The sequence below is a fragment of the Gallinula chloropus genome, assembly GCF_964237585.1.
Source record: "Gallinula chloropus genome assembly, chromosome: 1".
Taxonomy (NCBI): Eukaryota; Metazoa; Chordata; class Aves; order Gruiformes; family Rallidae; genus Gallinula; species Gallinula chloropus.
Genome location: NC_140085.1, coordinates 107589860 through 107734038, shown reverse-complemented (window position 1 = coordinate 107734038; position 144179 = coordinate 107589860). Strand labels below are relative to the sequence as shown.

General features: G+C 39.7%; 1 long non-coding RNA gene across 1 annotated transcript; it reads right to left on the bottom strand.

Moving 5' to 3' along the window:
* Positions 1-40995: 40995 nt before the first annotated feature.
* LOC311201582 lies at positions 40996-104039 on the bottom strand. Its single transcript, XR_014617869.1, has 3 exons — positions 103984-104039; positions 78481-78548; positions 40996-41200 (listed from the first exon to the last, which is right to left on the bottom strand). It is a non-coding gene; the product is annotated as an uncharacterized lncRNA (long non-coding RNA).
* Between the last annotated feature and the right edge of the window lie 40140 nt (positions 104040-144179).

Sequence of the window (144179 nt, the reverse complement as noted above, 5' to 3'; positions counted from 1 at the left end):
CCAAAATGATAGTGACTGAGGACGCATCTAGCTCTTACCAGTTTCCTGTTTTACTTGCTAGATAAAGACTTGTCTTTTAAATGAAAGCATCCAATTTCCAGAGGTATGTGTTTTTTCTTGTACCTTGTTTAATTTTTCATGCATATTTCATGGGTGGTCTACGTAACACAACATGAATATTGCAAGGTTTTGTTGTTGTTGTTGTTGTTTCCCCCCTGCGCCCCTCCCAAATGTCAAGACAACTTCTCTCTTACTCTTTTTGTAAGAATATTTTCTTATTACTCTTTTTTTAAAGCTTTGTCCACTGAACAAGGAGGAAGATTAAGTATGAGTTGACATACAGGATTAACACCTGTACTGCACACAGTCCTACTATAAAACCAGTATGATCTAAAACCAAAACGGTGCTTTTTTTTGCAACAGTGTGATGTGCCTAACTAATTTTACTATTGAAATACAAAATATACAAAAGGACAAATGCATAACCAAAAAATGAATTAAAAACTGTGCAAGAGTGCAGTGTGACTGCTCACTCACACAAATCTGTGTAAAATAGGAGAGGTTTCATCTACAGCCAGGCAATGTCACAGTCTCTGCACCTGCTCAGCTTGTGGCAAAAAGCACAGCTGAGTTGGAGGACTGAAATGAGATTCTTGGGCCACTGCTCTTGATGTCTTTGCAATACCTTGAACAGTGTCACAGGACTGTTTGGGGCTAGGAAATCATAGCCTGCCCAAGAAGAGCTCCTTAGGCTGTCCAGGGCCAGAGAAGGAATTACGTATAGCTGCTCTCTCATGCCAGAGATGCATGAGGAAGAGGAGGAAGAGATGTGACAGAGCACTTCTTTTTGTAATGTTGTCTGCCCACTTTAGCCATCAGCTATCACAGCATGTCCCAGGTTCGAGTAGGCAGCCATGTACAGTCCAGCCCTATAGCAAGTGAGACTCATGCACGTGCAGTCCTGTCCAATCTTCACATAAGGGATATGGTCTGTTGTGTTCCCACAGCTTCTTCTCCTTCCCGTGGAGATAGGTGGACCTTGCTGCTGGCTTCTCAGGCCTTTAATTTCTCAGCTCAAAGAAATCTCATTAACTCCTTGTCTTCCATATCTCTGACTTCTGGAAACTCATCAAATAGTCCTCATTTCTTCTTTTCCTCCCCCAAATCTTACCCAGTCATGCAGATCTCATGGAAACTAACTCAATAACAAGCAGCAGTGGTTCGGTGGAGGGCAAACCATATGAGGAGTGGCTGAGGGAGCTGGGGCAGTTTAGCCTTGGGAAGAGGAGGCTGAGGGGAGACCTTATCACCACCTACAATTACCTGAAAGGAGGTTGTAGGGAAGTGGGCGATGGTCTCTTCAGCCAGGTGACAGGAGGCAGGACAAGGGGAAATGGCACAAAGCTGTGCCAGGGCAGGTTCAGATTAGATGTTAGGAAAAAAAATTTCACTGAAAGAATTGTCAGGGCCTGGAACAGGCTGCCCAGGGAGGTGGTTGAGTCACCATCCCTGGATGTGTTTAAAAAAAAAGATAGATCAATTACTTAGGGGTATGGTTTAGCATAGGACAGTAACGGTTGGACTCAATCTTAAAGGTCTTTTCCAACCTTGTGATTCTGTGATTTGCCTCATTTTTAGAGAGGCAAAGACATTACTTTGTCACTGTGTTGGGAGATTACAGAGGTGTCTTCAGCACAGGCATTGAAACCTATGCTAACCCTCTGTTCTTGTCCTACACCCTCACGCTGTACGACACAGATGCCTGAAGGTAGGTGAGATGGACCCCACCCGCTCCATCTCATTTTCAGTGTGCCTGGAGAACCACTGCTCTTGAGTCTCTACATGCACCCAGCAAGCCTGAGAAAATAGTGACCAACTCTTACATGGGTAATGTGTGCGTTGACACGTGGCTCTTCAGCACTGGGCTGTGGGAGAAGCGGGACTGATCACCAGGCCAACTGGCAGTTATATCTGCACTTCTTTTAGCAGAAGAAATGAGAGCAGGGAATCAATAAAGTTTCTTTGGGGAGGCTAGAGTGATTTCAGCACTCTGTATATTGTCATTCACCAGAATGGTGGCGTTTGGCACAAGTGGAAAGGCAAAAGTCCTCTTTGCTTGATGGGTGACAAGGCATCTATGCTTGGTGTGGTTTGGCTTCAATAAATTGCTTTCCCTCTCTTTCCATTTTATAGCCCCTGCAGACATGCACAGAGTTCACTGTGGAATAAATGGAGTTTTGAAATGATTGCTGACAATGTCTTCATACTGGTACGCATTTTCATGAAATTATTCCACAAAATATTTTTTTCTTCTTTTGAGTTCATTGCCTAAGAGCAATACTACATTTTTTTTAAGGGCAAAAATGAAATACCTTTGTACAGCTGTAACGATCTAATTTACATGTGATTAAATGCTCCAGGAAATACCTTGCATGTTGCCTCATGGTTTGAAAAGCACTTCACAACATGCTATAATATCTGAAGTGTCCCCCCCAAAAAAGGGGTTTTAGGAACCCATTTCTTTTCAATCCTCTCTAGCTCCTACTGCCTGCTTAGGTTTTTGTTGTGTAAGGCCCTGCTTGTTCATTGCTCCTTCCTGTCAGACCTTTAACCCAGGACATCTGCAGCCAACTTGTTGCTCTTCTATGAACTGTTCTATGAACTTCTATGAACTATGACACCAGTGCTGGGCTGGTGTCACAGGACCAAGCACTGACCAGCTCTTCTTTCCACTGGAAACAAACAGATCACAGTAGAGATACAGGTGAGAGCTGCTGCTTCACATCCTTGCAAGCTGAATTCTCAGAGCCTCGCTTTTCATCTGAAGCTAATGGACAACCTCAATGTGATGGCCAGCATGGGAGCTGCATACACATACACCTGCCTACACTCACACAGATACAAAATATTTCTGCTGTAGAGTGTGCTGAATCCTTGTCTCACCAGAAATAAGATAGCCCAAGGACATTCAAGGTTCCCAGAAGATTAAACCAAGCCCATGAGTCCTTTCTATGTATTTAAATGTTAAAAATAAAGCATCAGATTTCCAGCTGAAATAAATCAGTCCAATTACACTGAACTCCAAAGAAAGCAAGGAACAGCCCAGCGTACCAAACCCAGCTCCCAGAAGCACTTCCTTCAGCAAGGTACGCCTGTGCAGACACACAGCAATACTGAGCCAATGGGAGATGACATACTTGCTTCTGCAGACTTATCAGCAGTGCATTAATTTATCTACTCTTGATTTTAACTTACACTTGCCATGTTGCAATTATGCTAAAGGCATACTGAAGAAATCATAGAATCATAGAGTCTACTGAGTTGGAAGGAACCCATAAGGATCATCGAGTCCAACTCCTGGAAATACCATAACTAAGCTAATTAGAAACAGGTCCAGGAAGACCCCCTCTGTTCACCCACCCATGTTATTTGCAAAGGCAAGACCCTAAGCATGCCTCAGGTAATGCTCCTGTGGCTTTTACCCTGAGTGGCAGCAGATGTCCATACTCAGGGTGAAACGCACAGGTCACACCTCTGAGTACACCCACTCAAGTACAAGTTGTCTGCAGACCCAGTGAACCATCAATAAAGACAGTTGGTATGTTCATACTTTTTTTGTTGAGGGTGTGACAGCCATAAATGTTTTATGCTTTAATGAGATTATGAAATCTTATAAGCCCAGGTTTTATGCAATTAGGGGGCCTTCACAGTCTGGGCTTTAAGGCCGTTGTGCTTGGTGCTTCACACAAAAACCATTGGCTAGAGGCAGGGCAGATTCACAGGGTTCAGCCTGTGCCTCAGAGATGGTTGTGGTAGATGACAAACCAGGCTGTAGAGGTTTGTCATCATTCAGCAATGGAGTGTCCTTAAGGCAGCTGTTGCAGTGTTTCACTTTCCTTCCTGACAGAAAGAATATATAATGCTTAACTTTAAGGTTCCTTACTAAAAATGAACTCCATTATTGTCATGTGTCACAAAGATAGGGAATGGATCATTCTTTTCCTCTGTGCCTTAGACATCAACATACTTAAAGATTACTCTCATGTTTCTCATCAGACTCATCTTCTTTAAACCGAGCAGTTTTACCCTGCAAATAAAGTTACCTGGACTTCATAATTGTTCCTGTTCTCTTCAATGGGTGTTGAAGAGCCATGTCTAAGACTGAACACAATAATCCAGTTGTGGTTCTTCGTGTTGTGTAAGATGTACATATCTTATAAAGCAAACCTGCTGACACAACCTGGTTTATCTTTCGATGGTTTTCAGCAGCATACTTCTGGTTTTATCCTCAAAAATTTGCAGGTCCCTTTCCATGGACAAGCTAGCTTGCTGTTCGCCTGCCTGTCTGCCTTTGTACAACCAATTAGTTTTATCTAATGCACCTTGCAATTGTCCCTAATAAAGTTCAGCCTACCTTTTTTTCCCGCTCCAGGTCATTTCTCCAATTTATCAAAATAGCTTGTCTTCCACCCCTCTGCCAGTCCCTCCCCACCTGGATCTGGACAGGCAAAAAGCCTTCCATTACAACAGCAAATTATCAGACTATTGCTTCCCAAGTAGTTTGTAGAAGGCCCCACTTCCCTAGTTTGTTGTGAGGCCATCACATAAAACACCACCAAAACCTTTACAGTCAGGGTACAGAGTATCTTCTATTACACTTTCAGCTATTGAAAGTCAGCAAATTTCTTCAGAACAAAAGACTCTATTTACTGTTCTTTGTTTTGGTGTCTTCTGGGTGCCTGCAAATATCCATTTAAATTATAAAATGTTAGGTAAAATAGTTTTTTCAATGTTTTTAGTCTTTTCCATGGCAATTAAGCTTAGGAAGAGAACTTTACCTACTGTTGTGGGTACCATCAAAGATGAGACTCAACAGTGAGATCTTCCAAATTCTTTTTTTTATTGAAACAATCAGTACAAACTCCTTAAGGTAGAAATTTCCCAAGATTTTAGGGTTAGTTACTGTCACACATGGTTAAGAAAATGGAATCTGTATCATCCAAGCATGAATGAGAGCAATGAGAGACAAGTTTATTCATGTTATGAAAAGACATCTTACAGAGGAGATGAAGTTGTGTAGTTCTACCTTTCAGAACTGCCCAAGGGACAGAAACTATCCTTGAATTTGTGGGTGGTTTTCTTCCACTTCTCCTTTTCTGTGTGCCTTCTGGCAAGTCATTTAACCTCTTCTGCTGATGATCTGCTACCTATATGATGGACATAATGATACTCACTATCCTTTACCAATGTGTTTTATTAATTAATTACTTTCCCTGGGCAGGGAAAAGTGGAATTCTGGAAAAAGTGAGTGTTTAAAAGGTAACAGCCTATATAACAAAGATATTGTGCTTGAAAATATAAGGAGTTTCACAATTCATTATTCTGCCAATAGAAGAAAACAAAGATAGATGATATTTAACCCCTCTTTCATTTTTACCAGCTGTCCCATTGCATCTTTAACTGTTCAAAAGAAATAAGGAAAAGCACACTACTATTTGAAAAAAAAGAAGTTTTGCTGTATCACACTCCCTCCCTTCCTTCAGAAACATTAAGTTAAAAATCGGGATTTATGCAGTTCAGTTTAATTTTTCTTAAGATTAATTTCTGCGACAAACTTAAGTGTGGGTCTTGTCTATGTTGTGATGACAGAAGATAGGTTGTCAGCTCAGGAAACAGCAAGCAGTGATCCTATGGAAGAGAGCAGAACAGCTTAAGCAATTTAACCCTTAACATTTAAACTCTTCCCAAGAAACCACATGAATAATCTATAGTGTCTTCACTAGTAAGTTAATTACATGTATGTTATGACTGCTTATGAAAGAACATCTGAAAAAAGTAAAGAATAAACAAGAAAATGGCTATTGATGAGCCAATCTTTCATTACAACTTATCCAAAATATTTGATTATATTTTATTTACATCTCTAAATGCCCTCAACTCAAACACCATCAGAACATGTTGTCCTACCACATCCATTCATATTCCTCAAAAATGTGAAGTTGCTGCTGAAACGGGAAAGTAAAGCTTGAAATTCGAAGCATAGGCTTTCCTAATGAACTTCAGAAGTGCTCAACACATGTCAGGAGGCGGTCTTCCTCCAAAGAATTTGTCTCAAGCTATATAATTAAGTGGCAACACTTGTAAATCCCATTTGCTAGAGTGCCACCAAGTTCAAATCAGTAACCAAAGTGTTCTTTAAGCACCTAACAGATAACGTAGGCAGATGCATTTCCACATGCGTTTCTGATGTACTTCAGAGAGGAGAGTCTTCTGCTAACATATGGTTTGTACAAGGCATTTGGTATTCTGGAGTGCTAATATGTGAAATGTGAAGCAAGTCTCTACAAGGGAGGTGGTTTCCCTCTGCAAATAAAAATCTATCATTGTGTTTGCATACCCTCACCAGAGCCTTACAACAGGAATAAGCCTTCACCGCATGAGCCGGCAGCTCTATCTGTACGTACAGCATTTGCTCAGCAGGTCATTTGTGTCTCTGGAGTACAGTGTGATAAACTTTAAGACAAAATATATCCCCTCATCCACGCTACATCAGAGCAGATCTTTTGGTTACACTTGCAATGCTACACTGAAGGTTTTGGTAGTGAAGAACTACTATATAAGTTTGAGATATAATCTAGGCTTCACCAGCACCATCCCTCACAGCTTTAGATATTTTCATCAGGAGAAAGTAATGGAAAACATTTGAATGTACAATATTACTTTTCTAGCTGGAGGTCTGTATCTAGTGGAGTCCCTCAGGGGTCAGCACTGAGACTTTACTGTTCAATATATTTATTGATGACCTGGATGAGGGAATAGAGTGTACAGTCAGCAAGTTTGCTGATGACACAAAACTGGAAGGAGTGGCTGACACACCAGAGGGCTGTGCTGCCATTCAGCAAGACTCAGACAGGCTGGAGAGTTGGGCAGGGAGAAGTTTAATGAGCTTTAATAAGAACAAGCGCAGGGTATGGTATCTGGGGAAGAACAGCCCCAGTTACCAGTATAGGTTGGGGACTGGACTGTTAGACAGCAGCATAGGTGAGAGGGACCTGGTGGACAGCAGGATGACCATGAGCCAGCAATGTGTCCTTGTGTCTAAGAAGGCCAATGGCATCCTGGTGTGTGTTAGTAGCTCAAGAGAGGTCCTTCTCCCCCTCTACTCTGCCCTGGTGAGACTGCACCTGGAATATTGTGTCCAGTTCTGAACTCTTTCAAGGAGTTCTCTGTCCTTCTTGAACCGAGGGACCCAGCACAGGGCCACCAAGATGATTAAGGGAGTGGAACACCTTCCTTTGGAAAAGCTGAGGGAGCTGGGCCTCTTTAGCTTGGAGAAGTGGAGACTGAGAGGTGACCTTAACAGTGTTTATAAATATGTAAAGGGCCAGCATCAGGAGTATAGAGCCAGGCTCTTCTTGGCAATAATCAGCGATAGGACAAGGGGCAATGGGTGCAAGCTGGACCATAGGGAGTTCCATGTGAATGAAAGGAGGAACTTTCACTGTGAAGGTGACGTAGCACTGGAACAGACTGCCCAGGGAGGTTGTGGAGTCTCCTCTGGAGACATTCAAACCTTGTCTGGATGCATTCCTGTGTGACTTAATCTAGATGATCCTGCTCTGGCAGCAGTTTGGCCTAGATGATCTTTCAAGGTCCTTCCAAATCTTAATGTTCTGTGATTATGTATCCAGATCTATAGTGAGCATATGTTACCATAAATTAGTGTCAGGATAATGAAATAATTTTGGGCAGATTATTTCTGCCAGGTGTTTGATATGACTGTGTGATATTTCTCAAGGCATAATCACATTTCAAGGTGGTGAGTAGCCTCCACAAGACCAATCATGGCTTAAGAAGTAAATATCAATCAGTTACACTAACAATCTTCTCACAATCGAGTAATCAAACAACTCACTCCTCGTCTGTTAGGAGGAAAGATTACAGAACTCTTGCAAAAACTCTAAGCTTCCTGTTCCAAAACTGATTTCCAGTTCAACACTGTACTCTTTGTGATGAAAGCTCTTTGGCCAGAAGAAAAAAAAAATTAATCTAAAAAGCTGTCTCAAGTCCAGCTAACTCTATCCTGGTATTTTCCATTATAAACAAACTTCTGGAATCACAGATCAAAACTCAGTATCTATATTATTTCTCTCTCCCCAAATTAACCTTGGTTTTATCCTTCAAACTCACTCTATACAATTATCTTTGAGGGATAAATTATAGTTTCCATTATACATACACACGTATCATCATTGTAATGATGGATAGTGTAAATAAACTGTAAGTACACATTCCATCTAGGCTCAAACCGATGTGCATTTGCTCGTAGCTTTTTGTCAGAGACACTGCTGACACACATTGCCTACTAATTAAAATACCACTCACCTTACATGTATGGATGATGCCTGGTGTGCCCAAGGGAAAGGAAGAATCTTTGTCACACTTTTGGACTCTCATCCCTGTTTTAAAAGAAACCTAGTATGAGACCTGGGCTTAAATGAATCCATCTTTAAGCAAGAGTCTCTCATTGAAAGAATTTCCCTAGATTGTAGTGATATGACTTTTCATCATATTTTTTCAGAAGGACTGGTTCAGTTCTTTCCCCCTTCTTGCTAAAACATTCTATTTCCTTTTGAAATAGGCATAAATATCCCCACAAGTCTCTTATTTTCCTGTGCTGTGTTCTTTCTCTTCCTCACTGGCTAAAAGAAGAACAATTAGTAGCATTGGAGATGATGATCTTATAGGTAGCCAAAGAACATATTTGTGCCTTTTCTCTCTGCTAGACCAGCAGTCATTCAGCACCTCAAGTTTTCCAGTCCAGCAAAAGATGCACCAGAACTCTCCAGCTGAGCCTCCACAGCCACAGACTGAATTAATGTTCAGAGGTATAGTTTTTTTCAGATGCAGCTTCTTACAAGCCTCATCTTTGCCATCATCCTTTCCAGCTTACTCAGACAGGGCCATTGGTTATTTAATTATTGCTTATTTGGGGGGAAGAGTTTCCTTCTCTTCTGACATCACAGGCTGTGACAATCTAGAAGATGCATTATCACAAGCCCTTTCCCAACCCTTGTCTATATTATTTTAATCTGAAAAACTCATTAGACTCCTTAGAAAAACCAACACATTCATAACCACAATAGATTGTATTTAAATTTGCCAAGGGAGAGTTTAACTTATCCTAAGAAAACAGCAATTCTACAAGTTATTAAAATGCCTCCCTTCTTCATCTGTATTACCTTTTTCATCCCTTCTGTTTTAGATTTTCAGACTTCTATATTCTCATAAAATAGTATCATAAAATAAATGATTATTGTACTAGTTTACTAAAATGCCTCAAAGTCTACTTTTAACAGGAGAAAAAAAACCCACACAACAAAAAAGCAAGCTATTTAAAGTAGTGTGCCACTACCAATTCCCTATACTATCCTGAACTTCCACTAAAAGGAAAGGGATAAAAGCCCAAATGAAACAGGAGGACATTTTCCTTTCTTCTTTCACCATAACAGAAGATTCAAAGATTAGTGCACAAGAGTGGGGGAGCACACAGCACTTCTATAGACCTTAACAAAAGCACCTACTGAGAAAGCAACAGTTTTTTTGCAGACACCTTCTTAGGGACCAAAGCATTCTGCAGACAAGACTTCTGAGCAGGTTGCCAGCAAACTTCCCTTGCTCAGGAGCCCCCCACATGCAGCTGTACCCACCACCCACTGTGAAAGGTAATCCTCCCTTAACAACCTTTTGATAGTCCAAAACTCAGCACCAAAAATAAGTTTCTCCAGACCACACATAAACCACCCATAGTAAGGGCATGAGCTCATATATAACTGGTTGGCCCACAAATGGTGGGGGGGGGGGGAAGGGGGTAGGGTGTGTGTGTGTGGTGTGTGTGCAGGGCCATGATATAGAATAAATAATAAGGAAATTGAGAATTCATCCAGAGTCAGAAATTATAAGGATGAAATAGAGACATTAGTATCTTTGCATGAATTTCAAGACAAGTGCTTGAAGATCATTAAGACACTGTTCTTTGGGAGCTACACACTGATGTTCTAAAGGCTGTCCTTTAATTGAGTATTTAAAGCTTGGTGGAATAGAAAAGTGCCAGAAAAATGCATTAAAAAAACCCTACAGGGAGCCTATCTCCACCTGTTTTGGTACACTGTTCTCTAAACTATTCAGCCAGTAGCCAGAGACACATCTTCATGTGGCCTGGGAAATATGCTTACAGAAAAGCTTCCAGTCTTTTTCCACCACATCAAGAAGCCATGCAAAAAAGTATGCTGAAGTAGAAGAGAAACTCCTAGCACTTGCACAGACCTATTTACTGGTTCAGTGCATATTTGCACATCTTAGTTTTAACAAGAAACAGAACACAGGGCACTGGGTATTTTTTCAAGTAAGGTCCAAATAATATGACTTCATCTATTTTTTCCCACATTGTGACCCTATCACAGAAAAGTTTTCATAGGAGAAAATACTCCAGAGTATTTAGAATAGAGTTGGTAACCAAACACCAAATTAAGGAGAACAGCTGATGATAAAAACAATCTGGCAGCAATGTTAGTTGATCAAAGAAAGTCAGAGATGAAGAACTAACATATGAAACTTGCCAATAACTTCAACTCCACCTTAATCAGTGGCGAGCGAGTCAAGTTCCAGCAAATATATTACCATATTGGCAGGACCAAAATAACCTTCATGTGACTGATAGACTGCCTCTGAAAGGACAGCTGATTTTGATCCCTCAACTACTTTAAAGGGCTGTGTTTCCACAGTACCTTGAAGAACATAAAGTTATAAACAAATACATGGTTGGATCACAACGTCCAGCATGCTTATCTACTTATTTTCAGTACATCCAGATTATTCAGTAAATAAGCATTTGGAATGCAATAGTTTAGGGGAAGGAAGGGGGAAAAAAGCACCAATAATAACAATCACCAGGGCAATTAATCTTCTCAAAGCTACCTGCCACCTCTTGGCAGTAGAAGCAACAGACTTGTTTTTTTGGAAAGGACACAAATACAGTACTGTGGCTGATTACTTCTCCAGATATATTGGTTTGGCTCTACTTATATAGACCTCACTGGCACACGTTGTCCAGAAAGTAATATAAATACTTGACAAACATGAATTTCTCATGTCAGATAATGGCCCTTTAAAATAATTAACTTAGAGCTTTTACATTAGAAATCATCATTTATTATTTTGCCCCCAGAACAATGGAGAAAAGGTAGTGATTAAAAGTGCATGAAACAGCACAGATTAAAAGAAAACAAAACCCACAAACCTTCTGCAAAAATTAATGACTTGACATAAAACACTTCTAGCCAGTCAACAACCATTGCACCTGGATCTGCTCCTGCAGAATTTCTGATGGTAAGGAGATTAAAGATGATTCTATCCATGGCACCCGGACAGCCTTAAACTAAAGGTTCCAGCTCAAAGGAATGTTAAACATGAGAAGGTGAAATAAAAATCCATCAACAACAAATGTCAGTGCTTGGCACAAAGCAAAATCACTGCCTGACCTGGGATCAGGGACTGGAGCTCTCAGACATGTGTAGTTATTCAGAACTTAGCAGATATTCCTAGCCTCCTTTCTGTGAGGATTCACAAGGATTTCTTAGGAGGACGTGGTCTCCTGCACTACTTTCCATTTCAACAAGGGAAGAATCAAAGACCTGTTTGAATTCCCTAAAGAAATGTAAACTACTTAGGAGACTTCCCACAAGACCACATCAGAAAGCAGAAACATCCTCCTTAAGTACTGATCTTAAAACCTCTTTCCTTATGCGTATGCTCCATACGCACCTGCACGTGTGTTTGTGTTTTAGAAACACTGATTTGTCATTTTAAGTTTTCACATGATTGCCAGACAGAATCAGGATATGTTGTAAGGTTAGGATAATAAACAAGGCAATTTCAGGAACGGGTCTTTCCTAGCACCAGCATGAGCCATGTTCTTATTTAAAACATCAGATTACACCAAATATTTCACTTGGTATGAGATCACCCATATCTAAACATTGCCATTTTCTAAAACAAAATACTGCTTTTCATACTGGGAATGTTAAGCTCTATCAACCCAGGCGGGCGCAGTGCCTTGTACTATCAAGGTTTTGTTCTTTCTTCCACTAATGGAGGCCTTCCTTAGTTTTGAATTATCAAATGCGGGTACTTCTTGAATTAAATATACAGTCCAATCCCAGAGTACAACTATCACATATCTATCATTTTATAAAATAAATTAATCTGACTTCAAAACTAGACTCTCCGAAACCCTAGAAGAAAGGGTTACCCTAGAAGAAACCCTAGAAGAAACCCTAATACATCTTACATGTAGATATGGAGGTTGAAGTCCTGCAGAGCTTATCTTCTTGCATGAGATTTTCTTCTTATGAAAAATTTCTTGCTATGTGTCGTGGTTCTACCCTGGCTGAGAGCCGAGATCCACGCAGTTGCCTGCTCCTTAAAGGAAAAGAGCAGGGGAAGAGGGAAGTGGGGGGGAGAGGCAAGGGAAGGGAAAAGGAAGGGGCAAATAACCCCAAAACCAAGAAACTAAAAGGCCCGTGGGTTGGGATAAGGATAGTTTACTAAGATAACAGAAAGATACAATATAACAATGCTGACAGGACTTTAGAGCAAAAATATATGAAGCTGTTGATACCCAATGCAGTTTCTCACCAAACCCACAACTCAGGCCGTGCCACCCAGAGCCGTCCCAGAACCCGACCGTCCCCCAAGAACCGCGCGTCCCGGAGCCGCCCCAGGCCTTCCTCCCGTCAGCCCCCCGATATCCTGGGCAGGACATAACTGGCGTGGAATACTCTCTTTGGCCAGCTCGGTCACCTGTGCTGGCTTCGCCCCTCCTTTCTCATGAAGAGCTGAGAAAGTCCTTGACTGTCTGACAGCAACTAGAAACATCAGGGTGTTATCAGCACTGCTTTCATTTTAACTCTCAAATACAGCATTCCACCCGCTGCTACAAATGAAGTTAACTCCATCCTGACCAAAGCCAGGACACTATGAAACAAATATTAAATTACAGTATTACTAAAACTACAAAAATTAAACCAAAAAAGTTTAAGCTTCATTAAGAAGTGAAGTAGAAGCTGGTCCTGCTTGCCTGTCCATCTCCATTGGCTACAGCTTTACTAGGGGGTGGCTCCAGGACGCGCGTTTTTTTTGGGGGACGGTCGGGTTCCGGGACGGCTCTGGGTGGCACGACCTGAGTTGTGTGGTTCAGTGAGAAACTGCATTGTGTATCAACAGTTTCATATATTTTTTGCTCTTAAAGTCATGTTAGCATAGTTATATTTTATCTTTCTGCTATTTAAGTGAACTGCCATGAAGCCCCATGCTCTTCCAGGCTATCTATGCAGGATCATCGGTCCATTGTCTGTGGACACAATGAGCCTGATGTTTCCCAGCATGCCATCTTTTGCCTGTGTTCTGCAGAAGTCTCCTTACTCAGGTGTGCTGAGCATATCAAAACATGGTTTGCGAGGGATACATGTATAGGAACACCCACTTTGTAGTTCCCAAAGTTCATCGTACAGGCTACCTGTTCAACATAGTCAAGGCATGTCCAGAATCAGAACTGTAGTCATGTAAATAGCTTTACTGATAAAAACACAAGTGCATATAAACTTCCAGTGCTTTGAGGCTAGGCATCAATACAATGGATGATTTGAAGATGTGAATTTTAATTCTAAATGTTTCCAGGAACAGTTAGAAGAAGAGCTAGATGACCCTATTCCTTTAGTCCAAAGAGCCTGCCTATGCTTCCACTGTAATCTTGAAAAGCTGCCCCTGCTCTTGAAAGGTACTGTCAAAAAAAAGAATTCTACTACTTCAGAAGGACTCAGTAAAGAAACTCCACACTGATAATATCCTGGAGAAGTAAAATCTTTCCCTCTGACTACAGCAGGGATAAGATCTCCCCCATAATTTTGTTCCGTTTGTTGGATTTTAGTTCACTTGAAAATAAAACATGATACGTGCTTACCTAATTCATTAGCTACTCAGTATTTCCAGAGATTTGGAGAGATATTTGGCTCTGACAGGTGTCCCTGAAATCAGTGCAGCTTCAGTAGAAGTCCAAATCTTGCCCAAAATCACAGTTTCATAGGCCCAGAAAATATTGAGGCTGAATGGGATCATCCCAGACTTTCAAGGCCTCCCAAAGGAACAGGGAGCTGGTGTGGGTGCAAGAGGTAAAGCCTCTAAAACATTTTTCCAGCTGTAGGTGGGGTGATGGGTGCCTTAGACATGCCCCTTCCCTCTTGCACAGCCATGTGCAGGGCACATAAGGCTATCTTCGTGCCTAATTTGTGCCCAAACCAGTCTCACTTTCAAGATAGGAGAGCTTGCCTCCTTGCTCATTCTGTCCAGAGGCACAGAAAAATGCAAAGGAGGTTGCAGAAGGAGTAAAGACTCCCCTTACCAATCTCATCCAGATAGGGCTGGGCATCCTTGCACCACAGACTCTATTATGTCTTGTTACTTCAGTTATTCCATAACATTATTTCACCTATTTTCATGGTTTTAACACTGTAAATTTGCACACCAGGAGGAACACAAATCCAAGAACTTACTGGGTTCACATTTGGAACTGAAGCACGGATTGCTTCGCACCACACTTAGGGACACACAGCTGTCTCCATGTCAGCCAGATGACTGCTCGGGCATCCAAACTAGAAGCCCAAGAGTTCATTTCTATCAGCCAGCAGTCCTACAGAGGATTCACACAGGGAGGTCACAATCATACATTTACGTGTATAATTTTACACTATATACTTATATGGTACACGCGTGTCTCCATCAGCTCGGGGCTTTAACACAGAGGTATCACTTTCAGACACGCTTGCCTAGAAGAGAACCTGCACCAGGGAGTACTGGTACACAAGCACAGTGTATTCTGTATTTCTGTAGATTACCTCACCTCCCTCCGTTTCCTCTAAAGTCTTGGTGGAAGAGGAAATTAAGGGAGACAAACTGAACTGTGATGCTTAGGGAGTCCCTTGATTCTGCCTGTCACAGTTTTAAGCCTGCTCAGGGCCTCAGGGGAGTCTGGCTGTTCCTACTCCTCCTCTGCCAACCAGACAGTAACGGCCCACTGCTTTTATTCATTACCCTGAATGTAGTGCACTAAATTTAACAAGTAACACACTCAGCGGGAATTTATTGGCCTTTTGCAGCATGATTGCAAGGTAGGATATGGATATGGATTCCAATTACTGCTGACACCCAGATAAGAGGAACAAAGCCTATATATGATTGTTATTAATCAAAGGTGATATCTGGTATTATGAAGAAAAGAAAAACAAACCAAGAATAATTTAAAAATACTTAACTGAGTATTTTTTTTTTCCTATCAAAATGTCAGTTGTTCCATACGAAATTATGCTGGTATTTTCTAGCTAGGAATAATAAAAAGGATAGCATATTATACAAAAATGGCCAGAAAAAAAAATGTAAATAACAACAGTTATTGATTAGAAAAATGACATGCAAAAAATTCACATCTCAGGAGACATAATATACCATAGAAAGCCTAAGATAAAAATATGCATAAGTTCACAGCTATAAAAGTATTAATGATCACTAAACAAAATAAAACTTGTAAGTAATATATTACAGAGCGCTGAGATTCCTATTCATCTGACAGTGCTAAAAGCTGGGATAGGAAGAAATTTATTTTTCTAGTTCTCATCTGGGGCTTAAATAGGTACAATATGAACGGCCAAACAACAAACCAAAGACCACTGCATCAAAATTCCAGAAACCAGCAGATGTGAAACACGTGTATATCCCTCCCAAACCTCTCCCAGGTGAGTACAGAAACCAACCACATAGCTAGGCGTGACTGCATTAATTTTATCATACTGCAACCCACAGTATATTAAATACCACAGATATTCAAGAGGCAAAGGCTTTGGATTCATAGTGTTCAGCACTGCCTTTTACCTTGGACCTAGAAGACAGAAGTCCTTTCCAAGCTATCTAAACCATTAAGGGCAGCAGGGTGGGACCAGAGAGCTTGTGAAGACTCTCCTTGCTATTTATTCCCAGTATTCAGGCTGAGCACAGCACATGAAGAATATTTTCTTCCTTCCTTTTCCAAACCTTAAACAGAACATGTTACTTTTTAAACTGGTGAGTTAAAAAAGCTGAAGATTTCCAAAAAGACACAGCAGTACAATTTTCTTGGAGTTCAGTGCATCTGCTGTTCTCAAACAGGCTACCTCATGTGCACTACAGGGATGGCTTATCCATTAGCTCAAAAATTAACCAGAAAAGGGGAAAATTATGTTGCAAATACCACACTGGCCCTTCCCAGTCCAACCCTGCCACTCCTTCCTGAGAACCTATTCCCCATACACTATTTATTTCCTAGACCCTTCAGTATCTGTCAAAGCCAATGTGTTTACCCACCAGGAGCAGAACTGACCCCAACTGTTTGAGGCAACTGACCCCAGTTGCCTCAAACAAACTGCCACGAGCTTTTCAGTGAGACTCCTAGAAAGGAATCCGATGCGATAACTTTGACAGTTCTCCTGTCCTTAATAAAGACTTTATTCTACAAGACACTATCACCGTGCTGTCTGCAAACAGGAGAGCATCATGTACAAAACTTACTGCACATATAAGCTGTGTTGGCTTGTGGTTTTGGGGATGCCCTTCCTCACCTGTGAAAAGCAGGAGACCAGCTCGCTCATGGTGAGGATTACATTTTTCATTTCTCTTGGGAGGAAAAACCCCATAAATAGATTGGTGATTATGTCTTACATATATGAGGTAGATAAAATACAAGTTATAAAGATTTACACATCTCATCAAATAAGGAGTGGGAATAATTGTCATTTTAATTAAGGCAATTACTTAGTGAAACAGAAAAGCAGTCATGGTTTCTCACCTAATTTTTGCCATTTTACTGGGTATACAAATGTGTTTTGAGATTGCGTACAGCAGGAGAGAGGTGACAATAAATAGAGAGGAACAACACATTTTTAGGAAAAAATACTTTTTAAACAGGCCCTATTTACATCACATATTATGTATTACCTACCACATGATATTTGCTGTGTGTATATGAATGACGGATTGCATGAGAGCATAAAATCATATTTGCTGCATTTGATTCTGAAAGGTGTTACTGATAAATATTTGATTACATGTATACACGATTTCAAACTGAGAAGCAGTTGGGTCGGTGAAGCAGCCTTAGGTATCAAAGAGATGGTTTATTTTTAGTAATAGCTTTAGCATTTTCTTGCAATATATGACGTTTGTCGCCAAGACAGAAATGGAAGCAGCTAAAATTTTGATTCATCAGAGCACACAGATACATAGATAATCTTAAGCTTGAGAGTAGTACTCAACAGACCTTTGTAAATAAGGGCTTTGCTAAATGATGACTTAGTAAAATTTCCCAAACGTTGGCTCCAGAGAACTTTTAGACCCCAAAAGAAGTCACACTCCTCTAGCCCTCTAGCTAAAATGCATGCTGGCCTTTTACAGCCCTTGCTCACAGTAAAATAAAAGCAGAGAAGCTGTGTTTCTGTGATTGTGTACGCATTGTTTCGTAGAGAACAAGAAACGATTGCCATTTCCCCATACTGCAACTAGATGCTTATGTGGGGCAAAAACCCCAGGGGTGTCTATTGTAGCTTGTCGGTATTGCAACAAATGTGAAAACTCCAGCCTTTTGTTCTCAAATGTTAATGGCAAGAAACCAACTACATCTTCTGAATAAGATTACAATTTAAAATGGTAATGATACATTTGTCTCAAGAGAGTTTGTATTCTGTCTGCTAATCAATCAAGATATGGTGAAATGGTTTAGAGAGGAATCACAGCTGAATGCATAAAATCCTGGGAACAAAGAGTGGTACCTGCATGCAGGAGACAGCTGGCAATACCCATCAACGGACAGAGAAACACACTCCTCCTTATTCTTCTAAGTACAAACGCTCGACAATTCTGTAGTTCCTACCACACAGGACACAGTTTTTGTTTACAGCACGCTGTCAAGAAAGATACTGTGCCTTCCATATTTTTGCTAGCATGAACCATGGATGTATATTAGATCCAGGACTTTCATGATTGGAATGAAATCACTGAAATGTGGATCAGGTTGATAACTTTAATGCAAAATAGTATCTTCTCTCTCTCCCTTTCTTTTCTGAATTTCTCACAATGTTTTTAACACCCTAATCCTTAAAAATCATTTAAGCAATAAGAGTAGGAAAATTCGTCGCATTGGAAGGGAATAATTTCATGCCTCAGATGTGTTGTGAAGCACAAGAACGAAGAATGAGTGACTTCAGTCACCTGAGAAGTGCAATGATTCCCAGAAATGCACTGCCTAAAGTATCTTATTGCTATTACTGCATGGAAATTATTTTAGAAAAGGTCACACCCATGGAGCTACTAAGAATGATTAGATATGAGTGATTAAGGTGGCAGCCATACAGCCTATAATTCACTGTTTAATAAATAAGTGAGTTCTCCCATTGCGCTTTTAAAAATAAAGTGTACGTTTGGAAGATTTTTTGAACCTCCTTGCTCAGGTGAAGTGCCACCCTGGCCAAGTGTGACTGTCAAAGCTCTGCTACAGCAGCTGAGACAACTCATTGTTCAAGTTGCTGTTCCAACCCCAGAATTCCACAGCAACATTTGTCCAAACCCAACCCAAGCACTCGGGAGATGCAAAGGTGATTGTGCTGACTAGAAAGGCGACTGCAAAGGTGAGCATTGCTCAACCTTGCTGCTTTTCAGTGCTCTGTGGGGACAGGACAAGGGGCAATGGCTGCAAGTTGGAGCACAGGAAGTTCCGCACCAACATGCGGAAGAACTTTTTCACAGTGAGGGTGACAGAGCCCTGGGACAGGCTGCCCAGGGAGGTGGTGGAGTCTCCATCTCTGGAGATATTCAAGACCTGTCTGGACACCTATCTGTGCAATATGAGCTAGGGAGCTGCTTTGGCAGGGGGGGTTGGACCTGATGATCTCTCGAGGTCCCTTCCAACCCCTATGATTCTATGATTCTAGATTCTGCAGTGCTGATGCCAATATGCAAGATACTGCCTTTCCCCTTCCTCTGAGAAATGCCTCTGCCCAGGTCTGTCCCTGCCAGCAGCCATGGTCTTCCCAGGCTTAACAGTGCCAAAGAACAAAAAAACATGTGCTCTGCCACAGTAAAGGCAAGAGGCGGTAGCTCTCTCTGCGTGAAAGATTTACTTAGGTTGGAAGCAAACACTTCACATTTTGTTAGTAGTTTTGTTGGAGCCTTTGTCACTGTTTTGTTCCATTTGTAATGAAAAATTGCTTCCATTCTGCAGAGCTGAAACAAAATGATGTCTTATTTATGCAGATTGTGTTTAATTAACAAACAAACCCCAAAAAGTTTCAGAAAACCTGTAAAACTTAAACTTTAAAGTCACCATTCTTCAGTACACGCACAACAGGCTGAAGTTTGGTTTGCTGATGCATCATCTCATGAATTCTACTATGACATATTATCAAACACTGAATAGAAACCAAAGTTTGATTTTGGAAAAAATAGAACAAGAGGTATTTTTTTTGTTATATCATGCATGTAAAGTTTCATCTTTAAAGATCATGCTCTTACTCTCATACTTGGTATAGGGGGTAATTTAACCCTATTAGATATAGGAACAATATTTTCTTACTTATTCATGTTATATCATGTTTCACCATTTGTTTCAGGAGTGGTTTTTTATTCTGTGATACTATTTTTTCCATTTGCCTGATAATCTACCAAAAAAAAAAGCTATTTTAAAATGTAAAGAAATTCAAGTTACAGAAATTAATTTCCTTAAATAAAGGAGAAAAAAAAAAGTAATTTCTGATCTTAAACCAGCATATTTTGTAGCACTGCTAACCTGCTGTGGATCTGAGGAACTGATACGAGTATCTGAAGCACTTTCAACTTTGCTGTCACATTGAAATATTTAAATTAAGGGACTTATTTTTGCTCCCCCTGAAGTATTATTCAAAGTACCTCATAAGGATAAAAAGTGATAAGGAATCAAAAGGATGAGGCATACTTGAGGAAGTATTCTTACAGCCCACTCAAGGTACATAACTCAGACATGATTCCATGTAACTAAGTTTAGCAGCCAACATCCACCACAGAGGCAATATGTAGAGGCAGGTTCCGTCACAGAGTAGTAAAGAACATTTAATTAGGATGTCCAAATTTAGAAAGCACAAAGACTCCCACCATTTTCAACCACATTGTGCTGAAATCTTTTATTAGTAAAAACAAACATTTGCAGGAATGTCAGACTTTGAGGTGGCTTTTTTTATTTGGTTGGGTTTGTTTCCAATTATTTTTTTCTTTTGTTGACATGCTGTAAAGTGGTGGTGGTGGGGGGGACTTCTAAACAGCAAAGAAAGTATCGTACTCAAGATAAATTTACAAGGCATTTACTGATTGCCAGAATGCAAGGACTGCTTCTTCTGTTGTTCGATTTTTAGCGATTGGTCTGGGAATAAACAGAAGCAAGTATGTTGGTGTCAGCACCTGAGGGTAGGCGAGATCCTGCAAGTCTTTGTCTTTCACATTATAGAGCACCAGCTATGGAAGGAGTGTGGGGACTCAGAAGGACTCTGGAAGAGACTAATTTGCTGCTGGTTGTGGAAAACAGTATATATTGTGGTGGGCAGTCTGCTTAATTACCTACAATAAGGGTTCTTGGTTTAAGAACTCAAGCTGCTTGAGCTGGAAATCATGACATAGCAGCAATGCAATTTTCCTGTGGGTTTCTTTCTTTTTTCTGGTGTTTTGTTTTTTTTTTTTTTAATTCTTCCCCTATCTCCCCCCGCCCCTTGTGAGCTGGTTTGCATGCCCTCATTTGCAAATGTTGTTGGGACAATGTCAGGTTGCTCTAGGCCAAATATTCAGATTTCTTATCTGTATTTTATAAAACTTAATCCCACTGGCAATATTTGCTTGATTTCTCTAATGGTTCCAATGAAAACAGTGTTTCATTTGGCTTTAAACTGTGATCACAGATGAAACATTACAGGACTATGCCAGGATATGAGGGCCAGACACCGAAACCAACTCTAAACAAAAACTGAAACTACTCAGTCTGTTTATTAGTTCTAAAATCTGGGGAAAAAAATGCCATCAAAACCCTACAAAAATTGTAAGAAATGCTGACATAAATGCATTTTCAGTGATTATATTTATAACAGACAATGTTTCTTTACAATGGTTTTGTGGTAAGTTTGCTTCTTCTTAAAAAAAACATAATAGATCACTGATACGTTGTAACGTGCTGCTGATGTGGTATCAACCAGCTTCCCAGCTCAGAGCTGCGGGGTCCCAGCCATGGCAATGTTCATTAACACTCAGCAGTTGGATAATTTATCAGCCAACTGGCACATGGAGTTTCACATCTCTCTTCTCTAAATCAAGGGGGACCTTCCCCTCTGGCCCACTCCCACTCCAAGTTTAACCCTTCAGCAAAACTTTTACGCTATTGTTGCAAGAAGGTCTAATCCACGCTAAATATGCTAATCAAGAAATACCTCGAGGGCCTTTTTTTGATCATTTTGGTTATACATATATGCTAAACCCTCAGCTTTTGGTATTATCTTCGGTGAGAAGTCACTGTCTCTGGTCTATGAAATGCCATTTGCTTTGTCCTGTATAACAGTCAGGCTTTAAACATACCATTTTTTATCAACAAATGCAGGCTGGGAGATTAACTCAGAAGGACACGTTCCACACAAGCAAGACGGATGCCCTGTCTGAACACTTTGACCTTCAAATCGAGAGACATCGCCACAAATAATTTGGTGGGTAGGGGGCAGGGAAGCTAAGTCCAAGCATCCACTGTGCCAGCATCTCCATTCAAACGTCTGTAACATGCACAGAGAGCACCCCAGGTGATGAGAGCCCTGTGATGGGGAACAGTGCAAGCCCATCAATTTTTGCAGCTAGGTTTTTTATTGTGAGATTCCCCAGAAAGGACAGTGTCAATAGGAAACACAGATGGGGCAAGTCCCAGCAGCACTATGTTGTGTGCTGCCAAAGAGCCAGCAAGAAGCCATGGCCCCAGAGAAACAGCTACATGACTCCTACACCAATGGTCTTGTGCTTCTCTGGAAAAACCTCTGGGCTGTGCCAGCTTTGGGAGAGAAACCTCCCTTGCGCTTTTCAGGATAGGAAAACCCTTGCCTCATCCCATGGACAAATTAAGGAAATATCTACTAGCAAAATTTCATGAAATTCCTTTTGATCAATACCTTTTCTTGTAGGATTTTTGACAGAGAGAAATGGGTTTTAAACCCCGGCTTGAAAGTACTCAAACTGTAAGACCATGTTGCATCGCATACGGACACTGGAAAGCAGCAGGTTTGAGATCTGTGCTGAAGAAAATGGCAAATCTTCCTCCTTCTCAGGATTCATTATGTGAGCTCGAGGGTCTGTCTGGTGGGGTGCTGTGCTGCCTGCACGTGCCCCAAGGCCTGGGCACTGTTGGGGGGGCGGTGGGCTCTGGGGGCACGTGCCCAGCACCCCCCAGGCTGGACCCGTCCCCCTTCTCCCAGAGGAGACATGGAAAATCTGAGAGTTACACAAGGAAACGACATGGCGGTTCCTCACAGCTTTTCTCCCTCACCACAGGTACCGGCCAAAGATGGGGCCCTGTGCGCTAAAACAGGTCTCGTAAATATTTCATGCTCCTGAGTCAAGCAAAAAATGCCTGCTGCTGCCCTTTGAATCTCTATTATTTAAGGGGTCACTAATCAAGCAGTGAACTTACCTTTCCGACAAATCTACATACGAGACAATCAATATTCACGGGGTGCTAGCAACACCCTTTCCCCCGCCTGCCCCCCGTGCGAGTGTACGCCGGGCTGCCTCCCTCCTCGCTGGGGATTAGCACAGACTGGGCAATGAGCCCCGAGGACGCACGAGGGTGTGCTGTGTCCAACACCCCCAGAAAAGTGTTTGCAATCCCCGCCGACCGCCGTGGAGGGTACAGTAGTGGCGAGACTAGGAAGGGTTAAAGTTTTGTCTGTGACACTGAAATTGAGGCCAGCTGTAGGTCATATTCACGTCCCAGTCACAGGAAAATGAACCTGTGAGACAGAACCTAATTATCTGCTAAACCAAAAGCCAGTCTCAGTTCAATAACTTACGACAGAGCTGGCAGCCAGATATAGCGTTGCCATGGTAACGCCGAAAAAAAATCCACTGCAGTAGAGAACAAGAAGGAAAAGAAGGAGCGTGTAACCCTAAATATGCTGTAGCCATTTGATCTTGGACAAGTGGATATGTCTAAAGAGCCAGATCTCTACAACTGTCTATCCACTTTAATATCCTCTATAATTACTGAAATGAAAAATGCAATTACAGTGTGCTCTGAGCTAAAAACCAGGAGTAACTGGCTAACTGGGAATTAATTTTAGAGGGAACAATATCGGCTTCTTTCCCCTCTCGGCACACATGGACTGAGAACTATGTGGGGGCTGGAGAGCCGAGGCGCCTGCTTCCCGCTAGTCCAAAATCGCTGGATGCCAATCAAACCCTTGGTTTTTCCTATCACCTTCCCCTCCTCCTCCTTCCTTCATCCACAAACCATTACACACAAGGGGAAAGTTTAGCAGAGCAATGCACTAAAGATCTCACTTTGGAGACCATCATGTCAGAACTACGCAAAGTTATGGCTGACATGCATTTAAAGCTCTCCACAACACTTCCTGAGCATGGGCCCTTACATACAACAAATCCCAGGGCACCACAACGGACCTGTGCTCCTGGGAGTCATGGGACAAGGGATTCCATCCTCCCAGCACATCTTTATTGGGATCTAAGCATGGTGCTCATGAGGCTTTTCCCAGGTGACCCCCTTGCAGCAACAGAACAAAGGACACTGTCCTTGGATGGCTCATTTTGCTGGACAGGCACAGACTAGCAGTTCAGCTGTAGACCGGCACCACCTTGCTCTGCCAGGGTCCTCTACACAGGCAAAAAAAGTCTCTGAAAAATCAGACACAAGGCACACACCAAACACAAAATGAAACATGTGTTCCAAAACACATCTTTCAAAAAAGTCATATGTGCACATACATATATACATATATGTGTATATATATATATGTGCACAGCAGTAAGTAATATGTGCACATACATATATATATGTGTATATATATATATGTGTACATATTGCTTACTGCTGTGAGGACCATAAAATTGATGTCTGATCATTTTAATTTGGTCCGAAATGCAAATTTGATGTCAAAAAGACCAGCAGTGATTTCACGAAAGAGCACAGATCTGTTTATGTGTGTATATGTTAAAGTCAGATTTTAAATGAAACACCAAAACTAGAAAAATACAATTAAGCCAAATAAACCACTTTTTTTTTCTGTCAGCACTTCTGTATAGGTGTTTTCCAGCCTGCTGCCAGGGCTATCTGTACTATCCAGAGCAGCTTGCTGAACAGCGAGACTTCATCCCCAGATGCTAGAAACTGCATGGTTTCAGACTTTCATATGGGCATGCTATTCAGACTCAAAATGTTCTTGCCATTACTAATTTTATGAGAGGCTTCTAAAAAAATAATAGTATTCCAGGGGGTTAGGATAGCAAAATCATTTCCAACCTGAGAGCGTGATTAGGAAATATTATTGTCCTCATATTTTTACCTTGCACGGGCTTTTTTTCTTCTGACTGGGTAAGCGGAGTCCAGATTTGGCAGTTCTGTTCAGAAAAAAGCTCTCATTCGAGCAATAATGCTGTCTGAATAAGAAATATTCACTTAGGTAGGATGCCTTCTGAAGTGGGTTATGTATCAATCGCTACTGCACGGTGCTGTATAAGTAATGAAAAAAAGGAAAATTCATTCAGTGATATGTCATTGGTATTCTAGCACAAAAAAAAAGAAAGGAAAAGAAAAGTCTCTACAAACCCCACAAAACACCACAGACAGCGTATGTAGGTCTCTCTATCTTCATATTGTTTGAGATGAACATCCCGATCCTGTAAATACTGTAGAGGTGTCTGGTATCTACAGAGAATCTGAGCATGACCTTTCTATACATGCAAGTTTTTGTCAGCAGTAAGCGTAGATCAAAGGTGGGCCTGGGTATTATTATCAATGAGCCAGCCTGACACTTGACATAAGCGAGGTCTGCTAAAGTCAGCGGGCCTGAACCTGATTATGCTGGTCGTGAATTTGTCCTCATACTCATCATGGAAAATAGAAATGACCTTGTGCTTTTCTATCCTTGAGTTCTGTATTTCTGAACTGTTGGCAACTCACTTTTCAACCAGCCCAAGAATGTGCTGGGTCTCTTTGAATTGTCTAAAGGACTTTTAGGCAAATGTCTTCTGCAATTGCTAGATGTTGGCTTTAATGTACTAGTTTTTAGCTTTCAAGGATCTAACTCAGGAAACTGATCTTGAGAGGAAATTTCTAGCAATGCCACTGGATCTCTATGACAAAGAATGCTCTCACAGGAAATTCAGAGGAGTGCACGGAAAGCAAAAGAAGGGAAAAACTGTTGGGAAAAGGTAACATTCAGTTCAGTGCAGAGAACAGGAGCTACGCTTCCATTTTAAAAAAGCAAAGCAAAACAAAAAGTACACATTGGCTGTGCTATTCAAATGCATTTATTTCTCATCTGAGCCTGCAGACACTCTGAGACAGTATTTCCCCAACCAGTGGGCTGCCCTTTCCCTCTCAATGGCACAGACCTGCTGAGGAAGGCCAGGCTCATAGCAGGACTGAAGCAAAGGTGCGTCCCAGTGTGGGTATGTGGTGCAAACAGCTGCACACCAGCGCTGCCTCTGTTGGCACTGCTTCTGGTACCACTGCTACTAGGAGTGGAGCTTTCTCACGAAGGGAAGCAACCACCCTCACCTTTGATGTTGGCGGCACATTTATCACCAACAAATCGCTAGACCATGCACTTTAAACTGCTCATTGCAGTTATGGAAAGGGTAAACTAGAGTACTCGTGGTATATATTCACCCAGATGAAATCCAAACACGTGCCTCAGTCGATCTTCTGACGTTTGTAGCAAACAATAGGAAAAGACCAGTTAATGAAGAATGAAAGCATCATTTTGTCATAGAGAACCATTAGAGACAGCTGTTAATCAAAGACTCTATCTTTTAACATCAGCATTAAAAAACAGAAGAAAGTATAAAAAAAAAAAAAAGAAATCATGATCTTGCCACTGTAGCAGTAACAGTGGTCAAATGCTCTCTCTGGCCCTGTAAGGAACTATGGCTTACATAAACCCGAGTTACACACAAGCATCCGTTGACATACCTCGCTATGCTATGCTTTTATCTGACTTCCTCCTGAAAACATAACCTCCAAAACCAAAAACTGGTTGTAATAGCCACACTGGAGTATTTTAAAGGCGATACCTTTCTGAACAAAATATGTCATTTGTGAAGTTCCTGAGAATCCAGTGGAACTGGTCAGGCAGCTCAGGACTCAGTTTCCTATGTGTAGGTTTCTGTCATCCTTTGTGATACCTTGGAGTATCTGAGACATCTATATGAGGCTGGCAGATAGGTCATACAGTACCCATGGATGTGCAGTCTTCTGGACTGGCACCCGTAGGATGTCCCAAGGCAAATAGCATGAGGCATCTGTAGCTTTGCTCCAGTTTCTAAACATTTCTTTTTGACTCAATTTAGCAGTTGCTATCACTAGGACAAGTTTTCCTTGTTCAAACATGTGACTACAAAAACAGTGGGGCATCCCCAGCACAGGCGTCCCACAGACATGAGGCAGAGACAGTCAAGCCCTGCACACCAAGGATGCTCAAAGGGCTGAGCAGACTGCTGCTACTGCACCTCTCCAGAGGATTTAGTAGCCCCAGCTTGGTGCTGCTCTACCCACCCTGCAGTGTAGCCAGGTTAGAAATATGCACTGGGCATGATGGCTACCTGGACCAAAAGCTTATTTATTTCTGAGCTGACTACAAAGCAGACAGCTTGCTTTTCCACTGTGTTGTGTAGCTATATATCCCAGCATCAAATAGGGTAAAAATGCTGCCACCCTTATTTTACAGTTTAAATGACTAGGCAGAAGGAATAGCAACAGAGTTGTTGTCTACTTTGTCCTAGTCATGCTGGGTAAACTGGATTTTCTTACACAGATTGGTCACTGCTCTTCTGAAAAACTAATATTAAATTCAAAGGTCTTTACTATGCAATCAGGTCTGAAAGAAATACCAGGAACCGAATGAATTCATCTTGATTGGTCTCATCAACCATGTTGTGGTATGTCCTAGTAAACCAGCATTAAACAGCAGAGTAGCTTTACTTGACCTAATCCTGCTAAAATCAGCAGTTACTATTAGAGCTTAAATTTTAAGAACTCAACAACTGTCTTAAAAATGGGGACGGTGAATTACCTCAGATGGAGTCTTTTGTAAAACCACAAGGTTTACAAATTTTGATGCTATAGTTATTTTAAAAAGCTCATGTACAGTCTACAGGAATTGTCCAATAAATCTGCTATATTAAAAGCTAAAATCCCAGTTTACACTAAACAGTTAATATTTAAACTTGTGTTCCATTAAAAATATGCCAGGATAGTTTTGCACCGTGTCAAATGATACACAGTGAGGCCACTTGATTTGCTTCTATTTTTGTTGCAGCTTTTAGATCCCGAGCAAATATTACATTGCTTTGCTTAAATCTAAACAGAACTGTTCAGTCAGTTAGTATACATGATTTAAAATCCTTTTCCAGAGCTAGCATTCTACTCTGATTCAGTGCTTAATGTAAACTTTTCATCTTTTTCTTGAAACCTATGACTTGGTAGGCAAGATGTTCGGACAAGGGCTGCTATGGTAAGAAACATCTTCCAGTGTGCGCTACAATGTCCCCCATGTAATTTGGGACTATGTTAAGTATAAAAAGATGAAGCTCATAGTATGGAGCTTTTGGGGAGTGGTAATAGTTTAAAAGTGCTCTGTAAGGATGGTGGCCACTTTTCAAAACATTTAAATTTGATGATGACATCTTAGCGGCTGAAGCCCATGACCAAGGCCAAATGAGGCCGAGGCATTCCTGTATGAAAAACCACAAAACTGCAAGATGCCTCTGTCTCCCAGGGCATGATTTGTACTGATAAAAACAGTCATGAAACATCACAGTGCCAAACATCACAGTTCTGATTTGATCCAATCCACCTTAAAAATTTCCCAATTTTTCCAGCACAGTGTGTGGCTGAAGAAGTTTGCCAATAAGATACATGTATTAGAAAAAAAACCATTGGCCCCAGGTAAAATCTGTCATATAACTGCACATTACAAGTTCTATCTGTCAAGAAAATGCTTAGAAAAAACAAAGTAAGTGAGCACAATGATGCAGGTTGCATAGAGCTGTTGCACCTTGGAAGTCAAAGCAAGCCACTTACAAGGGGCGTCAACATTTTCTCAGTCCTCAGTTGCAAATGCATCTGCAGAACGTGGCGGTATTTGTACGTACTCAAGAAAAGATACCATTGCTTTAACACCGAAAGGCTTCATAAAATGAAGGCAGGAACAATCAATCAAATGCACAGAAGAAAGGAAGAATTTCTGCCCAGGGTACTCAAACAGGTTGGCGCCACCCACTAGTCACTGCGCTGCAGTCCGCAGGGGACAGGAAAACACAACAGCGAGGTATCGCTGTGCTTGTCCCAGTCTCCGATCTTGCCCTTTTCCCAGGACGTGTGCTAGTGTCTATCGTTAGAGAGAAAAGATTCTGGGCTAGGTGCAAGCAATCTGCCTGGTTGTTAGCATTTCTTTCCACACTAGCACCCTGTCCTCTGCTTCTTCTTAAGGTGTGCTGAGATAAAGCCAACGGACTGTGTTGGGACGGCACAGAGCTATGGCCTTCGACAGTCGTTTGAGGCACTAGGGCTGTGTTACATGTGCGTGGTTTTAATGAGGTTCTTGGAGGTTTTTCAGGAGTACTGTGCAGCAGTTAAGAGAGACAGAAAGAGGAAAATCCTTATCTTTGATTTAGCACCTGCTGCTACAGACACCACCACAGGTTTCACACTACCCTGTTTGAAGGGCCTAAACATGGAAGGGCCATCAGACTCTTGTAGTCCTCCGCACGCTAAGGATGTTTTTCCTTTTTCAGCTTCACAGGAATGTGTCTGTTGGCAAATTTAGGCACAGCTTACTCATTTGGCTTAGATTCTCATATACGCATTACATTACGCCACCTTCCCACCCTTTTTTAACCAAAGTGTCCTCCAGGTTGTTTTGGCTTGCCAAGCACGAAAACTGACATTTTGCAAAGTATCTCCTCTTGCAACAACTGGAAAGAATCTTTTAGGGTCGCTTTTGGACCTTCAGTCACTGAAGGTCTGATGCCACCTCAATTCCTTCAACTGGGGTGGTGGCTACATGCCTCATGTGTCCCATGGGCAGCTGCCCTAAGGACAGCCTTCCTCCAAAAGGTTTGTTGTGCTACGTATGCATCAGTCAGAGCGACTCAAGTTCTGGATTGTGTTTACTTACTCTTGTTAGTGCAACAGTGCTGTGGGCGCTGCAGTCTTAAGCTCATTCCCTTCCTTCCCTGAATGGGGACTATCATGCCTTTGCAGTACATTCTCACAGTCAGGCAAAAAGAAAAAAGAAAATAAAAAGAAAATAAAAAGAAACCTTAATTCCATTTACATGGAGTTTCTTTTTCTGTATTCAACTTATAAAAACTGGAGTGGACATTTTTAGAAATTCTGGGGCATTTTGGGTTCTGAGAGGCAGTTATGATAATGAAGTTATTGCACAATGGGAAGTCTTGTTGTACCAGCACTGCTGCCCCCTCCAAGCCCCTCACAGGCATTCCCATCAAGGGGAGCAGGGCTGTGAGATGGCCCACTCTGAGCTGTGCCTTTCCTTCCTTCTTTCCTTCCTTCCTTCCTTCCTGTGCAGGCTAGCTACTGCTTGCGGAGGTGGTAAAAGTCAGGGAGTTAACGTTGCACCATCAGCCAAAGGAGCTGTGCCCATCACCTTCAACAGGCTGTCAGAAAAGGGGAGTTCCTTTTCTGACACGCCGATGTGGAACCAGGTACCATGATGCATTGCTTACACACTCACATTTCTCTAATTTCAAACAGTACACGGGAAAGGAAAGTCACTGTGTAACACAACTGGTCCTTTATCAAGATCATGGAAATTCTGGATAAGACACAAAAAAGAACAAGACCAGGTTTGGAGTGGTATCCCAAGATTCTTGAAATGAAATTGATTTCCATTTACATCAGATCTTTTACTCTTCTTGAAAATGTCAAGGTGTCAGCCATGGCCATTACCAGACTGTGATTTATAGTTGAGACAAAGTGAAAATACTCAGGTGACTGTCTGGAACTGTACTGTCGTGTCTGGAAAGGCTACAGATGACAGCCATCTCCCTTCTTAACCAACTTGCATTGCTTATCTAAGATAAGTCTTCTTGCACCCCTCCTCCCCAAACCCTCGATAGAAAAATGATAAAACATATAGGTTTGAAGATTTACTGAGATCAGTCGAATAAGCCCTGTGAAGGGAGCAGGTTACAGAACTTTGGAGAAACACATTAAAAATAATCCTTTAGCTAGCTACATTCTAGCTGTTCAGATGAATACCTGTAAAATGTGAGGCTGATCGCCTGGTTTGAACACATGGGTATGTTTTAATCCATCTGCAGGATCTATTTCTGTAACTCGAGTATACTAGAAGCCCAAAGTGCTGAAACCAAGTAAGTTTTCATACAGTAAGAATAATACAGCTGCTGGCATTTCCTTCTGAAATTAAACACAATTTACTCAATAAATAGATTAATGGAGGTTAATATTTAATCAAACACCGATGAGCTAATTCAGTTATTTCTCCCATTGACATAAAGTTCTCTAAAGGCAAGAGAAGTACTTAACAGTTTAGGTGCTGAACTAATTTTAGTGAACTAATTTTAGCTGGATTTAGGCACCTTCAAGTAGCTCAGACAAGACTTTTTCAAATCTGTTTCTCTCTTTATGCCTTCAGCTACACTCGTGATCTCAATGCAGTGGAGTGACGGAGGGACTAAATGAGATATAAGAGCAAATCAAACAAAAGAAAATCAGAATTACCAGCACAACTCGTGGTAGTGTTCCTGACATCAGATCGCTTGTTCTAGCGCTAGTATTTGCAGCAGATACTGATGAAACAGGAAGGGTTCAAATAAGAGCATGCAACATGATCTGATCCTAACCTAAAAAAACCCACAACACCCTAACTTACAGTAAGGCAGTGAAGACAATCTCATTAGTTTTTGTCTAAATTGTCAGGAAATTTTCAGTAGCTGGAAGCCGATGTTAAGCAAATTCCAATTAGAAACAAAGCCTGTGTTTTTAATAGTGATGTAATGGACTACTAGGACACTGTTCTTGGGGTTGTTATGGACTCTCTGCCACCCCAAATCCTAAATATACATGCTAACCAAACTGAAATTGTTGGTGTTGATGTGGGAGTTGCTCGGTGAATACTTTGGCATGTTTTATGGCGGAAGTCAGACTAGATGATTGAGTTTGCCTTGGCAGCGGAGATGTGATATTTCTGCTATGTGTGGGAGCCACAAAGAAGGATGTAAGGGGCGGGGGAAGGAGGAAAGGAAAGGAGGAGATGTCTGACTGTATTCCTTGCTTAGTGCGTGTATGGTACAAGTCTTCTGTGGTACCATGGTCCCCGATTCGTTGAACTGTGGGTGATATACCTAGAAGCAGAGTGGGTATAGGCTGGCATTCAGGCATGGGTTTTATCACAGGACAGGAGAGTCTGCAAGTCCTCTGAGAAGACTACTGCAGATATTATGCTCTACTGTCACTTCATAGTCTGAGCCGGATGCCAGACAAAGGATTTTTTTGGCCATAGTAAAATCATATAAGATTGAGACACGCATAAGCCTGCTCTGTAGAAAAATGCTGACCCCAGGGACCTTCTTTGAAGCTACTCCTTAACACTTTTTTTTTTTTCTTACTAGACATTGCAGAAGATCATTAGGACTGCTAAAAATACTAATCTGAAAAAAAAACCCAACCCTAAATGTAGGTGCCAAAGCAAAGCTGAAGAGTCTCAATGAATACTAGATGAACACTGGGATGTGAGATCCCATAGCGTGTTCAGATATGCTGCTCTTGCTTCCCAGCCCCAGCAGTAAGTTATTGCAAACACCTAAAGAACAAACAGCAGAAGGAGGCTGTAAAATGCCTAAAATGTCCCCTCACACCCCGCAGTAAGTCATGAACTCCTACTGACCACTGAAAGCTTTGCTGTTATTGGTGTTATACTGCAGCCCCAGAGCGCTAACCAAAGTCAACGTCCCACTGTGCTAGTTACTGTACTCCCAGTTTGTGAGTGGTGGTCCCCACAAGAATGAACCCACAATCTGCCTGGACAGCACAGGGCAAGTGGCAGGGAAGGAAGGCAAAGGCTGACTCACTGAAAGGGAGCTCAAGGGAATTGTCTGCATTCATGCTGGGTGCCAGGAAGTGACCCTAAATCTTTAGCCATCGATGCAGGAAAGAAGAGCACGTAGGCGGCAGTTTGGAAACATTTGAAAGGTTTTAAAAAGTGTTAGTTATTACATGTAGTAATTTTGATTTCCCACTAGCATTTAGGGAATGATTACCAAATTTCAGAAAGCCAAACTGCAGCCTTTGGAATTTATTAACTCATAAAAGCCTACCAAAGCTCAATACTTAGATACTGGCAACACCCACAAGAAATCTAACCCTCTGAGTCAGTTGGGAGAGGTTCCCAGTATCACACTGGTAACCTGTTTTGCTTTTAAACATCCAGCGATCATGTTAGAACTGGGTGCCCCGACGACTCCTGAAATATCAATATTTTGATCATACTCATCTATTTCAGAAAGAAGCATAAGTTTGAGAATTAATATACAAAATAATATGCTGACATAATAAACACCAGAAAAGCACAGTCTCCTAGGTTTATTTAAAATCTTACAGTAAACCTAACTCCCTGGATACTCCAGTGTGTGTATATAAATACTTGAGCAGGAGCTTTTAAGCACTGTGGACCCTCAGTCCTGTGAGAAATCTTCCCAAAAGAGCAATGAACCCTCCACTTGCAGTGAAAAGCTGCAAATCCCACCACAAAATGGCTGCACCAGCCATTTCACACACCAGGCTTGCTAAAAGCTGATGCCCATGCCATCAGGGCCCTGTGTGGATACAGAGGGCGAGGTGCTGTGTACAGCCCGTGCTGTGCCCTTATTAAGCTCGTGCCGGCTGCCTGCAAGAGGGCAGGGACCACGAGCCTGCTGCGAGGGTCTACGGAGCAGAACTGCCTGCCTGCCTGTGGTACGCCTGGAGCAGAACTCGGCTCCACCTGGATAAGGACCCATTGTCAAAAGTTCTGGAAATGTGAAGCTGACTAAATTCTGGGAGCAAATAATTCACCTGCATCACTAGCAGAAACTACCTCTGCTGAAAACAGCAGCAGAAAGTTGTTTCCATACCGCCCCCCCTCCCCGCCCCTCCCCAAATCACGGGTAATATATCTGATGTGCCAGATATATTACCTGTTCCGACTGTGACAGCAGGGCTGTCATGCCATTCTTTGGAAAAAAAAATGAACATGGAGAGCTTTATCCTTAAAACTGCAACTAGCAACCTAATACATGGCCTCTGGCAACTGGTGGTCTCTGAAGAGGGCCGAGGGAGGGGATGCAGATTCTGCACAAAGTTTCAGGTAGGGCCAGTTCACATGTCCTTCATGTTCAGGATGAAGATCCACCATGGAGACAAATGCAAAAAGTGGGAGCAAGGCTAATTCAAACTCTTAGGAGAACAAAGCTGGCACCATGCCGGGCCTTATGGTGGGGCTGTGGAAGGGGCTGAAGCAAAGAGATGATCAGCATGGCAGAAAAGAGGAGAGGGAGAAGAGGGGAGAAGAGGGGAGAAGAGAAAGAGAAAGAGAAAGAGAAAGAGAAGAGAAGAGAAGAGAAGAGAAGAGAAGAGAAGAGAAGAGAAGAGAAGAGAAGAGAAGAGAAGAGAAGAGAAGAGAAGAGAAGAGAAGAGAAGAGAAGAGAAGAAGAAGAGAAGAGAGAGAAGAAGAGAGAAGAGAGAAGAGAGGAGAAGAGAGAAGAGAGAAGAGAGAAGAGGGAAGAGAAGAGAGAAGAGGAGGAGAGAGAAAAGGGAAGAAGGGAAGAAAGATGAGAGGTGACAGATACTAGTAATGTCAGGATTCTATTTTGCAGAATAACCTTTAGCAGAAAAAAACCTTAGCCCAACTAACATCCAATTCTCCTGCTTATCTATACTAACACATACACATAAATTTTAGAAGTAGAGAGAACTAGAAATCACAGGAGGGTCCTACAATCTAACTAATTTCTATACACAAAGTTGATTCTTTCACATCAAAGGCAGTTTGCAGATGAGAGACAGGGCAGAAGAACAGACAGTGAAGCATGAAGACTTTTCCATTGCTAACTGTCTCACTTGTATGAAAATCAGCGTATAAATCGGATAAACAGAATCTACTTCTTTATGTGTTGAAGATACTCTCTTCATCTGATTTACCTTCATCTGATGGAGATGCGTTGAGTAAAGGGTTGAATTAGTAAGAAATGCATTCTGCTAGGAAAGGCTTGAGTTTGAAATTAAATCCTGTGCTAAACTTTTCAAGAAGTATCTACCTTCACTGAAGTCTTTTCATGGCCCTGCTTATTTCTACTTTAAACTTCTCACTTATTGTACTTTAAGCTCCATCAGTGAATGTAAATGGGGTTTCACTATACGTTTAGTGCATTCAAGCATTCTTTGTTACAGTTCCCACCCTGCCGCATTATGTGAGCTCTGCCACGGAAGTCCAGCAGTCGGTTTGTTTTCTGCTATTAATAAAAGAACCTACTTTTCCCCACTTCTTTGAAGAAGTTGAAAGGGCTACATGTTAGAGGGGGAGGTGGTGGGGAACAGACTGTGGTGTAATCCCCAAACGCAAATGCTGTCTAGATTAGAAACCTCCCTGAAGAAAATTTATAAATGCTAAGACTGTGCTTTTTGTGTGATGAACACTAGAGCAATAACTTAGCCACATACTGGGTTCTGCCTAATGCTTAAGGAGCCTACTAGGTGAAAGGAATTAAATGAAGGGAAAAAAAAAAACCCAAACCTTCACAAAACTTCTAGTTGGCTCTGTGCCGATGCCATCCAACCCTTTCAGTATCCAGTAACTTACTAGTATAACTATTTTCATATGCATTTCATCACGGAGCTGTCTCAATATAATACTTAGGAATATGTTAAAATAAAAAAATAATAATTAAAAAAAAAACCCCTCACATTACCAGTGTTTTTATGTAGTCCAGGAAAAGCTTAATTAAAGGGGTGGGACGTGTCTCTTCTGAATAGCTGTTTTTCCTTCATACCTTCCCATGCATGACAAGCACACATCCAAGAAAAGAAGCTGGGGAGGGGGAGGGGGCAAGAAAACCACCCAAACCCAAAATTACTAGCCCTAAACTACTCAGCACAATTTTGTTGATTTGCTTGGCCATTTAAATAAACATGTTCCTTGTAGGGAATCACGGCCTCCTCGCAACAGTTAACAAGAGGAAGAAAAGTACAGAATATTATCTGCCTTTTTCCCTGTAGGATACTCCTATTATATTGTTCAAACTATCATTACTGTATCTAGTTTATTGTACAATTACAACTAATTCTTAATTCCTATATAAGCAGCAACTGGAGTAAAGATTGCAATCCTGAAAGCCTACCACGTAAGTTTTAGTCTATGATCGACTGGCTGATCCTGTGATTAATTTTAAATCCTACTTAATGGGTTAAAGATGTTTATAAAGATGAAATAATTTTATCAGTGTTGATCTTAATAGTCTTATATTCACTTACTCTCTAAGGCTTCCACAGTCCATCCACTTGTTGCTATTCAGGCGCTGCAAGTAAAACACAGCTTTACACACAAATTAATACAGCTAGATCCCAGACAGAATATAACTCACCAGGTTAGAGTAACTCTAGTGTTGCAGAAGAATGGAACAATGCAAGATCCAACAAATTCTGAAGATGCCTATTGTAATCACCAAGCAATGAAATAAAACCTAACAAGGTGATGAATGTCTCAGATACATTGTTTGGACCAAAATACTTTAAACAGGAATAATAAAATAAATCTGCTTGCAGTTGAGCGATACAGATTCAGCTAGAATTTTTATAGGATCCCAGATTTTTTTTTTCTATTACATGTACTATCTGCCTACCAAGCCAGTCATAGACCCCAGGCAGCAGTCAGTATTTCTTTCTTTCTTTCTTACCTTTTTTTTTTTTTTTTTTGTAGGCTACAGCCTGTTTCTAAGAGGAGACAACTGCTTTCCAGTGTGAAATTAAGTACCCAGTCAGGAACTGAGCATAACCATCGTACGGGCAAATCAAAATGATGGCTACATTTACTGCCTACAGAAAATTTTGCTGCACTGCATATTAACACAGTGAAAATGTTGTGTTAGCTAATCGTGAACGTGCTGATTTTCATTACCCATGGAAATGTGTAATATCTCCTGTTAAACTTCATTGACATTTTTCATCAAATGAATAGAGCAGTGCCCTGAAATGTGATAATTGTAGATTCTTTTTATACAACTTCAAGTAAAATATTCTTTCCTCTAATTCCAACAGTAATTAACTTGGATTGGAATTCCCCTGACTCATGTAACAGTCTTCAGCACTGTATTAATGGATCTCAGTGTTTATATGGTTTGAAAAGAAATCCTGTCCCATATATATAATATTATATTACAGTGCTGAAGACTTGCAGGATAAGGAAGAGAATCGATCAAATCGCCCCAGCTTGAGCTATAAGCATTTCTGGGGGTTTGGGTTTTAAAAAGAAACAGTATCTTGTTGGAACTTAAAATGCTTCAAAAATGAAGCTCTGGAAAATTGTTGCATCTCCCATGAAGACTAAAAATTAAAGTAGACAATTATCATAATAATAACCCAATTGTACATGGCAGACAAAAGAGAAGCTAATACTTCCCTCTGCTTTTTGACTGATGTTTTGTTGGGCTGTAGCTAAACAGCACTTTAAGTTGACAGTAAATTAGCAAACAATATGAGGGAGGAAAAAAGAAAGAAAATCACGCAGGGGTTAAGATGTTTATGTAAAACAGTGATTTTCCTTTTTAAAATTAAAACGTACAAATAAGCTGGTGTCAGAGACTAGGTGATCCTTCATTTCCACCGCATTGAGCAGGCTCACATCAGCAGCAGACAGCCGTTAATATATGCGTCTGGCTCAGTCTGGTCTACCAACTAGGAATTCATCGAATTGTTAATATCATTCCTTTTTTGTATGCACCACACATCATTTTCACTCTCTCTCTCTCTCTCCCTCTCCCTCTCTCTTCCTCCCCCTTTGCAAGAGCTTGTGTTTTGGTTTTTTGTTTTTGTTGTAGCACAAGCTGATTACTCTGAAATCACATATTAAAGAGCATTTAAAAGCATTTTGGAATGAGGCAACATGAAGTCACATAGACATGAGAATATATTGAGATTCTGTACATATATCTAAGCACAGCATATTGAAGATGATGCTTCCTATTTATTCGTGCTAGTAGAGACAGGCTTCATATACTGTCAATGTGTAAATACGACTGCTTTCTTCATGGTGTCTGTAGGCATTGTCACATAGTCCTGGGACAGGGAAACATCTTGTTGATTGCAGTGGGAATTCTGCCCAAGCGAAGACCTCGATTCTCCCTCCCTCCATCCGCCTCTGCCCCACCACAAGAAGTTCGATGGGTACCAGAGGTTGGTTTTGCCCTGTTGAAACTGGGGAAGAAGAGGGAGGAGGGAAAAAGGAAGGCAGTGTACCAACTTTTTCATCTCTTTGGCAAGGGGCAGCAGTGAGTACAATGGGCAGGAGAAGAGCCACTGGAGTTATCCCAGTTCAAGCAGTAATGCAGAGGCAGTACTGCCTATTTACGGCTTCTGCTGTAGCACCAAACAAGCCAGGTAGGGGTTTCCTAATGTTTCGTTTTCTTCTCTCTCTCAGTGCAGAGCAGAGCACACTTGAAATCTTCAGGCGGGGAGAGGCAGACGTTTCACACTACAGCTTCCCCTTCGCTGTACGTACAGTATTAAATGCAAAATGAAGTCAGAGTGCTGAATGCAAACCTCCCACACTCAAGTAAATTTTGCTGATTCAAAAATAAATGCAGTGAAGATCTTTGATATGTACAGACGTGTGCATCGTGTATCTGATTACATCTATAAGGATTTTTATTTTGATAATACTATGCATCATTTAAATCGCATATTGACATGCACATACCGACACACAACATAGTTTTATCTCATTATGGAGCTTGAATGAACAGGATACCTGTTCACTTGATCAGTACCTTCAATAGACGGTGTTCAAGACTGAAAACTGTTGTACATAACACATATCAGTTGCTACTGAATTGCTTAACAAGTGTAGCACCTAGTTGGGTAGGTTCCTCTTTTCTGTACAGATTTGGATCTGATTTTCTAATATTGCCTAAACAGAAGTCGACATTGAATAACACATCTGTGTTAAAACATTACCTCTGTGTCTGAATGTTTGCAAGTAGCTCTTTTGAGTGTTCTTAGCATGGGGAACTGACAGTTTATGAAGAAAAGAATCACATATTTACAGGAACTGTATCATCATTATAATTGCTAAGGCAATATTTTTATGACTATTTAAAGGCTAATTATATCTTGAGCAACTTGAAAACTACGTACAGCGCATAGTTTCTGCCTCTTAAGAAAACAAGACAACAAGAAAAAGTATTATACTAACAGATAAGAACAATTTATTTTAACAATAGTGTTGGTGTTTACAATAAAACACAATTCCTCCCACACAAGTGGAAAAAATATACTGCAGCCAAAATACCACCTCTGAAATGAACAAATAGTTTAGATGCCTGATCTGTGTGAAGCCTTTGTCTCAGTGAAGTCTGATGTATCAACAAGGTCCTGCAGCATCTTGGTTTGACACAGGGAACGAAGAGAAATGACTCAGATCTAGCCTACCTAAACAATATTAAGAAATCCAAATCAAATTATGTGTTGTAGATCAGAAGTACAAGACTAATGAACACCACAGAATAACTTGTGTGCTTGTGAATCCTCTTATGCAAAGTCAGTGAAGCACTTAGCACATGAAGGACAACCTAAAGCTCGCTCTGTTTTTTGTCAGAGGGGGAAAAATTGCAAAAAAAAAGTGATGGAGAGGCTAAAAGTTGAGTCCGGTGCTTAGAGCATCGCCGGCTCAGTTTAAATTGAACAGGTACAAGAAATGTGATTCTGCGTGCAAAGTGATTTTTATGCTGTAGTGTGATTTTTTTACACCAATAGCCTCTATCAGATTAAAATGTAAATTAAACGAGAGAATATTCTACATGCGATACTGTGTTCTCAGACAGATGACGGCAGCTATACTACAAAATAATCTTTGTCCCATGCCACAGGAAAAGCTAAGCAACAGTTTTCCTGCAGACTGAAATCATTATTCAAACAACAATAGAACAAATGTTTTCTAGGCCTCAAACACCAGTGTTTTTGCTTTACATTTTAAAAGTTAATTCATGAAAATATACTTTGTGGTAATTACCTATCAGAATGGTCTATAACAATAACAATAATAATAATGATGATGTTATGTTTAAAAGCCTTTTGTATATTTTAGTATCTGCTTTGAGTTGTTTGGGGAATTTTTTGAGGTGCAAACTGGCATTCATGTTAAAATTTTAATTCTAAGTATTACATGACATCTAGCCCAGTTTTCTAAACACACAAATATTTAACATCCTAATGTTGCACAACAGGTAACATTTTTTTTTCTTTTAGGAACAGTTCAGCTGCTTAACATTTGAAATAGGTATATTTTCCTTTTATCCCTTCCAGAAAAGGAAAGCTCCTTTAGTTCTCTAAATTCTGCAGAGAAACAATCACAGTCCAAAGCTGCTGGTTCCCCTCCGCCTAGGTCCCAAGAGCCTGACTTGTGATCGTTGCTAAAAAACCTCACAAGTTAGGGTCTCAGGGACTAGGAAAAGTCCAATATGATCCAGTAGAATTCGTCTTCCAATAAACTGAATTGCTTAGTAGTCATAATCGCTGTCAGTAAAACTTTCACTGCTATTGTTAAAACAAAAAAAAAAGCGCAAAACAAAGCCAAAAAACAATGTCTCCCCCCAAATCAACAACTCCTCCTCTCCCCCCAACCCCCCCAAATAAACAAACCACAGTTTCAAGAAGGGGGCAGAAAAGATCAAATAAGCAGGCAAGACACATACATACATTCAAACAATGTATCAGCTGACTGAACAGACTTTTCTTAGAGTATAGTCCTTAACTTTTGAAAAGAAAAAACAAAGAACAGAGGAAAAAAATCTTCACTGCCTCTTCTTGCAAGTAGCCATATTATAATGCATCAGAGGGAAGCGTCTAAAAATGGGTTAAAATCTGCTAGAAGCAGATTTGTACAGTAACAGTTTTATTCTCTTTCCCTTAATGCCTGAAAGAAGGATTAAATGCTTGTTAAGGGGTTTCTAATTGAAATATTCCCCCCATTGTACTTTTAGTCCTGCTGTTCAGGTGGGCCCTGGGTTACAGAGTACTTTAAACCCCTTCACGATGCAAGGATAACCTTTGGGTGTGTATTCACGTTTTGCCTCTTCCCCACGTTCAACATTTAATCCTTCTACAGACTGCTAGCAAAAGCTTCTTCCTTTCCAATGGCAAAACGAGCTTTCGCTCCGTAAGCTGGAGAAAACACTGACATGCAGAGACTGTTTTCACTTGAACCAGATTACTCAAAGCACACACAACTTTCAAATACTGTCGATACAGTAAGAAGAAATGCTCGGATTTCCCGAATGATTTTGTTCTGAAGCCCAACACTTTTAGTGGCACGACCACGATCCCGAATTACTTTCGCATTCATTCTCCTCCGATCTTTAGCCTTGTTTGCAGAACGAAAAGAAAATTTCTACTTTAGGGATGGGATCCACCGTGGCTTTTTTTTTTTTTTTTTTTTTTTTTTCCTCCATCAGAGCCCAGAGCAAAAGAAACAGCAGCCATAAAGGTCCTAGCCACTGGAGCAGAATCTGGCATAGAAAACTCAGTGCTCTTCGGGAAGCCGTTCAGCTTTAAAAAGGAAAAAAAAAACAGAAGAGGGGGGGAAGAATTAGAATCTCTGCTGGTCGAACAGGTGAATCATCCATTTACAAGCAAGCTGTACAGAGCGCTCTGCTGAAGAAAAGATTTGCCAGTGCCCCCCACCCCCACCCCTGCCCTTCACCCTCCCCTCCAGAATGATACTTCAGATTTCAGAACATTTTGGATTATTTAAAATATTATTTCAGCTGATGATATAATGCAACATTATATAAGAGCCGTTTCTTTGTCACTGTGCACCATTCAATCAGTTATGCCTCAGACACAAAATAGTTAAACGAAACAAAATATATATATGAGATATATATATATATGTACAGCAGTCCTTAGATTTCATTCAATTTCTTTTTTAAAAGCTGATCATGATTTAACAAACAATTTTGACCACAGCTTTCAAATCAATAATTAGAATGAAAAATCTCTCCCCTCTATAAATATGACATTAACATAATTATACCACCCCCATCGCATAGACCCATCCTCTTTAGGGAATACATCTGATGCTCTGAAGATGGAAATCAGTCAGATTTTAGTTGCTCTCAAACGTACCTTTGCTTCTCACTGACTGACTGGCTTTACCTTCCATGCACACACACAGTCACTAGCACACACACGCGCGCGCACACACACACACACATACACATACACATGCGCGCGCACACACACACGCACGCACCAAAAGGCAAGGCAAAGCAGCGGATGCTGACTCAGAGCAGTTGTGTGTGGAGGGGGTGGTATCGGCTGGTATTTTCACTGCACTCATCATTAACATTAACTCACTCTCTAGCATCCACCCTCTCTCAGACCTGCTGGACTGCAGCATTTGCATGACGCTGTCACTCTAGCCCTTGTGGGTCAGATGTTAGAAGAAAAAAAAGCCTCAAGGCTCTCATAAGGAATGCCTTCATTTCTTCCAAAGGGTCCCTCTTCTTATTTTTCCACCTTTCTACTTCCTCTGTTGCTGTGTCTCAGTTGTTTGACATCTTTCCGGAAGAAAATGTCTTGAGCTGCAATAAGCCAGTAGTCAGTCGGTCCTCCCCTCACCTCACACTCCTATTCCCACCCCCTTTTTTTCCTAATCAATAAGACAGATCTCCAAATGCAGTTGTGAAAACAGGCTCTGACACACCGACTTTCATCCTCGATCCTCTGCCTCAGGAATAGCAGGCAACCCAGGCTCACACGTGATGTAGAGAGAAATAATGCCAGTAATTCTTGAACAGTCTTAGGAGTTTATTCTACGCCGCCTTCATTTTTACCCTTGCTCGAATAAATACCAGTGGGAAGGACACACTAGCTCTCAGAAGCTACAAGGATTCATTTCTTCAGACAATAATGAACATTAAAAAGACTAATATTAATCTTCCTGAAAATTAACGCTATCTTTCCTCCTCCTTCCCCCTCTGCCCCCCCCCCCCATTGTGCTCTTTATAAGTAGGAATTGTCTCATAGCCAAAACAGTGCCAGGGTCTGAAGAACCATTCACTGTGCTGAAACCGTGAGTTTCTGGACTTCAATCGGTATTTAAACAGACTAAGCAATTATTTTTTTTTTTCCTTCTTGTTTTATTTATGCTAGACTTCTGAATTTAAAATGAAATAAAACCCTAGAAGCTGCTTGCGTCAGAGGGAGCGCTGCGAGAGAACAATGGCAATACACCCGCACCACCACCCTGAGTACTGAAAATGTCTGTTTGAGCTACGCCTGTGTATTTATCTGTATGCTATTTGCTCCGTGGTGGTAGAGCAGTCTGTGCACATACACGTACATCGAATACACACACACACACACACACAGAGACACTCAAGGCGCGTATATAAAATACACAACACAAAGCAAAGCACAAAGGCTGTTAACTGAAACACAGGCACAAGTTGTCTGACAGGCTATGAAAATCCACAGAGCATAATCATAGTGTGCATTTTTACCTTCTTCCTTTGTTCTTAAGGCAAGGGACTTTAATGACTTACGGTGTTGACAATCTTTCGGCTTTTCCCTTTTTACGCCAACAGTATTTGGGAATCATTTTCCCAGACAATACCACAGCACTGTGATTCGTGGTGTAAAAATTATTTAACGGGGTGGGGGTTGGGATGGGGGGTGGGGGGGGGAACAACACAGGTGATACGCAATTTGCCAGCCAATTCTCAAAGCCTCCTGGTGCCGTAGAAACTCTCGGCGTGGCCGGACAGGCAGGTCCCAGGATGCAGTGCTACGCCGCAGTCCCGGCTCAGGTAGCCGTTTGGCAACCGTACAGCAGCGGTGGACGTGAAGGGCATCCGCTCGCGGGAAAGGTCCAAAAGAAAACACCGTGCAGCCCCAAAGTACAGAAAGGAAGCCGAAATGCTGGGGTACACGCCCTAAGCCCAGATCATACGTGCTTATAACCGGTTGTTGTGATGATAATTAATTTCTTAGGTAAAGGACGGCGGAAAGTAGACAATTAGGAAACAGTTAAGTTTGTAATCTCAGAGAAAGGGAGAGACGGAGACAGACACACACCCACAGACAGAGACAGAGACAGAGCGGAGAATGCCAAGCATGAGACAACAAAAACAAGACCGAAATCAGATTTGGGAAACTGAAAAAAATCACAGCATTCATCTTAGCATTTACTGAGGTATATATAAAATAATAATAAATTAACACATGCACAGAGTGGCTTAAAATACTTATTGCCATCAATAGTCTGTGACGGATGCCGGCTTCTTACTGCTATACGTACATTAGATTGGTCATCGCCTCTTAATCTCCTTTTGCTCAGACCCATCCATTTTTTGCTGCTCCAGCATCTGTGCCCTTTATGCTTTTTTTCTGTATAGTTACCCACAATACCCTGGATAAATTAATGTCATGACCTCGCTATGGCTATCAGACAGAAAAAAAAGTCTACTATTTTAATAATTGAACGTGCGCGTACAGCAAACTGCCTACCGATAGCCCAGCTTTGTGGACTGCCTCCAAAAGCAGCCTTTGCTAGCTCTGCGAATCAGAAACAACAGATGCAAATACTAGCCACATAGACCCAGCTCTCTGTGTTGCTTTTTTTTTTTTAAAAAACCCACCCTTTTCAGTCCCTGCCATCTCATTCTCCCCGCGTCTTCCCCCTCAACGGTTAAAAACATCAGCCTGCTGAAATTAGAAGCTTTTGAATAAAAGCATAAAGATGGGTGAAAATTATAAATGGCTGCAGATTCTGGAAATTTATATCCAGACGGTGAGTGGGGAAGAGTACCCAGGTTCAAGTGCTGAGCCTCACTCGGGAGCACCTCTGGGGCCAATGGGACTGTAGACTAGATTAAATCAATAGTCGTCTGAAACAAGATGTCGTAATCAATCAGCTCAATTACCACTGTCATAGATCTGGGCTTAAGGTCTTTCCTGATTTCACTCTTCTAATCATTAACCCTTATGCATCCTCAAAATAGGAACTGGCGCTTGCTCCGCTGCCCCACCTTTCAAAGTTTAACTTAGAATATTCCCCTCCTTTTCCCTTTCCCTAGTTAAATAATACAAGAATGGGTCAGCAAGAAACATTTTCAATGTGAGTATAGCAAGGTTAGATGCACTCCTTTAAATGTGCCTATTATATATTTGCTGCGTGTGCGCTTATATATTATTATTATGCCTCCGGGAGTGGCTGGGTGGATCAAAGACTGCTGTTTAATTAACATTCAACTTCAGCTGTTTCCTTGGAGATTAAAAATAGAAGACTAGTTGAATTAAACCAAAGACGTTCACTCCTTTCACTAATCCAATATTATAGAACTCCTGTCCACTCAACCTAGTTAGGAGCTACTCATTTCTGGTCAGTCAACCATCAGGAAAATCCATTTTCAGTTCAGGGGGTAAGTGTAAAAAAGTTGGAAAGACATTTTTGTATGCATGCCTGAATTTCACGGAATTGCCCGATCCTTCACATTTTGCATCCACAGTACAGTAAATCCCCACGCGATTTAAGGAGAAAAGAAGCAATGGGTTTGGAGACTTTAAAGAGCCACTTTAAAATCTTGCCTGTTATTACTGTTCGCTCTATGAAGATTAAATGTCATCCATTTAACTTATTTTTATTCCCATGCAGGTCCTGATAAGATCAAAAAGCTTTTCATAAAACTGCTCCAGCAACTGCCACATATCCTTCTCTCGGTTTCACAGGAGGAAAGGAAGAATTCGGGTAGCACGCATCCAGAGTTTTGGTCTCTTAAATTCTATTCTGCTGATAGACTCAAATAATAATGGTGAAAGAAAACCCCATCGCATTTACAGTTACATCACTGTCTGTACACACTGCCGGCTTCCAAGCGGAACCACACCTTTTTTAACCATAGCTCTGCTTTTCAGCGGGAGAGACCGAACGCGCAGCCTTAGTGCCGACAGCCCTGTGAATGCCGAATACCTGAATTAGTCCCTGTGCCACAGCAGCGGTATTTTGGGCAGGAATCTGTGCTCCTAGAGCTGCTAGGAGTGGGTATGGGATGGATGGGGCAGCAAATAGGTGTTTCACGGCAGAGGCCGAGGACAGAGGTCTGCCTGTGGGGAGGGCACCTGCTGGGGCTGGGCACTGTGCTGTCCAAGACAGGTTATAATTGGAGATCGATTGCTGGATTTAATGACCCAGCTGTTTTCATTAGTAGAAATGTAAAAAATTGGTCTAGAAAATTATTCAGCTGCTAGCATAGGCGCTTTTTAACAGGCTTATACCTCAGCCAGGAGCGACTTTGTTGCAGTAAATGACCCCTCACAGACAGAAAAAAAAATGACCTCAGCTTTGCATCTTTAGATTTAGCTGACAGGAGGATGAGATACAAAAAGAACCTTAATTCTGTCCTTTAGCAATGCTAAATAAATGCGGTGCACCAGGCACTACCGTAAAGACTCTGAAGGGTACTGCTCGGTCCTGCCGGCAGCAGTTAAGACTGTGAGCATCATCCACAAGGGGACAGCATTCACATCCACACTGGAAAGATGCAGTTTGTGTACAAAAAGAACAGAATAAGAGCAGCAGCCATTGCTGAAACCACCCAAAATTTAAAAAGAAACCCCACAACCCTTCCTCCCCCCCCCCAAAAAAAAAGAACCAAAAAAGTGTTTCCCAGATTATTACTTAATGGGAGGGAGGGAGGAGGGGGGAGTCTGGATGTGGATGTCAGATATCAAAACCTATTCAAATACAAGATGAGCCTTTTGTTTCTTAGACAGCAAGAATAAGGCAATATTCCATATTAATACAAACTTTGTGTGAAAGAGGATTTTCTGGAATAACAAATAATAAAGTTAAGAGTATGTGATGACAAGAATTAGATACTATTGGAGCAAAATCAGAACGTGATTAACATAGAGGGAGAAATGCACTGATACCAAATGTTATTCTGATTTTACAGTACTCATCTTCATATTCTGAGTATGCTCCAACAGAGAGGTAACGCCCTCATCCCTCTTCTTTTTCTAGGAGCAAAAGTTTCTTCATCACAGTGCACATGAAAGGGATGCTCATTAAAATACAAGGTTTAGCTTCCTTTAATGTAGCATTTATATGACTTGGAAGAACAAGACTGAGTGACCTGTCTAAGCATATGCCATAGTTTTGTATGCTTGTCCTTCTCACCTCCCTGATGAACAGCAAGGGTGTCAAGACTTCAGAAAAATCCCAAAGAAATCTAGTCCCAGATCCAACACAAAAATCTCCCCAATTAATTTCTTGTTTAGAAATGCTACAGCCAGACCTCATTTTTTTTTTTTTTTTAGTAAAAGTCCCTTTTGTTACTTAGTTGAAATTCCCACCTGATTGTGAAGTATTAAATGTGTATACATGTAGCCCACACAACCTATCATGGAAAGGAAATCACACGAATAAAACACAGAGAAACAGCAATATCCTTCTCTCCCCACACAAGCTCCTTCGTACTCAAGAAATGCTATTATACCGTCTCCTTGCTGACTTGTCAATTTACCTGCCCTTTATTAAAACACAGACATATGACAGCAGAAATTACTGCAGTCTGAATTACTTTGAAAGTATATGAACACTGTTCAATAGACCCTGATTTCACTGACATTTTCAATTAAAAAAGTAATTATTTGTGAAAACTAACCACGGTGCTATTTACTCTTTTTTTGACCCATGTTTTCCTGAGCTTCAAAAGCATGAAACAATGAATGAATGGATTTTTCTACTTATGAACACTTCTTATTCTTACTTCACTAATTGCTTCGTGTTACTGCTTAATACATCATCAGCACAACGTGAAGAAAAGGCCTGGTACTAAAATGAAATTCCAACTGTTCATAAAACTGTTTTCGACCGAACAGTCAAGGCTGCGCTTGCAGCACGTTCAATAAAAAAGACGTAAAGCGCCAGGCACTATTTTAAAAACTCTGCTTCATAAATTTCCCAGTATGACATTTTTATTCTTTCCTTACTAATTAGGTATAGGTGCATATAGAGATACACATAAAACTGATAAACCCCCAAGATTACGTGGAGGAAGGTGGCCAAAGTATGCTGTTCATTCCCAGAAGGCCCCCCCTCCGCGCTGGTTTCGCACTATTGTTGCAATCAGCAGTGGAGCCGATCCCACAGATACGGCAATTGGAGTAACTTTACTCGGATGGGCAGTGTCTCTGAAATGATCTGAGCTATTTCTCTGAGCATGGGCTCTTGGATGCATATATGTCAAATTAGAATCAAACTTTCTAAAAAGAAATTAAAGGCATTCTGTGCATACTGCAAACAGTACCAGAATGTACAGAATTCTGCTATAGAAAACCCCCCTCGCGTGTTCTTTAAAACGCGATTCTCAGATAAACATTTGTGAGAAACATTAGGACACACCATTTCTACAGCCTTGTTTTCAGGGGTTTGAAAACCACTCTGGGGAAAAGCAAAGCATTTTAATAAGAAAATACAAACCAGCAGGTTCAATGCCTGCAAAACCAGAATATTTTCAATTTTCTAGACAGTGAAGGTTAAAGCTATCCTGCATTCTCATAGTTCTCTCTCTCTCCTTTCAATCAATCTCATTGATTTTTTTTAAGGGTCAGAGGCTATACCTTCATTGATCAAAGAAACAGCCTGACACAGCGAAAGAGTCTGCCAATTCCAGACAGATCAATCACACCTTTGTCTGCTTTTGATACATTATGGTTATTTATTCTGCATCACCACGACTTTCTGTCGCATGGCTCTTAATGTAATAATGCTGCTCAGGGACAACAATAAAAAGGGGAAGGGGGAGGGAAATATTCTATTTAAAATATTTTAAGCCTCTCTCTGGTATTTCTGAGGGTGGCTTATGATGGAACCTGGCCAACTTGTTTGATTTCATTTTTGCCTTGGAAAATAGCTCCTGTTCTGGTATTTTAGCTCTCCTTGGTCAGCATTTTGCAGGACTTTATAAAGGCAATCCTTCAAAAATTATTTGTGCAAACTGGTTTTAGGAAAGTAATTAGATCTTGATAGGACAACAATTATGATGTAGTCACAACCATAATCTTCCTTGTTTACACACTGTTTTAGAAATGTTTTAATAAATAGAACATAACTGATACCCAGCTACAGCTATTGACTGCTTTATGACTGTAAAATGAAATTAAATGGTCAGCCTAAAATAATTGCTGGGAAATATTGCTGAATAAACAGATATAAGTGCTGAAAAGCTCCTGGCTTTGCAAACTATTATGCTGAAAGCCAGCTAAAGTTTTAAAAAATGCACTACATGCTCACTGTCGTGACTGAAAGTTATATGCTATTGTTTGTCTTTCCATAGCAATTGCAAGAAGCTTTTAAAGCTACTGTCGATCTAGTATCAAATAGGTCATTCACATTCACAAGCAGTTGCCCCACTTAAGAGAAATCACTTGTAGGTCTCGTGGTATTTGTTGTAAGTGAAAGTTCTAAAGGCGAAACTGTAGCCTAAGAGGAGTCAGTAGCAAAATGGCCAGTGACTTCAGTGGAGTTGGGACTTCACCACAGGAAGTTACGTCTCAGCTCCTTCAACCCAAGTTGCCTTCAGGAGGAAGGGCAGGTCATGGGACCATACTCTTATAAAGAATTTAAAAAAAAATTAACACGTTTCCTAGCAAATAGATAACACAGCTGTGATAAGCTCTGTGCACCGTGCAGTCCTAGCAAAGACAGGGCAACTGTTCAGTAAAATTAAGCATGTAAATCTTTGCAGAATCAGGATATCAGGTAATAAGACATAATCACCGTCTTGAAGAAATTATCCACCTACATCGTTAGAACATTAAAATAAGATATACGATAATCAAAACACTTGGCATTAGTTTCTGATTTCATTGTGCCTGCTCTGTAAATTATTGTGCACCCAATTTACAATTACATCAGCATTATTATGTAGAGCAAAAGGTAAGTGGTATACAAAGCTGAAATATTAAACCCATTAAAAAGTTATGAGCTTGACAGAGTCCCTACATGTATTTGTGTCCATGCCAAGAAATGCATTTTAAAACCTTTAACTAAAGGAAACTGCCTCCCAGTGATAAACTGCAATGCCTAAAAGACATTGCTTAAAATGCTACCGCCACTCTCAAAGGCCAAGAGACCTTAAAAACGGTTGCTGGCTGACAGCATTACACAAAAACATACAGATTCTTCTGTAAAGACATAAAGCTGAATGCGCAACATTTCAGAGAAGTTTTGAATAAGTCTATTTGTCCAGCTTACTTTGCAAGGGCTCTGTAGAAAACAGCACCATAAACACTTTCAGTCCCCCCACAAGGGCTAAACAAAGAGTCCTCTTTCTAGCCATTTAATCCAGTAATTTATTTTTTCAACCATCACAGAAATCGAAACACAGCTGTAACCAATGACTTGCAGATCCAGTTCCCTGCCAGCTGGATCCTGTTCTGCTGAAACAGCAAGATTTTTACATTGTTCACTTCTGTACATCTGGAGAAATCATTTGGGTTCAAAGGTGACTAGAAAAGCTCTTTAAATAAACTCAACCAACAGTGAAGAGAGGCCTAAGTGTCTACAAAAGCTACATGGAGTTCCCTTTAAAAAGTTCTTCTTTCCAAATTGGCGCACAGAGCAGTTTGCTTCTTTCAACATTTTATGATTATGACATTTTAATTGAATTAAACACTCAAATACGCATTTTGATAATAAAGAAACATTTACTCTTTCCCCAGAACTTTCAAACACAGTGTCAATACTCAAAATTGATCACAGTCAGTAGCTTCTGTTCTTAATACGTTCAAAAGAATCATCAGGAAAGTAATGGTGGAACGCAATAAAATACCAGAAATACACCTCACCTAATGCATCTTAGCTGTTGCCTGAAAAGCCTCATGACTTCCAATTAAAAAAAAAGCAACCAGTAAGCAAGCATATACTCTACTTAGATATGCTGAACCTGAAATCTCTTAGAAGTTAATCCTTAAAACAGCCATACTTCAAAAAGTCTGCATCATCTCTGACTGCATGATTCTGCTAGTTAGAGTAACAAAAATGTCCCTGACATTTAAAACCGCACACAGTAAATTGATTACAATGCATCATTTCCTTTAGAAAAGCAATCACAAAGCAAACCAGCTGAATCTTTCAGAGGTAAATAACAATGAATATCGAAGGCTCATATAATCTGTATCTTTGATTACTTCTGAAACAAAACAGACACTCAAATACAGTTACAATGGAGGGGGTTTGTGCCTAGCCCAGGCCCGACTAACAAAAGTACTTACAACACTGAAGGTGCCTATGCTAAGTCTTGTTTGCTAATTCATAAGCATGAGCTCTTCATTACAAAAGAAACCAACATTTGCCATTGGATTTGTGCTTCTCTTCAAGCAGGTAAGCAGGACACATCCAAAACATGCCCCAGTTGTGAAGGTAAAGAAGTAGTTCCTTTATTGCACATTATTAATAGGTATTATTTCCAAATTCAATTAGGGTTTACTACTGAAATTGATTCTTTTCCCTTTTTTAATACTTACTGTTATAGCTGGCTTGAAAAACTGTTGATAGAAGTATCCTTTCTGCTTACCACTCTGGCCACATCTCTGTGCTGGCTTTGCATTACTGCCCCTTATCTCCTCCTCACAGATAACTACCTCACCTTCAGCTCTTGCTTCTTGTTGCCTACTCTTGCCTGCGCTTCCCCCCTTCATTCATAATTACAGGAATGGACTGTTAAATATGCTATCTGTGCTCTGTTGTGAAAATAGGAGCATTAAAAAAGTAAAAATAAAGTAGAAGGAAAATACCATGTCTCTCAAAGCCAGATAAACCAGATAAATTGTCTGCAAAAATTAACATGCACAACTCATAACCAGGTAATTACTACATCACTCTGGGGCAAACTTCAGGGTATTTAAATGTGTGTTTCTGTCCATTAACATGTATAGATTTACATAAACATTCTAAAATCACAAGTATCTGGTTTGCACTTAATTACAATGTTTCTGGAAAGCTTTCTCCGTTCAGTTCCTGACGTGTATTTACCCTTAACTATGGTGGGGATTTTGCCTGATAATTAATACAAGTATTACAAAAGGGAGTGAATTTTGACACAACGTAAGATGCCAAGGCCCAATGACCAAGCTTCTGCAGTGCCTCCTGTGACCGACTTTGCCAAAATCATCAGCACAATTAAATAGGATGAACTTCATTTACCACCATTTAGACCACAGTTCTTCCATCTTGCCACCAACTGCCCTCTCCAGTTCAGACTTTGTTTTGTCCAAACTATTTGCCTCCACTTTTGATGAATGGATTAGGATTTATTAACCACTGCAGACACCACCTATGGCCGATTTTGTAACACTATCTGCCTGCAAGCCTTGCCAGCCTCGGGTTTTGGTAAGTTAGATTCAGGCAACTTCAAGTCACAATTGGAAATACAGCCTTCAGAGGCCTGGGACAGTCTGGGATACGTACAGTAGCCTGGAGAGAGGTATTACCTATTTTTGTTAGGTGCTCAGAAAATCTCGCTCAACTCTCTCACATCACAGTTGGCAGTACAGATGGTATTCTGATTTATCCAGGAATGTAATTCCCATGGCAGCCCCTAAGGCAAAGGCTTTGGTGCTTTTTATATATCTGGTTTAAAACCTAAGCCCTGCTGAATGAATCTCCCAACTGGAAATCCAACTCACCGAGCTAGAAAGACTGAATCAGAGATTTTTAGATCCGACATGCCAATTTCAGAATGTGCTAAGCCAGATCTTCCAATTATCTGAATTTTTGTTTGGCAAATGTGATGGGTGCTTCTACCTAGGGGTTTGGGTAATTATGCTTATCTTCTATAAGGCGTTTAGTTACGCCAGTTTACATTGCAGAGAGTCCTTTATGTAACCTGTACCACTCTGCAGCAGGGATGAGCAACTTTCTAAGGCTGGGGTGCCAGGCTTCACATGCATCTCCCGTATTAAGACAGAGTTTGTCAATAGAAACTGAACCGGGAGCCAGAAGCTGCTGCCATTTAAAGATGAGTGATGTTGCCAATCACCTTTTTGGCAGCAATTCTCATTTGCCAGTTCTCAGGAAGTATGTAACACAGGGCCTTCAACCTGTAGTGTAAATCAGGACATCTGCAAAAGAGGTGGTCCTTTCTGTCCTCCCTCCTGACCTCCATCATTTGTTCCTCCACCTTGTTTGTGCTGACACTTGCATCTTACAGCTGCATCGTAAAGCAGATTAGAGAACTGACCCAAAAAGCAAAACAGAAGAAATACAGGATTAGTTTGCAGCTGGATCAGTCCTCAATCTGGCTTGTTAAACAGCCACATAAGCTAAGTGCCAGCACAAAAGGCCAGGTGGAAATGCATGCCACTGGTAAGAAGACTGAGTTCTCCTTCTGGTGGCAAACTGAACTTTGGCAGAATATAAGTGTCCCTGTCCATAGTTGGAAACAGATGCTGTGCGAACCGTGGCCTCTCAAAGTCACCTCATTAGGACACTAAGGGTCCCCATCTTCTGTTTGTGCACTAGCCTTACTACGCTCCCTGGCATCCATCTTGAACCCTGCAATACAAAATTAAAAATATTGTCTGAAGCAAATATATGAGATTGTGCTACAGCCAGAGAGAAACTTGAATCTTAACTGCCAGAAGATAAAAGACTAGACACTCCAGGAAGTATCATGTAGAAGGCTGTTCAAGGTGGTCAGAATAGTAAATGAGGTATTAGCAACAGTCAAGTAATACATCGAGGCTATAAATAACTGTGAAATCAGTTATTAACAATAATTACACAACACACAGATGAGGTGTTCAGAGATTCCAGTACACTTGAAATGCAAATTACTATAGACCTGAGGATAGTTGTGACAACACATTTAAAAAACAAAATAAGATCTCCAATTTTTAGACACTATGAAGAAGTTTATGTGAACTTTGCCAAAAAAGGGCTTACATGCACCGTATACGTATGACTACTTGTACACTCTTCTTTCATTTATCTCATCCCACTTCTCCAATTTAGAACATTCACAGTCAATTATTTACAAAGATAAAATAGACTGGCTTGGGGTTTTCATAAAGTCCATTATAGCCATAAACCATATAGAGAGAATCAATAAATTGCATGTTATCTCCATATAGCATCCAGCATTCTTTCTTTTTTTGTGTAAGTAACATGCCTATCACTGATGTAGTCAGTACTCTTTTCCTTGGATTTTGATCTACAGGCACACACCACAAGGCAAACATATGCCTTTTCCGGCACAAATAAAGTGCGATCAGACACTGCATCCATGTTAGTAAATCATTTTTGAGATGCTGTGTTCTCACACGTGCAATCTGAGAGCAACAACATAAGAGGAAACATATAATTGTGAAACATGTCACATCCATTACTTATGAAAAAAAAAAAAAAGGTGGAATGGCACAATCCACAGCTAGGTCTACATTGTGCTCTGAATTCCTAAGCAGAACATCACAACACAATGACAGAGCATTTCAGCCCAAAAAGGACCATGTGTCTCTAGGGATCACAGTATTTGCAAGCGCATCGGAAATCCACGTGACACGTGCATGTGACAGACTCTGCCCTGGAACCCACCAGCTGGCTGAAAGAGACCAGCAACATTTGCAACCAGGCAGCTAAAATAATTCTTGCACATACAGAAAAAAAACCCAAACCCTTCCTGAGTCCACACTAATTTACCTTTGAAATAGCCCCCAAAACACAACTTACTTCTTAATAAAGTAAATTTGATATCAGATGTTAGCTTTAAGCACTTCCTTTGCACATCCTTGAGAGCATATGGCATTGAGCACAGACCTTGGGAGATGCAGGTATCAAAGAATAAAGGCATCTTTTGCAATGACACTTTGAAAGGTGCAGTTTCCTGCATGAAATCCTGCTGTATGAGCCTTGGTCTTGCCTTCCCAGGATCCAAAACTGCATCTTAGGACAGTAACACAAGCAAATTGTGTAAACCCTTCTTGATACACCTGTTTTCTCCGTGAAGAAGTGAAAGCTGCACTACACTTCAAAAAATATGCTTCCATGCCAGTATGAGAGATGCCTGTAGGAGAACCAGCAATAAGAGGAACAGAAGGTTTAGGCTGTCGTGTAACACAGAAGCAGCCATAAATAGGTTAGATCCAAGGGCCTCCTTGTTCAACATCCTGCCTGCAACACTGCCTGTGAATGGGAGTCAAAGGTCTTCCTTTGACTTAATAAGCACAGATGATCCTTCTGAAAAAAAGACTCATGAGACAGCTATAAGGAAAGGCGACTGCTTTGGGTATTACTAAGGGAGTTGCCAGGTAGGAAAAATGAAATAGCACAGAATTGTAGTAAGATGTTTCCCGGAACTGAAGGAGGGCAGAGGGTACATAGGACAAGTAATGGTACAACATGCCGTTCTTCCACACTCACTAGAACATCCCTGTTTCTCAGCTCCCCTCTTTTCCGTGGTTATTACTGCAGTGATTTCAAAGCCTCTTCCCAATTGTTTCGCAAAGCTTGAATTCCATGCTGCGTTCAACACAAGCAGGGCTAACCACATTGCCTTTGAACTCTAGTTCTCTGGTGCAAGGAACCTCTCATTACCAATGCATAAACTACTTCACACAGTCAGACCCTGTTTGCTCAGTTTGCTGAGCACAGGTACCCCTGAAGACAAAGAAGCAAAGCCAACAAAACCCAACAGTAGTAACACCGAGCCAATAGTAATGTTGTTTTTAATAACTAGTTTTGTTTTCTCTCTCCATCCTGTGATCCTCTGTTGTAAAGAGGGAAAAGTTATAAATACAACTCCAAATCACAAAATCAGGTATTTCAAGTACAGGTTTAAGAAAGCCAGGTTGACGGTACTTTCTCTAGGTGATTCTGATAAAACATAGCTAAACCTAGTATGCCTTACATGCCATAAAATACATAACTATTTTAAAGAGAGAATTATTCTACTAATAAAATATACAGGAAGCTAAGCAAATAAGCTATTATATTGCACTACTGAAGCATTAAAGCCATGAGCCAGCAATTGAGAGATTCTTAGACTTTTTCCTTCATTAGATAGAAATATTATACCTCTGCACAGGGTACAGATACCATAAGCATAGCTATTTCAAAAATGAATTACAAAACTCCTGTGGGTTTCAGTTACATAACTGCAGGCCTTCCTGGGTTCCAAACTAACTCTGATCTAGCCAAATGTGTAGATCCCCAGATTTATGAAGTGGTTCAATCCAGCACAGAAGTGGCAGACTGCTTTGTTTAATCCACCTGCAAGAGAAGCATCATGTGGCCCTTTTCCATAGAAAACTGGCCCTAGTAAATCTTGATGACATTAGGATTTTTCAAAAGCATTTTGAAGCACAGTATTCCTTCAGCCTGCCAAACAGTGTCATTGCACTTGCTTCATTCTTAAAATTCAGCAAACGAGTCAACAAGCATTTTTCTTATTCAGAGAGCAGTATCAGAAAGTTTGAGGCAAACAATACATGAGCACAAGTTTATAACTTCTACATCTCCATCAATTTCCACTGTTTAAAATTGTCTTCTGCAGTCCTGTCACTACTTTAGCTAGTGACCTCATAGCAGCAGCTTTCAATTTTAAATACCAGGCATTCACCCCCCAATGAATGCACAGCAAGTTACACTACATCAACACACAGATTCCCTTATTCCCAGGGAAAACTACTTCTCAGACTGTCATAGCATTCATGCTCATGTATTCCCAGACTATGAGTGGGGTAAATGAGCACTAAAAATATTCTTTTCATTATTAATTTCATGTCTCACTATTTTCTTTCAACCATTTTTGGGAAAAGAAAAATGGAAAAATGCCAACACCCATGGTGGTGGTGGTGGGGAGGGCATGGAGAGCAAAAAATTAAAAAGAAAGACCATAAAGTGTCAAGTGGCACTCCACATTCATTGACGTTGTATGATTATTGGTAATCAGAATTGCCTGTCACTCTAAGTTCCTCCAGGTTGTATTCTGCTCTTAACAGGCAAAATCTAACTAAATCATTGTCTAATCTGAGGATGAGGGTTTTTTTTTTATTTTTAAGAGTTTTAAATATGATGTTAATAGCTGTGGGAGTAAAATCCCCAGTGCCTATGGACACTCAGCTTATTTCATAAATGGGTAAAATAGACTTGATGAAGCAATTACAGTTTTTTTACAGATCACACTTTCACTGCAAAATAAATCAACTAAAGTGATGTCAAGCAAAGGATTTATCTGTACAAATCTAGTCACATCATTCATTATGGTCTACTCGCACTTCTACTTCAGTAGTACAGTTAGAATTTACCCAAACTGGCACTGAATGCCAATACTATTTCCCTGTATCTACAGTAGGAAGCAGCAGTACTTGAGATGACACTCAAAGTATGGTAGGCATGGATAAGTGCCAACTTGTACTGAGGACCACTGTAGGTTAGTGGTAGCCTTAACGTAAGATTGATGGACCTTACTGTTACTCTAAAGCAGTCTTGAGTAATGATTTTTAATTGGTGTTGAATTAATTAGAAATAAGATTGACATAGGAAGCCTGGAAATAAAACCACCATCCATTGGACGAAGATTAATCAAGTTGAGTGAAATTGGTAATATTTTAAGTCACTGTAACTAGCAATTTCTTAAGTGAGCATATCGCAAACTGTATATGAAATTCAAATTTTGAAGTCTTTCATAGTTGTAGAAAAGCTGTTTCTGAATCTAGGCAGGTACACAAGCAATCTTCATTGAAGTGAATTTCAGCCAATCGATGCATAAATGACCACCATGCTCTTAGCAGCTTTAAAAGGAGATCAATGGAAAAAGCAGAGTGACAGGTATCAGCGCCAGCTTGGTGAGTAATACCAGTATGTACTTTACAGACTAAATGGGGAAGACACAACACTGATCAGGAATTAATACAAAGTAAATTAATAGATGAGGTCCTGAATGACACAATTCTACTTCATGTCTGGGTATACAAACATGGAACATGTCTCCCTGCATATAAAGAATATTTCAACTTAGTTTTGGATAACAATTAAGTTGATTTTACATTTTGCGGGGAGTAACCTGCAACATACGGACTGGATCCAGAAAGCACATGGAAAAGACAATGTTAAAGGGGAAACCATAGGTTACAAAAATATTTATACTTCCATTTTTGATATAATAGTATTGTGTAGCATACTCAGAAAGTCTTGGGCCAGAAAGCTTGCACTACACATTTTTCTATATAAGTTTGGTTTTTTGAGATAAACTATATACAAACAATGTGTAAGAGAAGATTTCTTCATTTGCCATGGCTACTGAGACGTAGCCAACATTAACCTAAAAGGAGGAGGATCAGTCATATGAACTTTCACTAGCTCATCACATTCTGGCCATCTCATTATCAGAAACACTTTGATAAACTGGAGGGATTTCAGAGAACAACAAGAGGTGTGATTAGGCAGCTGCCAACACAGACTGGAGAAGAACTGTCTAGAGAAGTAAATATTTTAAGTACTTGCACAGCAACATCCTACAAGTATTTGTTGGGCATTCTCTCCACTGCAAAAATGCAAAGTTTTTCCATACAGTCCTATGCAAGAAAAATGAGATGGAAATCAGAAGAAGAATTTCTATTTGTGTAACAAGGAATTATTTTTTACAATGAAACTTTTTTTTTGAGATAATGGCTAACTTCTACAAAACTAGCTTACATTAATCACCACTATGGACTAATTCTTCACTGGCTCAGTAAGCATAGCGTGTCATTTTTACCTTTAATTCTCACATACTTTCAGATGGAAATAAGGAAGTCAAAATAACCACATCAGTGGTAAGAATCAGTAGAGAGGAGGGACTTCAGAACATGGCAGCAGTTCAAGGGAAAAGAGAGCTTCATCTGCTTTGCTAAGGATTGAAAGGAGACAGCAATAGCAGAGTATCAGTGTTCCCCATTCAGGGAATGGAGATTTTTATGAGGATACAAAAAGAATGTGAAATGTAGAAGACAATAGGAATTATTTAGGGATTAAGAGGACTACTTAATGGCAAAGAATGATGAAAAACTTTTAATCTTGAAAATAGGGAATTTAGAGGCAGTTTACAAGTATATGACAGTATCTTGGGCAAGACACAACTTCCAGAAAGAAGGCAAGGAGTAGAATGGTGCATGGGACTAAGAGTAACTATTACAAGGATTCAACTAATTTCTCTGGTTTGGGTTTTTTCTGAGATTCTTTGCCATAATTGTGCTATGGAACAGCTTGGCAAAAGATGAGACAGCAACTTAAGTTTAGGCAAAATCTGAACCTTTTCCTTATGTTGAATAATAAATACATGCAATCATGTTCCACCTATACCAAGGTCAAACTAATTTAATAAAAGAGGATGTCTTACCTCTTTGCCCTACAGAAACCTATGTACCACAAGTTCCATCAAAGGACTAAATCACGACCACCTTAGTGAGCACCTTTTAATGGATTTCCACAAATCCACTCTTTTCCAAACATTTAGAAAACAACAGCAATTGCACAATGTGCTTTTCTTTTCAAAATCTACTTTGCACATAATACTAAAAAAAATGCTCATTTTACTTTTTCCTTATTCCCTCGTGGAGGTATACTATGTGCAGATCACTGCTGTGATTGTGTGGCTGTTTGTGGTAAGATTAGTACATTGCTTGAACAACTGTGTAGTTCACTTGTTTATACCATATGCAATTTGCTATTATCCTTACCTCTAAACTGCAGGGATACTCATGTAGCATGTGCCTAGCAGATGCAGAAGAGCAACAGTCTGGCTAGCTACAGGTGCAAATCTGTAAACCTTAGTGGAGCTAAGTGGTAACTAAAATGTGAGCAAGGAACAAGGACTATGCACAGAAACACCTTAGCTGGTTCAACAGTGGCACAGGCAGGGTAAATCTTGCATCACACAGGGAACAGCAGAACGGAAGGACTTAAATAAAACCTTCACTGATACCTCCTCACTCTGGATTTCTGAGCCAGAACAACCCTGCAGTGGTTGATCCTAGAAGAACTTTTATTTCAGTTTGGCTTTACACATCCAAATTGACCTCCTAGTGAAAGCACCTACAAGTTTGGATCCTTCATGCACTGACTAGCATTTAGATACTTAGTTAATGCAGAAAATATATTCTTTTTATATATGTAAAATTTGCATCTCCTAATTTCTGCTGAATCTTCACTTAGTGTGGTAAAGGAAAGAAGGGGGAAAGAGACACATATTTATTTGGAAATAGATTGTTTTCTCCTCTCCTTTTGCTCATTTCTTCACTAATGCAGTCAGAATAAGAGAAGCTGCTGCATTATACCCTACCATCTGTACCCTATGTAGATTAATATTGCACAGTTAGGATCTTGTTGCCATTACTTCTTGTTCTGTGGTGAAGGGACTCTTTTATTTGGAGGATTTTTATAAGGGGAGGGGAAGGGCCACTGAAACTTTAAGAGAGATCATAGGTCTTATTGAGTTGTCCACAATGATTTGATCTCTTTTCCTGGCATTTTAAAATTCATTTAGAAACCAACAGAGGTCATAAACAGTTCAAATTACTTCTTTCGATCCCTGCTAGCTTTCATACACGACTGCTGAATTTCATTTGACTTTGTGTCATCTGCTGTTGTAGTTCTGAGGGTTCCCTTTTGAAGTTCCCACACAGTGTGTTTTGGATTTGAGTAACCTAGCTAATTGTGCCAGTTACAGATGTTGCCATTTCACTGCCTAACTTTCTTTCCAATTCATTAATACATTTATTAAATAAAAACCATCACAGCATGAAGCAATGGAGCAACCCAGAGTAATCATTCAGTCACAGAGAAGGATGACTATATATTTTTACTTTAGACTTTGTCGTCTAGCCATTTTTACCCCATGACGAAAATTTCCCTCTCCCCCAGTAGCTACTTAGCTTTCTTAACAGCTGCTCCTGCGGAGAAAGCTTTTTGAAGTCCAAAAATTATGTTGACTGACTTTTTTTTTCTTTTTTTAATGGTTGGTTTCCAGAAGAAGAAGAAAAAAAGATGCAGAGAAAGAGCTAATAGAATAGCAAGGAATGAATTTCTTTTGTAGAAAAAGCCCCAGTAACTACCATACTTATGTCAACATATTACCATCTTACTCTAAATAGATGCCTCCTGTAATTCCCAGTCTCTTCCTATTTCTTCCTATTGCCCAGAAATATACTTCACTGGGATAATCTGAAGCAGTTTTCCTAAGACTTGTCACGGGACTATTCAATTCTTCATTAATGAAGAATTACTACTATTCAATGTGTCAGTACAGAAACTAAATATGGCCACATCTAAATAAGAAATGTTTATATACTTCATCACATTATTCCAAAAGTAATTTTTCTTAATGCAAGAACTGAGGGGTAATGTCAGGCTTGCAGATTACAGAGATTGAGACCTTTTAATTCCATGGGTATACCCATACATATCCAGCAAAGCAACTGAGCGTCTACAACCAGATTCAAAACCCATAGACCTAGACACTTCTTGATTTTAACCCTTCTGAATGTCTACTTTTACATTCTTGAACTGTAATTTTTGCAGCTGAACCTTCTCCCACTTGTGTCAAACTTTACTCCCACGGCTGTGGGATTCTTGAAATTTATACCTGAATATTGCAATTTGAGATTTCCTAGCTTTTTGCCACTTGCTTTAAAGAGTTAAGAGAACACAGCTCACAGTAGTGTTTTAAATTTGCCAATTCTGAAGTGCAGACAATACAATTCACAGCTTGTAGCAAGTAGGAGTAAAATGGATTTAAGCAAATTTCAAGATCTCTTCATCCTGGGCTGTTCTTCATCCACTCACACAATTTTTCAGTCTTCCTAGGTTCTAGAAGGGAGAACTTAGCTGCCTATGAGCTCCAGTATTGCCCGGTGCCTCCCAGCTACAGCCAGCTGGGGTTCCTCCAGCTGTGCCCTGGCACACTGAGAGTGCCTGCCCTCCCCAGGGCTTGCCTGGAAGACAAACAGCCTACGGGCATTTCCATGCTGCCCACCACAAGACAGCTCTCCTCCAGATGGACCCAGAGCTTTTAAGGCTATGTCTTGCAGCTCTGGTGGTCCTTGCCATAAAAAGGGGCCAGGGCACAAGTGAGGATAACAAACAGGTGAGGTTACATGCCATTGGCAAGAGCACTTCTTCACCTTCCTTAATAGAAAGTCAATGCTGCAGATTATTTAAAGAAAAAAAAGTTTGAACTTTTCCATCACTGTTCACTCTCCTTGCTCACATGTCATATTCCTCTCCTCTTAGACAATGAAAATCAACAAAGACAATTTTAGTTTTATTTGCACAGTCAGTTTTACCTTCAGGATCCATTGAGCCTGAGCACTTGAATTTCAATCAGTGTTGTTTATTTAAAACACCTTCATTACTGCAGTCTTTATATGTGCATACATTATGCAGCTTTTAATATTTATGACAATGAAATAATATTATTAAATGTATGTATTAAATATAAGACGTGCATTAATCTCAAGAAGAACTGTGGGGCAAGCTATGCAATTACTACATTGCAAAATACAATGTGAAAACTTCACACTGATAAAGAAAACACATTCCAATGCGATACCTGGCTTTCAAACTGCGAGATGGTGGGTTTTAATTTAGAGCACAGAGGCCAGACCTTTAACATACTGCCCAGAAAGAACTTTCATAAATATGTATTTTGGACTAGCCATCGTCTTGGCAAATTAGAAGGCTCATCTCTTGATCCTGATGATGATAACAGCATCTAGCATGAGCTTGGACAAACCATTTAATTGTCTGGAGCTCCTGCTTTTTACCATGGATGTCATGTCACAGAAGAATGTCAGACACCTCAGTACATCCTATTTGTTAGAAGCTGTCTGTAGAAGGTATTCAATAGAGGTATAAAAAAGGGGAAAGTTGCAAGGACAAATGCTTTCCTGAGGATAAATGCCCTTTTAAAGACCTCAGTGACGTTACCAGGGAAGATGAAAGACTTCTGAAAGTTTGTGTATTTCTGTATTTTTCTAACTATGCCCTCATGCCTGATGAATGTATTTGTAAAACCTTATATATGGATGTATCTTGCTTTAAAGGTACATCACACTTACTCTACCGGAATGTCCAGTGACTTTTTCATAATGCTGTGAATTGTAGTCGTGGTAGCGAATAGTTTTACTTCCATATATTGACGACACTAATACTTTAGGTGGAGGCCTTTGAACAGCTCTATTTAAAGCTGACTTATCTTTAGATAATAGATTTTATCCAAAAATATGATACAAACTAGCAAAAAGGCAACAGTTCAGACAGCTAGTTTGCAAACATTATTTGGTGAAAAATTATAAAAAAAGATTTACATTATGCTTTTTATTTTATAATTACTCACTTTTGCTTCATGATCTTTTGTTTAACTTTGAACTGTTGTGCAGTTTCAAATAGACACTAATATTTACACTTACTGGATGATGTTATTCAGAAGATGCTAAAACATATAAGTACAAGGACTGTTAGGATTACCAAGTTAAATACTGTAGGATAATTTTATTTGTCTAATAGATGATCATTAATTATTAATTTCTCTCTTTGCATTGACCTTGATTCTTACTGCTAGCAACAAAGTCCAGTTCTCTTGCAAGTATTCTTAATAGGTTCCCATACACCCCTCCCAACCCTTTATTTTTTAAATTAAACAATTATTTTGTTCTTGAAAGAACTTGACTTTGTTAAGACTTCATTTGTAAACTTTATATATTTTCATGTCTTTTCTATAATGGCCTTTTTTAGTTTTCCCATAACTATTTCCCTGTGGCACAGAACTATCATCAGGCCACATGCAACTATTTCTTGGTAGCTGGTGAATTCATAGCTCCAAATTTACAGAAAAGGTTTTATTACTTCAGAAGGGACAAGAAGTCACTATGTTCCTTCAATCATTTATCATTTGCCTTGCTATCCTTTGAGTGTCGATAAGTAACTTTTATACTACCAAAATAACGATCTGGTGAGATTACATTAATGAAGATTTCACCCTGTAACAAAGAAATGTCAGTTCTTTGTTAAATACCTTCAAATTCAGAAGAAACATTAATATTTGAAAGTATAATATAAATTAGATGAATTTGCATCCTTCTAACCAAAGTGCAAAAAACACCCTCTAAGGTTACATATCTCTCCACCATTCTTTTTCTCCTTAATCTTTTTTTTTTTTTAAAGATTCCTTAACAGATCTCCAAGATGAATGAAAGCCAAGTATATGGAGACAAAGGTTTGCAGGGGCTAGGTGTGGGGGGAAAGCAGATATGGGGTAGTGTTCTGGCTCTCTTACATTCCACAGAATTATAACTGAATTTGTATGCTTTCATTAAAAAACGTTCCTAAGTATTTGCCAAATTTATTTGCACATATTAACTACAATCCACAGGTTGAAAGCTTAAAGTAGTTTGAGAGCTGCTGAAGTCCTCTGCGGCTCTGAGGCCATAGAGCAGTTTTTAGTAGAGCAAATATTTTCAAACACTGCTGTATGTAACATAGATAGTTACATTTCCAGTATTTCAAGATTCATGCTACGGAAATTACATTAATAAAAAAATGTGCCTAAAACTTTTAAGAAAAAATTTTACTTTCCTGGTTTCACATATATTCATGAAATATAGACTTAAATTAATGAATACTTACTTTCCTTTGTGCACAGATACTGTTTTCATTAGTATCGGTTCTGAAACAAGTCTTTACTCAGACTTCACTCAATGCGAAATGTGTTATCAGGCCTTAAAAAGTAGTGTCACATTTGGGAACCTATGTTTAAAATGCAGTGACAGAAAACAACTGTAAATTGGGGGGCTGACTGGTATAAGTACTGTTAAATTAAATGGAAAGAAGAGAAACAACTGATAATGGAGCGACTAGTTAGTAGAACCTTCCAAAGCAATTCTATGAATATTGTAAAAACACTGTAATTCTCTGTGATGAGAAATTAGCGTCTGGTAAATTAGGATCGTCTCTTAAGAGACAATATTATTTAAAAATAGTTTTACTTTCCCTCTCAAAACTGCCTATGGATATGATTTACTTCAGTTTGTGCTAATGCTACTCTTTGTGTAAAACAAAAGCTTAGAAGATACCTCATATGAAGAACAAGGCAAGGAATAAATTCCTGCTTCATAACCATAGCAAGAGCCTGTTTTGCTATTTAGTCATTTAACTTGACAAGTAGATAACCATATAACACAATACTCTAATTTTGACAATAAATGATAACATTAACTGATAACTCATACCATAAATACACATATCCATGGGGTTTTGTGGGACAGAAAAAGTAGTGTTTGCATATAGAATACAGATGCACAAATTCTCCTCCAAACAAGAATCTAGATGTAAATCTTCAAATGGTGAATATGCTGATCTCAGTAACAAAAATAGCTAAGGTTAAGATCTTGGTATCTTACAATGTAGATGCTGCTGTTTTAACAGATTTCATATTTTACAGATGTTTTCATAGAGCTGAAAACTTGAGGCAGCTAAATTTTCCTTAAGGAGATGGAAACTTAATAATGACCTGAGCAGCTTAGCAGTATTTAGGGAATTAATGAGATATTCCATTAATATGCATCAAGTGGAACTGCTATTACACTCTGGAAGGGACCAACAGACCACTGTTCTGTGTCTGGAAGTGATCAGCAGTCAATAACTTCATTCTCTCATAAAGCAGTTAATTTTAAAAGGGAAGAAGTTCTGTAACCTCAACAACTCCTCAGTGCATGGTTTGAATCAGAAATACTGCTACTTCTAGCGCCACTGCACATACTGTTCTTATTCACGCAAATGTTTAACATTCTTGATTCTAACTAGGAATTTCCCTAAATTAAGTTTTGTGGTAACAGGCTGCAGATTAATTACAGTTCATATAAAAGCCAGGGTTATCTTATTCTTTTTGATTCAAGCTTTTGAGTGTTTTATATTTCTCATTTATGTAAATAAACTGAGCAGAAGCAAAGGAAAGGCACCCGTATGAGCTAAATTCTCCCTTATGATGACAATGTGCAGTAATAATATGGCTATAATAAGAGCATTTAGTGTTTGTTGTCTTAGACTAAACTGAACTAACAAGCATCATTAGATTCATCTCCTAACTGTGTCAGTATTAGGCAGAATTATGGTTATCTTCATGCCCTCACACTGGATCTTCAGTTTAACTTTAACTTTGAATTTTGTGGGTTTCTAATGCTCAAGAGTGTGGGATAATTTTGAGATGGTTTCAATATGTCTGGAATGCATGCTACCCTCAACTACTACTCTTCAGACTTACCACCCTTCTAATTTAAACTTATAGTGGTTTTTCTGTTTATAAAACAAAGAAATTGAAGAGGAAATACAAAAACTTATTCCCGTGAGGCCTTCTATTTATTTTCAGATATGAAGTTTTGCCTGTAAATCTCTCCCTTCCTTCCTTCTCCTTTCTTCTTTCCCTCTTGCTATCTCTTTCTCTCCTTCTTTCTCTCCTTCTCTCTTTCCTTTATTCCTTCTTTCCTTCTCTGTTTTATAAATACATTTAACTTCTATATCCAACTAGCAAAAGTTAATATTTTAAGAGTTATCAAAATGTACCAAGGTGGGTGAAGAAAACAATGCAAACCTACAACATCCTCATGTCCTTTCCCCACATCTTTCAAGTCCCCTTTGTAACTTCCACCTTTCTGAACACTCCTCTGCCTACAAGCTGAGTCCCTTCTCTAAGTACGAACTCACAGCCACTACAGTCCCGTTCCTTGTATCCTCTCTTATTTTGCATGGCTTTTCAATTTCTGTCCTCCTCTTACATCCTCTTATGCTTCTTATCACATAATAATTCATCCTCCCTATTTCTTCCTTCTTCCACACAGATAAACTCCGTGCTTCTTGCTGCTTTCTTAAATGATTAGTTCAGGTGTAAAGGTTTGTTTTTGGAAAAGGCAACAAAAAATTACTGTTAATTAACTCCTTGCTAGCTCCTCCCTATTTGGATCACTCATTTCTAAAATTGATGAACAGATACTTGTAAATACTAAAAAAAAAATATATTGTCTTTATAAAATACTTCAGAGACTTCAAAACCAGATAATCTGGTTTTCATGCTCTGCAATGTTTTGAATAAAAGATACAGTTTGGAAATAGCTAGGAGACTGTAGCAACTAGTTCTGCAGTATTCGTTCTCTGTCTGGTAAATTTCTTATTAATGAATAAAATCACAGATTTCCAGAAGCTGCAAGTTATTTATTTTCAGCTAAAATTTTGCAGTGATAATCTCTGAGATGTCCCCTATGAAATTGACATTGAGTATGAGAGTTTGGGGAAAAAAAAATCCTGAAGAAAAGCAAAGCATTGTCAATGCATTATTGAAAAAGTAAAATTTAACTAAGACTTTTCTTTCACAAAATATTTTCATGCCACTCCTGACTGACTTCTTGTTGAAGTATTTGAGTTCAAGTTCTGTCAAAGAATTCCTTATCAAGCTGGTTTTGCAGACTTGCATTAAATCTCCACTGAAGCTTTTGAGTGCAAGTTCAAATAAATTAAAGGCCCAATCAATAAAACTGGAAATCAGCCTTGCAAATCATGTTGCCCACTAAGAACTTTCATTAAATTAGAGTCCAATCAAATTACACAATAACAACCATCACCCACTTCTCATGTATGAGAAGGTATCCTTAACACAAACTTCCACCTGCCTGAAGACGGGTCCAGCCTGACGTTTGCTCTAGACTTCCAGGGTTGCCCCTTGGTGAGAATTCCCACGTCCTTGGGTCCCGACTTAGGAAGCTGTGTGAACCCAGCCCCATGGCCCTTAATCACAGCCCTTAACCGCTTCGGTATTTCCAGCACCTCACACAGCTAAATGATGTGTTCATTAGGCAGACTGCATGTTTACTTCCACAGGCCAATCCTTGGACATTTTTAGCCAAAAATACCCAACCTGACTCATAGCTACACTTGATTTCTTTCTTTTGGGAGCAACACTACCTGTAGCTGCCTTTGGAGGGGCAGTTGGGCAGTAGCACCCCGCATGCTCACGAGAGCCACCCCTGCCCCAACAGTGCAGAAGGGCTCCAGGTGCCTCTGGTGCAATGGTGCTTGCCGATCCTGAGGGTGGAGGCAGGAGCACCCAGGCAGTGCTCCCTGCCAGCCCTTGCCATTACGACAGGAGGCTGGGGACAACACCACCTGCACGTCTCTTCCTCCACAACAGGGCAGGAAGAGAGAGGGAGTTGTATTCCTCCTCTGAGCACTCGCCATGGCTGGCAGCAGCAGTAGCCCTACCAGGTGCTCAAACAATTTCTGTTCAAGTTGTTGGCCTCAACCCGGACATAGAATAAAGCTTTACACTGAATTTTAATTTTACTAAATTTTACTAAATACTTACATTTTTCAAAGCTGCACATCTTGTCTCTAGCTACGTTGTTCATAATTTCTTGCTTTATAACAGCAAAGGAGAGAAATTAGGGCACTTTTCCCATAAAAGTGTCTAAGAACACATTGGAACTTCTTGTCTAGGTAAGTTTCTCACATTCAGAAGCATGAACTAGAGGCAGGACCAACCAATTTATATATTTAACATCCTGCAATTAGGTCACTCATTATGAAGCTTATGGTCAACAAGCTGTAAAAATGCCTTTGCACAAGGGTTTCTCTTTTGAAACCTGCCCACATATTGTAAATCAACAGGATGCAGACTCCTAAATACCCAAGAAGTTTTGGAAAAAGGTAAGTTTGCTTCATAATGTTACATTAAGTATGAGCCAAGTTCTTAGACTTGTCACTAAAATTTACATTTTGGCCGTTTTGGTACAGTTATAGTTCAAAACTGAAATTTTAGATACCTCTAAATTCTTCTTAGAAGCTAAATCCTTCAGATATAAGCTTTTACAGTATTTTGTAATAATGACCCTCAAAATCCCCTTTATCACCAACAGAATCATGTACTTCACAAGTCACAACCTGAGTAAATGCCATCTGAAGACAACCCTCCCCCCATTTTTAGCAAAAATCTCCCTGCTGCTGTAGCCACACTGACAGCTGTGGTTGTTCAGATGGACTCAAGCATGTAGTCTCATCTCCAAGTTTGTGTGGGCCATAATCAATATAGGCTGACTGCTTCTGGGAATTTTCAGAAGCTGCTTTCCTATACAGCTGGTGATGAGACAAAAGGACAATACAGGAATTAGGTGGTCTGAGCTTAGTTCTTCATGACACACAACCTGGAAATTAATATTTGGGCAGTACAGCTGCCCAAGAAGTTAGAAGCAAATATGGTAAGATACATACTGTTGGATAAATGTAGCCTATCTATAGATCCGAAGTTATCATTTGGACAAAGGAGCAAAGTGCATTACTTAGCATAGAGCTGAATAGCTACATTGGTCCACTGCTCCCCATACCCCAGCTCACAAAGATATCCTCAGACAGGGACATCTATGAGAACAGCAGCCCTCACACACAAGGCTCTGGTGGTGGTGACATTAGCATAAATTCCTCAAAATTGCCTTGGGGATCCTTCTCTATAGGTGTCCTGATTCCGGCCAGGATGGAGTTAACTTCCCCAGGCAGCCAGCACAGGTGAGATGAGTTGTCTGGGGCTGCTTTCCACTCCATCTGCCCCAGTGAAAAGGGCTGGTCCTGGAGGGTCACTCCTGTGTGGCTCTGAGGCAGTCTGAGTGCAGTTGTGTTGTGTTGGTGCAGTGCTCTGTGTTATCACTGTGTGTGTGTGTGTGAATTCTGCCCCAGAATCTGCTGTTGCTCCCCTTTCATGGTCATGTGTCAATAAACTGCTTTTATCCCAACCTGTGGGGCTCTGTCTGTCTGTCCTCTGCTCAAGTGCCGTGGGGTTCTCAGATGCTGCCTGGGGCTGAACGACTACAACAGGTCTGCACCCTGCTGTGGAAAGCAGACCTTGCAGCAGCTCAGTTACAATCTAGTTTGACACAGTATAAGTCATACTCTAAGAAAAATTTTACACCCCAAAAGTCATCCTCCCAACAACTGACACAGCTAAATTTGGGGGTTCAAAGAACCTACAGGGTAAATCCCTTCAGCTGTATAAACTACAGGTACTTTGACTTTTTTAACAGGCAAAGAGGCTGGAGATGGAAATACCCTCAAAAAGTGCAAGATTTGGGAGACAAGCTATGATATAGAATTGCAGTCAAGGATCCCTCATCCAGGATGAATAAATGCTAGAGGCACATTCAAACTGTGTTTCCAGCTCTCCTGCTCACAGCCTACCATGGAATCTACTTCCAGACCCAGACTGAACATCTATCTTTCTGGGCTACTTTCCAGGAAACCAACTGTTCTTAAGGACTCAGTGGGCTCCAAATGCTATCCCTAGTCTAAAGGGGAAGTTCTTACTGATGGAAGTTCCCATCTGAAGATTTCTTCCTAACACAGGAAGTTAACAAATTTGTCTCAGCTAGCTAACTGCAATGAATGAGATGAACAATTTTAGGGCTGTATTCTTTTTTTCATACCAGCGTAATGCCATGCAAAAAAAGCTCCAACAGAATACATGCATACATAACCATACATATAAAACATTTCAAAGACTGCTAGTCATATTTTCTCAGACATACAAACCTGTTTTGGAACTGCAGTCACCACAAGGCTGTGTGCATGTTAGGGAAAAGTGAGCTTTATATTGCTTTCAGCGTCCAGGGACCGTGCTTGAAAAAACTTATGGTCACACAAAGCTTGAGCAAAGCCAATCCCACGGTCTCAAACCAGACTACAAGGATGGTAGCACCAAACAGCTTATTCTCCTTCCTAAATTGGAGAGTCATAACAGAGAGGCCTCATGGAGGATTTGGTTTGAGTAAGCCTTCTCTTTCCGCTAAGGTTATAAACATGACATTGACCCCACTCTTCTCTCAAGCCAGCAGGGTATTCCCTGTCCATCCCTGTTGCCAGTATATCTGCAATGCTCTACATTCTTTGTCGTGACTATCATGGCATCAGGAAATGAAGAATCAAAAAAGGACCAGCAGAGGCATGGGTGTAAACCAAAAGTATATGGAGACAGAACAAGAAAAACGAAGGGACCTGCATTTCCCAGACAGACCACAGATAAACCCAGAAAAAATCACTCTCAACCATGGAGATAAAGCTGGATATGGGGAGATTCATAACATTCAGATAAAAACAGTATATGCATAATATATGTATGTCAATTAGATTAGAAGAAAATATAAAACATACCCACACGCACACACACTTTTCATCCAACCACAAAAGCAAAATAGGTGGTACACAGGGTTGTTCTGACTCTTAGAAAAATGATTAGTCAGCTATTCTGTATCTGTATCCTTTAGCTGAGGTGCTCGGTGCAATGGCTGAAGCATATCAGCACCAGTCTTCTTACTCAAGCCAGACAACACCATTAGTCAGAAAGCCTCAACATGCAGTTGTTTAGGGGTAAGATCTTTCTATTCAAAAGGAGGTGCATCAAAGGCAGTAGAAAGCAATGGGATTCATTTTTCTGTAAGATCAAGTAATATGTTGGTCATATTTGCAAAAAGGGGTACAGAGCCAGGAGCTCTGTATTTCTGCACAAATGAGAACTTCATGCAGGAAAAAGAGAGGCATGATCTTTGGGTTTTTATTCAGATTTTGCAAATGTTCTTGAAAAGACTTCATCAGTGTGAGACACTGTTTCTAGAAGTAGCAGGAAAGAGGTGTAGAGGACAAAACAAAATACGATTTTGCCTAAAATTTCCATATAAATGATGTAAGTTACAACAAAGTACAGCTGAAATATCTAGAAGCCTTATACAAAATTAAACTCTACCAAAAAGAACACTCTGATGTAAATATTTTTACTATGTGAGAAAAGACAAAGCTCAAACAATTTAATTCTTCTGTACTGTGCGACGCAAAAGCATTAGCCTTTCAATCTTCTATTTAACTGTGCTATAAAAGCAATATTCACTTTTAAACAGGGACTGCCAGACGTATTTAATTTTAGTTTTATTAAAAATACCAGAAGCTGCTCTTAATAGATAAATGAATGTCATATGAAACCATGTCCAAAAAATTTGAAAAATTTCAAGTGCACTTCTGTTCCAACTATCAGTTAAGCAACCTATCACAGGTCTCTTGCTGAAGAGTTTCAATAAACAAGTTTCAGAGATTATTAAGGGCTGTTTATCATTTTAAAAATGACAGATTTGCAAGGAAAACTTTTTCTGGGGCTGCTTTTAAATATTTTCCCGTATTCTTTACCTAAAAAACTAAAGAACTTCAATTTATTTGAAGACAAGAGAAAGTTAAGTGAAACATGACACCAAGTGAAACTCAGCATTCTATTTTGTTGAAATGGAATGACAAAAACAGAAATCACATTGTCTAAAGAGAAAAAGTCCTTTTATAGTCACTTTCAACTTTCATAATGTAAATCTATGGGATTATTTATAACAGTTTAAAATATGTCATATAAACTATATTGACCCATATTCATCCATACATTTTCTATCTGTGCTATTTCAACAGCACAAAGTTACTAAAAACTTGCTTTACCTACTCTGGTAATGGCAGCTTTATTCCACAGAAAGGTCTCAAAATGGCTGGCCCCAAAACACCCAAGCTCTGTTAGTGTGTCCAACCCACGGTTATTAACGCAGAAATGTCCCTTTAACACTTGTTTTCTTTGGACATGCCTCTGGACACAGGCACCGTGGGCTGCAGAAGGAAATCCAAACTCTCCCCAGCTCTCTGAAGCGACTTAGCTCTTAAGACAAACAGGATCTGGCATTAAAGCGGGTTTTCACCGTGCTGTAAATTTCTGTGTTGGGGACCAGGGTTAAGGCCTTGGATCACACTTAATCTTTACCAAGGAAATTGTGGCAAACAAAAGGGTGTTGTGTGGGTCAGTGTTTCTGCAGACCGTCTTTCTGAGGACCGACCAAACCTGTGAAACGCTGAGGGCCTGTGTCTCCCAAAGTAACCACTGGGAGCTGCAGATCAGTTGGATCTCAGGATTTGTCCCAAAATATCCTAACAGATATCTCTTCTATATGCAAGAAGCAAAGTAAAAGGCACAGGGATGACAGCATTATGGCTTCCTTATAGAACACTGTTAGATGGGCCCTAGATTGGAACATATCCATGTGTAGCCATGTTACAAAGTGCATTCATTTCCTACAGAAGCAAGATAGCAATATAATGCTGAGTACTACGTGACTGACTGATATTCCAACTGTGCTATAAAGGTAAAAAATGCCAGACTTCACCTAAAACAGACAATATGTTTTATGACTTTAAAATGAAATCACAGAAGATCTAACTCCATCCAGCTGTTCTTAATAGAGCTTTTTTCCCCCTTTGTTTTTCATTTTCTACCTTAATCCGCTTTAAAATTACCTCACAGCCTCATTCATTTTTGCTTGTAACTTGATAACTCTTACCACAACAATGTATTGCACATTACAGAGCAAAAAAACCCAAAATTAAAGAACAGAGAAAGAAATACAGAAAATGTATATGCATTAAAGCTGGTGATGCTGCGACGAAAATTTGCATAGCAACCTGCAACTATGCCTGATAGAATTACAAATTTATCATGCATTTGAAGGACAGATGAAACATTCCCACATTTTCTGCATCAGTCATTTCTATTCAGTTCAGCTTAGTATAAACAATCCCCCTTATTTTGCAACTAATTGAAGAATTAATATAAATGGATTGAACACCTGTTGCTCTGTTGGCAGAAAACAGCAATTACAATGTTTCTTTCCAGTGGACTTAAAGTACAAAAGAAAATTTTTAAAATAGAAAAGAAAGAAAACATACTGGTGACCAGGGTCCTTTCGAACCCACAGAGGATATTACAGTTTTTATTCAGACCAAGAGTGGTCCCTGTTAAGCTTCATCGGTCGATGGAGGTCTCCTCTCTGTCCCCCCATTTAGCCAGTGCCCCCTTTAGAATTTTCCATTAGCTTGGAGTAGCTCTGATTCACTCAACCTCCTCTCTACTCTTTCCCACACACTTTAAGACAACCTTAAAATCCACTGTACATCCACCTAACTGTCATACAGACCCTCTTTACCAATTCCCTATTACAAACATTAATCACTGAAAATAAATGCTACTAAAAGAAGAGACTAAATCCATTTTCATCTCCTCTTTTTATTCCTTATATAGGAAAGTGGCTAGGTAAGCCTTAAACTGGGGTAGAAAGTCAGGCATGGGGATCTGTAAGCAAGTGATACAGGCAGAACTGAAAAGAAAACCACCAACACACATGTAAACATCCAATCCACTTAAAGTAGCATTCTTAACTTTTGTTGCTGATGCAAAATCTAAAACAATTAAACACAGGAAATGTCAAATGTTTTGATATGGTCACCTGCAATAAAAGCAAAGCAAGAAAAGCGGGGCTTCAAAAATCCCTGGAGAACGGCCTGTTTGCTGGTAACCTGGGAGCCCTAGGACCACAGCTGTCACCTCCTGCATGGAACCGCCGCTCTTCACCCTTTCCTCAGCCCACAGGAGTCTAACACGCCCACCACCCATATCAGTAGTGCCCCCCTGACCACAGCACCTCAAGGGAGTGGCTCAGCTCTTCTGCTTTATATCAACCAACCTTAAATAATTTTCTAGCAAAAGTATAACTATCACTATTATTAATTGTACGTCATTAGGTTCTATGACAAAGTACACAAAGACATACAATATCAATTTTTCCAAACTATTTTGGAATGAGCATCTGATCCAGATGCTTCTACTTTGACAGTAATGCTTTCCATCACATGGAGGAGACCTCATCTTCAAGGTTATTTTCAGAAGCAGGCCTCACTTACAAAATCATGGTGGATATACAGGCATAGTCTTGTTGCCTTCTCATTTCACAGCTGTTTCTGAGAATGGCTAAACTGTGAAAACATTATTTTTTTTTCTCTTTGACCAGATACCTGCTTATGGATGTACATGTCTCAAGGGATATTTTTTTTTTCTTTTTCCAAGATGGGAAAGGCTGAAAACCAGGATGAAATGGGAATGCACAACTTGGAGGATAAATCTCCATAAGCACCCCTTTGTCTTCTTATTCAGACTGGAATCAAATAATTTAGTGCATTCTGGTATTGCTTTTTTTTAAAAAGGCATGCCAGATGTACAAGCGATGCTGAGGCTGAGGAGGGCTTATTCTGTCTGTGGCACCCAACCTGCTTGGGTGGAGGCACCCAGTGCTGGGACCTACCACTGCCAGCAGTGCTCAGTGCTTTGGGAACCACTCGCACAAGGACTGTGACTTCCAAAAGCCCTGATGAGTTAGGAACATGTGTCAAAACTTCAGTCAGGGCCAAAAATGACAAGGACATTGTGAGTCAGCGTCAGGCTGACACGCTGTGTGAGGACATGGGTGCTGAGAACCCAGAGCGGGGCTAGGCTGAGTGGTACATGAATCACAACATGGTGGGAACACAGGTGGGGCTGTGGGACATTTGGGTCTGTGTTCATAACACTGAGTTATGGTACACGCACAGGGAAAGAATATCATAAACCCAAGGAAGACCAGGATTGGCTTGTGACACAGGCTGCTGCTACCTGAGCAGCGGTGTGCAATATTTTTCAGAAAGTATTATGAGGACAGGAAAAAAAATTGTTCTTTTCCCTTTAAAACAAATGTGCATCTATATAGCAACAGCAACAAAAATCAACTATATAGGATAAACTACTTCTATAAAGAAGGAATAAGGTGTTAAGCACTTGATATTTTTCTGAATTTATAAATCAAAATAAACTTTTAAAGCCTTCCTGTTAATGGAATTAAAATCATCATCAGTCTTGCCATAAGTGTCTGCAGTACATAGTCGCAGTCCATTAAGAGAACATGTTAGCATTGTTCATAACAGGATGTAAATGAAATAATCAAGTAATCAGGACTATTTCAACATCAATAAAGCCTCAGAGTGATTATTATGTACAGCCATGACACAATACCTTTTTGCATACTTTCCCTGATCAGATTAAAGTGGTGATGAATTCCTCGATGGCTCAAGTGTGCTCCAAGGAAAGCTAGAAGGTTGTACAGTTAACTCCCAGGGTGTAACTCTAAACCATACAACCTACTACCTCAACCCGGATGCACACAGCTTCCGACGGTGACCATAAAGTCTTCTTCACTTCTTCAGCCTTTCTTTGAAACGTGACAGCAACTACAGGCTTATATATTTCCCATGGGGGTAGGCTTTCATCTGCAGCCATTCCCCACTTTTCAGACAATAAGGCATATTCTTAGATAGATTATTCTACTGCGGAGGTATAATTTCTGTTCTATCCTGTTTACATATGTATAAAGATATATACAAGCCTGGTTTATGTGTATATATATACATACATATTTGATAGGAATGATGCAAGCCCAACTACGTTTATGGAAAGAAATGACCATTTGGTCATATTTTATGGCCAAAACCAAATTTGTTTTTTCTACATTTTTAAATGCAACACCATGTAATTGTATGTTTAATAAAGCCAGTAAATTACACGTCCTACCCTCCCTTATCGGAAAGCCTACAATTCCCTCATATCTCTTTGTAAGTTTTTATAAGATATTAGGCCAAAGGTGCTTAAAGCAACTGATAAAAGAAAAAAAAAAAAACAAACCACAAATCATATAAGTTTGAAGATAAGGCAATGGACAGAAGAAGCATTCCAAAAACAACATATAGTTTTGTACACTCACTTGGGCTTGTTGTCAAACACCACTGCATTGTGTGCTACGTAAAGTTTTGCCAGATCACCATACTGACACAGACCCATAGAAGCGAGCTTGTGCAGTGCGTTTCAACACAAGATCGGATCTACGGGTTTATGCCAATTGGCATCGCTGATTAACATTTTCCTTCTAAAGCGAGACACAGAAGACTTTAAACAAACAAACATATGAAGCAATGTAAGAATGAGTATTGAAGCGTAAAAATATTACCATCTATTGCAAAGAAGGCTGCTTCGAACTTAACTACATACATGGTGGATGCACCAAGCGAGCAAAGACTCGCAACTACTTTGTTTTTTGAAAAAGGAAGAAAAAACACTTTTTTTGAGATTGACCACACAACATTGGTTTGTCTTCAGTGGGAATTAAAGTCCTTTTGCATACACTTCGCCTTACCGAGGAACTCTCAACTCCCAACTACTTGCATCTGACTACCGCACACATACAGCGGGCAAGACTGGAATCCATAATTGGATGTGACATAGAAATGAACAATACAGGTTTGTCCTTTGTGTCTGAGCTCATATCATGTACTACAACCCAAAATAAAAATCACCCCACCAAATCTGAAAAGCAATGAGGCACACTGGAGTGCAGCTCCTGTGCCACATAATAAAGACCGCTTAGCTATTTCTTCATATTACAGGGCATCTAAGTACTGCTTGACAAAACCATGTTGATTAAACACCGCCTATTAATCAAAGCAAAGAAGTTCATTTGTATATTTCATTCACTAATCCTCCCGTCGATGCTATTCCCTAATAATAAGAGCGCAAGAAGAAACACAATCTTGCAAAACTTCAGGGTTAACTCTTACAACAAATACTTTCATCTTGTGACCGGCAAGCGGTATGACACAAATTATCACCCGCTGAATGTAGAGTGTCCTATGCTACAGACTGAAAACAGGGCCTTTGAGGTAATAACCAGTAATTCAGAAAGATAAGACACAAAGTTTTATAATTTACATATTCTCAATTAAAGCGCTGATAAATACTGTATCTTTAAGTATAGTACCTGACACATCAGAACAACTTAAAAAAATGTAGCCACAAATGCATATGTAAAATACAGGCATAAGAAGCAGGTATAATTTTAAAACCAGTTGCTACAGAAAGGTCTCTTGTGATTTTAGCAGGTTATTGAAATCTGTATCCGAGTAAGATTTTAATGCCTTCCTTCCACCGGCTCCCACTGAAGGCCTAATTCTGCCATCGCTACCTGGGCAAAACTCCTTTCAAGAGAATGAGTGCTGTCAACAGCAAAGTTTTTGAATCTGGGCAGCGCTTCATTTTCCTGCAGACTGCAACGTGTATTTCTAGTTCAGTAATGACAGCTGAGCATTAGTAAATTACCTTTTTTTCTTTTTTAATTTAGAGAATTGAATCATTCATGTTATGTGAACCCTTTTGCATTTTAAAAATAATATTAATTTATTTTCTACAAAATTCTGTTTTAAACTTTTCAATTTATCTAAAACTTTTCAGCATTCAGAAGGATTATTTTTAAAATTGTGTTCTGCTGACACTGAGGAGATAGAATATGTAAGACAAGCACTCAAACTAGAATAGCTATCCCAGAACAAGAAATAAGTATGCAGACCACACATGTAATTTACCAAATAGTTGTAATAAGTGTTACAAAATAGCTTCTCCCATTTTCTTTCTTCTTTTTTTTTTTTTTTGTGAACAGAAGAGATATTCCACATTTCAAAAACAATTGGTCACTGCATTACACTTATATAATAGTAAATAAATATATGTACTATAAATATATTAGTAATATAAGTACACTAGTAAATACATGTGTTTTATATATATTTACTAGGTATAACAAAAGAACAAATGATGTATCGATCTTTCAATTAATTCTAAAGCTTCATGGAAACATACAGTATAAAGGCTGCTCAAACTGCAATATTCTCAGCAGAAAGTAATCAGAAGTTTAATATATTTTGGTAAAATTACATTTGTAGGCTCTCTTAAGGAAATAAATTCTTTTAAAGCTAACCTTCAGAAGAATAGAGCTAATGTTGGTGCCATTAATTTTATTTTTTAACAACAAAATATTTAGGATCACTGTATTACCTTTGCTGAATTCTGGTATAATTAACGTCTTCAGTTTCCTTTTTCATTTTGTTTTTTTTTTTCTATCACTAAAACAAAACAAAACAAAAAAGTGAGTTAGAGATTTTGAAATATCTTTTTTACATAAAGTGTTTTCAGAACATGAAATCTGCACAAAATTGCTAATGATGCTTTTAAGATATAAATTCAACACACTGCTGATGCCCCTCTCAGGCCCATGCTGTGAACTCGCACACTTTGGCAAAGGGACAATTTCATTTAGTATTTCCTAGTCTTTTTTTAACTCCACATTTAACTCCACTCTTATTTTTATTAGGAACTGCAAAATGAAAGGAGCATGATTAACAAAGAAAAGTAGTTTTTATCATACAGTGCATGTGAGGAGGTAATTTGGTACAGAACTTCATAAAAATACTGACATAAAATCATTGGTTTGAATCAAGAAATATTTGCAAAATTTTATGGAAAAAGAACAAAAGATGCGAATCCTATCATCAGAAATAGAAATTTTAAAAGCTCTTTCAAGCTAATGCAAGCATTGGTTTCTCAACAGATGTAGTCTCTAATGGCATTTGTAATAATTCTAAAAAACTGCTAAGGAGGGCAGTATCACCATAAATCTAAAAACCACTTTCTGGTACTAAACTGGTGAATGGAGGTATATGTGTCATATACATAAGGTCTCCATTCAGCAATTTCCCAGGATTCATTGCAGAACAACAAAAATATAAGGTAGCAAAATTACCATATAATTTAGAATTTACTGTCTAATCAGTATTATATAAAAAGTGAAGCACATGTTACTGCAATTCTTTTTTGTAAAATCATGATATATTTCTAAAGCTTTAAATTAGACAAAATCTATCACCAATGTTTTGAAAAAAAATACAGTTTCTGATCCAAAAACGACCTTAAAGTTTCTAAGTACTTTCTAGGTGAGGACATCTGTATTTTTAGCATAAATTAAAAAGGCTAGGAAAATATTAAAAACAAACCCCCAAACCCCCTCAAAACATCAAAACACATAGAACACCGATTTGGCTGAGCTTTTCAAAATCTGTCAGTCAGAATGAATTTTGTTACACACTCTTCTAATTGCCTGGTAATATGTTACAACAGACAGACAAATCCTTTAAGAAAAAGGCTCTGCTAAAGCGTCATATGCTCAAAACTTACTGTAACTCTGCATGCACTTATGACAAACATTCTGAACGGATATCTTAAATACTGTTTTCAGCTATTCCTGGACAAGTGCTGTTTTACGAACATCCTAAAATAGTCACTGTTACTAGCTGCAAACCAGGCTTGCTTCATGAATGTCCCAATAATGTGCCTTTTATTCCAGTGCTTATTACACTGATTTCTTTGTAATGCATTTAGATACAAACTGCAAGAAACTCGGACATGAATTAACTCCATAACAACTTTAATATACTGGCTACGAGAGTTATCCTTTTCTACAGTTTAGCACATTTTTTTTTCCTCCTCCCCTCTTTAGAAACTGAAAGCATGAATCCCGCTATAAAAAAAGAATTTACACTCCGTAGCAACCAGATCAAAATACCCACAGCTTTCTTAGAGATAACCAAAGTTCAGACTGAATAAATGTAACATTAAGGTCTTTGCATAACTCCAGTGCTTCGCTAAGACAAAATGTGCCTCATCACTTCTTTCCATAGCCCCTCGATTTTTTGTTTACTTTCTATTTTTAGCAGTATTAGATCAAACACCCCCCAAAAAAAGTTAGTTTAAAAAAGTGTGAACAGCTGACTATGTTAAAATTAATACACAAGGACTCAGTTTCAAAACAACATGTTTAAAACGGCTTCAAAAAAGAAAAAGAGGAAAAAAAGAAAAAGAATCTATACCTGATATGAAAGGTAGCTTTCACCCAGTGCCAAATACTGCTATATGAGCAACAGTGGAAAAAAAAAAAACACAAACAAAAAAATTCAGTCCTTCTTTCTTTTTTTTTTTTTTTGGTTTTTTTACTGAAAGAATCAATCTCCTAGGCTCATTTTGTTACACTGTTTTAAGAAGCTCTAACACATCCTGATGTCTCTGTAGTGAAACATGCCAGATTTTTTTTTTTTTTTGGAAGCAGGAGAGTCACTTTTTTTTCCCCCCCCTGCACTCTTGTATGTAGGACAAACTCAGATTTGTTTCTTCTTCTTAGGGCTCCTGTTCTTTCTCGGAAGAAGACCAGGATGCCTGTCTTCTCTCTCTCTCTCTTGCTCTTCTCGGAATTCCAGGCACAAAGCACTGCGCAAAAGCTGCACCAATCCTTGCCGCAACTGCCTGCACAGGACTAGAGGTGGGGAGAGACCAGAAAATTCACCTCGCCCCTGCGCCCATTTTATAAATGGGGATTGCACAAATCTGCCGGAGCAAAGGGGTGAAAAGGCAGGGTGCCAGTTTGCTACACTATGCTGCAATGATCTCATGTTCAATGCTGTCGCCCCGTTTGCCCAGTTCAAACGCCTGTTCATTAAACAGGAGGAAGGAAAAAAAAAAAATGAAAAAAGAAAAAAAAGGAAAAACACCAGAAAAATAAAAAAAACAACTTTTCTCCTTCAGATACTCAGGAGGGCTGTTCTAAACTACATATCAGCAATAAAAAAGCACCCCAAAACCATGTAGTTTTAAAATGCAGTTATGAAGTATAAGTATTCTGCTTATATTTTCTTTCTTTCTTTTTTCTATTTGGAGATAAGAAGCAGAATTTATCAGGCGTGAAAGGGACAGCCTCCTGGTGGTGTGCCAAAAAAGCCAGAATAAAGGCAAAGTTGTGCTTCAAAGCTCAATCGCTTGCTGAGTCTGGCTAAAGTCAAGTATTAAGATCCACCATTTTCTGAGCCATGTAAGAAAAGAGGAAAAAAGTCAGAACGGGTGCTGCTTTCCAAGTCTCCGTTGGCACCATCACAAAATCTCAGCCGTAAGGTCACATGATGCTCTGCCAAATGTGGAGTGCATTCCCATAAACCATTCTGCTGATACTGCGAAGGCAGCTATTGTCTAGTTTATACCCAAAGTTCAGCCCACTCTTCATTGAATTAGCTGAAAAACGCATCACCTTTGGGGGTTGGGAGCCATGGAAACGTCTACCTGGCAGGCTGCCCACTTTTTCTGCCCATCAACCACGGATGGAATTGTGCTGCCTAATGTAATGATGACTAGGAATGTGAAGAGTCGTCCAAAGTGAATCTGATTCTTGCAAAGCCTGCTTCATTTGCACAGCAAACTCTGGCTTCTTGTCGTTAAAAAGGGGAGGGGGGAAGGGGAAAAAAAAACACCCCAAAACAAAAAAAAAGCGCCTTTCTCCTAAATGTAGCAATTAAAGGTCTAGTAAACATGCCTTGTCTGCAACTTTCCTTCATAGCATACTGAAATGTTTCCCAAAATAAAGCACTTGGTATAACACAAGTTTTGTAATTTAAAGAAAGACTCGCTTTCCCCCGAGCTCATGGGGCATCCCCCTGGACATTTCTTCACCCTAAGAAGAGGGGAAAAAAAAATCCCAACACAGCAGATCAGCAGATCTCTCGTCTCATCTTTTTACCTGTCTTCCTGATTTTATCCAGCACAAATTCTGCATGTGCGTGGCAGTGCCCACTGGTAACGCTGCGATCTCCCTCAAAGCAGTCTCCTGAGAAAGCCGGTTGTGTTTCCAGCAGCACAGCCCCCTTCGTCTGAGCCCTCTTCTCTTCACTAGCCAGGAGGACAGCTGGTCCGCAAGTTTGCGAACCAGCACATTTGAGACCAGCCAGCACCTTTCCTACCTCAAAATGAGCTTAATCTGGATTTTGAGAAAAGAGATGCGACCAAGCAGAATTCACAAAAGATGCCAGTTACTAAAGGGACTGAGTAACAGACACAGCTCTTCTGCTTCAGACCTGAAAGTTCGATTCTGCCCACCTATTGTTCTAAAGTAAAATGTCACGTAAAAAGTCACTTCCAAACGAAAATACCACGGAACCTACTGGGCAACACGTGCTCTCCCAGCACCTAAAAACCTTGTACAGAGGAATTTATCTCAGAGATCAGCGTCTTAAATAAATCAACAAAAAATCCACTCACTGTTTCAACACCATGAAGCTTAATAGCTACTGCAAAAAGAGATGTTAAAAATGTGGAAATTCCTCTGATCCTCCCATTAATAAAAACAGAGCCATGGGAGGAGCCTCTCTACCTATTAGCATCTGTACAAATGCTCCCACGAAGAGAAGGTTGCATGCTAACGAGCTTACAGCTAAAAACTGGTAAGGAAGGGCAGAGTGGGAGACAACAGGCTAGAAACCACAGCGGGAGGACAGGAAAAAAACCCATTCCCAGGGACACTGCGGGCAGTAACTCTGCAGCTCGGCTACTTTTATGTTTTGTTTTACAGTTCTTTCCAGTTTCACTTTATTTACCTGCAGGAAATTGAAGGTTCATTACCAAAGGAAGGAAGTGTGAGAACGGGGGCTTTGAAGTGGAGGAAGAGGGTTTGGGCAGCAGCGCAGCCCTTGGAGGGAGGTGCTGGGGCTGCCCACCAGCCCAAGGTCTTCAGGGGCTATCTGAACCCCTGTTTGGGACTGGGGTGGTGCAGGCAGCAGGCTGACAGCGTGTGGCACCCCCTGTCTCTCTCCTGGCACACACAAGAGGCCTGCAAGTATTGGGGAGGGGAGGCATAACTGGGAGGAGGAGAGGACACAGGGCAGCCTCTCTCTCCTGGTGATGAAGGGTGATGCTGGAGGTGCCAAGAGGAACAGGAGAAGGAGCAGCCACCATGGTCCAGCAGCAGCAAGAGGCCAGGAGGATATACTGGGTACATCAGGGGACAGAAATGACCCTGCTCTGCCTGCCTGGCCAGCACATTTGGGATCAGTCCCACTTTGGTAAAATGGTAGTTGCTGTCTGGCAGAAGAGAAACTTGCTATGGCCCCAGTAAATCTGTCCATGGTTCAGTTCCCCTCTTTTCCACACCTGGAGCATTTCAAGGGCCAGCAGCCAAAGGAAAGCCCTCCAATGCAGTGATATGGCATAACCTCTATCAAGTGGTCTTTTGGATTGAAGGGTCATATTCATGGGTTTGAATCTAGTGACCTTTTTCTTGTCCCTGTGATCTAACAATGGATGCCTAGGTGCTACCTGTAAGTGGAAATGCTGCTTGTCACTCCAGCTAATTGCCACAGCAGTCCCACGGCTTGCACCACAGGGATCACACTGACTTCCAGGGACCACAAGCACACTCTGCATGTCATTATGCCTCTACATTGGTAGATCCTCCCATGAAGATCTTTGAGATTAATTAAAATCTTTGAGATTATTAAATAATCTCTCTGAGATTATTTAAAATTTAATTCATTTCTCCAGACTCCTAAAACTCAGGAAGTCAATTCAAATATCTTTAACTAACTATTACATAGAAACAGAAACTTGAGATTCCATTTTTATCATTTCAGTAGTTTTCTTATTGATTTAATTCAACTAATCAAAACAGATCTTTATTTTTTTCCTAACAGGGCAGGTGGGACTGAAGCTCAGTTCATTCCACGTTACGTTTTACCATTAACCATAAAAATGTTTAGGCCACAATATACCAGTGTCTTCAAAGGAACCACTCACAAGGGTGCAACCTACAAACCCAGGTGCATTTTGAACCAGGGTGAAAAATAATGGTTTCATTAGAATTGAATAGAAGCCTCCAACTGAACAACAATGGATTCATATCCTGTTCGAATTTACTACTACTATTATCAGTGATGGTATGTGAAAAGGACAAGGGAACAGCCAGACTTTCAGATCTCAGAAGGGTGTTTGCCACTAATTACAAATAATAGGCAGTCTGAGCTGGGTAAATCTGAGTAGCAGCTTTTGAGGGACGACAGGCACAGAATCCTACACAGTCATTTTTATTTTCCTGTGTGGAAAAACACTTCAACATGTGGCTAACCCTCAATAACGAGTATTCACTTCATCAGTATTGAAGAAGGATGTTAAAAAGCTGTTAAAAAAAATCACTTGCATATGTGCCCGTCGACAATTAGAGACGTAGATGAATCTCAGACCTCTCTGTCTATGAACAAATACCAGGGTGACACAAAAGAAGCCAAAAAGATGATCTGCGGGAGCGCCTGGCCCTGTTCATCCGCAGCTGGAGGAGGTGGGGAGGTTGGGTGGAGGAAAGCTGTATGGGACTGACCTCTCCGCAGGAGATGAGGGCACCAGTCCTTCCTCCCCCCAGGAGGCAGGAAGGGGAAGGCAAAGAGGATTGGAAACCTGGGCTGGGCTGAGGGTTTCTGCTCACAGCCAAATATGGCTGCTGTGTCTGTGAGCAGCTCCCACAGGACCACTGGCACCTCAGCCTTCTTAGCTTAACAGGCAGTTTGCAAACTAACTGGAAGGGAAAAATCAGAGTCTTCCCTGGGCAACAGCAGCTCACAAAAGACTTGAGGGGAAAGCTGAAGAAGAATTGGAAAGAAACACAGCACCACACTCGGCGTGAAGGGAGAAAGGGAGGAAGGGAAGCTCTGCTCTTTCACGTGGTTGTTCTTGAACACAAAAAACAAAACAAGCAAGTACACCACTGTAGTTACTGCAAGGTAAAAATTGAAACCACACAAAATTAGGAGGACAGGCTAGTGCTGGATATATTACACATTTCTGGATAACTCTAACGTGCTGTATTACATGGCAGAACACTTCACAATGAAATGGTCTTGCTCTGCAGACCACACTCTCTCAAAAGCCCTGGCGTATAGAGATGACAAAAATTATTTGCAAAATGCATGCAAATGAATAGTTATCATTTGCTTGCTACTTTCAATCTTCAAATGGCACTGCTCTTTCTCCTTTTTTCTGCCTTCAGGTTAACAGCATGGAATTAAGACACTTAAGCAAGATGCTCTATGGTAAGAGCCAGAAATGTCATTCATCATAAATTCAAGTGTAATTTTCCCCTTTCTGAAATTTTCGTGAACAATCTTGTTTTAAGTTCCAGCTCCTCTAAACATTTCCCTGTGTTATCTGCAACTTATTTAACTTTTGGCCAGTTTGGCTGTACGGCTGGGTACCTGAGCTCACAACAGAAAACCTTTAAAAATAAATAGCAACAAAGCCCGAGTAGCGCACAGCCAATACTTTTGCCCACATCAGAAAAGCCTTCTTCACAACTGTTTTAAGATCAGCTATTCCCACAAGAATGCAGATATTCATAACTAGCAAAGGGTGCAGACATAATGAACTGAAACAGCTACTGAAAATTCAGATGCGCCTTTTCCAGTAAGTTTTCCACAGCATAAAGAAAACCCACATTGCAAACAGGAGCCACCCATCTGTTCTTCACAGGGCAGCGCAGTTGTGGTACAATAAGCAGCCAGAGGAGGGCTGGTGCTGAGAGGAGCCTCTTGTGAGGCCCAAGCAAAAGCCAGGCTCTATCACTGTTCCCTGTTTCTCAGAAAAACTTGAGGCTTTTAGAGGTGATCAACGAGGCACAAAAAGAAACAACACTTTCTCCACAAACAACGAGGCAGTACCTCAGACTGGTAAAATGCTGTAGCACTCTAAAATGTCAAACCAAACCTGACAATTGGAAGAACTTTGCCACAGATGTTTCCTTCGGTATACTTGTTTCAGCCCCAGTTTATTTCACCACTGTCACTCTAGAAACATTAAGTTCAGAGCAAGAGATACAAAATTCAATCCCCTCACACACACAAAGTTTTAGACATAGAAGAACATTTATTACATTCTCTTTACCTCACTTATCTCTTACAGAACTAAGTGCATATACAATTCAGAATTATCATCACCATTCATGAGATGAAGACTTATGAAGCATCTGTTTTTTCCCAAATATAAAAGCTTTTAGCACATCACTCCTCAAAAAGCCCAAGTAGCATGACTGTTAGATGTTTTTTTCTAATTCTAGAGCCAAAGGTACCAAAGATTAACTTGTTTACAGAAACAATTTACCATTACCTTATAAAGCATAGAATACATGACATGGCACACTGTATGTTGCAATGAATCATAAGTATCACCTGGATTTAGCTGATTCCTAAAGAGTTTGCACAACTTGACCACCACCTTTGAACACTAAAAGCTGAAGATAGCTTGACCTAGTTCCTGGTTACTAGAGTAGGAGGATAGCAAACACAGAGAATTAGCTAGCAAAGAAAGTAAACAACAAATAATTCATTACACATCTTCTATTTGTGATAAAGCAATATTGATTTCTTTCCCTAACAGCTCTTCAAGACAAGGACAAGTGTAGACAGATGTGAAGCCAGAAACTGCTTTATTAATTCCTGATTTAGCAGCACGCTCAGGATCTAGACCTGCCCCAGTGACTCCCATCCCAATGCTCCCCTTCAAAAACTGCTGCATTGCTTAGTTGAGTTGCATGCCTACATATAGAGAATGCCTTCACAACAGCAATCCTCTCCCAAGCAACATGAGTCTGTGATCTCACAGACGTACCTCAGTGGAAAGCGCAGAAGGCTTCCTCTTCCCTACTGTCCAGCAGCCTGTGAAGTCAGTGTTCTCCAGGGCCGCTTATTTTTCCTAGGGCTCCTTCTTGAACCTGAATACAAACTGGGAACAAAAAGGGTGCTGCAAGCGCATTCTTCCTACCATTGGTTTGTCAATCAATGATCATATTTTTTTATGTTGTTGACTGCATACCTTTCCCATACAACCCTGTATGAGCCCTGGCTCCTTGGAATTTAAAATCTTATGCAGTGGTATTTAAGAGGAGCATTTTGCTAGCTGCCTTGAGCCAAATGTTACCTTCAGTGGAACATGTGCCATGTGTCACCTATACCCTGCCCGCTATAACTGACTCCAGTCTCACATCTTAACATGACACTGGTCATGGGCAAAGATAGAACATTATTAGGAAGGAAGTTACATACATCTTTAGGTTCTTATATTCCCAAAAATCTGGACCGTAGTTTCCAGAATATCAGACTCTTTTGTTGGCAAATATATATGTACACATATCTGAACACACCCCACACATTTTGTTAATTTAATTACAAAAATACGGGGCATATGCAGGTACTTTCTGCTGGGTTATGTTCTTAGTAGGTTGAGTTCTGTTAGACAAAAAAAAAAAAAATCCCAAACCTGGACAGGTTATAACCCTGGGCTGAAAAGAAAGAACATGTGCATTAAAGCCCAATGTAAGATGTGGTTTTGATTTGGTAGACTAGAAGATCAATTAGTTCTGAAGCAAAAATGATCAAAATTGGAGAGGAAACAGTTTTCTACATCCCACTTTTCAATTTCTCTCTGGTGAGTTTTTGAATCTGAAAAATAATGTAATTCCAAAGAGCACAAACATTCCAATCTGGATTTTTAAGTACTTTTGTACTGGAGCACTTAGCAGTGATTTTTTAAAAAGAATATTCATTCTAGATTTTGACTTATTCAATATCCTTAGTACACATGGATACTCTTTCAATTTTTTTAGTCTAAATTGGCATACTTTTGTGAGAAAAACTTTAAAATAATCAACATCTTCAGATAACCTGAACAACACAGAGAGGGAGGCAGGGGAGATCAAAGGCATGGCAGCTTCTCCCAAGATTGAGCAGGCTACAAGTGATCAAAGGCAGGGGAGAGAGGACTCTGGATCTTAACTCCTGTATAATTTACAGGTTATTGAATTGTGGGGAGGAGCACTATTTATATATCAAATATAGGCTACAGGCCTGAAAAGTTATTCAAAATACAAAAAATGAACTTCAGATTGTTGAAAATGTCTAGGCAGGATCTTTCACAATGTACTTTTCTGTTATTTTTTTCCAAAAGGAAGCAGTGCTAATGCAAGTAGCTTTCTTTTCAGTGAATTTTCATTTTCTAAGAACATTTAAACAAAAAGGCACTCTACTGCTGGTTGGTGTCATCACAGACGAGATACTATGTTGTTTGGAAGCAAAAATTCACAGGAATAATGAAAAACTCATATTCTCACTAAAGCCCTATTAAATATATTCACTTGCTTTTCAGAAGATTTAAAGCACACGTAACTCAAAATCTTTATCAATTGCAGTTCCACACTATCTATGTGAAATTCATCTTGTGCAGTCACATAAGGGCATTTCTTTAGTTTTTGTCCTACACATTTTCGTAATATTCCCACGCAAAACCAGAGTTCCTTCCATGAGACCTTTCACAGGTTACCAGCACAGGGCACTAAACTCAGCACTGAGACAAGCTTTCATGCAATCTGCTGAACATATTAACTACCAGATCCTTGGTTACTATTTGTCATTATTTGTCATTATGGGAATTAAGTTCTGATCTCGAGAAATCATTTGCAATTCAAGTTTTCCTAAAAAGAAAGAACCAATGTCCCAAAGTTTTGTTCTGGAAAATCATACGAGAAAATTTTCTTAGAAAATCCTGTATAGCTTGATAGAAAATAAATACTAAACACTATGTGTACATATTTAATAAATAAATTCAGCAATGCACAGATTTAGAAATGATACATGAATTCATACGATTCATGACTTCACAGTTCATTGAATTTCATGATACTACATGTATCTGCTGCCCCAGTGAATATATATAACACAGCGAATTTCATGTTAACATCAAATTGTTTCTTGATGGTGAGACAGGAGCCACGCCACAGCTAATATCGCCGTAGTGTAACTGAAAACACACTTGAGTTTAAGGGATGGTTCTAGTTCACATTTGGCAGCCAAAGCTGCAGAGTTAGACAAAGGGTAATGCAATATAAATAAGCATTGAATGATTATTGGACAGCCAGAAATACGATGAACCATTAAATAAAAGCAGATAACTTAGCCTGTTAGTTACCGATTTGAAACTTTCCATCCCCAATGCCCAAACGGTTCAAAGCAGATTTCAAAGAACCAACAAGGATCATGTACTTAAAGGGTGTTCTTATCTTTCCCAGAAATAAGCAAAATACCTTTACTTCTTATTTCAAATTGTGAAAAAACTACTTCAGTCCTGTTTCAACATCTTCCTGAAATTCTGAACTAGTAGTAAATGTTTACATAGGCTGTATGGACTTAAGGACATTAAAGGGCTTTGCTTTAAAATTGTATAACGCCTAGTTCTTTGGGATCAAAGACAAGAATTCTGTGTTTTGTGGTTTTGGTTGTTTGTTTGGGTTTTTTTTAAATCACAGTAACAACATGTAAAGCAACCTTTGAAAAAGACTGATCCAATATGAACATAACCCTTTCTGATCAGTACTGGGTACATCCTGGCTTGATAACTGGGAGGCATTAATTATTCCAGTGGCTCAGAGGTAGTTTATCTGCAAAAATATTTTTGGTCTATGTGGAGGGAACTGCCTGGTTTGCTTTCTGGAAGGACTTGGCTGTTGAAGACAAGACAGTCCATAACACTGTCACAAGACATTTGTAATGAGGTACACTCAAAGGATAGGCAGCGTCAGGGTATGTAAGGGGATGTTTCTGAAGATATTCTCATGCCCTCTTTTTTATATTTCCCCAACTGCAACAGGAAAGTAAAGGTTACCAAGCATTTAATCTACAAATACGTTACTTTCAATTTGTTAACAGATGGTTCATTCAGCACAACTTCAGTGGACTCTATTTGATTACGTATCTGCTTCCTGAAAAGGTATTTTTCTAAAACACTATGGTAACCGATGCTTGCAGAGCATGAAACCAAGCAACCGGATTTCTGGAATGCATTTCTGGATAGCTTTTATCGAGCAGGAGAGAAGCAGAATGCAACATGTAGAAAACAGTCCCCTTCGTTAAAATGCAGTTAAGTTCTGCAAACAGAATCTAGTTCTGTCCTCAGAGGATTAGTAACAGCCATGGGATTCTGAATTTAAGAGAAATAAACTTTCACAAGAAATGCCAATTTCCTACATGAGCTTGAATATATATTAACATACACTTGAATATACACTTAATAGAATGTAATATTGTGCACAAAGTATGCAGTAACCATGTCCTTAATCCAGTATGTCCGGTGATGAACCTTTTAATTTCCATGCTCTGGGAGAGGAATGGATCTGTATAATGGCTCTAGGCCTTTATCATGCAAACTCTTACACTTGTATTCATCTTTGCTACAATCAGCCTTCTCACTGAAATTAGGGGAGCCGTCCATAACAATATAAGCAAACATACAGAACTCTGTTGAGTGTGGGAGCCTTGACAACAAAGCCACCTTGAAAACAAAGCCACCTATAGCTGATAGTGGTTTTAGTTATGCAAACATAAAATACTAACATAGTAAAACTCCAAAATTTTATTAAGGTCTTTTGGGATGATGTAAACAATAATTTATAACATTAAGATGAACCAAAACATGTGCTAGTATGTTATCATCTACCTCAGAACAGTTTCAAATAACAAAGTGACTACTTCTATATACATGTGGGATGGGAGATGTTCTAATGAATAACCTTCTTATCTCATTGGCAAAAAGATGCTTTTGCCATGAATAGTGCCTACTCATTTCCCTGAACTTCCTCCCCATCTCTCCACTCTCAACTGTCTTCAGAAGTATTAGCGATCTCTCTTGTTTGGGACATACTTGGATGTCTGTATGCCTAAGGAAGAGACTGGGATGCCCCAACAATCCAAATAAGTATTGCTTTGCTCTTAAAACATATGGTAACATCCTATAAGTGCCTAATAATGAAAAAGAAAATCAATATACTATTTTTATACATCATAAGTCATAATGTAAATTTTAATCACTAAGTATTTCTAAATCAGAGTTATCATAGGAAATCACATTTTTGCCGAACAACACTTTCTGCCACAACACTATTTCATTCAAACCTCCTTTTGTGATTTTCATTCTGAAAACTCTTTTCTTTGCATCTCAAGCTCATTTATAATGAATCACTTCTTCATTACAGCAACTTCTCCCAAAAAGTCAGTACTTTTTGAGTTAATGTGATGTGACCAAGGCCCTTATTTAGTTTTGATTTTATGGAGTATCTTACACACATTGACTGCATCTCACAGTTGTATGGCCCTTCAAGAACTACTCTGTAGATACTATAGTGTGTGTGTGTACCCACAGACACTTTTCAAAATATCGCTTGTCAGTTAAATGTGTGTATTGCTCTTGAGTACAGTGTACAACAGAGTAAATTCTTCACCTCTCTCTGTCTATCATGAAGCTTTCCTTGGAATTAGGTCCTGGAGCAGAGGACACACAGGAAACTACTATGGATCTGTGGGTGTTATAAAAAAATAGTTACTCTGCTGAGAAGTAATCCCTTTTTTTCTGCTTGTGGCATCATCCCCACAGTACTATAAGAAAGCAGTATCAACAGAATAGTCACTTCTGAAGAGGAAGGATAATTGCTAAATGGCTGCAAATTAAGAGCTCTGCTCTTCAAGAAAGTAGATTCTGCTCCTGATGTCACATTGTGTGATGTAAATTGTAAAGTTTACGAAAATGTTTAGGCAGCAACCATACAAGTTTCAATTAAGGTCATACTATGAGTTCCTGGAAGTACTATTCATATACAATGTTTAATAACAGAAGCATCTACCTGTTGACAATATAACCAGATCTGAATGCCTTGTGTGAGTCAAACTGGATCATCAATATTTTTCCCCTGACAGTTACAAAAAGCTTATCTGAACTCTTAAATATCTCATGTCACTCAAAGCAGTAAATAATGCCTATTGCAACTAGGAAGATATGTAGCATTGCCCTTCCAGGATTTGTGGAAACTAGATTATTCGGCATAAACTGATTTAGATAAAAAAAACCAGCACAACTTTTATATGATATCTGAGTTCAAATTCAAGCCCTGCATTGTTTTCTGAATTAAAGTATTTAGTAGCATGAATATGTCAATTTCAAATGATGTTCTCCTTCCAGTTAAAGAAAAAATTTCAAAATCAAATATTTGTTACAACTTAGAACTGTGTAATGGCCAGGGGAAAGACAGATTTTGTAATATTTACAAAATAACCTGTGATACAAAATAAAAACAATGCAAGATTCTGTTCTCAACATGCCTAAGACCCATTTTTTTTCAGATAACAAAATAGTAAGAAGTTAAACATGAATTGAAATTAAAAGTCTAATATCGATGCAGAATTAGCTTTAATTAGTTGGGCATTTCTTTAACATATACCATGCAAATATATTTTAAATATATACATATATATTATTTCCATCAGAAACTCTTTTGTTCACTTAAACAATTACTTTAAAACCAGAATTTTCTTGGACCTTCCTGTAGAAGTGGACACATAAATACATCAGAATTGCAGAGGGTTTTGAAATTTCATAGAATTCCTTTATACTTGGTAGAAAGAGTTCCTTCAATTGTTCTCTGACAATTTTTACTCTATGGTCTTCTAGCTTGTGTTTGAATATTCTTAGAGACATCTAAGCCCATGACTTTTTATACATATTGAGGGTTTTTTGGTTTGGGTTTTGGTTTTTTTTTTTTCCTGAACAGAGGTTTATTTTTAGCTTGGTTGTACTTGTCTATTCTCTCTTTAATACTTAATATTCTGAATTGAGGTTCTGTAGGTATCTCACACAAGGCTGTAGGTTGCCCAGATACCAGCAATCCTTGGGCACAAGAGAGGATTCCAAAGGGAGGAGTCTCTAAAACTCCTGCTCTGGGAATAATCTCAGAGAAGAGATATAAAGATACTATATTTTGGAAACTTTGTTCCTTTCCAAATTAAATATTTCTTGATTAAAATGCAATAGTAAAAAATTATGGCCTTTGTTATAGGTTGTTAAAACTTTTAACAGCCTGTCAGACACTAGCTACTCTTGAAATAGATATGAACCTCCATGGAGCAAAATGGCAATCCCTTACTACCCTTAACTTCAAAAAGTCTTTGCCATGTCAGCTAAGACATGGGTAAATGTGTTCTCTGTCACCTAACTGTGTATCATTTCCATCAGCACAGCTCTTTCCTTCTCTTTTATTCAACATTTCCACATGCAGAATTTGTTAACATTAAAGCAAGTTTTCAGAGCCTCCCTCTTGCTCCTTGCCCAAGTCTTCGGGAGTCACCATGTAATAGCAGAGTGCTAAGCAACAGATGCTAATTCCATAGTTTTATGCACCACAAGAAAATGATCCGATATTTTGATAATAAGAGCAGCATATAGAATAAAGTATTTTCAGTGTTCATTTTTGTCTTCTCACCAAATTTGGGTATCTGCTCTGAGTCAACTAATTTCCCAGGAGTACATCTATCTACGATGTATAATGTAAACAACAGCATGGTTAACAAGAATTCTTTTACTCTGTATAATCAAGTCTATTATACTGATAATATTGTGCAACTTTTAGGAATTTAATTGCCATTCAAATACTTAACCACACTGATACCTACTGTTTATTTTAATATAAGGTTTAATTAATCTCCCTGTTACTGCTAAAATGCTGTGTGCAGAAAAGAAAACTCTATAAGCCATGTCATCTGTATTTCATAATTTTTCATCACCAAAATGTTTTATGTGGACCAGACCAGTCCACTTGCTCCTTCATTTTGCCTTTTCCTGTTGGAATATAATCTAATCTAAACACTTTCTTACTCCTTTACTCTTTTCTCTCTTCAAAATATCAAATGTACTCAACCGTCAAGATTTCTGTCAATTTTTAACTACTTCTTACATCACTCCCTAAAGAGTCCTACTTCCTAATTGGAGTGCAAACACGGAAACCTCAGCAGATGTATAATAAAAAACATTTATGTTTTGCAGAATGAAGATGTCAGATGATAAATTTTTATCACAAGTAATAATTTTTACCTGCATCCTATGTGCATATTCCTATTCTTTTTTTTTTCTTTTTTTTTTCAAAAATGAAATAACCTTTAACAAATATTATATAATTGTTTGGAAAAGAATAATTTTCTTTGGCCTTATTCAGAATTGTGCTTTCTCCAGTGTAGCTTGTGATTTTTATTTTTTATTTTCTAGGGGAATGAGCAGGATCATGAGCAGTACCTTTGAAAGAAATTTGGATGAAGAAATATTAGGAATTGCAAAGCTCCATAAAATATATTGTGCTCAGTTTAAAGATAAAATTCAATCATTGTAACTGTGTTAACATACCTAACTATGATGTTGCTAACGATAGTCTCATAATGTTGCCATTACAACTACAAGGCTTATAGCCAAATCTATCAGTTAATTTATTAAGTCTCCAAGTCACACTTCTCACCTTCACTGTCAGTAGATTTCTACATTCAATACTTTTTGCCAATGTTGTGTTTTTAGACTCTAATTGTTTTTATGTGATTTGTCTAAATGAGTGCACATGAACTGTAGCCCAGAATGATGTTTCTGTACATGTGACTAGAACATGAAGAACACTACACTGTACTACACATGAAAAGAAATCTAAACTCTTAATTTATATTTATGAAACGAGTAAGACTACTCCTATGAATCAGTACTTTCACTGGTAAAATTCCCAAGTGGTGCTCAGGCCTTGTGAAGGATGGCAGGACTGGAGGGAACTGTTTGATGATATTAAACATATGGATCTCCATGTGTCTTTCTTGTCTTTTGCAGCTAAGAGATGCTCATGGAGATCATGACTTTTCCTGTTGCTACTCACCAAAAAAGCAAGGCCAGTATTGTAATTGAAGCAGGTTTTAAAATCTTCAGTAAGACTTGGAAACAAAATATGTAGCTGCTTCCCTATAAAGAAATCAGCAAGCCTCTGCACCATCTAACCAACAATGAGAACAAACCAACCTGCTAGAGGCTTTCTTCAAAAAAAGGTTTTTTTCAATAATTCTTTTAGATAGGAAAAAGAAATCATAGCACCTAAGGTCACAGGTACAATGGTATTAATGAACCATGATGATAAAAATAAAATATTGACTTTCAAATACTACCAAGGTTCAAGAAGTGCTGTGACTGTTTATAGACTTTGGCAATTCATCTGCTTGCATAGTTGTCAGGTGCAGAGTTCTGGCATTTAAATCCCAGTATTAAGAACTGAAAATGTTCACAAACTATGATAAACAGAAAGTATGTATTTGTGTGAGACAGGCAGGGGTGAGGAGTAGGAGTGGATGGCCTAACTATGTTTGACCCTTTTTTTCAATTACTGTGGCTCCTTTTTTTTAAAATATGAAATATCAGAGCTAAAGTTTTAATGCTGCACTGCACGTGATCATGGGAGTATGAACTAACTACTGATAAAATTCCAGGGAGGAACAAATCTTAGAATCACAGAATGCTTTGGGTTGCAAGGGACCTCAACGTTCCAACCCCCCTACAATGGACAGGAACACCCTCACAAGACCAGGTTGCCCAAAGCCCTGTCTAACCTGGCCTTAAACACCTCCAGGGATGGGGCTTCCACAGCCTCTCTGGGCAACCTGTGCCAGGGCCTCACCACTCTCATAGTAAAGCCTTTCTTTGTAATATCTAACCCAAACCTGACCTCTTTCAGCTTGAAGCCATTACCCCTTGTTCTATCACTGCACTCACTGATGAACAGTCCCTCTCCCACTTTCCTGTAGAACCCCTTTAAGTATTGGTACGCTGTGATTAGGTCACCCTGAAGCCTTCTCTTCTCTAGACTGAATGAGCCCAACTATCAAGGCTGTATTCAAATCTGCTGCTCTTGTTCAACAGTGCTACCGAAATGGTGGTTTAAGTGAATTGTGAGCTCCGTATCACCACCGCCCAGCCTTGGCACCTAGAATCACCACTTCCTTTCCAAAGAGAGTGACACCATTGCACGCACAAACATTAAGTCTGGAGTGGGAGTGCTAGCAGGATTCCGTATGAGCCACTAAGACAGTTTTATATGTACTGCTCAGGGACAAAACATAGTAACGTGCTACTCTAGAAATGGCAAAAGAAATTCAGAACCTGCCCCACAGGAAGAAATGCTTATGAAAAAATATGTCTTTTTGGTACAATTTGAAATGTATAATACGTTTTAAAAATGTTGAGTGCAGTATAAATGCAGATTGTGCAAGGTTCTGCTACCCAAAAAGCCTAGTCACAGCGTTATGACAGTTTCATGACATCTAACCATCACAGCAAGTGAAAACATGGAAGAGATGGCAGGTGGGAAGAAGCACTTGATATTCAAGGGAAAATATTAATGGATGTGTCTAAAATATTACTACCTTTTAATGTGTCGTGCTTAAGAATATTTGCATAATATTATCCTTTAAATTGCAGTGTGTACACATTAATTTTACAGTGTCACTCCCAATAAGTCTGGCATCTGTACACTCAATGGGGCCAACCTAGCACGCTTGCATGTCTCTATCACAGACATTCGGAACCTCAGTTGAGGAAGTTGCTCGAAAGCAAGACAACCCAGAGAGACATGAAGAAACATCAACTTTCGGAAAAAAACTGAAAGCCCCAAAAAAATCGTGTCCTAAGAAACTAGGTCCTGATGTGAGAGGGATGCTCCAAGGCACCTTTCATCTTTTCCCCACATACATTCTTTCTTAAGTTATTCTTGCTCTGGACAATGCCTGTTACATACCTATGAGGAGCACATAAATGTATACATACTAAAAGTCTGTGAATGACCTGCAAAAGAGGTGAGAAAGAAAGGTGTACAGACCCAATTTAGAAATAGGGCTGAGGAGTTTAAGAGCAAACAAAAAACCCCAGTGATGAAGCAAAGCATATGCTCCATACATGCCCCTAGTGCCCTCAGCACATTTTTTACCTCTTGCACTCTCCACTCCCTACTTTTCCCTAAGTAGATCATTAGATACATGTGAAATGTTGGCTGTAATATTTTTCTGTTTTAAAAAGATGATGCTTCACATTCTGTAGAAATGGACCAAAAAACCCACAGAGACGTATGTGCCTGATCTCATCGATTTGAACAAAATCTTTTCTATTAGGTGGTGACATTTTGGAATTTAGTTTGCTGCAGTGAAAGCAAGAGTCACACCACAGCTCTTGTGAGCTCAGGCTGACAGAGACAGGATGCTTGTCTTGTAGTACATGAGGCACCATTAAAGGCAGCAACTCCTTGCAACAGTTAACGTAACTATTATGTTTACTCTTACAAGCATAAAGAAAACATTGCAACCTCTGAGTCTGGAGGAGACTAAGACTTAACTATGAGTATGCATTCCAGCACCATCTTTTTCTAGCAGGCCCCTGCCACACTCCCTCTTCACAGTGATACATGGGGAACAGATTTAGAGCTGTAAATCTGCCATTTCCTAGCTTTCGTATGTTTCACTTCGCAACATAAGTAACTTCTTAGAACTAATTCCTTTATTGTGTAGTCTCTATTCAAGAGGAATTAGATGTGCTTGCTAAAAAGCTTTTTGCTTTGTTTTGTTTTAAAAGCATCACGAGTTAATAGGATACAAAACTTCAGAACGTATTACTGTCTTTTAGCAGAACTAGCACACAAAACTCCGTAATTTATCTTATTTAATTGATTATAGATGTTGGTGTTTCCAGCAGGGCAGTTGCAAAAAGGTTGGAAAATATTTAAACCAATTTATAGCAAACCTTTTCTCTTCATCCTTTCTACAGTTTTCTTCTTGATTATTTGCTTTGTTGCATTCCAGCAGATCAGAAAACAAAGTTGTCAATAGCGTGTAAAAACTATCCCCAGAGGGTTAGAAAAATGAAACTGTTGAGAAATCACGAGACAATTGTAGAACAGCTGTTCGTTTTTGCTATATATTAGGAAAAATAAGCAAATAACTTCAGACATAAAAGACGCAGTAATAAAAATAGCTTCCTGAAGATATCAGTTCAAACTACAAAATAATACTGCTGGTATATTTAGATGAAATTTCCCTTAAATGTTCCAGGAAAAACTACTTAAAACTAAGCCTTTGGACATATGACAGTTTTTAAGATACTGTAAAACACGAAACAAGTTAGTATCTCATCCAGTTGTTCATTTTGAGAAAATGCCAAAGCCACAATGGTTATAGCTGCAGTGTTCCAAGATTAGGCTTGTAGTTCACAGCTCCTGTAACTTCTGACATACTGGGAGGTATTTGAGAAAAAAAAATAAATTGTATATGCTATTCTATTCTTACATGTCTGACCAATTTTTAAAAGTAAATGTGAATATCTACAGAATCAAATGGTGGGATGTTTCTTCTGAAATACTTTATACATAATACACTATCGGTCACCTGAAGGAGACTGATAATTTATCTTTCATTTGGCATTTCGTTAAGAAAACAACAAAATGTAGAACGAAGAACAAAGGTCATAATAGGCAACTGCCTTATATAGTTGCTTTAAAATTGTTTAAATTTAGAATAATTAGGTATGAAACTATTTTTTCAGGCTTCCTTCTTCATGAAGTAACAATTGTAAGAATCTTGCATAAATTATGAGATTTAAGGAAGAAAGTATTACTTGGCTCTTACTTTTGACTCTCAGACATTCTGACTTCCGTAAACACTTGAAAACATACTCTGCAACTACTAAGGCTACAAAGTTAAAGTGAGCATGAAAGGAGGAGTTCTTCACGTCCAACAGCTGAAGCATTAACAAAACTATCAAACTTTGCAGGATGGGCGGCAAGAGGAAAGAGTTGCCAAGTTTGCTGAGAGCCTGACCCAGCAAGTGGCCTCCTGTGCTAGTACGAAGATCTGTCAAAATGCAGCTTGTCTGAAAGCAAGGTTTTTCTCTATTTGCATGTGGATCCAAGATTAAAGCCTAAATATGTATGTGCTAACAACTTTGTATGTGAGCTTTGCACAAAGACTATTAAAAATATTTTAAGTGGTTAGTTAGCTTGAGGCTCTGCTTGGTTAGGTTTTACTAGGTCTGCAGACAGAGCACAAAAGGAGACGCAGCATATTCCACACACATTAGAACCTATTGTTCCAAGGCTTGGATTTAATTTCAAAAGGTCACAAACATTCATATTTTCCTTTAAGACAAAGAGAATGTTTAGTAGCAGAGTTGCTTGAAGGGAGACAGGGGTTTGGATCCTGACTTCTTGAATATACACAGTTGGCCAGGACCACAGTCCCAATTCACTAGAGAAAGCTGGATTTTCCTTCTCTAATCAGCTCTCTTGATGACTGTAGCACACTCCGCTTTTATTCTTCAGGGGCAGCTACCAAGGGGAGAACTGCATATGAAGGGCTTGCCCCACCATTAATAAAGTTGTGTTTTAACTGTGTGGGCACAGCATCTGACCCAGTATGCACACAATTTGTGATCAAAATGAGGAAGAATTTCTGATTATAACCTCTGTCTGGGCAAAGGCTATCACCCTGAAGAAAGTCAGTTCAGAGTAGCAAAAAACTCAGAGAGGTTTGCCATCCAAGTCATGCAAGGGATTTAGCATAGCTGACCAATAGCTATTACTACCTATGGAGGGAAAATGGGAGTGAAGTTGGAACTAGTTAAATTAAAACCCTGCAAATGAAAATTTATAGATGAAGTTAATGGGAGTTCTAGGGGCTTCCATTACTGACATGAACTGAAGAGAAATACCCTTTTAGCAAACTGAAATGCTGTGTTAGTTAGAGTGAGATCCACAAGCAATCTTTTTATAATTACTTGTACTAAATTCCTTCATATTCTTGCACACCCAAGTTGAAAAAGAAACAGCCCTTCTAATAAATGGCTTCATTTAAAGCCTCTCTCAAAACATACACATTCATATAGTTTTGTCATTGATTAAAACTAAGGGCTCAGAAGAGCAATTATTTACTGCTGGGCATTATGAGAAGTATCTCTGAATTAAATTATTTTCAATAGTGAAAACTATGATCACATGAATGAAATTGCATTCTTTTAATAACAGCACTGCCTTTTAAAGGACATTTTGCACTTGCCCAGAGATACATGGAATTCTCAGTACGGATGCACGCAACCTCCAACACTTCATTGAGAATTTGCTTTTCTCTCTCATCTTGTTAATTATTCAGGGGCAAACTGAAACGATTTCATCTGCATTAATTCTGTACGAAACTCACCCCTTTACACAGAAACAAGGACACAGTTTTACAGCATACAAGATATAACATGATAGCATCTGCCACATGGGATGAAACCTAAGGCCAGCGTATGCAGTGCTGGGTCTCTCAGAGAGGCAGGACAAGGTGCTTCAGATGAGGTTTATGTGAAACACAACTAGTACTCAGATATGGGTTTATTTTATTCTAGCTTGTATACCCTTTGGGTTATAGTTTGTTTGTGAACAGAACTCTGTATGTGTCTGAAACCAGAGGGGAGAGTGATGAGCTGAATCCCATGGTTTTGTTCAAGCATAACACTGGCAACCAGATTTCCTGTGTGAAAGCTGTGAATCCAATTTTCACTCTCAATGAATGTTCCTTACAATGTGCTTTGTGTCTGGCAGTAACGTGATGTGATAGAATAGTACTAACTTGCTAAAATTTCTGAACATTTCAAAGAAACTCAGACACTACTAGAGTAAAAAAAACTTCTGAATGAATTTTCATGCCAGTTACCAGTGCTTTTGTGGAATATACTTCAAAGATGATTATTTTTCCCCCAAAATAGCTATTCAGAGCTTTTAATATTTTATATAGACCCCAGATTTATCCATTGTAATGAAAATATTACATGCTACCAAAGTGCAGAAAATGCAGATTTAAAACAAAATAATAAAAAAATTACCATTTTCATGTTGCGTTTTCTATGTCTATGTAGAAAATGTCTGGAGCACAATGTGCATACTGTACTGAAATTGTATACTGATAATACACTCATACTTTCAGCAGGCTTCCAATGCCTCTGTGAATACCAGCAGGCTTGCAAACTTTAAAATACACTTTTTTTGTCAAAGAGCTATATTATTGACCAATATCTACTGACCAATATCAATCATTATCTATGGAAGATTCCATTACTGAACAGTGTTGCAATAGCAACCCAATGCTTCAGTCACTGTTCAGGCTCACAGCATCCTAGTCCACAAATACAAACAGAATAGGAGGCTCATAAAAAACATGAATAATCCTTTGAATAATACTTTGTTTCATGTTTTGATTCAAGTCTGTACAGAGATGTGAAAGGTGCCAAATCAGCTTCCATTTAATTACCAATAGAGAAAGATCAGCACCTTTCTCAAAGCTGAGCTGCTCATCATCACCTATACTTAGGCAAACCTCATCATAAACATGTTCGTAAACGAGGATCCAATTAATTAATAGAAATACACAGAATATGTACAAACACATATTGTGTCTGTGGTGCAGAAGTATCTACTGTAGCTCATTTTTCCTGCTTCATGAAGGCTACATTCACAGTCCTTAACGATAAAAAAGCCCATAAATTAAGCCCATAAAGGACAGCAAACAGTTTATAAAACTTGTTTTGGGGTTCTAATCTCTGTCTTTGGACTGGTTTTCTTAAAAAATTAATTGAATGACATATTTTATCCAGAAACATAGACTAGTCTGTCTTCGGATTGGAGTGGAGAGCTGGAGTATTGAGGGTATGGAAGGTACAGGGAAGAGGTGGGAGAAAATTATTTATTAAAAATGCAGTTTAGATCATCCAAATGAGTTTGATGTCATTGTTTTAATAAAAGAAGAATTATCTGTTCTGTTAATAATACAAATAGTAGATAAATCTTACTGAAATATATTGATTTTTGTTTCAGAAAAATGATTAATCACATTTAAAGAAACAAAGACTTTTAACAATGCAATTAAATTTGTAATTTGACCCAAATTTATTTATTTCTTTTCTCAAAGTTTTCATATTGATGAATAAACTAATTATTATTCCAAATCAATCAAAGCTTTATGTTTTCATTACAATTTATATCTGAAAGGCAAGCTCTTCAGGAGGCACCTTGATATAAGGAGAAGAATAGAGATTGTCAATAGCCATCTTTTTGCCAGAGCTGTTTAAACTTAGATTATTAACAATGATAATCATATCTTGCAATGTTATGAAAAAATCCCATTAAAAAAAATCTCAAGTCTGAGTAATGAACCTAGGAGTAATGACTAATTTAGACATGTCAAAGATACAGAAAATGAGGGCCCAGATTTGAAGAGAAAAAAGTATCTTAAAAAATACAATGTTTTTCTTTGATCATTTTCCCCTTGTCACTCACTCATCTTTTAATATGAGATACTTTTGAGAAGTCCTTAAAATTAACATTTGAAATCACTAGGTGTCTTTTAGTCAAGATTTCCCCCTCTGCTTGGAAGACTGAATGCAGATGAATTTGCAAACAGAAGCCAGGTGAATGAATGAAGGGGGAAAAAAAAGGACAGCATTAGCCAAAGTCTACATCTGTTTTGAAAAGAAAATAAAGGTATTGCGTATAGTGGGTTTGAAATTAATTTTCAAGAGAAGATCCAAAGCAAAGAAATTTCTCTGTGGTAAACTGAGATCAAGAAAGCTTTCTAGGTGTTGGAGGCACCACAGTATAAAACAATGATAGTGAGTTAGAATGCTGAGAAGATAAGAGACCACTTCACCTAAAATAAAGATGAGGTTAACAGTACTGATAAAGTGTTGGAGTTACAGAACATTTCAACATGAAACAAGACAGAGACTTATAGAGCTGGTTTATTTACTAGTTTGTCACTCTCTGCTTTTATTAACCAGGGCTAAGGTAAGCCAATTGAAAAGCAAAGGAACTTCGAATTCTAAGGCAAACCATACTTGTATACTTCACTCAAAGTATTCCCTACAAAATAGTATTTATAATTCCTTTTGTCCAACCTTTTCTCTCATGACAAGGTAGCACATCGGTCTACAAGAAGCATTAAAAGGATCAAATTAGGTGTAGGCAACATTTAAGCTCTACCGAATGCAAATGATATTGCCCAACTCCCTCATTAAAACCTAAACCAATAAAAGTCTTTACTGCAAACTGTACTTACAGCATACAACAGCCATTACAACTGGAATTCCACAAGCAAAGAATACAAGCCAGCCTACCAACCTGTGCAAAGTGCAACAGAAAATTGGTGCTTCACCTTGATTTTTTTTTGGACCCAGCGAACCATATAATTAACTGCAACTTCATTAATTTCATAATTGTATTTTGTTCATTTCAGATCTACAAAAATGATGTTTATAAATTTCCAAAGCCATCTTCACTTCCCAACAGCCACTCTAGTGTTACTGTGCCATTCCTGTGATGTTAAACCACCACCTCTGGAGCTCTCATCAGAGAATGTTGTTTGCTATGCTGATATCCTGGTAGGCACAGGGAGACTGATAGCACAAAGAAAAAAACCCACCACAAAACCTCAACTTGTAAGGCTTTAAGAAAGCACAAATATGAACACAAAGCATGAGGAAACTGGGACAAGAGAAAAGAAATGATAGAAAGAAGAAGATTAAGCACATCTGGAAAATAAAGTAATTTTCTAACTGAAATGTATAGAACCCTAGATATTTCATCATATGCTTTAAAATTGCAAATTGACAGTTGCTTTTTGAACATATTTTAAATATATTTTGCAAATTTTCTCCAACAATGCAAAACACCATGTCAGAATTAGTTGCCTAATGTCTGGAAAATATTTTTATGAAAAAAACCTGGGACTATTCATATTTGCTTACCTGGTCAGTTAAACAAAATGCGCTGACCTGAGGAGACGGTACTGTAGAAGAAATCTGGAGAAAAAAGGAAAAAAAATAGTTATAATTTATTTCTCTCCTGTATTTTTGATTACAAATTAATAACTATCAGTGGTTACTAGTGTACAGAAATTGTAAGCAGCAAAATCAAACTGAACAAAAAGCTGCTTAAAATCTGTTTTCCAAAAAGTGTCCTTATGGCAGGATTATATTTATAAACAATAGTACTAAAATGAAAAAAAAAAATACTGTGCTATTCACAAAGGATTAAATGTATCTCATGTAGCTTGTATCCACTTTTGTCTCTTTTCTATTCACATAGAAATCTATACCTATCACTATTTCCTTAAAGGATATTCAGATTTATATTATGTCCATCTGCTAAAAAAAACCCTAACCCGAACAACAAAAAACATACCAGGTATTTATTATATATTCTTCAAGGCCCTTGAATACACAGGGTTCACTTGGTTTCTATAACATTTCATATCAACACAGTAAGAGAAGACCGTTATTAAGACTGTATCATGATTTATACAGGTATCAGAAAATGTCAAATAATAGCCTGCCTGTGCAACTTTTAATTTCTTCTGTGAGTATGGAATATGCCACAGTTGCTGATTTCTCAGTCACATAATACTAATCTGTTGGAACTTCTCTTCATTTTTTCTACAATCAGACATTCAAAAAAGTTCAAGCACTGACATTTTGTGTTCATTTCATTGCTTTACACATGGATTGGAGAGAGATTCATGGAGTAGCTTTCAAATCCTGATGGAAAAATTGCAGCAGTTTGCTAGGGTCTAGACACTCTAATCATGATTGCTTTGACTGTGCTGCAAACACTGTGCAACTCAAGTTCAGCAAATTCTTTCAGAGGAATAACATTGTGCCAGATGAATTCATTGGTGCTAAGAGATCAAGCCAAAAAAGTAAACACCTAATTTGGGTCACATGAGCTTAGATTTTGCAGAGGATTTAGCATTGCACTTTATACATTCAAGGTACTGCTCACAACAACTTCAGTTGGAAATATAAATACTCAGCACATTGCAAAATAGGTGACAAACTGAAGTTACAAATATGGGGAACAAGCAATTGCTGACCATCTCTAAAAACTTGATACAATGCATTACACACCTTAATGTGTGAAACATGCAGTAAATAAGAGGACTGAATATTTTTCCCTGGGGCTTTAATCAACTCTGTCATGAAACGTCATTTTCTTATCCTGAGATGTTTGTAGTCACTAGATATTTTCCACTTTCTGTTTCTGAATAGGACTCTCCATTATTACAAACCAAATACACCCTCAGAAATTGCTCATCTGCCCCCTGTCTAGATCAAGGACATTATGAAAAAGAAGTGTATTACCAAGCATGGAAAGATTCCCATTTTGCAATTGCAGAACACGGTTACACCAAGCTGTACAAGCCACACTAATAGTGTTTGACTTCGCCACTTCACCACTTCAATAGTCACAGAATCACAGGCTGGCTTAGGTTGGAAGAGACTTTAAAGTACATCTAGTTCAAATCTCTGCCATGGGCAGGGAGACCCTCCACTGTCCCAGGCTGCCCAAAGCCCTGTCCAACCTGGCCTTGATCACTGCCAGGGAAGGGGCAGCCTGTGCCAGGGCCTCACTGCCCTCACATGAAAGAATTTCTTCCTCTTTTGGTTTAAACCCATTACCACTTGTCCTATCACTACATTTGCTGATAAATAGTCACACTCCATCTTTCCTGCAGCCCCCCCCTTCAGGTACTGGAAGGTTGCTGTATGGTCTCCCAAGAGCCTTCTCTTCTCCAGGCTGAACAAGCGCAACTCTCTCAGCCTGTCTTCACAGGAGACGTGCTCCAGCCCTCTGGTCATCTTTGTGGTCTTCCTGTGGCCTCATTCCAACAGGTAATATTATAATGTTATAACACAGGCTTTCTTGATACGTAAATGTCTATCCAGGGTGCTGGGAATGCAAAATAATTTCAGAAGTTCTGTTAGGAGGTGGTAGCTGCCAACCACAACCACCAACTCCAGCGCTGGAACATGTAGACAGTTTTTGTGGTTCAGCCCCAGGCAGCAGCTAAGCACCCCATGCCATCGCTTACTCCTCCACTGGAGGAGAAACAGACAAAGCCCCATGGTCAGGATAAGGGCAGTTACTGACACAGCACTGTGAGGGGAACAACAACAGAGCCCAGGACAGAATACACATGCACACACAGAGTGAGAACACAGAGCACTGCACAGACCCAACAAGGTGGTAATACAGAGCACTGCACTGACACGATGGCTGACCAACCAACTGATTGCACTCAGTCTGTCCCAGAGCCGTAGAGACCCTCCCTGACCAGGCCCCTTTTACTGGAGGCATGATGTCATGTGATGGAGAAAACAGCCTGGTCCAGCTCAGCTCACCTGCGCTGGCTGCTTGGGACAGTTAATTTGGTCCTGGCCAAAAAATGGACAACAGTCCTCCTTGAGGTCAGGGAATAATTGACAGCATCTCATCCTTTTTTCACACCAGTATGACAGAAGGGCTGTTTGATAGTGTTTTAGTGAATACTTGTTGACCACAAGGAAATTGACTGAAGAAACACAGTTCCAATCCTGGAGTCTGGAAATGGTGTCCTACAACGTCAATGAAAGACTCTTGAAAAATACTGTAACAACACAGAAAGACATTTCTATCACCACTCTTCCATTCAACTGAGACAGCAGTTTCTGGCATATGGAACATCACTCCATACATGAGTATTGGCCAACATACCTTGTACTTTTCAGTAAAAAGGAACCCAGTGGCCATGATGCTGAGAATTTTGGACAATAAACAGGAACAACAAGGGGAACAGACAAACTGCAAGCCCATATTATGGGGAACACACCATAAAAAAGCCAAACACACCCACAAAAAAACAGAAAACATCCAGAATCATACCACTGTGCAATCAGTCCAAATGAGTTCAGTCATAGATTGAGGAGAATACCTGTCTCTTCACATTTAACTAAAGCCATGTTTTCCTAAGATTACTTCTTTATGCACTTAAAGTCAACATTCTTTTTGAAAATATTAATCTACCCTCTCCTGACAGTCTTGTAAAGGAAGCTCTGGATTTGAACTCTAGCCACACCAGTTAAATCTCACCATCCTCAATCACTCAGAACCCAGAATCAAGCACATCAGAGATGGTCCTGACGAGTATGTTTGGTTAGCATTGGAGAGCAAACTATCTTGCCCTGTTAGACTTTTGGGTAACCTTTCAGTAACATGATATGCATGTGTGGTGGTTCAGCTCCAAGTAGTGGCTGAGCACCACATGCCACTCGCTCACTCCCGAAGGAGAAACAGACAGAGCCATAGTGGGTTGGAATAAGGACAGTTCACTGACAAAAATCACTGTGAACAGAAAACAATAACAGCCAATTACACTCACACCCAGTGATAACACTTATCAACATGAGTGCTGCTTGATGCAAGGAAGGAAGGACAGACAGACCAACTGACTGACCGATTGGCTGACCAACACCCCAGCCACACTCAGACTGTCTTAGAGGCACCAAGACCATGTCCCTCCCCAACCATCCCCTTTTATGGGGGAGTGATGTTACCTGGTGTGGAAAACAGCCCAGGCTAACTCATCTCACCTTTGCTGGCTGCTTAGGGAGGTTGACTCTGGCCTGGCCGGAACTGGAGCAGCATGAAAACTAGCAAGACTAACTGGGTTAATGACAGATCGGATACAATTTGGTTGTCCTGGCCACATCTCAAAGCTGTGATGGACACCCATCCCTCCTGATGCAGGCATTGTTGCCGGCACTCCTGCAGCAGTCCAAAGCTCTGAACATATGACTCCCTCTGGGTAAACCCAAAGGGCACATTTTGCATCAGCAGCCCCACTTCATTCATTAATTATGTCACAGCCTCTTTCATAGCAAAAATATTGCTCATCTTTCCTTAGTCCATTTACCTTTGTATTGCTAAGAGAAAATAACTTGGATTCTTTACCTTCTAGTGAATCATAAACAAACTGCTAACCACATTCTCGCTGGAGGAACAGGCATTATGAAGAGTTTGATGGGGCAAGACAGGACCTTTTTACCTCTTGATAAATTCCAAGCAGGAAATGAATCAAGTTTCCCTTCTGGTTTGCAGAGTCTTCAGAGTCACCAACATCTCATTTTCAAACCGAGCACATACGACATAAAATACATCAAGGTACTGAAACAATTATGCAACTCAAAAGATACAACTTTTACAGTCACTTTTCAGAGGAGAATAGTATTGTTATTCTCTTTTTATCCTTTAAATATTGAATAGTAATCCTATTTCATGTGTATTAATTTTAAGTCTCTTATAGTGAGATTTGCAAAGGTATTGATTTCAATTGGAGTAAAGGGCTAAATATCTTTATATGGAGCCACAGCCCTCATCCTATTAAATCTCTACATTTATTGCCTGCACACAAATCATTATAAAGCAGGCAATATTCAAGAAAGAACTTAATAGTAAAAAAAAAAAAGCCCAATTAACAAGGAATTCGATGCAATTATGGAAGTTTGGAAGTTGCCTGGGGTTGTGTTTGCTTGCAAATCTTTGGGGATAGATGAAATGGGAAAAGTTTGTTTCATCCCCGCTTCCAAAGTATTATTTTCACCTCAGCTCTACATTATTATTTTTTTTTAAATCTGAAGTATTAGGACTTCTACAAAGTCACAGCTTAGGAACAAAGATGACATTAACTGGATTTCTGGAGGATCTTTATTTTGCAACACGATCATCAGTTCTGGGGTTAGCCCTGTAATAGCTAAAACCAACAGACTGGGGTTCATGTCTATAGCTCTTGGATGTTTGTAGGTAATTAAACTGGATTTTCTTACCCTACTCTTGTAGACGTAAAGTCAGGTCACAAATGATGCTCAAATGTACATTTTAATGCTTAAATATCTTCCTTCCAATTCCATGAAATATTGGAAAAGAAATAAGAACTGAGGGCCAATAGAAATGGACATTGGTTAATTAAAGTAAGGATTTTTTAAAGTACTAAAACCTGGTTTGTTTTATTATTATAGACTGAAGTCTTTCCATTAAAAATGGCACCGTAAATCCTCCAGCTAACAATGTAAACTCAACAGATAAAAGAAATCTATCAGTCTATACACCTGCCTAAAGGGTGCTGAAAAGTTCGAGGAGACAAGAATAATCACAGATGAATAGCTCTGTGATAGCATCAAGCCATTTCAGGACAGTATGTATCTCATTGCGCAGTGTTAAATCTAATGGGCTTCATACACCTTACACGAGCAGCCGGATACAGAAACAATGATGAAAGTGAACTTTGAGAACTGCAAATTTCTGCCTTCCATCTTGGAAGTGTTCTTGCCCCCATGACAGCTACCCACAGCTCTCTAGCATGGAATCAAGTTTCTGTTTTCAAGATGGATTCAGATATATCATGATACATCACTCTTGGGGGGAGATGTTAATTTTCTAGGTTTTTATCCCTAACACTTTCCTAGTCAGCAATAAGTTGAACCAAACAAGGCTTCCCAGGGTGATGCCAGCACTCCTAGGAAATTGATAGTTCTGATCAGTATGCAGGGACACAAGTCAAGAGACACTTCAAGGGAGTGAAACACCTTCCTTATGAGGAAAGGCTGAGGGAGCTGGGCCTCTTTAGTTTGGAGAAGAGGAGACTGAGGGGTGACCTTATTAATGTTTATAAATATATAAAGGGTGAGAGTCAGGAGGACGGACCCAGGCTCATCTCAGTGATGGCCAGTGATAAGACAAGGGGCAACAGGTACAAATAGTAAAACAGGGAGTTCCATCTCAATATGAGGAAAAACTACTTCACTCTTAGGGTGACAAAGCACTGGCACAGGCTGCCAGAGAGTTTGCGGAGTCTTCTCCTCTGGAGATGCTCAGCTCCAGAGATATTCTCTGGAGATCACCTGACACCCTGTGCAACCTGCTCTAGGTGTTCCTGCTCTAGCGGGAAGGGTGGGCTAGATGATCTCCAGAGGTCCCTTCCAACTCCTGTTGTTCTGTGAATCTATGCAATAGAAACATGGTTGATAAAGCAGAGGATACTTGGTCATTTCAATGACTGGGGTAGGGCTGGAGCTGAAAACTACCGACAATGAAAGAAGACTCTACCAAGGTGGCTGTGTTGACAGCCGTCACTGTGGCAGCACCTGAGTGGCTAGGAGAGACCACTGTTACCCCAACACTAATGCCCCCAAAAACATCAGCAAGCATTACACTGGTTATTTATCTAGTAGAATAACTTGTTTAAGATTTTTGGCACTAATTCAGTTAAGCTTTGTAATTTGTCTTGTAACATTTTTTAACATACCACATGAATTGAAAACTGCATTTCAAAGAACAGCAAAGCCACAAGTTACATAATAATGGCGGCAAAGTGGAATCTGTTTTAATTCATAATAGGTATAATTAGCACAATAGAAATTAATCACATTATATTTCAGTGCATCTTTAAAACGTTCCAGATGCTTTATGCTTTCAACATTTCATTTGTATTTACTTAAATTCTTATTAAATAAGGTTGGTACAGGAACAGTACATAGACCTGACAGCTAAACACCAAATGGCTCTTTTTTTTTTACTAGTATGACTAAACAAGAGAAAATTATATTCTGTTTGCTGCTCATCCCCTCAAACAAACCAAACAAAACCCTCAGCTAACAAACTGATCCAAATATAGTGCTACACAGGAGGTGAGATGAGATGGCATGCCACTTTGTTCTTTCATTTTTTCCTATGAAGCTGCATGGTCTCAGCAAAGTAAAGAAAACAGAGGTACAAAACAAAGTAAAAACTCTAATCCCTGAGATTCTCAAATACAGTCTTCTACAAATATTTCATCTACCAAATCCAGTCTGGAACTCCGTGTGCTTACACTTCATCCCAGAGATCATTCTCTACTTCAAAATTTTGGTATCTGTTCATAGATAAATTCTGGTTCATCCTTCCCAGCACAGTATTCCCGCTGCTTTCTTTTTTGTTGACTGCTTCATCCTTAAGTATTTTTCCACATAAGTCACATCTCCCACTCATAACTATTTTTACATCAGGGACCTGTTGCCTGCATGGCCAAACACTTACCTACAACACACTTTTCACTATCACGACTGAGAAAAAAGAGAGAGAGCCTGGCTCGCTGCACGCAGCCAGCCTGAGGCCTCCTCTTGGGCTAACACAGACAAATGAAGCTCCGTGGAATTTACAGCACCACCGTGACCTCTGCCTTTAACCTTGAAAAAGCTATGTTATCTCTACAGCACCCTTCTTTTTTCTGGTAACACCAACAGATTCCCTTCAGAGGTTTCTCAGCTGGAGAGAAGTATTTCAACAATTACTGTTCCTCTGGCTTTTCTAATACAGAAATCTTCCCACACAAAATACTTTTTTTCTTAGCCACAAATGATAAATCTTCTGATTTTTGATCTTTGTGTCATCTCTCCTGTCTGCACAACTTCATCCACAATACTAGTCTTTCACTACTCAAATGCAATAAATGGACATCTCTATTCCAGTAGCCACTACTGTCACTCTTCCCCCATTTCTCTTCTCCAGCATATTCTCCCTCTCCTTTCCCAACTCCCAGTTATGTCTGGAGGTAGGTAATCTACCAAGAAAGAAATCTTTCTGTTATTTCCTATTGCCTCATTTTTCTTCCATTTTTTGTTCCTCTTTTTGTACATCTGACCTCCACAAAGAAGTCTCAATTCTAGAAATAATCAGTCTTACAAAGTAGTTTGTTGTGTTGCTCGTCTACTGCCTCCTCTCTCAATGGAGAACTTGATAAGGCAGCTTTCTCTAGTTCCCTAGCATCTCCTTGAACCCAGCATTTTGATTGTTTTCTACTTCGGTCACGTCCGACCACAGCACAAAGTGTTGTCTTCCACCAAGAAGCAGCTCTTGTTTCTGACACTCGCGCAGTTCAGTTCACTGCTGATCCTTCGGTCCTCCTAGGTGGAGGACATCCCTAGGTTCCTCTGTCTTTCAGGCTAAGTTACTAAGAAAGTCCTTGGTGTGTGGAGACAATATATACACATTCCAACCTAAACAGTGCTTTGAGGTACTTAGACAGGCTTCATTACTGAATAATCCAAGCACTTAACGAGCTTTAGGTATTTATCCCCACAGCAGCCCTGTAAGGGATCTCTATTTTTACCTGATGGGGAACTGAGGCATAGGAAAACTACTTATGCTACTTAACTGTGGGATCTCTGTGATAACTCAGGAACCAAAGTTAAGTCTCAGATAACCCAGACCACAATGCTAATCTACAGACTATTCCTCCCACTTCATAAATGATAAGGGTTCAGCAAATCTAATGTACATGTTTTCTTTTTCCCCTGCTGACCTTGGAGTCATCTAGGCATAGATGGGCTACTTTGGTTTAAAAGCAAAGAAATGGGGTAATTTTTTCTCCCCCTATACACCTTTAGCCAGAAACTGTTCAGCCATTTGTATTTTGCTGTGTGCAGCACTTTTAGTTTTAGTCTTTGATACAAGGAAAATTGATGTCCCTATAGCTATTACCAGATGCAGTCAAAGAAGAAAAACAGAAGGGGGAGAAGAAAGGAACATGTTATGTGTGGTATCTGTATTTAATTCCAAAGCCACTGTGAAATCTATGCTATTTCCAGTACCATCTTGTTTCCTCTCATTCTGAACGTCTTTTGTACTGGTTATAGCTATGTGGTTTATTTTTATGTGAAAGAAAGGATTATTCATTTTCTATCATCTATCCTGCCAATTATATTTTACTTACTAAAATATTTGCATTCTACTCATCTCTCTGAACTGAGACATTTTATGTGGAAATGTGCATATGTTGCCGTGTCTACTGTGGATCCAAAGAATATCTCAAACAGCATTTATAAAAAGGCAATATACATTTGGGTTAAGCTAGCAGAGTCACATTCAATGATCTACAGATCCTGTGGTGGATTTAGGCCAAAATGAGTCCACAGTATACCAACACTTTAGAGCATCTAGAAATGATTGTTTCTCTTCAGAAACCTTCCTCCAGCATGTTTCCTCAGACCTTCCCATCCTGTATTTTCAGGCTCCCTCCTAGCAGCTGACATAACCATTCAACACTTCTGCAGCATCCAGTGTGCACAGCAGCACAAGCTGCACTGCTGTGCTTTGCTTGTCACCTGAGTCAAGGCTGTGGGGTTTGGTCTCAATGATCTAGCTTCCTCTACCACTGGCAATCTTAGATAATACCCAAAATGTAAAGTTAACCTAAAATCATATAGTTCAAGATGAACTACAGATCATTGGACGTTCTTTTCTGGGAGGGAGAAAAGAAAAAAAAAGTGGAATATTTTCCTGTGCTATATAATCATCTGCCTTAGGAAAGTATGGTCCATTGCACCATATTGCTCTTTGACAAAGCTCTTGTCAAGCATACAGGAAAAAAAAAAATCAAAATTCTAAGCATTGTTATACTCAGGACAATGATGCCCACCTTTTCCACTTTAATGCATTACTGAGGACTGGGACTTTGCCCATGCACTAAACAATTCTAGAGTCTGTTACCTACTTTAAAGGGAAAGCTCCACTTTACCATGAAGAAGCACTGCCTACAGAGATAGTAGCCATAGGTAGTCACTATGACTTTGCCAGTACAACCTCTCAGAAACAAAGTTATTAGAAATTATTATCTGTACTGATACAGTTCGGTAAGTCTGCCGAAGCGGGGGCAGGGACAGGGGAAAGAGAAGGAAAAGGTGATGAAGAGGAACACTGTTGTAAATCATGTGCCTAATGTAGACAAAATTAATAAATAAAAAAAATATGTCCATTGAACAGGTAGAACTTTGGGAACAAAAATGTATTTGTTCCTCATTAAATAAAATTACCGATTCTTAGGACTAAAACTGTACAGCCTCTTGATCCACTTTCTGTGAAATTCAAAACATAACAAATATGCTTTCTAAATAGCAGCGAATTTATTAAACAGGCTCCCTGTTTCAAACTGTATGTTTTCCATACCCCATGAACTGACCAAGTCATCCTGAGTCTACTGAAAAGTTGTCCAAGGGAATATGGAAAGAACACCTGACAATGGGAAGTCCATTTAAGCAATGCAGACTGCACCTATATTCCTTGTTTGGTCCTGTCCCTGTGACAAAGTACGGTTTGCACACATGTGGAAATCTGAACTTCTGTTATCTATCTCTCTATTATTTATAAACTACTAAAAAATGTCAAGTATATTGAGAATGGCAGGTTAAAATTAAGTCACAGGAATGGGAAGAAATGCCTGATTGTGTTCCCAACTGCTTTAATATGATCATGAAACCATGCCTGTATAAATGTATAAACATTACTGTAATGATCAAGTAGAAGCAAGTTTTGAGATCAAATTAACTTCTGTAAATCTTATAATGACAAATATGATATATAAGAAGTTATAGGAGCACTTCTGCTATACTGCCATGGACATACTATATTGTTACAATGTACAACCATGTCAATTCTACCAATAAAAATTATCCCTTGTTCCCACGCATACATTACAGCCACGACGTCCATTTATATATAAGAATACACTGAGATTAAATTTCCCCATCTTATGGATGTGTCCCAAGCCAGAACTTTTAAACTGGGCCACAGTGAATTGAAAGGAAAAAAGAGACACTCAAAACAAGGCCCTGCATGCCATGAAGTTTGGCACTATCTTAAACCATAACAAGACCATGAATGAATGTATGGCATTCACAAGTACCAACACGCTAACACTTAGCCTGATATATTTTACAGATGGCAGTATTTTGCCACAGCAGGGAGAAGATCTTGGCAAGGAAGCACAGAAAACAATAAACACTGAAGTTTATAGAACTAGATTTTCAGAAACTGGCCTCCATATTTGTGACATCTGAAGCTAGTCTGGAAATAAAGCCTTTAATTTCCTCTGTAGCTGTTGCCAAGAATGCAATGAAACCTTGAAAGGAGGAGGAGATGAATGAGGCAGGCTGTAGAAGGTAAGGATTCACAGCAGCAGCAGCAGCAGGATGCTGAGGTGTCCTCCCACGGCAGTGGAGAAAACACTGAAGATGGGTTTCCTTTTGCAAGGTCAAAAGCTTAGGCTACTAAAAGTTAAGATTATCTACCAAAAAAACGCCATTACCAAATATATTTGTAGAGGCCGATGCTCTAGGATACTCAATCTTGCAACATCCACAAAGGCCTTCTAGCAGTAGAACTTCATTCTTTGTAAGTTAGCATTTGCTTTCCCAGGCTATACAACACCATCTTAACATAGCCAAGGAAAAGACTGGCTGACTCAAAACTAGCAAAATAAAGAGATCAATCTCAGTCAGCAGAAACCTCACCTTGCTTCCAGTATGGCTCAAATGTTGCTCAGGGCTACAACAAAGAATCATCTCCTGCATCTCAGTCCCTGCCCTGAGGGGAATGTGGGACTGCAGAGGCAGGGCTGGGGCCACAGGGCCACAGGGCAGTGTGGTGCCTGCCCTCTAAAGCCCCTTCCCACAGCTGTCAGCAAGATGAGCTGGGCCAAGCTCAGTATTGTGACCAGGGCTGGCAATGGCCAGCCATTCCTAGTCACCACCGCAGGCCCTGGGCCAGGCTGGGAGAGCAGTGTCCAAGATGGGATGAGAAGGTGTCAGGTTGGTGGATGGCTCAGCAGGGCCCAGGCTGGGCAAGGGTGTGGTGTGTCAGGGCTAGGGCTGAAATGCAGCTTTGAAGGGGAGGGTGAACACTGCTGAGGTTTCTCATACCTCTTTTCAACACCGGGCATTCATGCCCCAAGCCAAGGCAGCCAAACACCCAGTGGAGGTGGGGAAGAGATGTGGCTCATATTCTTTGCATGCACAGATACGCATGCACCACGAACTACTGCTCTTCTGAGCATGTGGGCCATGAGCAAACACAGTGCTGGCTCCATTGCCTCCATGCCCTGGCCAGCTGCCCCCTGAGTTCATGCAGAACAGCACTGGTTTGCTCTCCTCTTCCAGCAAGAAGATTTACTCATAACAAATTCCCACCTCTCCAGGAAAAGAGGAGCCAGAAGGGATGGTGAGTCACCACTGCCTCCCCGCAGTGCCCCTCCGGCCGCACCACTGTGCCTTATCCTCTACACAGGAGAACAGACAAAATCCCACATGATGCCTGGGAGATTTCCACTTCACAGTCTCTTACTAAAAGCAACAAGAAGAAAAAAAAGGGCAACTGTGCACAGACTGCTTTATGGTTTGATGTGCAAGACTCCTTGCAAACATATGAACCAGGCCTCCAGCCTTCTGTGGTCTTCGTAGCAGCAGTCCTCGAACTACTGACTGAAAGCTGCTGGCAGCCTGTAAGATATTACAAGATAATCTCCAAAAATATTGTAGGATTTAAAAACGGAAAAAGAGACAACATACACAGTTCCCTGCACAAGTGAGTGCGGAAAACAAACCTCATAAAAGAGCATCAAAAGTTTTGCTTCATTTTTATCTATTGGTCAATGAAAACCACTGTGCTATCACTGCAGAAGAAGGTCTTTGGTTTTTTTGTGCTCTCCAAAAGGCTCAGTAGTCCTTTGATTAAATAGGATTGGGAATCACTACTATAAAGCACCCATCAGTGTAGCAGCTGAGCTCCTGAGTAAATTAGATCTGCACTGTACAGCATCGACTCAATTGAAAGGAGCTATTTGCTCTTCAACCCATTCTTTATGCTTTTAAAAAAACCTAATGTTAAGAGACCGAAAGAATGTTTTATAACAATCATCCCGTTGCTGGTAGTGGAAATACTTTATCAAGAAGTGCTCTGGAAGATGTGTTGGGAGTTAGTCTTTCATATGAGAGACTCATTTACTGAGGATACTGCTTTAGAAAGCCAGCCTGTCATTTCACAGCATTTTTCATTTCCCTGAACATTTTACGTTTAAATAAAGGCAGTTAAATGATCTCCTCAGCTCCTAGAGTTTGATTATCTGTACTTTATATCTTTACCTTTTCATTCGGTTTCCCAGCTCCTGAAATAATAAGCATTGCTGCTACCACAAGCAAGCTAATCACTCTGCTATCACACACAGCAATCAAGTCCCACTTTCCTTGTGATATTTTCCAGGTTAAGGGAGAAAGCTAAAGCTTATACTAAAGTCATAAAACAATGGGCTTTTGTATCCTGAAATTTTCCTCCTTCAGCTTCCAGCCTGCAAATCCTTTCAGGGAAGCCCTGCACATGAGGCACAGTAACCATGAGGAGGGTGGCACACCTCACCTAGAAGGCTGTGCAGGTAGCTAAGTGAAAAGCAGCTGCTGGTTTTTTGCAACACAATGTCAAAGGCTACCTTAAAAAACTGACCAAAGCTGTGAGATGGCTAAAATTCCAATGCTTTCTCCAGTGGATTGCTCAATACTTTCTTCCTTAATCTGCACTAGATGAGAGCTTTTTAAAAAATGAGCAAGCATGACTCATTTTTATGACCAATGCACCACTCACAAAATGCTTTCCAACCAGATTGCAGTTCAAATAAGACATGTGTATTGTTGCAAAACAAAATATGCTGGCTGAACAGAATGTATTCATCTATATTAGTTTTTCCTTTCTAAATCCGGCACACTGAGAGCTAAATTAATCTGCTGAGTGCTAAATTCATCTAGTGAGAGCTACTGTAGATTCAGGGAAATGTTTTGAGTGCTGTAGCAAACAAGTCTCACTCACTCAGGAGCCCTCTGTGGGCTGTTGGTGTTTTAACCATTTTGTCTGCTTTCAAGCAAGCAAGCAGCTGATAGATGAGGAAAACGCTCATTGATTTGCAGTGGCAGCAGTACAGCCAATCAGCCCTAGAACGAGGCATAATCATGAATCTCTCCAACTATGCATATTTATATGCAGCTGTCGTACCTCCAAGTCTCCAGTGAATACAAAGTGCCTGTGTGGCCACCAAGACGCACAATGCTACCCTGCAGCCTGCCCTCACTTAAATAGGGTAGGGGAAGACGGAATATAAACGTATTTCATTTTCCCTACCTAGGCTACCCCAGTAAAGTACACGTCTAACAAGAGTATACTCTACTCCCATAAATGCTTTATCCAGAGGCATTTTCAAAGGGCTAAATCATTTAAAGTAAACAAACATCTCGAAAGAACGTATTTTCAGTAGGGTGGGCTGAGCTACAACAATATAATAACACAGACAAGCTGTCTTGCCAACAGTGTAAAAATCCCCTGGTACTGAGGAAAGGGTAAGAGAGAGAACCTTCCCTTGTGCTAGCTACAGCAGTGATACCCAGGGCACAACATGGATCTCGTGAATGTAACTCCTCAACTCAGAAATGGTGGGCAGGAGCAAGGGAGAGTGGCACAGGGCTTTCCTGTTAGCTCAGCAGACTTTCAGAGTTGAAAACATGCCGAAAAAGGACAGGCCTGTGGAGCTGAAAGAGAGAGGTGCTGGTAGAAACGTGGACAGAGAAATGGCTCCGTGAAAAAAAATCAGACAGAGATGTGTCACTCAGCAGGAAGCCCCTGAAGGAAATGCACCAAGGGCTCGGGGGGGCTGGCTAGGCTACTGAATGGCCAAGCCTCTAAATGTGTGCCGAGCTAGAACGCCGTTCTACGCTGTTCCTTACAGCGTGCGGGCATGAATTCAGACAAAGGTTCTGCAGACTCACATCAGAGGAAAGCCAATGCTGGATCCCAAATCGTGAGACATCCAAAAGGAGGTGAAATAAAGCCCACAGACTCCATGTAGAGGTGAAGATGGCTGCCTCTGGTCTGGCTGCCCACTGCTGGACTTACCAGCACATTCCCTTGGGGAAAGTGCCTCCTAGGAGCTCCCTTGGGTTACTAAGTCACACAGAAAATTTATCTCCCCAAGTTATGTCGGACCGTGCTGCTCAAAGCCATGCTTGAAAACAAAGGTGTACACAAAAGGTTGATATATCACAGAATCATAGAATTGCAGGGGTTGGAGGGGACCTCAAGAGATCATCGGGTCCAACCCTCAAAATCATTACAACCCAAACCCATAAATAAAAATACTATTTTTATATATTCCTGAAACATCTTCATCGAGTTGCTGGAAATATTTGCATTTGCTACTCCTATGCAAGCAAGCAATACTAAGACATAAAGGGGACAGGGGTGGGGGTGGGGAGGAGGATAGAGTGTTTTCACATCTGGTATTTACAATTGAAAAAGACTACAATCAGGTTTTATTTATTGTGGCAATCACATATAAACTTAACTCCTACTATGAAATTATTCTCATGTTTTCAGTTTCAAAGAACAATAGAAAAAGACTTCCACTAAATGCCAGAAAGAAATCTCCTACATAGTATATATGTATGCTGAATAAAACTGCTAATCTGAGAAAGATTGTTACAGAAATCTACATCATTATAAGATCAAACTCCAAGAGGTATTGTATCAAAATGATGAAAATCTTGTATGGATCAGGAAATGAAGCAAATGGACCTATTTTATCTTCAAGTTTATTACTGAAAATGGGTTTTATGATTTGCTGTGCATAGTTAAAGTGCTACCCAGACAAATTACAGCTGCTCTTTTAACCTGAACATAAGATGGCACAGTTCCAGCCAATCTGAAGTATGGTTTCTAGGCAGGATGTCAAATCTCGGCCCCCTGGGTTCCAGAATGATGGATTGAACCTTGAAAGTTGCAGCAGAGCAGCATATGTGATTTCTGTACTGTATTTTGATCACTCATGAATATATTAAAGCATGTCCGTGCATGTTATTCAAAGTTTCAGTTTATTGTTTTAAACTACCATTCGGGGGGGAGGGGAAGAAATAAAATTACTTTTTTTTCCAAAGGTAAACAAACAAATACTAAAAATGCAACACTAATTTAAAGGTAAAAGAACTGCTTATAAATTTATTTTTCTTTGTTTACTGAAGAGGACATTAGGCAATGATGCAGCCAAAAGGGCACAGCTTTAGAAGCCACATCTCCTCACAAAACCATTGCAATATACAGCCTGCAAACAAACAAACAAAAAAAAAAAGAAAGAAAAAAAAGACAAAAGCTTTACTTTTTGCAACTCTCCAACTACTGCAAGTGTAATCTTTTTAAAAACAGGTTTTTGGCATGCAAACATACTGTCCAAATGTTAGACATCAGCCACACTTCTCCACCTGCTCCTTCTGATGTTCCAAATGTTGCCATACCACCACTTCCTTAATCTATTGTCCTCTTTCTGTCTCCCTTTTACTCTCAAGAACTGTTTCCCTATAAAATCATAATTAAACCAAGGAACAGTATCCCCCAAAAAGCCCCTTAGAAAGCCGTGGGGAAGGTAGAGGATGTCGATACCAGACATGGAGACCATTGTGCAGCTCCCCCCGACAGTGTGCCTGGGAGAGGCTCCCTGGGCTGGCACGGTCTCCTGCTGCGTGCAGTGTGGCACCTGGCACAGTGAGGGGCTCTAGGCTCAGCCTCTGAGTACTGGCACAGTACGAGACATACACATGTTAGCAACATCCCTGTACTGCAGGCTCGAGCCCACCAAAGACTTCAGCTGACTGAGACGTGTGTAAATACGCACTGTAGAGTTTTCAGAATCGGGGGCCGAAGCTCTTGAAAGACCAGGGCAGCTTCAAGGGGGGCAAAGGCTTTTAGGAGAAGACACACACACACACACACACGCACACAAAGTATGGCAAGTCAACTTCCAGCGCTCTTATGAATCATTTGTGCAACTCAGCACTTTAAAAGCTCCCGATTTACATATTTTTCAGCTAGTTAATGTCTGCCTCCAGGATATATTTTTAAATGCAGTATTACCGTGGTGAGTTTTCTGCTTTTTCAACTTCTACAATTTTACCTTTCAGAATCCTGTTTTATGATGACAATAAAAATATTCTTTGGTTTTTAATTTAGTAACAGAGTTACCAACTTCTAGCTTAAGAGAGGTTTTAAATACTACCCTAAATACATATTAGATATATATTTTACAACACAGAAGTGCAAATACCACAATTTCTGTATCTGTTTAAGTTGCGTTTCCATAAGATTGTTAGTTTAAGATAACCTACGATTTCAATGTTCTTACATTGGCCAGGACTATATTCCAGACTCACTCAGAATACTGAGGCAGGAAGGCACCTCTGGAGATTGCCGGGCCAACTCTGCTCCGAGTAGGCTGCTCAAGGCCATGTCCAGCTGGGTTTTAAACAAACATCTCCAGGGATGGAGACTCCACTTCCTCTCTGGGCAGCCTGTTTCAGCGCTGACCAATCCCCACAGTAGAAAGTTGAGGGTTTGAAAATTTTTTTAAAGTGGTATCACCTCTCATCATGTCACTGAATTACCACCAAGAAGAGTCTGGCTCCATCTTCTGTACTGCATTGCACCAGGTTTGTATGTATGTCATACACACAGTGTGTCCTACTTAAACATAAGAAATCGAAATGGCCGAAGTTGGTTAGATGACAAATGTGCCTTCCCAAATTTTTAGCATTTAGTTGAGGGCATGACACCAAGAACAACCAAATAAGGGAATTAATCAAGGCATACTAACTTAAAGAAAAGATGGCAGAATGCCTTACTATCTTCGTGTCCCTATCTTTGCCCATAAGCACATACAGAGAAAAAAGAAATGGCTGGGTGAGATTCAGTGTAGATCCTCAGGGTTTAAAAATATTAGATCTAATTTTTTTAACATTTCCAAGGAAATTAAGCACTGAGATTTAAAAAAAAAACCTCTAAGGCATTACGGGTATGAAAAGACACCTCTTTAGATTTTTGTTTGTTCTTTTAACAATTCTGTGGACTACAAAATAGGTTTTAAAATTTTACTGCATCGAGAGTAAAAAGTAAATAAACATTTTAAGCTTCTAACTGTATCTTTGCCACTACTGAACTTTTCATAAGAAGGCCTATGAACAAACACCTCTTAAATTGAAAGTATAATTACTCTTAACTTAAAAGGAAGTTTCAGCCAGTTTCAAAACTAATTCAATACATATCTTTAAAAAAAGTGTGGAAAATGAAGAATGCAATTGTCAGGCATTATTTGGTATTTGCAGGTTTTTGCAAATTTGTATTTTTGAAATTTGATTGATTCTATATGCAAGAGAATGTTTACCAGACAAGCTGCTTCACTAAGCAGAGCACCGTTTTATAATACCATAAATCTACGTACATTGCTATGATATGTAGCTTATAAATAAATCTACCAACAGACTTAGGTAAAGCTATTAATTCAGCTATAACATTTGACATGAGGAACATGATAGTTAATTGATTATAGTCTACATCAAAAATAATTTTGAATGAAATCTGTCTAATGTAAGCTGCTGCTGGCCATTAAACTCCTTTACTCGATGAATCACCATGAACAAATGACCTCAACAGTTCCCCCACAGTAATATGAATTTGTCTTTTATTTGTAACTGGATCATTTGGTATTTTAACTGGCCAGCTTTCCAGGCTTAGGACCTACACTTTATCATCCTTATGTTTAATTTGGTGCCAAATCCTGAACATTTTTTTCTTGGTTGTCTCATTCTTTGATGTCTCACAAAACTGGGAAACTGGAGCCTTATTTACTGAAAGTTAAAGCAGAGGGCACAGCAGCAGCAGCAACCACTCCAAACTGCCTTTCTAGAACCTCTGGAAAACAAAAGGAAACATAGCAAAGACTATGTACCTTTCCACCTGTTCAGCCATCAGATAGTCTACTGCATAAGGTAGACAGCTGCCGTGGCTGGACTCCTCTATGATACACAGGGACTACAAACATTTCAACCTAAACACGGGCAACTGAGCAGCTGTCAGAAGAAGGCTTCAGGCCTCCACCAAGGTGAACCAAGCAGGCAGCTTTCCTCTGTTTGCCACAGGCTCTGACTCAGACTTTTGCTTATTGCTCTTGCTCAAAAGGGCCAAAGTTTGGCCAAAGTTTGTTACTGGCATTATGGCAGTGACAAAATCTGATATCCTATTACAAAACTCTCAAGATACCATTTGCCTTCATGTTCAGGATCTCTCATTAACATAACATTTTCCTAATCATTAAATATATATTTGTAGCCATAAAAGAGAAACCGAAGAAGAAATGAAAGCAAAAATGAAGGACAACTGCTATCACTTAGCATATATTCTCTAAGTACAACAAATGAATTTTCCTATGTAAAGGCACCAATTTATTACCAAAATGCTTCTTTCCTTTGGATGGAAACTAAGTTCTCTTTTGTCTTTTTTCCCTTTTTATTTTATTCTTCATTACTATTCATTATCATTAAATTTCCTGTAATTAAGACTGCTGAATTAAAACCACATGGTTGCTTGTGAAGCCAATACTTCTGAACATACAGAAATCCCCACAACCACGTTTAGCCATGAAAGAGCAGATCAGTTTTCATTATTGCTACAGGATTTCTTCCTTGAGAGGGTGGTGAGGTACTGGAACAGGTTGGCCACAGTGGCTGCCCCCTCCCTGGCAGTGTTCAAGACCAGGTTGGGGTTTCGGGCAACCTGGTCTAATGAAAGGTGTCCCTGCCCATGGCAGGAGGGTTGGAACTAGGTGTACTTGAAGGTCACTTCTAACCCAAACCAGTCTGTGATTCTGTGATTTACTAAAACTTAGAACATATAGCTACAAGTACTATCTACTACCCTGTCGGGCAGTTATTGTGACTGTGAGTACAAGTGCAGCACAACTTGAAAGTCATCTTACAAAGCATGATGCTGCAATGTAAAAAATCCGATTCCCAAAATGCTGGATGATTTTACTTCCAATGCACAGTCCATATAATAAGCTCAGGCTATCCATTGTTTCAAATAAACTTAAAGCCACTGATTTTTATGAGACAAAATCAAGGAAGCACTGCTGAAGCAATATATGTCCAGAGCTCACTGGCTCAATGATCTTCAGAGAATATAATTTACCTGCTACTTCTACAGTTTTACATGTTTTGCTTTATCATTTTGCAACTGTAGTTTATAACACAGTATTTACCTCAACCTGCACCTGTCAGAATTTTGTTTGGCTTCACCTTCCACCTGCAGACCTAATGAAAAATTGCTTCTTTAAATAAATTTTCATATCACAGCGATGTAATACCATACAATTCTTTTCAAGTAATATGACAGCTTGTTTCAAAGAAACAGAGATTCTTTGGGCCTAGAGAGAGATGCTGTCTAAAGATACTGTAAATATTTGTGCTCACAGCTTCTGACGAGGCCACCTTGCTGTGAAATGCCATTCTTCAGCAACACAAGGGCATTTCAGTCCGTATCTGTTTCTAACCTCCAGTCCTACTCTCTGATACGCAATAGATTTCTTCATATATTAGCTGACTGACTGTCATTTAGAATAATGCATTACAGTAGGCTTTGCAGGATATGGTTTGTGTATCCATCATGAGCAGAAAAAAAGCAGGAATGAACTTTAAGTACTGTGTGAGGAGCAAAGGACAATCCTCTGAGTACAATCTCCTTCTCAACTTGCTTATTTTAAATGCTCAGATTATTCTTTTAAACAAACTCCCACAAAAATGGCAGCTTTTGCATTCTGCCTATGATGAGCACTGTACAGTATAAAGGCACCAGACAACTTCTGTATTTAGCTTCTTCCTTCAGATATATTGACATTTACTTAAATTTATAATAAAAGCTATAATGAGATGATCTCTAGGAATAAAACTGACTAAAAATTCATCTCCAGATACAGTGAGACTTTTGCAATGTACAAACTTTCAGCAAATATCATAGGGCAACATGGTCTCTGTGACACAGAACTTGTTCTTCCCAACTTAAAATACAGGAGAAGGATCATTGTGTGGAGTCACGTAGCGTTATCCATAATGCAAGAAGTGATGCAGATTACAAAGCATAAGACGACTGGGCACTACTTCCAACCTTGGAGAAGAGAGTGAGGTGGGAATTTTGCTTCAACTTTGCTTCAGACCAATTATGAGAATTCTCCTCTAATTTTCCTTAAGCTTAATAAATCACAATATAAGAGCTCAAAACAAAGGGCCATGATTTTCTTGTTGCTTGACTTCTGGTACCTAACTTACCACAGTTAAGAAGTTTCCATGACCATCAATGGAGAGAGAGAAGGGCTTTTCCAGAGGAAAATTCCAATTGCCTTTTTTTCTGAATTGTCTTTTTGCATTAGATGACAGACATGGCTCCCAAAGTCTTCAAGAATGGATGCTTGAGAACTGTACCACAAATCAAAGGATTCCAATGAATGATTATTGATTTATACTTCCATCTGCCTGCACTGAAGGCACAGTAAATGGGTTTTATCTCTACCCTAGAAACTATACGACATTCTTCAGCAGCTATGACTGAACTGTAAGAGTAAGAAATTAACACAATCTGTTAGAAAATACTGTGCTGCATGGGTAAAGGCAAACCTAGCCGAGCTGAAGCACTGCACTGTAAGGAAACACACAAGGATATATTGAATCACCTGTATAAACTTGTAATATCTTAATTGAACAGAAGAACCTTATAACATGATGCCATGTCTTATTTAAAAACCCCCCACTAAACAGCCCACCACTACGCCTCATAAATGCTATTAGCAAAAGCTTTACAAAACAAAGACCAAAGGCTAGTAAACAAACAGACAAGTGTCCAACTGAACATGTGATGCAAAGTTTACCCCATGTTTCCAACAAGAGGTGGCAATGAGTGACAAGAAGGTGTTGAGCAGAACTGACAAGGATGAAAGCAGAAGTGACACCGGGACAAAACCAAGATGCCCCAAAGTGGTATTACAGTGACTACTGGAGAGTTTCAAAATCCAGAAAAGCAACTTTCCAACTGGAGTTCAAAATGAAGAGGCAGCCAATGGAAAGTAACCCACATGTGATACCTGTGCAGATTCCTATTGCGACAGGCTTATATTGCAGCATATTGAGCAGCCTGTCTTTCTGAAGGAAGAGTGCTAAGGAAAAATGCAGAAGAAAGTGCAGTAGCTAAACTATTATGTGACAGAGAAAAACAGAAAAAAAAGTCTCATTGTAAAAACACCATGGGAAATCCACACAGAATGCTTTTATTTCAAAACCGAATTAATTTCAGGCTGAAATCCATTTGAACTTCAGTTAGCATTTTTGTTTGCATGCTGTTAATAAGGTGGTGAAAATCACTTTGTCATCACTTTGGTGTTCTCAAAGGTAAAGACTCAAGTGTTTCACCATGAATGGAGCCAAATAAATGAAAAAAACATCTGTAAAACAAGACCGCTGTGCCTTTCTAACTTCTTCTTCAAGTAACATGTTGGAAATAAATCCTTTGAACTTTAGTCTGGTATATTTTCCACCAGGGTATGGTGCACGTGAACTTGTCCATTTTGCTAACTTTTGTGATATCATATTAAACTGCTGAGAAGAGATCAGTGGCTACAGAAAAAGAAACTCAGTGCCTGTTTTTGTGCTTTAACTGCAAGGCTTTGAATATCTATAGTTATCAAGAAGAAAAACAGAAAGAAGTGTAAATGACTGGAAAATAAACATAAAACTACTGGACTAATACTGTGATTCTAGGATAAGGGGCTCTGATGCCTCCTTTTCGCAAAGGTCGTTTTACCTTTCTGTTTTGCAAACCTTTCTTCAAGTATTTTGTATATTTCCCACCAAAAGCTGGGTTTTTCTGTTCTCAGTTGTGCCTCAGTTCCCAAAAAAGTGACTTCAGCCTGGCTACAAGATGCTCTGTGCGATGATATGTGATTCACTCCAAAACACTTTAAAAATTGTTTACATGCAAGCAATACTGACATTTAACTTGAAAATTAGGGAAAAAAGCACATTTGGTGTTCTTAGCACCAAAAATTTAATTTGATTTTTTTTTTCCAGAAATGCCACCTCATATGTGGAGTAAAGCAGCAGTCTCACTTCTAATTTCAGTCATAAATTATTCTGATCTGATAGCTATGCATCGACAGTCTCCCATGCAACCATAAAACTGCAATTCACTTTGGGGACTGCATCAGAGATTCCTCACTGCATACAGGCTCATTACTCATGAACACATTCTACCAAATTATTTCAGCTTAAAACAGGTTTGACATCATACAGTTCTTACCTGGAACACTGCACGTGTTTGTAACAGGCAAAATGTCAGATACTACAGAGATTTGATTTGGGTATGCTCTGAAAACTTTGAAATCTTACCTAGGATAATCCACCTCCTTGTGATATCCCTTCCTCCTCCCTTTTTCATAACTTCAGGACACAACAGACCCCTATTTGTTTCCTCTTGCGCTCCTCAATTTCCACAGTCTCATCACAAGTCTGACATCTATTGTAGAGATACTCTTGTGGAGTTTCATTCAATTCCCACTGCAAGCTCACATTTCTAAAATCTGATTCCTCTGATACTGATCTTCTGTGGGATTTTTCACAATGATGATTCCTCTCATCCGTTTCTTAATTTTTAAAAGGAATATGAAAATAACTGTTTACCACATAAAAAAATCCCAACCCAGTTGTGTTGTGCTCAAAAGATGAATAATACTTTGAGTGAAATACAAGCCCAGCATGGAAGGGTGGCAGAAAGGCCAGATACTACTTAATTCCTACATTGGCCCTATCATTATTTTGACCTCTTTTATCATCTCTTAGTTGTTCAAATAGATTTCTTCAGCACCTCAGCAGAACAACCACACACCGAAAAGATCACGGTACAGACAACATCAAATGCACTGTCTAAAACCTGGGGGAAGGGGTTGGGGTAGGGGAATTAAATAAATGTGTTGAATTCAGCAGAAAAAAGCTGAAGGTACTCCTGGAAAAAAATGAGGGGACTGTGGCTGGTAAACAGTTTATGGAAGGAAATACGCAACTGTGCTCTCCTCTACAATTTAAAGGTGGATGGAATAACTGCTGCAGAAAGAGAAGTTTGTCCGTTTCTAATACAGGAAAAGGTTTGCATTTGTTTGTTTGTTTTCTTTTTTTTTTTTCTTTTTTACACAAACCCAAGGAAACAGGAACTTGTCTAGCTGAGAAAAGATAAAAAGAATGAATTTTCAAAGTCCACTCAGGACACTGCTTAAAAATAAGCAGTCACTGAAGAGAAAATCCCTTTTCCAAGATTCTCGTTGACATATACTGTCATATATACTGTGATACTACTATGTATTTACAGCTAGATCAATTTTACCAAACTTGCCTTCAACTGTGAACCAGGAACCATGGTGATTAGTTGGCCATCTTTTAATGCTATCTAGATGCATTCTTAACTGTACAGAGTTTGTCTTTGAAAACTATTTAATAAGCATGATTTTAGTGCATACCTTCTACTCAATATCTTCACAGTTCCTAGTATTTTTGTATGTATCACGGAAACCTGCTTCTACCTAAATTTGGTCTCTAGAATCCTTAGCTTGCCCACATCCTTGCAATATTTTCATACCACATGGTTTTTACTCCATCACATATTATATTCTCGTTTTACTCTAGCACTTTCTTTCGTGTGCTCCACCCAGTTGGATTTTACGGTCCTTTTTTACTCATATACAAACTGGAATTTTCTTCATTTTCTTCAAAGACAACAAACATCTCTAACAAGCCTTCTGCTCCCTTACTCCATCTATTTTTGTTGATGTTTTCCATTTGCTCAAACACTTGTTTTGGATGTCCTGGTGTATTTTGTTTACACTCTGTGTTTACTGTCCACTTCAAGAGCTTCTTGGCAGACAGGGACTGTAAGTTTGTCTTGTAGAGTGCTGAGGCAAATGGTCAGTGTTTCATGAGTTAAGATACCCAGTTTCTCAGGAGGAAACACATAGGAGCTTTTCACCATGTTATGCAATACATTCTGCCCTACAAATTCCCCAGCTTCACATCAAAGGAATCAGAGCATTACTTTGAACACTTTTGACAAGAAATGACCTATCTAACTACACAACTTTGATGGCATATGATGCATTTGTCAATGTCCAATATCCAGCATCTTTTAAAGGAAGATACAGTAGTCTACTGCAGCTCTAGCTAGCATAACATGATTTTGCAGTTTACTATTTGTTATCAAGAGGTTGGCATTTGCATGTTCTCCAAGCTATTCATTGTATGTTACAGAATCTATTGGCAAAACAGGACTCCATGTACTCATCTTTTGTACGTGCAAAAGGATTTGTTTAGCATTTGACACACATTCTCAGTATTGTACACATCTGTTTCTGTTAGTGGTAAGAAAAGGCTAAAGTAAAATCCAAACACAATTACCACAATGCTCAAACCCCCAACTTATCTTCATCTATCCTGTAAGTATGAGATCTCCCCACAGGCACTTTCTTAGCCATTTAGGAACCTGACATCCTGAAAGTGAAATAACTTATGATTTGTTAGGGTTTTTCATTTCAGGTTAGTGGGATTTTTCTTTTTCTCCGCCCTCCACCCCCCCCCCCCAACCCCCCCCCCCACCCCTGCTCCACCAAATCTATCCACAGTGTACCAGTAAGTACTCCCCTTTATTTAAGTCTTACTGAAGTGGAGCATTCCCATTGAATTTTTAGTGGTGCATTTCAGAGGTCTCTGAGGACAAGGGACCCGTGGATGGAGAGAAAACAGAGTGCAGAGAATTTGCTCCTCAGCACAGAGAATTTGCTTCTGGACCAAGAGCTCCAGGAGGGTTGCTCCTCCTCATTTCAGAAAACAATGCAGGTATTCAGGCACTGCACCAGGAAATACAACTGCAAAAAGCATGACGAAGGCTGAAGAGACTTCTTTTCCAAATGTCACCCATTAAAGTGGCTCTTGTCTTACAAATCAGTTTGCCAGACATGAAAAAGGATCCTAATGAAAGAAGTTAATTTTTTTCTGACCCACTAATAACAAGAAGGTCTGCACACAAATTTTCCCTGAAATGGTAAAATACTGTGTGGATGGGGGTGAGGTAGGAGGAGAATGAGGGAAATATTGGATGAAACAGGAAGATAGGCTGAAGAAAACACAAGGGATCATCTAGTACCCCACACTGCTGCAAGGAAGCACCAGTTATTCTTGTCGTTCCTAACAGGTTTGACTAATGATTCCACTTCATGCCAACTTTCCCTGTAAATCAGATCTTCAAGACCTGTGATTACTGTCATTGTACTGTCCCACTTGCTTGCAGTACAGTGCCCGAAGAAGGATACTGCCTGCTCACAACTAAGCAGGAGTGTCTGCCAACAGTAATTCCACTCACTGTGCAGATGTGCATTTAAGCTGAACTGCTGGCAGAGAGAGGAACTCATGCCCTGTTCCTAAATGGCTAAATGGCTAAATGTTATTTCTCAGAGATATATAATATCCCTTTAATTATCTAAACTTGGAAGCCAGCTCTAACAAGAGGTTGGATATCTCAAAATGAAAATCTCCCTTAGTTACATCACAGAAAGATGCAAAGAATAAATACTCAGAACATATTTGCTTTTCAGTGACTCTAGTAGTTGAATCAGCACTGATCAGAAATAATCTTAATTCTGAATGACCTTTTTTAGCAAAAAATTTAGAAATGGTCTCAGAAAACAGGTGAGGAGGGGATATTCATCTTCAGTGCTACTGCCACAGCTGACAGTCCTGCACAGGAATAGAAGGCACAGTGCCCACACTTCTGGCTGAGAGCAGATACTCCTTCATAAGAAATTTAAAAAGCAATGGCATCATCAGTTTGAATGAGAACCCTTTTAGGAACTGTGTCTTTAAGCCTTCCTTAAACAATGCTGAAACATTTCAACAGCATGCTATTAGCAACCAGCAAAGGTACCAAGGGATTTCAGCCCAGGCAAATGGGGGACTCATGCTGGGAGAAGGCAAGTTACTAGAGTCATGCAATTGGATCTAGGACATGGGGCCTCCATGGAGACCACCTTTGGTTGCCCAAGGACTCTGTCTTGCTGCTAGTCACACTGCAGTAGGTAACACTGCCCACAGATGTGTACTGCACAGGTTTCCCAGGGACTAGGCAAAAACCTAAAAGAGATGGAAGTTCAGGGCAACAGCTCGCTGCATGGCTGTGCTCAAGCTTCTCTGCAGTGTGACAACCTGTGTGCAGGTCTCATTTAAGGTGTATTTATAATGGTGGAACACATACTGTCCTCGAGTAAGCCGCTCAGCACCCAACATTGGGTGGTTTCAGTGGTTTTATTTACCCAAGTAAATAAGGCTTATCCACAACCAAAGCCTTTGAGATAGATTTTCCAAATATTTCTGCTATCGTCTACTATATTCTCTCTAAGAAGGAAGAAGAAGAAAACACAAGGCCTAAACTGATAATTTATTCATAGTACAAAACCACATGCACAAAGACTAATGAAGTACAAAATATAAGTTTGTTTCATGATACAGTTAGTAGGAAACATTTTAGACAACTGTCCCCTCAGAAAAGGCTGGCTCATGAAAAGCCAAGTTATTTGCAAGGAAATGGGTCAATACATTTGTCATTTTAAAAAGCAGAGACTGTTCTGAAATTGCTGAAATATTCCTTTTAGATATTTTCAAGATGAAAAAGATCTGTTTCAATGTTCAAAAATTGTTTTTCTTCCCCCAAGGCTAATATAAATATGTAGAAAAACAAATAAAAATTAAATATTTCATAATTACTGATATTAAGTATTTAAGTTTACCTTTCCCCTGACCTTCATTTATAAAATAATTGATATTTTTACCTTTTTTCAGAGAGAAGAAAGTTCAGAAATGTAAAAAATTCTTGACACACATGAAAATTATTTCTGATCCATCTTCAAGTTCTGTAAAGTCATTTCATGGCAGTTACTGAAGAACATATTTTAGAAATATTTTGAATGCGTGTTTCCCCCTGAATTTTTTCATCATTAGGGATACTTTTGTTTTTAAAACAGTCTTAATATCTAAGTGCCCTCCTTATTCTGTCCCTTACTCTTCTGAAGGCATTACTCAACAATTTCTAACAGATTTATTTTATGAACTTACTGTGAAGTTACAGACAGAAAGTCTGTAACTTAAGGTGAAGAATATATCTGGAAGACATAAAAAATTCTAGCAATGATCCTGATTTACAAGAAAGTATTAAACTAAACAACTCAAGGCCCAAGACAAAAGAAAAAATTAGTTTTAAATAGAGATAAAATGCAATATAAAACAGGGGGGTTCAATATTTTTCTGGGTGAAATAGAGTGCATTGCACTTGTTGAACTCTGGAACACTACCAAAACCAAGGATAGAGATGTTCAGAAAAGGATATCCTTGAAAAATTGGCAATAAGCAGTAATGGTATCATATATACGTAAAAGTTTCTCTGCTCAGAGTCATCAACTTGCTGATCTCTTATAAAATTGTACTTAAAGTCTGGTAGAGTTTTATACCACAGAAGAGCATTGCCTCACTGACCAGGTTTGTGGCAGTTGAGGGGAGACATGTCCTTGGTGGTTTGTCGAGGCAAGATCTCTGCCATCCAACAAGCTGCCATCATCATGCTCCTTGATACACAGCCCCAAAAGACATTTTGACATCTCCCCCAGTCAGTTCAGGATTCTACTTTCCAACTAAGAATACGATTAAGCAACAAACACTCAAAATTCTGCAGTTACCAAGGATGTAAAATCCACCCCACCCCCAATATTTAAATGATCTACTTTTTCAGTGAGCGCCTTATTTTCTCTAACCCATCTCAACTTCAACGAAAACTGACCCTTTGCATGAAAAGGTTACATTAAAAACTGCAAGATAGGTGGTAGGTCTGGTCTCTGATGTGAATAGCCAGTTCAGGAGAGGGACCACTGACAAGTTCTAATTGCAACAGATCATGAGTTAAGTGCCCAGGTAGTGTTCATTTCAGTCGTTTCCACATCTGAATATCTGCATTTTTGTAGACATATCTGAGTTTGATGTCAAATTGCATTTTGCCAGGAAAAAACCACCAACAAAACCCCAAAAATCCCTTGCAACAGTTGGGTGCTAAAATCCTACCTTCTGGGCAAAAAGTGATTTAAAAGTGATTTAATATTAAATGTATGTGCATGTGTTAGTAAATACATACTTGTAAAACAGTCACTGGCAGCACAAATTTGAAGACTTTGTATCACAAGGTAGAACATTTATAACACGCCCAGTCACTACAACACTAAAAAGATAGTCTGCTGTATTTGCAGACAATATTGCTGAAAGCAGCATTTTCACTATGACAGTATTTATATCCTGCTTATTGATTATATTCTGTATCTTCAAGATGCCCCAAGCACAGGTCGGATGTCGTGTGCTGATCTGGACCCTTGATCTACGAGATGTGAAATTGTTCAAGCCACACTCTTATTTACCAGTCCCAGGACCTTCTCAATTCATTACATTATTAGGAGAAAAAAGAACTCATAGGACAGTTTGCTATCTTTACTATTGAGGTAGCATTTCAAGTCCCTCACTGAATCTGTCAGTGCCTTTGTAACAACTTGCAGTGTTCCAGATAAGTTAATCTGAAAATTTAAGTATGGAGCATGTATTAAATTCTAAATATATTAAAAATTATTTTATTTGAGCAGCTGTTTTTCTGACTAACTCGATCTTCTGAAAAGCATTCCAATATTTACACACTTCAAAAGAGTGTTTCAACTCTGCTTAGTCAAGAAAGAGACATTTAAATGGAAAAAGCAGGTTCTATGCAGGAAAGTCCAGCTAAGAGGAAACATCCAGAAAACATTTAATTTACTCAGGGTCAGAGTTTCCCTAAAATAGAATGTTGAGAATTAGGCTCTCACATGACAAAGAATGCTACGAGTCACATCTGAGGAAGTAAAGGAAATATATGCAAAGGTCAGGCAATATTACACATAGCATTTAAAAAAAAAATCTTCTCTTATTACTTAGCAGCCTCCAAGACCCTCAGACCAGTAGAGTCCCAGCCTTCATTTTTTTCAAAATTAGCAAGAAGGCATAGGTATCAGCAATGGGCTACAAGAAGCGCCGTTAAGATGATGGCAGGCACGGCACTCTTCCCTTATGCTCATTCCAAGCAGCAGCAGGAACTAAAACTTTTGGAGTTGCAAAAACTTTCTTCTGAAACAGGGGTTTGATTTTAATTAAAACATTTCCAGGGGAAACACTAGTTCTAAGGAAATCAAGTGGATGTTAGGACAAGCAATTTGTCCTAAAAACACACATTTTTGCTAAATCAAAAGACCTGGCATCTCCTCTCAACAATTTTTAAAGTCTAGCACTTCTGAATTTTGTTTTAATTGGGTTTTTTTCCCAAGTAGCTCAGCTAAGGATGCTTTATTCAAGCCTATACGTACAGATTTTCTTCTGGTTTCTGTCTGAGAGAAATTAAAGGTCAGTTTTCAGCACATGGTATTTTTCTTGTTTTCAGACTATTTATACATCTTGAAAATTAGGACAAAGAATCTAGTGGTTTAGGGTAGCATTTATTTCACTGGACTGAAAACAAACCAACAAACAAAAAAGCCCAAACTTGCTGCATCTACCTGGTAGCTAATAAAATCGCTAGCAAGGAATCACCTCTCATGTTTTCTTGAAATAGATGTTAATTTTTGCCCAGAGAGATTTTGTGTATTTGCCACAGCTCAGCTATGAAATACTCACAGAAAATACTAAGAACACAATGTGAACATAAAATGCTACTGTCTGTTGTCTCAGTTTTACTGCAGGGGTGTTGATGCTTCCAACCTTTTTATTACCTGAAAACCCATCAACAGCTTTATAATGATGAATGCAACACAGTTCAGTTTGTATTTGCAAAATTCACTTTTAAAAATGGCAGATGTGTGCCAGCACATCTGGAAACCGCTTTTAATTATACTTTCCTCAAGTGGGAAAGCAGTAGCTTGTACCCATAGTGAAGCTTTTATATCTGACCACACAAACGCTAGCAACCACCTGTGCTTTACACTGATTTTCATTATAGAGTATATCACATTACTACCCTATTATTCCAGAACGACATCTGAAGCTGTTGTGTGACTAAGCTGCAGCAAGTGTGGTCTTGAAAAGGCCTCTACTCTACAAAAATGTAATAAACTTGGTTGTGCTTAGGGTACTTACCGCTGAGGATATAACAATATGCATGCTCCTAAAGTTGGCTTCTCTTGCTCTGAAAGTCATAAAAGATATATGTTAACAATCGTGATCACCAGTCTGGGAATTGGAATTTAGTGAACTAATGTACGAGCCCCCAAACGAGATACCCTCTAAGAATTTGGAATTCCTTTCCGATACTTGTTTCTTTCCTCCAGTTAATACAGGAGTATTATAGCCAAATACTCTGCTTCTTCAGCCATGCTCTGGGGTTACAAAAAGCGATTTCAACTGTGATCTGTCAGCCCAACTGTATTTCAATTCTGTCAGAAATATTTCCATAGGTTGCAAACACTTCGTGTTACATGACTAGGTTGGTTTTCCTAAATTTAACCTTCCTTCCCTGCTCCCCCTGCCCCACCCAAATGTAACAGCTTTCTTATATTGCTGCTCTTCATTTCTGGGGGTGGGAAGAAAGAAAGTAAAAACCCAAGGTGTTTCAGACATCCACAGAATTCCTTTCTTCTTTACAGTATTTTGTAAGAGTGTAATGTTGACATGCAACACTCAGCCCTTGGGAGACCTGGCATGCTCTGGGACAGACAGACTCATCAGAAGCAGACACTAGTACGTGCAGTTTTGCAAAATGCCAAGTACACAATTTTACAGGCAATATTTTAGGAAAACTTGCTATGCTGACCTGTATAGTGCACAGGTAATAAAAACCCCCCAAATACCACTTTAGCATAATTTAATCTGTTTATCAGTTACAGTGCTTGAAAGAAAAGCTTCCAGACTGTTAGACATCTAAAAAAACCCATTCACCTGTCTCATATTATCTGTCTTTAATGCCAGACTTAAGTTTTGTGGTAACTCATGAAGCCACAGAGGATCCCTCATGGGAATGAGCCCTCTCCCCGAGCGCTGCTGCCAAGTGCTCTGGGATTGCATCTGAAAGCAACCCGCCCCGCTTCGAGAAGGACTCAAAGCAGACCTCAGACTTGGATCCCAAGACAGCTGCTACGCTCCCTCTACACCGTCCCGAGCAAGAACCCATCTGTACAGTCAGTCACCAAGTACCTTGGCTTCATTCCTGCCCTCCCACCGCTCCCCCCCCCCCCCCCACTACACCCACAGAAGCGTCCTGGTGCTGCTGCCATGCACCATCCAGGAGAGGGGCCGCATCTGCAGCAGGCAGGGCCCTCCGAGTCAGCGGAGAGGGAAGAGCAAAATCTGCTTTAACACACCTTTTCTCAGTCACCTCGGAGCCTCCCAGGTGATATCTGGTAGACACTGAAACGTTCACCCAACTATTATTGCCCATTAAAATAGCACAGGGGCTGTTAGCTGGGTCGTGTGTAGAACTTGTGCAAAAACGTTCGTAATACTTTAAAAGACTGAATATAATAACAGTCCACAGCCATGCTGCTGTAAAAGCACAACCTGATTTCACACAGAAAATACATTTATTACCTATGCAAAGAAGGCATTACATTCCTCCTCCTATTCTATATTCTGTGGTAACGATTTTAAATTGTTATAAAAAACCCCGTTCATTTCTGTGAATCACTTAAACCTAAAAGAAAAAAGAATCATGGTCTCCTTCAAACTACAGGCACGCTCTGAATACAGCCCTGAAAGGGCTTTCTGACTAAATACACTTACAGGGCAAACAAAGACTGAAACGCTCTTTTGGTCCTCTACAAAAGATAAAAATATCCTTTTTCTGCTTGAAGATGAAGGTATCCTGAACTCCACCTTACTGATGGAAAATTATGTCTAATTATCAAAATAATAGACCTAGAATGTAAATTCATTTCACCTTGTACACACACTGTCTATTACAGTATTTCACTGGGGATACACCAGAAGACAGGTAGCTGCACTTTCTGAACTCCACTGGAAACGATGAGATGAACTGATATAATCAAGGTCAGCCAGAAGAATCACTTATAGAAGAGGGGAAGGACGAGGGAAAAGACAGCAAACAGGCAAAATAAGCACTCAGACGTCTGCTTCTTTACGACACAAGGGAGGAACGTTCAAGCCTTTCACTCAGCAAACCTTCGTCTTCAAGGAGCGCCAAAGAAGACAGTGAAGCGGCTGGAGGAAGATGGCGATGCCAGTCACAGTAGTGCTGCCAGGAACTAACGGCAAAGAGGCAGCTTTTGGCATCCCGGAGCAGCCAGGTCACAGGGTGCCGGATTCAGAGAGCAAACGAAGTCAGGGGGATTTTCTGCTGATTGCGATGGGCCGCAGATCAAGCCCTTGCCCTTACGCATCTTTAACTATCCCACTCGTAACGCTGTCATCATGAGCTTAAGGATGTGACTGGGAAGGAGAGCAGAAGTGTCTCTGAAGCCATGAAATATATCCAAGATCCTGGACACCTGCCATTTTAAAACACTGAGCTGAACGCACTCAGCCTCAGCAGCAGGTTGACGATCTGGAAACAAGGAGCAAAGGGAAAAACCCCATCATGTATACATCCTCCCTGCCTAACTCCCCCTGATTCCAGGCATTTTGGGTGCCCCCACAACTAGCCAGCAAAGCAGACCACACGCCTGCAGCCACACCAAAGCCTGCCCATCGCACTGCTGGAAACCAGCTTTGGGGCCAGGGACTGGTGCTCAGAGCTGCATACACCGGCAGGAGGGCACACACCTGGGCTTCGGGACAGGGCACAGGGGAGGCTGAGCAGGCAGGGGGATCTCTCCTGGGAGCGGGGTACCCCCAGCAGAAAGCCACAACCCTTTACCCCCGAGCAGGGCCGGTGTCATGCCTGTTCTTCCCTATAGTGAACTGACTGGAAACACTGAAAAGTCTTTACAGTCTTACTGGTCCTGCCATGGGAGCTTGACTGTCAGGACAATGTGTCTTTGTTCTCAATTAAAAACATTATTTGGGCACAGTAATTATTTAAAAGCCAAGAGGAATATGACTTTGTAATTATAACCACAATTGATGCAAACGTTTTAACCTGTCAAGAATTAGTAGAGGGAGAGGAGAGGAGAGAGGGAGTAGTAACAAACTCTTCTATGACTACATGTAGCCTTCATCCAGCCAGTGCAGTTTTACTCGCATTCTGAAATCACTGTAGCATAATCGCAAACCAAAATTATAATTGTAGTGAAAAACCACACACAACGTGCTGATACGGAGGGATTTCATTAGCACATCACATTGCGGGATGCTGCAAGTGGTCTGCCTGCCACATTCTCCCTTTTCCTACGAACACAGAGCAACCGCGGCTCTTCTAATACAGGAAAACGAGAAGCAGAGCAAGAAAGAAATTGAGAGAATTTGCATTAAAGTGGATTTTCTTGTCTCCTCCTGTAGTTTTTATCGCTCAGATGACAAAACATTATCATTAGCAGTTTATACCAAAAGTTAACATTCGCCCATCGTTTTCTATTTTCTCTAAACCACAAAGGTTGGAGCCTGTTATGCACTCCCCTTATCTTACTCTGTTACTTTAGAATCTTAGAGCGCACTGTGCACATTAATCTTTCATGGCAGAGTTCACTGAAGTTCTGCCAAAATTCAATAATTATGGTCCATCCAATGCAGCAATTTATTTATCTCATTGCTGGAATTTAGAACATATAGAACAAAGTGCTTAGTTTATATGAATGAAATGCTTGCTGACAAAAAAAACCAACCCAAAAAACAACTCTCACAAGACAAAACAAACCAGCCCTGCTTAATTTATAAAGTTTTAAAATATACGGTAGAATCTATAATGGAATAAAGCTATTTTTATAAGAGATCACGTTTTCTTGAGAAACTGAAAATGTTCTACAATATGTTTAGGGGTTGGTTTGATTGTGGGTTTTTTTTTTTCATATAAGTGAAAGTATTTTATAAATACAAGTGTAACTTTTATTCAAATGTATAACAGTATGTACCACTTACACTTCAATACTAAAACATGAAATATTAATGTCTAACGGTCACTAAAAATGCCACCTACAAAGGAATTTACTCTCTATCCAAAATACAAATTCTTGGTTTACTGCACTGAAACAGATAACGTGAAGTTCAACAGTTCTACAGAGTAAAATCTAAGACACAAAATTAGAGCAAAGTTAATATTTATAATTGCACTCTTCCATGCTATGTTTGCAAACAAATAGAAAACATAAAGCCCTCCAAGCAGGAAGAGTGGAGACACGTTATTCCTCAGGGCTGTTAGTAAAAAGATATTTAATCTTTCACGCTTTGTAGTCTCAGGAAAAGTAACTGACCAGTTACTTATCAGCCTATCTATAAAGCAGCAACATTCATCTACTGGCTTGGGATTTAAAAGGAGAATATGGTATCTACACATTTTAAACTTTATACTTAATATTTACAAACACATAATACTGATTTAGCTGATGGTACAAAAACTTCTACACATGTTCATTAAGACAACACACTTCTCGATGAAGGTAAACACTAATTTAGTGTCTGCAATCAAAAGCCAGATTTATAATGTTTTAAGTTTTTAAACAAAACTCCCTGTTACTTCATATATTAGATTTTACACTTCAGACATACTACCAGACAAAATTTGATTCTAGAATTAGAAACTGCTCACAAAGTTTTCGCAGCATAACTGGCTGTGATTTATAACACAACCCTTCACCCACCAAAACAGAAATGAAAACCTCCAGAAGTAGTGCAATAGCATGTTTTTGTTATTTCACAGCAAAACCTTTCTAGGTAAAACTGAGAATATGACAGTAAAACCTTTTAGAGTTAGTTTTGCAGTAACTAGATGTGTATATGCATATTTTAAATTAACTGGACCTGATTTAGTAACTCAGGAGAAAGGAGTTCCATGCACCAACAAATAAATTTCATAACAGTTTGCTAAAATTGTACTATCACATTTACTTCTGCAGTGTGGTCAATTTCTGGCACTGGTTTCCATTAAAATAGGATTCAACTTTGATGTACTTTACCCTGTTGTAAAAAACTTTTTGTAAAAATCTCGGGGAAAAACCCCACCATCGCGCTCTGCTCGGTTTATTTCACTAATTGTTCTCCATCTATTTTTTTCCTTGTCCTTCCCTCACATGTTAATCTCGCCTGCTTTCTTTCATTGTAAATACAGCGTGGTACAGTTAAACTCGTGGGAGACTTCTGAGTATTGTAAGCTCAGTCTCCTGCAACGTAACAATGAACAAACTCTCCCGGGCAAGTTATATGAAATTACAGATGCTGAAGAGTCTATAAAGCTGGCGGGTTTTTTTCCCCCATCCTAGCTACCTCCTTGCATTATGTAATAAAGGAAGCGCACGCACGCACACGCACACACGCACACACACACACACCTTACAGAAAACGTAGAGTTCAACAGAAGAAAAACAATACCTGTAAAGCCCATTTTACCAGCAGGGACTACTGCAAAAGGGCTGGAGGCTCGGGGAGGGGGGGGGGGGGGGGAGGGGGCAGGGGAAGGTGCGAAAAGGCTGTTCCACATTGACACTGCTCCTGGAGTACGGCATTGCGCGTAAGCAAACGGCACGTATAGGAAGAGGCGAGTAACTCCCCGGCTATAGCCACGAGTGCTGCTGTGTGGAATAAAAACGCTCCACAAACATGCCGCCTAACGCATTTCGTCTTTACATTGAATGCACATGGAAAAGACACCGGGGCAGAGCACACACCGCACGTAACAGGAGGTCCCTGATTTCCAATTGCTGGGTTGCCTTGTTAAATACAGATTAAATTCACAAAACGTTCCAGTGTACAATAATAATAACAATAATAACAATGTATTCACTTACAGTGCCAGGCTTGTTTATATAATATCAGCGAGGAATAATCGCCCATTTATTGCACTGATGATCTCCACAAGTTTCAAAACTCCGAGCGCACTTGAAACGTGAACTTTCGCAGCTCCTTATTAATGTTTAGACTAAGTCCCCTTTCCCCCTTTTTTTTTAACAACAAAGGACAGCCCAGCTCCTGCGCCCTGTCTCACAGATCAGACCCCTACCCAGATTTCAAGGAATCGGGATAAATCCAAAGGCACATCGGAGATTTTCCTTGCAAATTCCCCACCCTCAAAGCCCCCCACCCCCCCACCCCACTGGATCTAGGCGTCTATTTTCTAAATACTTAAATCAAAATGCTTCCCTCGCACGATTCAAACAAAGAAACTTCTCAAAAATGTCATTACTTACTGTTCACTGAGCATAATTTACTGAGATTAAAAGTTTAAAGTTTCATCTGCTTTACGTCCACAAGTGTTTTAAGCAACCCCTAATACTGTATCCTGCTTAAACGTGACAATTAGGGCTGCTTTGGCGTGTGGAGAAATAGAAAGGTAACCAAGGATCCTCATAATGCCTTAGCTCCCTGTCGCCTGGTTTTTGGAGGTGTGCAAGCTGCAGAAATTTAGAATGATAACAGCAACAATTTGGTACAGGAGGAAAAAACAGACACACACCACATTCTTCCCCCCTCTTTACTCCCCCTTTCCTCCTCCCCCCCCCCCCCCCCCGCCCCCCAGCTCGTCCCCCCTCCCCAATGCTTCAGATATACTGTATAAAGTCATTTTGACATGCCTACACAACTGGTTGTGGCAGCTTTCAGACATGATTCCTAATCACAAAAAAATGCTTCAGGTTCTTTTAGAGAAAGCTTGCCGTTGGGAAGTTGATTTTGGCCAAGTGCCAAAATCATGTGCAAAAAGGGGCCCTCATTACCAATTCATGGCAGCCTTCAGCGCTGACAAAAAATGTGACCCAACAGGCTAAAGCAACAACTAAAATTAAAAAGTATGAGACAAAGACAACTTACTTAATATTCCTTCCATCGCCACATTAAACTTTTCCGTAATTAAACCCTTGTTAGTTCAAAGCAGTTTTCAACTACTTTTAAACGATTGCCCAGGCAGTCTGTAACAGTTGAAAGCTTTCCCGGGAAATCCTCCCCAGCTCCCTCCACTTTTTAACAGCGTTTGGGTCCGCCAGCAGAACTTTCTGCCGCGCGCCTCCCCAAGAAGCCCCTCTCCAGAAAGAAGCGAGGCGCCCGCGCATACGCGTTTCGGCGAAAACTAAGCGGATCGCTACAAGACTTTTTTGCGAGCGTTAAAGGCAAAGGGAGGAGTGAGGAGAGGGAGGGAGGGGGGAGAGGAGAGAAAGAGCTCGATAGGCAGGAGCAGCGATTTCCCAAACTTTCTAAAAAGCTTATCGAAACGGGCATGCAAAAAACGTTAAGCAACTGCAATTAACAGCGCTCGCTGCACCACTATCCCATAAAAGCAGATTTGATACGTGGCCTTACCTAGATGTCGTCTGGCTTTTCTGTGGATCAAAAAGTTTCCTGCCTAAGCACACAGATATTCTTTCACAAACCATAAAGGCCCCTTTTATTAATCCGGCACTGTAACGGCCCACTCTCCACACCACAGTGAGAGCGGGGATGCGTCAGCTTTCGAGAGAAAAAACGGTCTTAACACACAATTAGTGGCAGATTGTATAATCTGTGGATTTATCTTAAAGAGTGAAAAGGCATTTTTTAAAAAGCAAAGAGGGTGCGGTCAGATGTTAGGCTATCCCTGAGAAAAGGGGCCTAGGCTGCACTAGTACCTAAATACTAGCAGAAGCTTACTGGGAAGGGAGCCAATGGAATGACTTTGTTTGACCCAGCTGCCAATCTCTCCTGAAGCACTGCGCCAGACTAAACACTGACACTATTTTAACTCAAATCAGGCTACAGCAGCTGTTTGCTTTCCGGCTCTCAGCTATGCACCATGGCCATGATGACTCTGCACAGCACATATGATAGAGCTGGGGCACTTCTGCTGAAATATGTGCCGTGTTTGGACTGGAAGTATAGGATGGAAGCGGGGGCTGGTGGGGCAGATACGGGGCAATTGCTATTTTGGGGGGGCTTTTTCTGCCTTTTTCCCATCTTTTCTTTTTCTTATTTTTTTAAATGTCCCTTTCTCCATTTTCCCAAAAGTTTAATAAAAATGACATTTGAGGCTCACAGAAAATTCAGCATCACGAGTCAGGTGAAAGGAGAAAAGTTAATGCTTGGGATGGACAAGAACCAGGACGTGTTGTAAAGGTGCGCAGGCAGGGCTCCACAATCCCTCTACAACCAGACATCATTACTTTTCCTTTTGCTGGTTGCTCTAAAATTGTTCAGCATACACATAAACAACAGAGTCTCCCTCTCGTTTTTTAGTATAAGGTGAAAACACGTGTGTGTGTGTGCATGCGTGTGTGTATGTACGAAAGCAGGCATTACATGCGTGCATACAAGCACACATTTCCATACACATCCAGATCCTGATCTGAATTACACCAGTGCAAATTGCACTGTAAGCAGTGAAGTCGTTACAGGTTAAAATTGAGGGTGGAACTTGATAGTCAATTTGCATATCAAAGTATATGAGGCTGAAAAAATACCTAAGTGAAATTAGTTATAGGCATATGGTATGGAGGTTGGTGTGTCTTTTCCAATCTGAAAAAAGTCAAGATAGAGTTACAGCAGCACAAAGTAAGCACATGTACACATTAGAACCCAATGGAAGCTCCTGGAGCTCTGGGCCCATGGCACAGTCCAGCACACCACCTACAGATTTGCAACTTTAGCACCCAAAGTAGCCCCAGTACTTAAGCCAAAACTTTGTTTCCCGTTACACCACCACAGAAGGTTGCCATATACTCCCCAAAACCAGATGCCATGACAATTTCCTTGTTTAGTAAAAAAAAAATCAGAAGAATGCCTCTACCTACACCCAAAAGGCACAGAGAGAGAGCCCAATCCTTTTGATTTTATGTAAAAGTGTGTGACGTATCTTGATACAGAGTAAACGACAAGCAAAAAGGTCTAGCTCCTCACACCTGAATGCTTCAGTAAGCACTGCTGGATACCTCAAATTCAATATGTACACTCAAGAGGGATAACGGAAAAAAAAAACAAAACAGGAATGGAAAACAAAAACAACCCCAACAAAAATCTAAACTGTGAATGGTGAGCTTGTTGCTCTGTCTTGGGCTGTTGTGCACCGGCCAATTTCCAAGAGCTGATCAACAGCTTGCTACCAGAAACCACTGGAAGTCATTGATATTGCACAAGCTCAAATCTCGCTAACTACCTGCCCCTCTCACTGGTCCTCAAGTATATTAACAGTTTAAGAAAAGATCCTGGAAAAGACCTTAAGTAATCCACCGTAAAATGAATAAGGATTACAAATGAAATGGGTAATGGCTAGC